Source organism: Cajanus cajan, chromosome 11 (assembly GCF_000230855.2).
Source record: "Cajanus cajan strain Asha chromosome 11, NIPB_CcT2T_4, whole genome shotgun sequence".
Classification (NCBI taxonomy): domain Eukaryota; kingdom Viridiplantae; phylum Streptophyta; class Magnoliopsida; order Fabales; family Fabaceae; genus Cajanus; species Cajanus cajan.
The window spans coordinates 42,023,368-42,127,570 of record NC_138527.1 but is presented as its reverse complement, the minus strand read 5'-3'; the positions used below and the strand labels follow the sequence as shown (position 1 = coordinate 42,127,570).

At 30.8% G+C, this 104,203-nt stretch overlaps 12 protein-coding genes, 1 long non-coding RNA gene and 1 other non-coding gene across 21 annotated transcripts; 8 read left to right on the top strand and 6 right to left on the bottom strand.

Annotated features, from left to right (window-relative positions):
• Nucleotides 1-4,038: 4,038 nt before the first annotated feature.
• On the bottom strand, nt 4,039-4,708 carry LOC145953555 (uncharacterized). The gene is made up of 3 exons (XM_083067531.1): nt 4,562-4,708; nt 4,298-4,486; nt 4,039-4,080 (listed from the first exon to the last, which is right to left on the bottom strand). Exons 1-3 carry the CDS (start codon nt 4,706-4,708, stop codon nt 4,039-4,041), a joined length of 378 nt encoding a protein of 125 aa, XP_082923657.1.
• Nucleotides 4,709-15,231: 10,523 nt separating this feature from the next.
• LOC109792975 (ethylene-responsive transcription factor 1A) lies at nt 15,232-16,577 on the top strand. The gene has a single exon (XM_020352432.3). It carries the CDS (start codon nt 15,517-15,519, stop codon nt 16,300-16,302), a length of 786 nt encoding a protein of 261 aa, XP_020208021.1. The 5' UTR covers nt 15,232-15,516; the 3' UTR covers nt 16,303-16,577.
• Nucleotides 16,578-20,056: 3,479 nt separating this feature from the next.
• On the bottom strand, nt 20,057-22,977 carry LOC109792974 (G-type lectin S-receptor-like serine/threonine-protein kinase LECRK4). The gene is given in 1 exon segment (XM_020352431.3): nt 20,057-22,977. A coding segment is annotated over 1 exon segment (2,412 nt). The 5' UTR covers nt 22,777-22,977; the 3' UTR covers nt 20,057-20,364.
• A 2,377-nt stretch (nt 22,978-25,354) lies between these two features.
• Nucleotides 25,355-28,171, top strand: LOC109792976 (G-type lectin S-receptor-like serine/threonine-protein kinase LECRK3). The gene has a single exon (XM_020352434.3). The coding sequence runs from the start codon at nt 25,515-25,517 to the stop codon at nt 27,903-27,905; it is 2,391 nt and encodes a 796-aa protein (XP_020208023.2). The 5' UTR covers nt 25,355-25,514; the 3' UTR covers nt 27,906-28,171.
• A 1,227-nt stretch (nt 28,172-29,398) lies between these two features.
• On the bottom strand, nt 29,399-32,613 carry LOC109792978 (ubiquitin carboxyl-terminal hydrolase 3). Its single transcript, XM_020352436.3, has 9 exons — nt 32,499-32,613; nt 32,211-32,342; nt 32,081-32,119; nt 31,527-31,632; nt 31,381-31,439; nt 31,179-31,253; nt 30,483-30,531; nt 30,286-30,362; nt 29,399-29,773 (listed from the first exon to the last, which is right to left on the bottom strand). The coding sequence occupies exons 1-9, from the start codon at nt 32,559-32,561 to the stop codon at nt 29,684-29,686; spliced, it is 690 nt and encodes a 229-aa protein (XP_020208025.1). The 5' UTR covers nt 32,562-32,613; the 3' UTR covers nt 29,399-29,683.
• Nucleotides 32,614-35,108: 2,495 nt separating this feature from the next.
• LOC109792977 (ATP-dependent caseinolytic protease/crotonase family protein) lies at nt 35,109-38,316 on the bottom strand. Its single transcript, XM_020352435.3, has 6 exons — nt 38,240-38,316; nt 38,096-38,132; nt 37,738-37,988; nt 37,513-37,555; nt 37,166-37,374; nt 35,109-35,799 (listed from the first exon to the last, which is right to left on the bottom strand). The coding sequence occupies exons 2-6, from the start codon at nt 38,118-38,120 to the stop codon at nt 35,158-35,160; spliced, it is 1,170 nt and encodes a 389-aa protein (XP_020208024.2). The 5' UTR covers nt 38,121-38,132; nt 38,240-38,316; the 3' UTR covers nt 35,109-35,157.
• Nucleotides 38,317-43,289: 4,973 nt separating this feature from the next.
• On the bottom strand, nt 43,290-59,447 carry LOC109794143 (polycomb group protein VERNALIZATION 2). 3 transcript variants are annotated; one of them, XR_014430825.1, is made up of 16 exons: nt 59,290-59,447; nt 58,976-59,124; nt 58,497-58,552; nt 57,036-57,100; nt 56,675-56,745; nt 55,906-55,959; nt 55,764-55,823; nt 54,943-54,989; nt 54,722-54,843; nt 53,648-53,924; nt 53,266-53,314; nt 52,611-52,694; nt 52,211-52,290; nt 51,963-52,052; nt 51,439-51,633; nt 43,290-43,576 (listed from the first exon to the last, which is right to left on the bottom strand). XR_014430825.1 is itself a non-coding variant. In XM_083067206.1 (15 exons), the coding sequence occupies exons 2-15, from the start codon at nt 59,099-59,101 to the stop codon at nt 51,510-51,512; spliced, it is 1,305 nt and encodes a 434-aa protein (XP_082923332.1). In that variant the 5' UTR covers nt 59,102-59,124; nt 59,290-59,447; the 3' UTR covers nt 51,305-51,509. The 3 variants fall into 3 exon arrangements, 2 of the variants coding, with proteins under 2 accessions (XP_082923332.1, XP_082923333.1); XM_083067206.1 differs by lacking the exon at nt 43,290-43,576 and having other exon boundaries at nt 51,305-51,633; XM_083067207.1 differs by lacking the exon at nt 43,290-43,576 and having other exon boundaries at nt 51,305-51,633; nt 56,675-56,727.
• LOC114915608 (uncharacterized) lies at nt 45,177-49,488 on the top strand. Of its 6 annotated transcripts, XM_083067211.1 has the most exons (7): nt 45,177-45,387; nt 45,574-45,636; nt 47,783-47,867; nt 47,974-48,548; nt 48,734-48,881; nt 48,956-49,148; nt 49,243-49,488. In XM_083067211.1, exons 5-7 carry the CDS (start codon nt 48,759-48,761, stop codon nt 49,335-49,337), a joined length of 411 nt encoding a protein of 136 aa, XP_082923337.1. In that variant the 5' UTR covers nt 45,177-45,387; nt 45,574-45,636; nt 47,783-47,867; nt 47,974-48,548; nt 48,734-48,758; the 3' UTR covers nt 49,338-49,488. The 6 variants fall into 6 exon arrangements, with proteins under 6 accessions (XP_082923337.1, XP_082923336.1, XP_082923335.1 ...); XM_083067210.1 differs by having other exon boundaries at nt 47,783-48,548; XM_083067209.1 differs by having other exon boundaries at nt 45,574-47,424; nt 47,783-48,548.
• A 13,855-nt stretch (nt 59,448-73,302) lies between the features above and the next one.
• PLA-I{BETA]2 (alpha/beta-Hydrolases superfamily protein) lies at nt 73,303-75,000 on the top strand. Its single transcript, XM_083066634.1, has one exon. The coding sequence runs from the start codon at nt 73,404-73,406 to the stop codon at nt 74,973-74,975; it is 1,572 nt and encodes a 523-aa protein (XP_082922760.1). The 5' UTR covers nt 73,303-73,403; the 3' UTR covers nt 74,976-75,000.
• Nucleotides 75,001-76,735: 1,735 nt separating this feature from the next.
• Nucleotides 76,736-76,808, top strand: TRNAE-CUC (transfer RNA glutamic acid (anticodon CUC)). Its single transcript has one exon. It is a non-coding gene; the product is annotated as a tRNA-Glu (tRNA).
• Nucleotides 76,809-80,091: 3,283 nt separating this feature from the next.
• LOC109794398 (uncharacterized) lies at nt 80,092-81,431 on the top strand. Its single transcript, XR_002239450.3, has 2 exons — nt 80,092-80,979; nt 81,097-81,431. It is a non-coding gene; the product is annotated as an uncharacterized LOC109794398 (long non-coding RNA).
• Nucleotides 81,432-81,745: 314 nt separating this feature from the next.
• Nucleotides 81,746-84,055, bottom strand: LOC109794397 (monooxygenase 2). Its single transcript, XM_020353846.3, has 6 exons — nt 83,666-84,055; nt 83,434-83,580; nt 83,276-83,341; nt 82,990-83,152; nt 82,515-82,743; nt 81,746-82,408 (listed from the first exon to the last, which is right to left on the bottom strand). Exons 1-6 carry the CDS (start codon nt 83,947-83,949, stop codon nt 81,903-81,905), a joined length of 1,395 nt encoding a protein of 464 aa, XP_020209435.1. The 5' UTR covers nt 83,950-84,055; the 3' UTR covers nt 81,746-81,902.
• A 7,279-nt stretch (nt 84,056-91,334) lies between these two features.
• On the top strand, nt 91,335-93,966 carry LOC109801557 (HXXXD-type acyl-transferase family protein). The gene is given in 3 exon segments (XM_020362657.3): nt 91,335-92,482; nt 92,869-93,312; nt 93,314-93,966. Coding segments are annotated over 3 exon segments (1,149 nt in total). The 5' UTR covers nt 91,335-91,966; the 3' UTR covers nt 93,503-93,966.
• A 1,647-nt stretch (nt 93,967-95,613) lies between these two features.
• On the top strand, nt 95,614-99,160 carry LOC109801030 (uncharacterized). The gene is made up of 7 exons (XM_020361997.3): nt 95,614-96,005; nt 96,097-96,185; nt 96,292-96,367; nt 97,094-97,143; nt 97,235-97,570; nt 98,390-98,428; nt 98,868-99,160. Exons 1-7 carry the CDS (start codon nt 95,864-95,866, stop codon nt 99,051-99,053), a joined length of 918 nt encoding a protein of 305 aa, XP_020217586.1. The 5' UTR covers nt 95,614-95,863; the 3' UTR covers nt 99,054-99,160.
• Nucleotides 99,161-104,203: the final 5,043 nt, after the last annotated feature.

Here is a 104,203-nt window from a genome sequence, read left to right as displayed (position 1 = left end):
GGGTGATATGCAAACAAGGATGTCCATGGGTAGCATATTGTGCCAAACTAGCTTATGAATAAAGTTGGCAACTAAGAAAGATTATTGATAAACATACATGTAGTAGGGAGCACAACGTGACTTTGTTGAGTTCTAAATGGTTAAGTCACAAACTTAAAACAACTATGAAGGAGAATCCAAACCTAAAATTGAATGATATCAGAGAAAGAGTGCAGAGAAAATGGAATGCTAGCATCTCTAAGGCCATGGCATGTAGGGCTAGGAAGGTTGCAAAGAGTTATGTTGAAGGGTCTTTCAAAGAACAATTCAAGAGGATTTATGACTACAGTCATGAGCTAATCAGATCTAATCCAGGTTCAACAGTCAAGGTGAAGGTTGATGGCAATGAAGATTGTGACATTAATGTTGAAGGGCCTAGTAGAGTACTTCCAACCTTTCAAAGAATGTATATCTGTTTTCAAGGTTGCAAAGAAAGTTTCTTAAAGTGTAGACCCATAATAGGGTTAGATGGATGTTTTCTAAAGGGTTATTATGGTGGCCAAATATTAGCAGCAGTTGGAAGAGATCCAAATGAGCAAATGCTGCCAATATGTTTTGCAGTTGTTGAAGGTGAGACTAAAGAGTAATTTGAGCAAATGATGGATACCAAGGTATATTTCACATGGTTTGAATTTTTTAGATTTGAATTGTTTAGATTAACCCGTTATTGGTTTATAATGAGTTAACATATTATTTTCAGTTGGGCTGGAGACCAAGTCTTTGAGGTAAAAAATGTCAACTTAATAGGAGATAAATATACTATCAACTTGCAAGTGCAAGAATGCAGCTGTAGAAAATGGATGTTGACTGGGTTGCCCTGCTGCCATGCTATATCATGTATGAGGTATATGAATTTGGATCCAAAGGATTTTGTGCCACAATATTACAAGAGGGCAACATATGAAGCTGTATATCAATCAATGATATATCCAGTAAATGGTCAGCAACTCTGGACCAAGACATGGTGCCCTGATGTTCTTCCACCACCATGTAAGAAAATGCCAGGATGCCCTAAGAAAAGAAGGAATTTGGAGCCATGGGAACTGAAGAAGGATGACACTGAATTGAGAAGGAAGGGATGTAGGAGAAAGTGCAGTAGGTGCAAGAGTTTTGGCCATAACAAATCAACCTGTAAGGAAAACCCAATTGAAACCCATCAGCCCACCCAAGAGTCTGAGCCCACTCAGGTATCTTAGCCCACCCAAGAATCTGAGCCCACCCAGGTATCTCAGCCCACCCAACCATTTGAGCCCACTCAGGTATCTCAGCCCACCCAACCATCTGAGCCCACTCAGGTATCTCAGCCCACCCAACCATCTGAGCCCACCCAGGTATCTCAGCGCACCCAACCATCTGAGCCCGCCCAACCCTTTCAACCGATCAGGGAGAAGTTAAAGCCTAAGAAAGCACGACCACATTGGAAACCATGACAAAGTTGAAGATTGTTGTTTGTTGGTTTTTTTGTTAAGGGTTTCATATTTTTTGTGTTTAGACTGTATTAGTGATTTATGATGTACCACACTTTTGAGATTATGCTTTGCATGACAATATTAATTGGTCATCATATGACAATACTTAATGTAGGAGACTATTATTATTGTCATTCCCAAGAGTTGACTACTTATATTTCAATACGCTATTATTATCATTTTTTTTATATAGTTTTTACAAATGTAAGAATAACAGAATGGCAAACAATATGAGATTTACGTTCAACCCGTCATAATGACAAACATATTAAGTCCAACTCGTCATAATCACAAACATATTAAGTCTAACCCGTCAGAATGAGATTTACAATTAAAACATGTTAAGCTGAACCCGCCAGACCAGACCCGTGAGAATCACGGTCGTGATTCACAATCACGCCCGTGATTGACACGGCTTAAATGACAATCAAAACATGTTAAGCTGAACCCGCCAGACCAGACCCGTGAGAATCACGGCCGTGATTCACAATCACGCCCGTGATTGACACGACATAAATCACAATCAAAACATGTTCAGTTGAACCCGCCAGACCAGACCCGTGAGAATCACGGCCGTGATTCACAATCACGCCCGTGATTGACACGGCATAAATCACAATCAAAACATGTTAAGTTGAACCTGCCAGACCAGACCCGTGAGAATCACGGCCGTGATTCACAATCACGCCCGTGATTGACACGGCATAAATCACAATCAAAACATGTTCAGTTGAACCCGCCAGACCAGACCCGTGAGAATCACGGCCGTGATTCACAATCACGCCCGTGATTGACACGGCATAAATCACAATTAAAATTTGTTTAAGTTGAACATTGGGTGGCCCGTGAGAATCACGACCGTGATTCAGAATCACGCCCGTGATTGACACGCCATCAGTCACGTACATCCTATAAATACCCACGACCGTGATTCGACCCACCCACCCAAAACCCTACCTTCATCCTATAAAAACCCACGACAGTCATTCGACCCACCCACCCAAAACCCTACCTTCATCCTATAAAAACCCAGCCCTAAACCCTAAACAGAACACCCAACCTTTAAACCTAAAAACCCAGCCCGTGATTCCTCCCACCCAAAAACAACCCAGCCCGTGATTCATCCCAGCCACGGAAAACCCACTGAAACCAAGACCCTTGCAATGGCCCCAAAGCGAACTCGTGCATCTCATGGCTCATCTTCTAACAATCCCACACCTGAGTTGGAAGACATGGAAGTACCAGCTCTTCCGCCTCTACAATTTCGAGGCAGTCAACAACATGATAGGTATCAGACTCTCAGTACTCGTACAATCACTACAACAAGGTATCTTGATTTTCAATTTTTGCGCGAATTAGGGTTACGTGCTGACATCAATTTTATGTTGACAAACATTGGGTGGACTAATTTTGCGACGATCCATGTCGAAAAGGTTTATCCAAGGGTTGTTCTTGAGTTCCTTAGTTCTCTCCACACTGAAATATTGAGTGGCCCAAATTGTGGAGCAGGATTGATTTCGTTTAGACTTTTTAATATAGAACATAGTCTCAATTTGGAGCAATTCAATGCTATCTTTGGATTTCAATCTGGGGGGGGAAAAAAGAAACCCAAGATCATTTAATCCATACAACTTTTGGGGGGCTGTAACAGGTCATAGACAATGGTTGGCTGGTAAATGCAATTCGTCTACATTTCGCCACCCGGCCATTAGAATTATGCATAGATTTATTGCATCTACTGTTCTAGGTCGTGGCGATTCAGAGGGAAATGTACGCCTAACGGATTTACTATTTATATGGGCAATGATGAAAAATAGGGATGAAAAGATCAACTCTGGTGCACATCTAGCTAGACAGTTGCAAAGCATTGCAAACACTGGTTTTGGTAATATAGTCAACGGGGGCTTGATAACCACAATTGCAAAAAATTTGGGCTATAGCGAATTTCTGGACAATTTACAGGATACCGGACCTCCTAGAAGGATTAATTTTAATACTTGTTATGCAATGCACTGTATTACTAAGGACAATGATGACAGGTTTTATTTCATTGTTAGCCAGACAGGAGTGAATCACCTACTGCCAAACCGACACTATACAGTGAAGGATGAAACCACCTGGTGTTTCCCCTTGCAGTCATTGACTGATGTACCCCAACAACAACCTGTTCTTCAGGACGTAGCACTTGAAGCAGACCAACAGCAGACACAGGACCAACATTTCACAACACAACCGCATGTACAAGTAGACAATGCTGATATTCTATCTGCCATTCAATCTATGGATCGTCGACTACAAGACATGGATGAACGTCAACAACACTATAATTATATGGTTGATAGGATGTATAATTGGCACCTTCAGCGTTATCCAGATGATTTTCCTCCCCAGTAATTTCTGTATTTCATATTGCTTCACCACAAGCAATTTATGTTATCATTTTCTCTTGTTTAGTCTTTGAACTTTCTTACCATATGTATTCAACTCTTTAAAACCTTAAACCTTAATATATCTATGTTTATGAATTTTCCTATGCTTTGACGATCATACTTGGTGCACTGATGGTTTTAATCTTCAAAACAAACCGTTATATTTAAACTTCAAACAATGATACAATACTATCATTACTAATTCTTGATAATTCCATTGCAATTAAACCAACATTACAAAAATAACCATCAACAATATCCCAAAAGGTGTCTTTAAATACAAAACACCATATTTCACTACTTCAAATAAAACACCCTTCCAAATTGAACCAAGTTGTTACAAATTAAATACATTAAAACCAAATTCAAAAACAACAGAAAAACAACAACAATTATCAACAACTTCATCCACCATCTTATTGACTTCAAAGAACTCTGGAGATTGTTCATCTTTCTCCTCAGCCTAGCTATCAACAAATCTCTTTCATCCACATATTCCTCTAAAGACCACTTGAAAAAGTTGCATCCTTGTTGTTCAGCATCACCAAACTACAAATTTTTAAAACCAATGAAACATAATCACCAATTAGGGATAAATTAATTTAATTAATTTACATTACATACCTTGTAATTTGGACAACCCCAGAATCTTTTACCAGCATTGGCAGATGTCATTGCTGTTCGCAACACAGCAACCTCCCCGCAATAGCAATAGGGAACAAAATACCTACTACCATGACTTTCAAACCCACTTGAATTCGTAGAGTTCATTGGGCGTGAATTCGTAGACATCCGGGACGTTTGCATTCTTCAACAGTAAACCCTAACTTCAAATCCTGCAAATCACAACATGGGGACAACTAAAACTAATTTATCAACAAGAAGAAGAACAACAACAAAAACAAAAAGAAGAACAACAACAATGTAACGACCCACCCTAGGCCGTCACATCAATAACCAACCAAAATAAAATAATATAAAATAAAGAAAATAGAGCAAAAGCCAGCTACGCTAGAGTGTAATTATACAATAACATATAAATTGTTTCCAAAATATATAATATAATCTTCTATAGCAGAGTCATCATCCTTAGTAAAGTTATACAGTAATCCAAAAAGATAATATAATTACAATGTCATGAAAACATCAAAATAAGACACCCTAGGTGCTGGTCAAGCTCTAAACCTAGCCACTTCTCAAAGCAGCTATCCAAAAGACTCCTTGTTATCCCAAAGCCTCATACCTAATCTGCTCCCCCACATAGTGAGATCATCACAGTCCAAACCACATGGAAACATAAGGGTTAGCACATATAAAACCAACCATAGTATATCATAATAAAATATCATTAAACAAATATTTATCCACAGTATTTATCCATGCCAAAAAGTCATTTCCATTCTAAATTTAAACCAATATATTGTATACACGTCCATGCCAATGTATACATATTTTATGATAATAAAATAATCCATAACCAATGTATACAATCCATACCATATGTATACATATTCCATATCCAAAACAAAGTCACACCACTGTATAATCCATGATGTAACCAACACATCCAAACCAAATGTTGGCCTCAACACCATCCAAACCAAGTGTTGATACGGTGAAACATGTCAGCAACCCATGTCCCACGCCTAACCTCTCATGAAAAATATACAGTTGGATTACGTCGTCACGTAACCCTGGTGATCATGGCCACTTCATCCATCGGTATGACTCGGCCTTGCCCCCATACCGGTAGCAAATAGAATACTTAGAGGAGTACTTCAGAATCCACCTAACATCTGAAGTGGTTTATTATATAACCTTTGGAAAAGTTCCACATTGGAATCCTCACCATGGGATTCCCAAATTTCATATTTTTCCAAAGATTATATCATGATCTCACCAAGAGATCTAATTCATACCATAACCTTACTCCTTTAAGTCCTATTTACTTTTCCAAACCACATACACATAGCATATTCCATAATTAAACATAACCATAACCATGCCAATTTGTCAATATAATAATAATATAAATAATTAAATATCCAAAACAACCATCAATTGATCCAAATTATACTATATGAAATGAAAATCTCCACATAAAATAGCATATTAAAATTATACTATTCCTATCATGCTCATACGCACTAGATTAATTTTATAAGCACTACCCTTACTTGGATAAACCTGAACTGAAACTCGGGCAGAACCTTCTCCTCTTTCTTGCTTAAACAAGAACCGAAACTCGGGCAGAATCTCCTCTTCTCCCTCCTCTTTTCTCTCCCCTGGCAGAACCTCCTCTACTGGATTCCTCTTTCTCTCCCTCTTTTCTTTTCTTTCTCTCTCTTTCTCCTTTCTCTTTCTCTCTCTCTCTCTCTTCTCTTTCTCTCTCTCTAAGATTTTCACTTCCCTCAGTATATTTTTTTTCACCCCCCTGGCCCCTATTTATAGGCAACCAGAGTCACCCGGAACGGCCCGTTCCGAATCTTTCAAATGTACGCAAATTTTTAAACTGGAACGGCCTGTTCCAAAATCGGAACGGCCCGTTCCCAAAAAGCAGAACGGCCCGTTCTAAAATCAGAACGGCCCGTTCCGAGACTCATCCAGAACGGCCCGTTCTCCTTCCGGAATGGCCCGTACTCCCAGTTGGAACGGCCCGTTCTGGACCCGTTCTCACTAAAAAAATTTAGTATAATTTTTAAGCTTGGAACGGCCCGTTTTGCTTTTGGAACGGCCCGTTCCAAGTTACCAAAACACCCCTTAAATTTTTTTAAAATTGCGAAAATGCCATCTGTAATAAAATTACAAGAATACCCCTATACCTTTATAAAATTTACGAAAATGCCATTGATAATTAATAATAATAAAAAAATGGGTATTACAAACAACAACAAAAGAAGAACAACAACAAAAGAAGAAGAATTGGGGGCGTACGAAGGAACCTTAAATGAGAATAATGAACAAATACCCATCCACAAAAACATAAACAAGAAGCAAAACAAAAAGCCATTCACGTCCCAATCCACGTTGGCATCCCACTGCCCATTAATAATCCACATCAGCACCAACTGGCGTCCACGTCCTCAACAATTAACATTGTTAACGAAAATTTTGACGGAAGGACAACATTGAAACCAATTAAATTTTTTGGGACTAAATTGAAACCAATTAATTAGTTTGGGACCAAATTGAAACCAAAAATAAAAGTGGGACTAAATTGAAACAAACAATTATTATAAGGGACCAAATTAGGTTTTTAGCCTTTTTTTTAATCTTATTTGCTATGTGTGATATGTATTTTTGTTTTACTTTCGTTCACTATTTTAATTACTTTATCTTTTGTAATTATTTATTGATTTTTTTTCTCTTCTCGTTGAAGAACTATAAAGTTTCTCATTGAACAAATAAAGACAAGTAATAATACACACAAGAGTATGGAGAAATTGAGTCCAATTGGTTTGAAATTTAAATCTTTTAAACCGTATATCTCATATGCTCGATTCAAATATAGTTACGGACTACAAAAAGCCATACTCATGAATACCTGTAATTTTTTCTGTTATTTTTCTCTTAACTGTCTTGCTGTTTAGTTGGCAAAACACGACATGCAGAACATGTTTAACGTTGTCATATCTTCTCTTAAAATTTTGACGATGTCAACACTCATGAGCAGTTGAAGAGTGAAATTGTCGCCGAATTCGGATAAAAAAGTTTCAATACAAACTTTAATGCATGAAGACATTTCAAACGAAAATGACAGTCTAGTTTGACAAAGTGGAAGAAATGTTAATTTATAAATTATAATTTATACGTTCTTTTGGTGCCGTCAGAATAGCACGCAGGATTGCATCTACTTCATTTTACTTCATGTACACATAACAACGGGGACAACCTGAGAAGAAAATTAGGCAAAACAATTTTCAATATGAATCAATCGAGACATTATTTCAACTTAATTGATAATCTTAGATGGTTAAAACTTATAAAAATAATGTGTCTTATCAATTAAGTTGAAATAATCTCTTGATTGATTCATTTGACCCTTACACACATAAAACTTATGTTGAGCTGCATGCCAGCGTTGAATCAGTTCTATGCTGGAGAAGGTTTCCCCAATTATTTAGCTTCCAAAATCAGCACCAACATTCAACTCCGACAATGAAATTATAAAATTATCAACTTGATAGAGTACTGCACTTTTATTATGTTCAAAAGAACTTCAACTTGTTTGCATTAAAAGAGATATCGCCGACAGCACAAATTATGATGCCACCAAACTGTTTCGTTTGGAATATATTTTAAAACACTTCTTATATGATTTTCATAAACTCATAGTTTTAGTTTTAATATATATATCTATGTATATATAACAATTAGGTATTTTTTAATCATGAGCCGTCGCGCCTCTTGACAAAGCCTAATACCGGTACGCAGACCCTCATCATCGGACGGTTGTCAATTGTATTTTTTTTTTTTTTTTTTAAGTCACGGTTGCAATGGAAAAGGTTGGAGTAATATATATATGAAAAGGTTTAGAATTTAGGATTTATAAGATAATTTATAATCAATTGGTATCGTAAAAAAATGAAATTGCATTAAAAAATTAAGTATACATGAAAAATAAACTCTAATTATACCTTTTATATATACTATTTAATATATAAGTTAATAATATTTTTATATATATAATTTAAACGCACGAATATGAGATTGTGTGTATTATTTAATATAAACTTTACAAAATAGTTTATAGATTAACAATATATAACATTTACTTTATCTATATGTGGTTCATATTACATAATATTATGAAGATTATATATCTTAAAATAAAAAAATAAAAAAAAATCAACACATTATGACGTTGGAGAAGAAAAATCATTCTTCGTCATTCAACTAATAGAGAGTACGTAGAAAGACGAAATAAATGTTGTATATTTTGAATACTTTTTATTAAATCTTTTTTTTTTTTACTTATTTAGTCTCATGCTCTTTTAGATTAAGTTACATCTTATTCTTTTAATTTGGTCTTTCAAAAATTGTTGTTATCTAATTTTCTTAACTTGTTCATTTGAATTTTTTTTTAAGAATTGTTTTTTTTATAAATAATTAAATACAACTATTTCATAAGATTTAAGTGAATTCTCTTTATACTTTATTTATTGTCAACTCTTGGTTTATTTTTATTTAAGAAAACTTGTTAATTTTATTACCTCAATCACCATTGAGAAGGAATTATTGCATCCTTGAAGACTTGGGCATTACAAGTTATTAATATTCATAATTATATGTTTAAGAATTGATTGTTAAAGTTTAAGTGTAAAGTGAATCTCACATTAATTATTCTTAGAAAGTTTTATCTTAGGAAACACTTCATTTAGTGAATGGTGAATAAATTACTTAATGAATTTAACATCGTATCATAACCTAAAATTTTAAGATATTAAGAGTCTTTTTCACTTATATACCATTTAACATATCTAACTATAATCGATACGAAACTCACTTCACATTTGAACTCTAACATTTTCTCTCAAGTGTGAATCTCCTTCACATGGTTATGCTCCGTTTCAAGTAGAATTGTTTTTTTATTATTTATTTATGAATATTCAATGGCGGTCTACTTGTACTATCGTTGTACATCAAAGGAACACGTCATTCACACCTCTAGGAAGACTTTTGGTACAAGAAATGATATTACTCTTAAATCTCTCACCAATTTCATTATTCACAATTCCACTCTTGGATCTATTTATTGCCAATTCTGTTATTGGCTAATACTCGTCTGAGTCAGTCACCAATTACTTCCTAATACTATCGTTAGAAAGTTTTACACCGGAAAACACCTCTAACAAATATAAAAAATAAAATAAAATCACACATTAGTTAGAGTTGAATATGTTAACTAATTCAGAAATGAAAAAAAATTATAATATCTTAAGATTTTAAATTATAATATGTGTGAAATTTACTCACGTAATTTATTCGCTATTCATTATACATAATGGTCCCGCTGTAAAATTCTCCAAAAGTAATGGACAATAATGTAAAAAATATATTTTATGAGAATAGAAAGGAGAAAGTTACGCGCAGTGCAACATCCGATTTATGCACGTGAGGATTTCTATTTTATATTTTTTTTAACTTTCAAAATTGTAATTCTCGTGCCCAAAGTCCAAACTGGGCTTCAACTGAGACCCAGATACTGTTTTTAAAAATTAATCATATTAGAAAATCAGGCACCACCTGCCTGGCTATTAGTCTATTATTTTCTTTAGAATTTCTCATTAAATATTTTTAATTGAATTATATGAATCAATTAGTATAAATAATTATATTAATTGATCTTTTTACTACCTAATAAAATAAAATTATGATTTATCAAAGTTACTTTCTTTTACTTATCATTAAATTTTTATGAAAAAGTGAAAATATTATTTTTTTATCAAAATTTATGCACCAATATCAATAAAAATAATAAATATTAACCGGAAAGAGTTTAAAAAGTGAGAGAGAAAAATACATTATCACCATCTTTTAATAGGGACAAATAAATTTTTTTTTAACATCTTCTAAAAATTATAAGATGTCTTATATAAAAAGACAAAAAAATTCTTCTAAACTATATCTTATAATGAGGACTAGATGAAGTATTTATTTTAATAATAACTAACACTTCATTCATTTTACAATGATTGCAGTTTAAAATTTTACATATAGATTAATAATAACAATAAATATATTATTTTTTAATACAATTTTATTCAAATAGTTTAACTTTTTAACAAATGTATTATTCAATTGTGATGTCTGAATAATTTATAAAGAAGAAAAAATAATTAATATTATATTAAAAAATAAAAATATAATTCATGTTGAGACAATTTTCAAATGCTAGAGAATATAGGAAGTATATTTTAACAATTTAATGTGATTGATTTGTTATGCAAGTTTGTAAAAAAAATAATGAATGTAATTTTAGACTTTAGAGAGTAATTAAAGATTAATTCAGACAATAATTGAAAATAAAATAAATAATTTTAAAAAATTATTAAAAAATAAAAAAATTCAGAATTGAAAATCAAGAAAGTATTATATATATATATATATATATTTAGATAAATAAAATAGATTGAGAGATATATAAATATGGAATACATGTAATAGATTTCAATTTATGCATATAGAGGAGTACATGTTATAAATTACATCAGTTGTATTAAAAATGAATTTATAAAAATATGATTTTTATTTATTTTAATAATTATATATTTTCTTAAATTTATATACCAATGCTAAATAATTATTAAAATATAATTAAATTTTTTTTATTTATTCTTTAAAAATATATAGTAAATCAACTTTTATATAAATAAACTATTAAATAAATTTAAATAACATAAAATATACATGCAAACATTTAAATATAATGATAAAATTTAAATAAAATTATTTGATAAACATCTCTAAATAATGTAAGGATTAGTATAATTTATAATTAGAAGCGGATAAAAATAGAAAGAGAGTGAAAGATTGTGGTGATGCACGTGATAATAATGGGCACGTGGACACAGTTTACTAATAATAGTATTGAGAATTTTCTAGTCAAAATCAACATCCCACTTTGTTTGGTTATGTATGGTCATCGGTCAGCTTCAAAGGTTTGGCGTTCCATATTTCAGTCTTCACCACCACAACCACAAAGATTCTTTTTCCATTATTAAATTAGAAAAGTAGTAACTACTATTATACTTTTTTCTTATTCGTATAAAATTATAAATTATAAAGGCATCCACACATTTATCATAATTTATACACATTATTCAACCAATCCATTTTGACTCTTTCATGAATATTTTTATAATTTATTTATTAATTTTATTCACAATTAAAATAAAAATTTTAAAAATTAATTAGGAAATATTACAAAACCCTCATTGTAAATGCAAGATTTTTTGCAACTTGCAAGTATCTCCGTCCGTCGCATATTTACGGAAACAGTTATTTTGCAACCCTTTTATATAATTAATTTAATTAGAATGTATCAATCATAGAACAAAAAAATTACGTACATTGTTATACTATTTTTTTCTTTCTCAAAAGTCCCCTACCCAAGACTCGATATATTAACATTTGCTTATATATTTCTGATTTTGACACATTAAGAAGTCCTCCTGCCCAACTTTTAATGTTTATTTATTTATTTTTATGCTTTTAAAATTTTGTTTTAATTAGTTAGTAGTTATTTAAAAATATAATTATAATTATTTTATGAGTTAATTAATGAGAAATTAATACTTTAAGTAAAATAAAAATAATAAACATGCAATGCAAAAAATATTAAAAAATAAAAGTATAAATTATTGAAATATAAATATAAATAAGATTATTGACTTAATTGTGTTTTTCATTTCTCAAGTATTATAATTGTGTGATTTTGATCTCCAAAATTATAATTAAGCAGTTTTAACCTTCAAGTATTATAGTTGTACAATTTTAATCCCTCAAATTTTAACTGAGCGGCTTTAGTCATTTAAGTATCACAATTATACAATTTTAATCCTTCTCATTTAAAATTAATACTTTTAAATTATAATTTTCCCAATCCATGTTATAAGACATAACTTAGAAAAATTATTGATCATTTTTATAAGACATATATCTTATAATTTTTTAAAAATATTAAATTATTCTTTCTTTGTTTATTCCTATTAAAAATTGTCAGAATGTGTATTTTTCTCTCCTACTTCTTAAATTCTTTCCAATTGACATTTATTATTTTTTGTTAGTATTAATATATAAGCCTTGAAAAATTAAAATTGCACGACTATTATACTTTAAAAAAAATCAAACATGTATTTGAGTCTAAATTAATTTTTATTTTAAAATATGCAAAGAAGAATTAAAAAAAAATTATTAATATTGCCTTTAACTTTGATCACATTAGGATAAAATAATCAACACCCATCAAGACATATATCAAAATGTTAGAGTTTGTTTACACATGTTTTGAATAAGATTATTAAAAAAAAAACTACAGTGGAGGAACTTTATAGTGGTCTACGGTGGACCACTCGTATTAACCGTTAGATTAATTTAATTTTTATGGTTATATCATATACCTTTCATACCGGGAAAAACCAGTAATATTTTCGTGCGCAAAGTTTACCTTAATAATCTGAACTTTATGTTCAAAGACTTTAATTCACCTTCGACTTTGTCCAATATTCATTTGTCACAATTGAAAATCTATAGATAGAGCTTTTGTATTTCGTTTATGATTATTGAAACATTTACGCCACACATTACAACATTCATGTCACACCTCACACGCCAATGAGTATTTGTTGAATTGAACAATTGTAAAATGAGCAGAGAATCAAACTTGAATTTTTTTTTTTGGGTAGAGAAAGGAAAATAAGGAAAAAAAATAGTATGTAACTAACTAGCCTACATTCGCTAGATCTTGAAAGAAAGCTTTCAAGTTTGATCTGTCCAAAAGTTTGATCGGGCAGATCAAACTTAAATTTAAAATGCTTTAAGAAAAAAAAAATACAATTTTAAAATAAATACTTGAAATGCAAAATATCTTAGCAAACCCGATGATTCAACCTATTAAAATGTAATTGAATCGAGTTAAGTTACTGAGTTGAACCACAACCATTTACACTTCTACTAAAAATAAAAAAAGTCCACCTAATATAAGAATCAAAGTAAAAAGTAATTTATAAATAGTATCTTTTATTTAACTCAATGAAATACCTTTTAAAAACAAAACAATACGTGCCTTTATGCAAAGTTGGATCAAGAAATTATAATTTATAAAACATGATTTTTTTATAATATAATAGTCATAATAAGATTCAAATATAAGATCCTATACATATGTTATTTCATCTTCAACCACTAGAACTAGTTCTAAAATATGACATTTTCAAGCAATGAAATGTGCTTTGTTACATTTTTCTTTTTAATAACTTTCTCTCAAATTTATTTAGTATAATCTGTAAGTCAACGACATTTTTGTCAAAAACATCATTAAACACAAAGGTTTAGGTATATAGTAATTTATAATTCAACCAGAATTTTGTCAACACATAATTAAACTCAAAGTTTAACGTGTACAGAATATAACGTGATCACTCTTTTGGATAAAGAAGTTGGATGTCTATCCAATAAGGATTCAAGAAACAATTAGAAAAGCTGATACAAAACTTATTATCTGTCATTTTTGTTTACTTGTTTTAATAAGTTTCTTTGCCTGATTTATCAAAAATAAATGTTTAATAAATTTTAAAAGTAATTGTATGACAAACTATTATATAATTAATCTACCAAAAAAAAACTATTATCTAGTTACAATTCCATTAAAAATATTTAATTAAATCATTTATTTCAAATGAATATTCATCCAAAACGTACCCTCAATTTAACCTCACTTGTGGCTATATGCGACTTGAATATCAATATCGATGATAGCTGTTTTATAGTGGCATTGGCACTGGCACCTTATTTGGAGTGTGTACATATTCACATGACTCATACTATATCATATATTCATAAAAGGAATGAAAAGAGTGAAGGGTAGTGAATTGTGGATTTGTGTGATTCGTGGGGTGACTGTCATCCTCATCCACCACCACCTTCCTGGAAGCAGCACTAAAAGGTAAAAAAGGTGGGTTACAGTGACATGGAAATTAAAGGTGCATGGTGGGGTCCTCTTTAGCAAGTAGACTAATTAATGGAGGGTTATTGACCTTGCAAGAAACTTATCCACCCTGCATTACCATTTTCAAACCTCACCAAACATGTCCACATCCTCTGCACCCCATCTCAGTCCACTCTCTACTTTCCTAGCCATCTCCTTCTTTCTAATTTTTTTCTTTTCAAATATGAATTTTCATTATAACTATTATTCATCTAGTAGTTGAGTATGAACGAATGCATAAAGATTTAAGTTTAATTATCACTCAGCTAAATTGTGTATTTTTGTTTTGTTTGTTTACGATCAAGATGGTGTATAAACTTAAATAATAAAAGTAATTATTCCTTTATAACTATTTTTTAAAAATAATATAGGAAATGAACTTCTGGTTGATTTTAAGGGAGGGAAAACGACAAAGCAAAAGCAGCAGAAGAAGACAAGGAACAAGTTGTGTAACTTGTGTGCGCCTGTAAGACGAATGACGTCAAAATGGAAATATTGTATCAGAAGAAATGGGAAAAATTAAGCACGTGATAAATCCAACCCCACTTGCACCTTGCAAATTACACATGCGAACCTTCGGAGAAGCCCAGGCCGAGACCGAGACCGAGACGCCATAAACAAAAAACACCCCAGAGAATTTAAGTTAAACCCGAAACCGTAAACCAATTGAAAATTAAAATTTTTCTAAACTCCATTGATCTCAAAGTTTCTTGTCCAAGTTCATGAACCATCACTTCTATAAATACCCCCATCCACCTTTGACCTTCCCTTCCAAGTTCCAATTTTCAATTCAACACCTTCCCTCATTCTCTCTTCTCTCAAGTCCCAACATAACAAGAACATTAAAAAATATATATATTAGGGACACGAAATGTTCGAACAAAGTGGCTTGGATTCCGATTTGGCCCTTTTGGACTCCATTCGACGGCACCTACTGGGCGATTCCGAGGAACACAAATTCGGAGCCCCGAACGTTAATTCGGGTAACATTCCACTTTACTCTCGGAGCTCCAGTTTCAGCAGGTTGTACCCGTGTTTGAGCAAGGATTGGGGCGAACTTCCTCTCAAAGAAGATGATTCAGAGGACATGCTACTTTACGGCGTGCTTCGCGACGCCATCAACGTCGGCTGGGTCCCATCTCTCGATGCGGCTTCGCCGGTCACCGTCAAATCGGAGCCCGATCTGTTTCCGCCTCCGGAGCCGGGCATTGCCGCTGCGGCGGTGAAGAAGGCTGCACCGGCGGCGGCGAAGGGGAAGCACTACCGCGGCGTGCGGCAGCGGCCGTGGGGGAAGTTCGCGGCGGAGATCCGTGACCCGGCTAAGAATGGGGCGCGGGTTTGGCTCGGAACCTTCGAAACGGCTGAGGACGCGGCGCTGGCTTACGACCGAGCCGCCTACCGAATGCGCGGCTCCCGGGCGTTGTTGAATTTCCCGCTCCGTGTCAACTCGGGCGAGCCCGAACCGGTTCGGATCACGTCCAAGCGGTCCTCGCCGGAGCCTTCGTCTTCGTCGGAGAGTGGGTCGCCGGGGAAGCGGCGGAGGAAGGTGGCGGCGGGTGTGGGTGTGGCGGGTGATGGTGGGTTGATAACTGGGCCTGGGCAAGTGGGAAGTCAAGTGGGTCAGTGCACACGTGCGGAGCAGTTGTTGGTTAGTTAATGCGTAATGCTGACGTTGGATGCATTGTAAAATCCACTTTGTAGTTATCTGATTCTGTGATGCGTGTGGCACTGGCACCATGCTCTTATCATTACATTATGATTATAAAATAATAATACACCCTAAGGGAGAGGACAGTGCCACTCTGCAAATATGGATTCAGATGCTCACTCCTTCCTCAATCCTCAATCCTCAATCTCATACAACTATAAGTTATTAGGGTTGCAGGTTTTCTTTCGGTTTGTGAATACAATATTTGTTATTTTTTGGTTCAATGTTTCTCAATTCATTCCCCAAACTCCTCTGTTCTAAATAATTCAACTATAAGCCCAGATTTTAAAAATCAAATCAAATTTCTACTCTAGAATTTGACCAAGAAATCGGCATTACCATTTCCAGAATTAAAAATTTGACAACAAAAACAAAATTAAAACAATGACATTGAGTAGATGATTTTATTATTTGGCCAATTGGCGCGCGACACATCTAACTTGTAAAACATTCGAATATTCTCCTGAATTTGTTCCATGAGTTTAGATATTTCAGAGAGATTTGTTTAGAAAATAAAAGAATCAAATTACAAATTAAAATTGACTATTAATTTTTCAAAATTATTGATTAATAAATATAAAACACTATAATCGAAATTGATTGCAGTTGACGTTACTAGTCCGATATCATTATTTAAGTTGGTTTAATTTAAAAAATGGGAAATATCTTTGTTGATACTTTTCTACTTTCACATTCAATCTCATGACGATGTGGTTTTGTCCCGCTGTCAATAATAACTTCATTATTTTTAAATAAAAATATATAAAAACAACGCTGGTGAGGAGTCTTGTTAAAATTATTTAATAACTAAATATACATTAGCTACCATTCATATCAAAATAAATGACGATTTTAGAAAGAAAAAAAAAACATTGGTGGAAGACCTAAAAAAAAAACTAATAGTGGAGGAAGACCTCTTAATTAAGGATAAGAGCATGCTGATATAAAAAAAAAAACATGACAAAAGTGATATAAAAAAATGGATCCTTCATGTATAATTTTATATAATCTCAAATGTCATTAGTATGATACATTGATGAAATGATACAATACCAACAAAAGTTTCTAAATTCACAAATATATAGAAAAATACATAAGTTATCGTGATTGCGTATCCATTATTTGAGGTTATAATATCAAATTTTAGATACATATTCTATGTTAAAAAAAAATATACACATTCTATAAAACATATTTGTATCGTATAAATAGTAATTTTAATTCTCATTTTCATAATCATTAAAAACCTATATTAATATTTTTTTATTCGCACTAGCATCTTCTTTAAGTGCATAGTCATGAAAAATTTTCTTTTATAAGATGTTAGGTAAAATTTATAATCTATATTTAATTTAATATAATTCATCAAGTTATATTTTATCTTTATCAACTATAAAATTATTGATATGATTAAGTATTTCTCAAATTTTACTATCAATTTATAAAAATACAAATTCATTACCATTTAACATAGTTAATATTAAATAAAAAATTTAAATAATTTTAATTTTAAAATAAACTGTCTTCAACAATAACAATATTATTGCTGTAAACAAACAATAACAAAATTATTAAAAAATGACATTCAACAATATCAATAGTGACAAATATTGTTAATAATGTTTTAGAAGCAAGTATGTATAATGTATTTGAAAAATAATATACCTTTATAATTTAATATTTTTGTTGGAATATAAATTATTTTTAAAATAGATTTCAATAAAGTTTGATTATTTTATCACATCTTATTTATTAATATGATGTTTCAATATGATATATATCTATTAGACATATATATGTAAAAAAATATTTTACATTAATAATACATATAATAATTTATTTATTTTTTGTTTGTACTTCTTAAATAATTGCAATATCTTGAATTTCAAAATTTGAATATTAATTAGTGTGACATGTATTCTCTAAGTCCAATTTTATCTGTTTACAAAAATGATATATATATATATATATATATATATATATATATATATATATATATATATTTTTTTTTTTTTTTTTTTTTTTTGTTCGTTCCTGAAGTATCCATCGTCGATAACAGTGACTAATCTCCTCGCTAAGTTGGAGGCATCTCAAAGGGTGAGATATCTGTTCTAATTCTAGTTAATCTTTTAATTGTATTTGGTGTTAGTTGTAAAATTATTTTTTAACTAAGTAAAAAAATTACACTAATTAGTTTGGAAAATAATATGGATCTGAATAAATTTAAAATGAAATTGGAGATCACAAATATTAAAAGTGTTATTTATAAAATTATTTTTTATCAAATAATTTATAAATATTATTCCCTTTATTCCCTAAAATATGTATAAGTATTTGTGTTGTAATTAGAGTCTGTGAGGATCTGACTTCAATCCACTTACCTTCTTTCTTGCAAACAAATAGGATCAACGTATGACTGGGCTTTGTGTTGTGTTTAATATGGATTGTTTCTATTGATTCTTAAAATTCAAAATGTATACGCTACGTTACCAACCAACTTTGGAAAAAATAATTTAAGAAGAGAAAATTATTAGCAGGCATTTGCTTCATTCCGAAGTTGAATACTACGTCATTTGATAAAGGTGTGATTAGGGGTGAAAAATAATTTATTTATTTATTATTTATTTGATTTATCTATATATAAATTTATCTAATTTATTTATTATAATAAAAATAAATAATAGAGAATAAGTGCGACAAAACAATAAATGAATAGTAGTTTTATTAATAGTAGTAATAAATGAACAATAATTTTACCTTATTTTGTATGACTATTTATATTGATTATAATGGATTTGAATTTAGTAAACTTTGTTTTTGATTACCGATTAGGTAATGCAGTTATTAATGACAGATTATCCCTTAATCTCATTTACTTTCTTTGTTAATTGTATAATTTGTTGTATAATACAAATTGTTAGTGTCAATAAGCATGTTTAACATTCGAGACTGTTGAGATGAAATAAGGGCACCGACATAGGTGGAAACATACCTTTCAATGGCTGAGATAATCAAAACGACCGAAGCATAATAATACCTTGTAATTGGGGATTAAGTCATGCATAATATGAAGATCTCGCTTCTCGACAGCCAACATGGCCAAGTGAGCTAATAAGTGTGGAGCACCCTAAATTAATCAATATCTGATGACTTTGTACCTTGATAATTGAAGTGGCCTCATTCCTTGACGGTCGATGTGACCGAGGAAGTCAACAGGTAAGAAAGGTAGCCGAGATGATCAAATAGGGAGTTACATGACTAAATATGATAATTGAATAGGTATACTCGAAAGATTCATACGTGACGTAACCCGTGACTATCTATTCCTTTTCGATACAAATCTATTCATTTAATTTTATGATTGGTTAATAGTCCATATTATCCTACTTTGATAAATAAACATGTTACATTATATATATCGTTCTCTTTGTTTTCACATTCACAATGAATAAATTTAAATGATACTCCTTATATATATATATTATGGTCTGTTATATTCTTTGTTATAAAATGCAGAAAACATATAATTTTACGTTTACCAAACTTATCTTTTTTATTGGTTAAGGCTCGGGGAGTTCGGATACTCCAAGTTCTAAGATAGCTTCCTCCTTAAAGTTATTCCAAATATGACATCTTGAAGGATATGTAGATACTCTAGAAGAAAAAAAACAAGAAGTTCAAAACTGAGCTAATAGCAGACATGTAAACCGGAAGAAAAAACTGTTACTATTATTATGTTTAATACATTGAGTCACAGTCACTTACGTACAAGTTGCTAAGACTAACTGACACAATAAACTATTAACATAAGTAATAAACTTAAAAGTAAACAACTGACTTTCATATGCTGTAACAGCTACAATAATCTTATTTGAATAAAAGGCTTAACCAAGTAACCATTATGCAGAAATACAAAAACAAGACAGAATGGAAAATAACAGAGCATATCGTATAAAAATCATACAGGAGTAGGAATTGATGCATAGAAATAGAACCAACCTTGGATGGAAATTATGATATTGATTGCATGGAAAAAGGGGGTCATGGGTTGGGAACTTCAACAAAGCCTTCTAGCATTTGCATAACCATCCCCATTGTTGGCCTCAATTCTGGTTGCTCATTAATGCAACATATTGCTATTTTCACCCACTTTTGTAACCTTCCATTGTCACACAAGGCCTCATCATCGTCCTCCACCATAGCATCTATTCTGCCTTCCAAATAGCAATCATAAGCCCAATCTGTCAGTATTGCATTCTCTTCCTCCTCAGTCTCCATCTTCAACACACTTCTTCTGCAGCATATAATTTCCAACAACATTACCCCAAAGCTGTAAACATCCACTTTAACGGTCACAGCAACATTCTTGAACCATTCAGGAGCCACATATCCTCGAGTTCCTCGGATCATGGTATTGGTTCTACTTTGGTCAGACAACAACAACTTGGACAACCCAAAGTCCGATATCTTTGCATTGAAATGTTCATCTATGAGTATATTTTGAGGCTTTATATCACAATGAATGATGGGAGTGTCACACTCTTCGTGTAAGTACACCAACCCTCTTGCAATCCCCAAAGCAAATCGAACCCTTAGATTCCATACGGGTTTGGACTGTCCAAATAGGACGTCGGCAAGAGTACCATTGCTCATAAACTCGTAGACCAAAATTCTATTCATTCCCTCGTCACAAAACCCAATCAATCTGACAAGATTTTTGTGGCTGGTTTTACCGATGGAACTCAATTCAGTTCTAAATTCTTTCTCTCGTTCTTGTGCCAATCTGTCCAATCTCTTGACGGCAACCACGTTACAAGAAGGTGCTTTTAGTTTGCCTTTGTAAACAATGGCACAGGAACCCCTCCCTAGTTCTTCACTAAAACCCCATGTGGCCTCTTTCAATGCTTCATAACTAAACCAATGTAAGTTTGTTTCCAAAAGAGTAGAAGCACCTGGGACAACCCTTTTCATTTTCTGCTTCAAGAGAATAAACAAAACAACCGTAGCCAGGAGAAGACTGTTAACAACGAGGGAGCCAATAAGTGACCCCAAAAGAATAGGCTTAGATCGATATTCTTTCGTTGAATCGGGGAGTTCCCCGTCTGCACCAATATGTAAGTCACGACTAAGTCTTGTTTTGATATAGACAAAATGTCTATCATTTTGTTGCACTTCTCTTCCGTTACCAAGGGGCAATCTCTTCATCCAACATGTCTCGTCGCCTAAAATGGCCATAGCACACATGCAATCGTGCAAGCAAGATTGCCAGCATTTCTCTTTTGTGTAAGGTTGTATCTTTTCATAATCTCCTAGAGGAAAATTAAAATTTCTGGCCTCATGCATCTCATACAGCTCTTCTGGCGGTTTTTGAACATCCGCTCCACAAGCGAGGGTGACATTGGGTTGGCATCCACCAAATTCATTACTCGGATCCACCAGTGAATATCCATAAGGGCATTTGCAAGTGGGCCTCTGATTTTGATTTTGCATGGAGCAGTAGCTATTATAGCCACAGGAACCGCTACCATATTCATTGAATATCGCGTTGCAAATGTTGCCAGGAACGTACCTCATGATTGTCCACCCTTGTTGGGCACTATTACTAGTGTTCCTTGGATGAGAATACTGCGTGAAAACTCCACTGACATCAAGCGTTGCTCTGTAGTAATACCCCTTAGGGTCAAGAGTTATGTTACCCCATGTTGGACCTTGAGGCTGGATTCTAGTCCCATTCTGTGTCTTTACATGGATATCTCCTGATGTATCAAAGTCAAAACTTGAAGCAGCGCCAGAGGCATTAATGACATAATAAGAGTTGTAACGAAGTTGAGAAGGCCACGCAAGGGGGCTGAGCAAGACATTACCATCCTGAAAATAAAGTTGGAACCTTCCAGAAGAGTAATTGGTGTCCGTGAGTCTAGAATTTAAATTGGCATCTAGCTTCAAAGATTGGTTAGGCAACAAGGTGTCTGTGGGATTCTGAAAACTCTCCCACACATAATCAAAAGAGTTCCCGTTGAGTAGAACAAAGTTGCCAGTGTCTAGCATGGCTCCTTCGGAAACAACAACGTCTGAATTCGATGTCCACAGGGAATCCCCTTGGGGAGTTGTGAGGGAGAGACCTTGTGATGTGATCTGAACCCGTGATCCTGTTGGTGCTGTTGCAAGTGTATCGCCTGCTTTTGCGCTCCAAACCACGGTCTCCTCGGGTATCATGGGGTACCAGATAGCAAGCATGAACAACTTGGTATCGTTATTGAGTTGTCGAAAGCCGAAAGCAAATTCACCCGAAGGTGAACGCCACGCATCCTTGTCATTAGTGGAAAGTGAGGAATTGAGAGCAACATTAGCAAAAGCTAAGGGAAGATGGTGAAGATAGATAAGCGTAGGTATAAGGAGGGTTAAGGTCAGTGGCAGTGCCATGGATTGATTAAAAGTGAAGTTATTTTGTTGATAACTTTGCCTTAAAAGAAGGCTCGCCGTGTCCACCAGGGATGACTTTATCTCAACAGTAAGTGGCGAGACTTTTCTGCATGAGGATGACTTGTTGAGATGTACATAGGATAGGATACTTGGCAAATGGTTACTTCGTTTGGTCCACCTCGTGGGTGCTTTCGTTTCAGACACTGCATTGAAACTTCACATAAAATGGCTTGACATGACACACAGGTAGACACAATTACTTCAATAAATAACGTTGGCCCCACAAGACCCATAAATTCGACACCCTCAAGAATCACACTTTAACAGAACCGTGAAATATCAAATAACAGCCTGCCTGCGTAAACCAGGATTGGTGAACAATTCCTTTTATTCAATTCTGTATTGGAGGATATGATCTTTTCATAATTTGTAACTCAAAGTGCAATACAACAATCGGAGGGTGATTTTTGGAGTTATCTTTGACAATATTTGATGGTGTAGAAATTATTTCATTTTTAATAATAAAACGAGGCATTTAGATGATGTGGTTGAGAGAATTAATAAGAATGTCTTTACTGTTTCGGTGACTAGTCAATGACGGAGTAGAATTAAAATAAGGACAAAAGTTACGTATAATTTTTTAAATATGATTGATGTTATCTTTTAATAAAATTTAAATTTTATTAAATATATATTTGTATTTAATACAAATTTTGTATATTTACTATTTACTCTAAAAATTAAGAAAATTATTTTACATCTATTTTAAACTGGATCTATTTCTCCCCTACATAAAAAAAACTAACAAAATTAATTTAGAATTTAAACTTAATGAATGAATCTATAGATTGATATATACAGACCTAAAAGGATATTTTATGAAAATACTATTGATAAGATCACACACGTAACTAAAAATATCTTTTGGATGATCATTTTGTTTATATATATATAATAGAATAATCTAGATCTTTAATCAAGAGACAAGTTGAATAATTTTCAAATTTTCAAATCATATTTAATTTTTTATTTGATTTATAAGATTTGATTTTTTGTACGGATGAAATAAAAACAAATATTATATTAATCTTGATTTATTTTAAAAATAAATATATTGCAAACATATAAAAGAAATTCATCATATACTAAAAGTATTGCATTATATTAAAAGATTATATTTTCTTCCAAATACAGGCATTGCTTTCAAAATATTATTAACAATACTTGTAAATATTATTATTACAGAAAAATATTTTTTAAAATAAAACAAAATGACCAAAATTCTTATATAATATGAGACTTTATAAATGATTTTGTTATTGATAATTTTTTTTTAAAAATGATAATTTTATTAAAATAATTTTTTAATATAAATTTTGGGGTCTTATAATTTCTAGACACGGTCGTAACACTAGTTTAAGCATTAAAACTCTTGTAGCTAAAGCTAACCATTCATCTCATGCCAAATTTTGGGGAGAAAATAGAAGATCATCCATCCTCTAGACCAATTATACGAAATCCTTGGCCACTAGACTGGTGTTGGAAAAAGAAAGAAAGAAGATAAAATCTAATTTGATAATAATTAAAATAATTAATAATAAAAAAATAACTAAAATTGAAAGGCTACAGTTACAATCACTACTATATTTTAATTTTATAATAACATTTTCTTTTTTATATTTGTTAAAATATTACCATATATTAAATAAATAGATTATTTTGCAATATTTTTTTGAAAAATAATGTTATTATAGATAAAGTAATATTTTTTTTATTTTTAATATTATTCTTTTTAATTATTTTAAAAATTAAAGTCCAATATCGAGTAAAAAATGTCATATAGGTCATTTTGCAACATTTTTTTTAAAAAATGTTACTATAAATAAGTAACAAATTTTTTATCTCAACATTATTCTTTCTAATTGTTTCTAAAATCAAAATTTCATGGTGTACCAAATAGTGTAATGGTGGACAATCAAACAGTCATAACTATCTCTAAAAATCCAATCTTTCATGGAAAGACAAAGCATCTTAGCATCAAATTATTTTTTTTCTCAAAGATGTAGAGGGATGGTGTATTATGCTTAAGTACTGCAAGACCAAAAACACTATCCAATATCTTCACCAAGGTTTTTTCAAGAAAGCAAGTTTGAGTTATTCAGAGAGAAGTTTAGACTTGTCAACTACTAATATAAGGAGAAGTGTTGAACATGTTCTAGTGATTGGTTTAAATTTTTCTATCAATTGTTTGATCAAGTCTTGTGACGATTTAATTTTTTAGTGTTACTTATTAGTTGCTTTGTTATCTATTCCTTTCAAGATTTCTTTTTATTATAAAATTTGTGTTTAAACAGATTATTATTCGATAAAATTATACATTCCTCTGCGTTCAATTTCTTCTCACCAACAAATTCAATGGTTGATTGATTCAAAAAGCACTTTGGCTCTTCATTTTGGTGAGTGGCAATTGCAAAGAAATATCTGGTGATTACTTGTTAAGCTGTGATTGAACCAACAACGCAATAGTATTTTAAGCCATCAGCTCATGAGTCATGTACTCATGTCATTCCCATGCAAAGCTGACAAGTCAAGCGAATCACTGTGGATAATGTAGAAAATAATTCTCAAAGCCACGCGTGGCTCTCATCTTCCAAGTATCTTCCGGGGGAGTATGTGGCTTCTTTTAAGCCAAAGCCATCAACAAAATAACTAGACATTTAATCAATCCTAGTTCATGCATGGCTGCCTTAACCCTCTTTATTCCTGCACTCGTCTTTCTTCAGGCTTTGTTAGTTTCCGCAAACATTGATCTGAATACGCCACTTTATACCGGTGAAAAGAGTGCATGGCGTTCACCTTCGGGCGAGTTTGCTTTCGGGTTTTATCAACTGAATAATGACACAGACCGGAACACGACGGGGTTCATGGTTGCCATCTGGTACGACATGATACCCAACAAAACGGTGGTTTGGAGCGCAAAAACAGGCTACACACTTGAAACAGCATCACCGGGATCATACGTGCAGATCAACGAGGAAGGGCTTTGGCTTATAAGACCCGAAGGGAATAATAACATGAAGATAGCGAGTCCCCAAACCGTGGTTACCGGAGGGGCTATGCTTGACACCGGCAACTTCGTTCTCCTTGACGGCAACTCTGAGTATGTGTGGCAAAGTTTCCACAATCCCTCAGACACGCTGTTACCTAACCAATCTCTCTCTTTGCAGCTCAATGCTAAACTAACTTCTAGATTTAGTGACAGCAATTACGCAGTTGGAAGGTTTCAACTTTATTTTGATCATGGTAATGTCTTGATGAGTCCCATTGCTTCTCAATTGGGCTACAATTACAACAGTTATTATGTACTCAACGTTTCTGGCAATGCTTCACAGTTAGTGTTCGATAAGTCAGGGGATATCTATGTAGACACCAAGAATGGGACTAGAGTCCGACCTCAAGGTCAAAAATGGTTTAACTTGACTCTGGATCCCAAGGAGAATTACTACAGAGCAACGCTTGACTTCAATGGAGTATTGACGCAGTATGCACATCCGAGGAACAATAGTACAGGGTGGACCATCGTGAGGTATGTTCCTGAAAACATTTGCAATGCAATATTCAATGACTATGGTAGCGGTTCCTGCGGCTATAATAGCTATTGCTCCATGGAAAATGATAGGCCCACTTGCAAATGTCCTTATGGGTATTCATTTGTGGATCCAATTAATAAATTTGGTGGATGCCAACCCAATTTGACCATCGGTTGTGGAGCAGATGTGCAAGCACGGCCAGAAGAGCTATATGAAATGAATCTGGCCAAAAATTTTAATTTTCCATTGGGAGACTATGAAAAGATACAACCTTCATCTCAACAGCAATGCGCAGAATCTTGCTTGCGGGATTGCATGTGTGCTGTTGCAATTTTAGGGGGCAACACTTGCTGGAAGAAGAGATTGCCCCTTGGTAACGGAAGAGAAGTAGAAGTCACTGATAAACATTTTGTGTATATCAAAACAAGAATTAGAGGTGATGCAAACGGGGAACTCCCCTCTGCTCCCGATTCGAAGAAAGAAGATCGAGCTAAGCCAATTCTTTTAGGATCACTTATTGCCTCACTCGTCGTTATCAGTATTCTCCTGGTTGTGGTTGCTTTTCTAATTCTCTTGAAGCCGGAAGTGAAAAGGGTTGTACAAGCTGCCAGTCTTTTGGAAACAAATTTGCATTGGTTTAGTTATGAAGCATTGAAAGAGGCCACATGGGGTTTTAGTGAAGAACTAGGGAGAGGTTCCTGTGCCATTGTTTACAAAGGCAAACTAGAAGGAGCTTCTTGTAACGTGGTTGCCGTCAAGAGATTGGACAGATTGGCCCAAGAACGAGAGAAAGAATTTAGGACTGAACTGAGTTCCATTGGTAAAACCTGCCACAAAAATCTTGTAAGGTTGATTGGATTTTGTGATGAGGGAACCCATAGACTATTAGTCTACGAGTTCATGAGCGGTGGTACTCTTGCAGGCGTCTTATTTGGACAATCCAAACCCAATTGGAATATAAGGGTTGGATCTGCTTTGGGGATTGCAAGAGGGTTGGTGTACTTGCACGAAGAGTGTGACCCTTCCATCATTCATTGTGATATAAAACCTCAAAATATACTCATAGATGAACATTTCAATGTAAAAATCTCTGACTTTGGGTTGGCCAAGTTGTTGTCTGACCAAAGTAGAACGAATACCATGATCCGAGGAACTCGAGGATATGTGGCTCCTGAATGGTTCAAGAATGTTGCTGTGACTGTTAAAGTGGATGTTTACAGCTTTGGGGTAATGTTGTTGGAAATTATATGCTGCAGAAGAAGTGTGTTGAAGATGGAGACTGGGGAGGAAGAGAAGGCGATACTGACAGATTGGGCTTATGATTGCTATTTGGAAGGGAGAATAAATGCTATGGTGGAGAAGGATGAGGAGGCCTTGTCTGACAATGGAAGGTTACAAAGGTGGGTGAAAATAGCAATATGGTGCATTCATGAGCAACCTGAAATGAGGCCAACAATGGGGATGGTTATGCAAATGCTAGAAGGCGTTATTGAAGTCCCTAACCCACCTCCCCCTTTTCCCATACATTCGATACCTTAATTGCCATCCAGCCGAAACAAATTGGAGAAAAGGTGCTCCCAAGCTTGGTTCTATTCTATGTACCTATTCCTGTTTGATTTTTACACTATGCATAGTTATTTTCTTTCTTTTTTTTATATTTCTACATGATGGTTAACCTTATACTCACATACGATTATTATCAGTTTAAATTAGATTTATAATGAGTTTTATATAATGTAAAGTGTTTAAGAAAATTTTCTTGTATGTTCAACTATAAAGTAAATGTTAAGATTATAATCGGTGGAATTTTTTTTTTGCTTTATTTAGAAGGCTAGGAACAGATAAGAAAGCTATCAGTTTTTTCATATATATATATATATATATATATATATATATATATATATATATATATATTATGATACGACTTTTAATTCATATATATTAATATAATAATTTGCTTATTTAAAATAACATACAATTATTATCTATACCATTCTAGATGTCATATATCGCATCATTTTATTGGAAAAAGCAATCGTAGCATATAAATTTTCAGTAATCTTAACTTAAAACAATGATTTTTTTTTTTCCACTTTCTGTTTTACACAATTAAGAAGTCATTCTTAATACCACTTTAAAGGTAATTATTATAAAAAGTTAACCAAGCTTTTAAAATAATTATCATAAAAGATAACCAACTAATCCCATGACCATTGTTAATGTTTTACCATATCAAACTATCTTCACTCCCAATGTGTTCTGATTAAATCCTAAAACGACAGGTTTGGTAGATGTAAAACACAGTAGTTTCATTATACGTTTTATGCATTTTATATCAAAGCAGAGAACATATCATAAGAAATAAAAAAGGGTATATAATCTTGGGAAAATGTGACAATTGGAACGAAATCTAATAGAACATACCATTCCTTTCATCCTAACAACGAATTTTGCCTGAAGTTGTCAATGAGTCAATGTTGAGCTGGGTCTTTGCCGATCTTCCTGATTATAACAATGATCCTGTGTTGTAGAATAAATTTCACAGGCAGAATATGCTTTCAAAATTAACACTGATTGCCTCAACCATTTCTTCATCAAACTGCCAAGTGTCAACAAAATTATTCTAATTTATTTGGTTTTTTGGTCCACATTTTGTTTAAACGTCATATAATCGCATGTTCTCTGCATTTGAAAAAAGGCTCCTTTGGTCAAGTAAGTGATTTGATTTGCTTTGCTGGCCTCTGAAGGCAAAGGCCTCCAAGATTTCCTTATTATGTATTGGGGCTTTCCTTTTACGCACAATTATTAACGTTATTAAGTGTACAATTCAGATCGTTACCTCAGCCAATAAGTATACGTAATTCTGATGTCCCAATTTTTTTTGGCCCGACACAGTTAATGCTTAATAGTTATGACTTCTACAATATTTCTTTATACTAAATAGCTATTTGCCCCCAAAATCGAATCCGTCTTATTGATTTCTCATGTTTAATTAGATTTTCAACCTAGATGTTGCCTAGTTTAGAAGCAACTTTAATTTACGAAAGAAACATTAATAAAATATAGCTCTGTTAGATGTTATTACAGAACAATCAGATAGCAATTTGCTTCCATGGACTACCTTGATATGCCTAGGACCATGAAGATGCAAATATCTTCGCCAGAACTGAGTACTAGTTGGCATATGCGAAAAATTGTTGTATTTCGTTTTGCATCAATCTGGAGTGGAAAAAGCACTGCATCCTAGATCACTTGCCAAAGTAAAATCTAAGCATACCCACTGACCCAACAAACCTAAATCAATAGCCTTAATGTATCTACCCGGATTTCTTACACAAGGCAATGACATTGAAGTGGTGGGAGTCAGGATTTTTCTGGATCATGCTCTGTATAACTTTAGCTGCATCCTGTTGTAATTTGAATATATATTAGTAATTTTAAAGTTAAAAATAATAGAGTATATTAGATTATAATGAAGACAGGATTATAGTATGACTAAGACAACGCAGGGTTGAAAATGCCATGATCAAGACTCAACAACAATCCCGCCAAATTTGACAGGAAGAAAGCACTTGGACAAAGCAAAAGACACATAACCGTGTAGTGGGTGCACCACGCATTCAAAGAAGGGGGCTATCTACGGTAGCACCCACTAGTGGATTGGTGTGGGAATAACAGAGGAAGAGGTTCATTTACCAAACATATTCAAAGCATTATGTATCTATGAAATTAGTCCTTAAAAATGGAAGTTCAGTCTAAAGAAAATGCCTACGCTACTTCACTATAGAAACCTGACCATTTGACAACAATAAAAAGAAAAACTTTCTCTATATGCATTTGCTGAACAAACATATCCTTTTCAAAACACAAGTCTCTAAGCAAAAAGATAATAATGGCCTTAACATGAAAAGATATTTACCCTTAACAAAGTACTTGGTGAAGATGGCCCATGAGATATTGGCCATGACTTTCTTCCATCAAGCTCAAAAAGTTCATCTGCATATGAATTATGACACCGTCTGGAAATTAATCCCAGAAAAAATGCAACCAAACGCAGAAGGGAAAACAAAAAAGAATGTACTGTAATATACTGAAAAAATTATATAGATAGTTTACCATCCACGCAAGCAAAGCATATGAAATGTGCATCTACATGGTCTGATGCCTGCATTACAAATATTTGAAGTAGAGAATTCAATGGTAAGATGAGAAGCTGAATAAGATATATATTAGCACTATATTGAGTCATTAAATGTTTTAATTGCTTCTTCTAATTTAGAAAGAAACTTCTTCTACCCCGTTTTCCCAATAAATCCTCATGAACATTGGATGCAAGTCATAAAACTTCAAGGTAGATAAATTCAAGAAGGAAACAGGGTTTGACTCAATCAAGTTAAAATATACTCACAAATTTAGTATTTCTGTGAAGTAGAAAGGCCATCAATATGTAATAGGTCTACAGACATCTATCTTTGTACAAAGCAGAGACTCAGTTACATAATAACATAAACTTGAACAGAGGAACCTGTACTTTTGCAGAACTGGCCTTTCCTATATTCAAATCACTATTCTAAAAGCCAACCCAACAGCTAAATTCCCAAAATCATTCATCACCAAAGAAATCAACATATTTAATGATGTTGTATAAAGACACTGAGTATGTATCATTTATCACACCCAAAGACTAAAAAACTAACAAGAAACAACAAGAACACAACTAATCCAAATTGATTAGATTATTTTTACACTTCACAAGTTCCACTAATATATCACATAATTCCCAATACAGTGGTGCTTCAATCAATAAACTACCTCTGTATCACCAGCAGTCGCTGCCACTGTATGAGCAACTTCCATTTCTGTGTTATTCTCAAGAAACACACCACGCTGTATAATATAAATATAAAAAAATGCAAAATGAACATTCCTTTTAGTTGATAAATAATATCTATGCCTGCATATGTGGATATACTGGGGAAAAAAAGAGAAAGAAGGTAAGGGTGGGAGGAATAACCTGCACTGGATCCAAGCTTGCAGTAGATTTAAAAAAATTATCAAAGAACGACCCCTCAACTGACAAAAGCAACACTAAATAAATGAGAAATAATGATCACATGCACTAAAAATCTAACAGAGAATTGTTAGCAATTGAAAACTTACCAAACTTGACTTTAGAAGTCAAGTTGCCAAGAGCATGAAGCAGTCCAATTGTGCCGCAAGCATTACCCACAGTTTGTTTCATAAAATACACTTTATTGTCATATTCCTGCACCAGAACACCACAGCATGCAGATCACTGACTAACGTTCAATAATATTATGATATTAAATAAAATAAAATTTTATTAGGCTTCTGTTTACCAAATAATGAGACCTAGAAATACATACCCCTCTGTTCTCTATTAAAAAAATAGTTTCTAAATATAAACAAATTTGAATTGCTTTTATTTCATTTAATAATTTAATAATATTCTTCTTACTATATCCTCCTTTAATGAATGACATTTTAATTTGCACTAACATTTATAACAAGGACAATTTAGAAAAAAAAATAGAATTAAGTTTAATGTTAATATTCTTAAAATCAGTTATTTATTTATTTGCTTATAATAGATAAGCAGAGGTAGCAATTGTGAAACACAATATGCAATTCTCAGAAGCAGGGGAAAATGATGAAAAGATTATATATAACAATAGATTTGTCCATTCAGTCACCTTTTTTTCATCTTCCTGCTGCAATCTCTCTTGTTCAGTCTGACAACAGTGAATGTTTGGCAAAATCAGAAGAAAATAAAAAAAAAAAACTGACACACACATAGAAAAAAAAAAGGAAAAAGGTAAAAACCTGATTGGTGACGGGATAGAGAAAAAGCACGGCAAGAACAGGCTTTGGAACCGTTTCCAGAAGCTCTTCATCTAAGCCGTAAACGTCACAGCATTGTGCCTCATTGTGTGGAACCCCAAGCCCCAAAAGGAACTACGAAACGCACAAATAGTTATAATTATAGTTATACTATGCATGCACTTGATCCAAAAACAGAAACTGTAAAAGATTGTTTCATTCTGGATTAAAATTTGTTACTATCCAAACCGCGTTATAGAAAAAGAGAGACGTTGGGATCACAAGGAGAACCTGATTTATGACGTCAGGGTTAGCTTCGAGCGGAAGCCATCGTTTAGTTTTAACAGAGGCCATTGCTTTCGCTTCTTCCTCCTAACAAACTTTCTCGTTGCGCTTCTAACTGCCATAGCTTTATTTATGGTCTTGTGCCGGGCCTTACTGGGCCAAGTAGTGCATATCAATCGGGCCTGCAACTTTCAGCCCATTTCTTGGCATGTCACCTATTTTCCCTTTCTCCCCAATTCTCGTTATTTTTTTATTATTATTTAAATAATTTTGGTTTTAATGTGAAATATTTATTGACTTCTTTATCAGTCTGACTAATTATCTTTAGTTGCAGAGAACTAGTTGATTAATATAAAATATAAATTAAATTTATAAATTTTATTATTCATTGACAAAAAAAATATTGTTATTTAATTTTTTTATTATAAAACATATTTAAATTAAAAAAGTTAACAAATAGACTTTAATACAAATACTAATTTGATATTAAATAAATGAAATTTGCATAAAGTTTAATGTTCAAATATAAGATAATATGTATAAAGTCAAATTGTTGTTTTTATATTTTTTTCCAAATATAAAAAATAACATTAATGTAGTATCAATATATATATATATATATATATATATATATATATATATATATATATATATATTATTTATTTTTATTTTATTTTTTTTATTTTTTTTTGAAAACATACTAGTAAATCAAAATAAAATAGTATTACATTCATTGACTAAATAAACATACATATATTAAAAAAAATTATTATTTTGGTTATTATTTAAAAAATATTTTAAACAAAACTAAATTTAAATAAAAATAAAATATATATTATATATATCTTAATTTACAATCCTAATTAATATTTTTAATAAATTATTATAAATTCTTTAGTGATACAATCCTAACCACTAATGAACTCTTTAAAAGGGATAGGTCTATATAAGATTCTAAGGGAGTGGGCTAATAAGTTACTAAAATTTATTTCCTTTTTTTATACATATTATTTTGTGTATATTTTGATGACTAGAAGATTGAAAGGAAAATTTGGAATGACATAAGATCCAAAGACCCAAGCTTCTTCTTGAAGGCTTGGATAGTGTACCTAGTCTTCCTTATAGTACACCCAATTCTACCTTCTTTATGGTTTTTTAATTTTGTATTTGTATAGTTGTTTTGTATGTTTCTATTTCATATTTTGAATTTGTATTTTTTTTTGTAAAAGTAGTGTAAGAATTTATTTCCATGTAAATTTCTTTTTAGCGATGTAATTTGTTTTTGGAAGAGGCATAACTAGAAAATGAGTTTTCAACTTATTGAGATTGAATGGTCCATGAGAGCATCTCTTGGATGCATGACTTTGAAGTTAAACATCCACTTGCCTAAAAGACAAGTGATTAGTTGTCAAGATGTCTCATGATTCATTTAAGACTCCAACAAATCACATGATTCTGTCTAGTTACACTTTTGTCATCTTGTCATATAGCAAACCCCCATTCGTTTTTTAAGTCTTAGGATAATGACATTTTTTAGGAGGGAAATAATGTAATTAAAGTTGGTTAACTTGAGCCCAAGTTAACCTAACCTTAATTACACGTAATTATGATTAGTCTAACTTGTATCATAAGCTATCAAACCCTATATATACATTCCTCCTCTTATGTACACTCACTTTTGAACATTTTGAGAATAAAATTCAATCTTGTTCTCTCCAAGAAGTTTAGTTCTCTCTATTGAAAAATTATTTCCTTATAAACTTTTATCAACAAATTCTTCTTTGTGGCATGTTCTTCACATTCTTACTTATATTCACCTAAAATGGTGCATACCTCCTCCTTCCTCCTCCATCATTTGAAGTTTTCTTTTTAATTTTAGAATTCATAAAAGAAGATTGGACATATGTTGAAACTAGTTGAAAAGAAACATCAACTATCTCTAACTTAATTTCAACATTTAGTTATAAATTTAAAATTACTAATTTTAATTATTATTGTTGTTCATAAATAAATAGATAAATAAAGCTATTTTATTTTTTATATAGTTTTAATTATCATCATTTCATCAATATAATATATAATAAACTACTAAAATATAACTTAATATTATAATTATCGTATATTTATTAAATTTAATTAATATAATATACGTTAATTAAATTTATGTATGACTGTTCAAATAAATCTATTTATATCGAAGATATGCAATCAAATCAAAATTAAATATTATTACATTTAATGCTTAAGGACAATAAAAATGAAATAAAATTTAATAAATATAATATATGCTTATTAAATGTACGCAAGAATTTCCAAGAAAAAACATATTTATATATATATATATATATATATATATATATATATATATATATATTAAAAACATACTATTAAATCCAAAGTAAATATAAATACATTTAATGATTAAATACATTAGAAATGAAATTAATATATGATTTTTCTTTTGAAATATATTTTATAAACTAACTTTTTAAACTAATAATTAACATATATTTGTATATTTATTAAAATTTGGTTAATATAATATATATTTATAAAATGTATGGCTTTTTAAAAATAAAACTATATATATTTACACCACTATTGAACTGAAAACTGTTTCCTCGGTGAACTGAAAACTCTTTTATTGATTGGTGAAATAATATTCTCAAATTCTACGAACCCAGCGCTCAAGCCTAAGTTGTTTCATAGCAGGCCCAACATCAGGCTTACGTTTCTGTGGGCATTGCCATTTCCCTGTTATCCCCGCGACATTATATTGTTCAAGATTTGTTGCTTCTGCCAATGCCTTTCTCTTTGTGACACCGTCTTTTTCACATGACAATGGAGGTTTCCCTACACTTGTTGAACGCTCTAACAATATCTTTTCTGGTTTCTTCCAAGAATTTTCATCATTTGCTCCGGTGCAACTGTTCTTCCTTGTTGTCACGAAACCATCGTTTTCTTTATTGCTAGCACAAGGTGAAGTTCTTGTTGAGAAGGTTTTAGCTAAACTTGCACTCGAGTCAAGCTTGTCATTTTCGATTTCAGCTTTTGATTTTGATTCTCTTGTGTCATTCTTTTGTGCCAGTTTTGGAGGTCGCATTGCACTTCTATCAGTATCCAATGACATCAGATGTCCTTCTCGATCACAGCCAGGAATTTCGTGATTCAGGCTCAATGTCTCGTTGTACTTGGTTGGACCAAGATTATGTTGCAGTGTCTTATCTTGCATGCATGGCTGCAAAATCTTTTTCGGATGGAAAGTATCAGCAGATGAAATTTTCTTCGTTTCAGCGCTTTCATCACCCTGTGATTTTAACAGCAAAAATAAAAAGAAGAAACAGTGAGCACAGATGCCTTGGAGGAAGTTACTGCACACATTTATGTATTTTCAGTCATGTATGAACCAAACTTCCTTTCACTACAAAAGAAAAATCTATATACTGTCGGTTTGTTGTTAAACTTCATCCTATTGGCAAGTTCATAAGGACAAACAATTAGCATATGGAAGCTTTTGTTTTTGTTTGAAATTCCACCAACTAAACAGTATATATTCATCAGCTAGTGAAGCATTCTATTTCTGAGTTCAATTAGGCATAAATTTTCATTGGCAGACTTTAATTCAGTCTTACATCAGAAATTACGAACATGTGTATTCATCAGTGAGTAAATATGTTATTTACCTGAAAAATTATAAAACAGAAAGGTATGAATAGAGAAATCAAGAATTAGTGTTAATATTCATTGGATCATATTTTCATAGACATGTTCGTATAAGTTGACAGTCTGGTAATTGTGGGCAATTACATCACGACATGTGTGTCCAAAGTCCAATTCAAATCTTATCATTACAGATGCTCTCACATGAAGGATTCGGGGTGGCCTTGAAATATTTTCCAGGATTGGAAATAGCTTGGACTCCCAATGGCCTATTCCTTTGCCAATGCAAGTATGCATTGAATATCTCACAAGAGTATGGCATGCTGGATTGCAATCCATGCACATTTCCCATGGAAAAGCATCATCACTTGTCAACATCAGCAGGCACTCCTTAGCCGGATCCATCACTGTATCACAGGTAAGTTGGTCGACTATATACCTCACTACAACACAACCAGAGTTGTCACATTCAATCCACATTTCAAGTCAATTCATGCAAGCCCCCGACAAGAATATGGCACGCTACAATGCTCTAACCTTGGTGAAATATAGCGACTCCGGTTGGGCATCATATCTAGTAACTCGTTGATCCATTACTAGAAACCTTGGGTTAGTCCTATCGCATGGAAACTAAGAAACAGATCTCATGATATCCAAGTCTTCAACTAAGGGAGTGTACTGGGTTATCATAGGTTCCATGCTACCAGTGTAATTGTATGGCTCTAGAGAATGCTTTATTCTCTACATGTGTCCTTAACAAGTCCAAAAACTCCCCTATCCCATGTGACAACTAGTCAGCAATGCACTTGGCATCTAATCCTGTTTTTTCACAAAAGAACCAAGCACATAGACGTAGATTATCTTAATATAAAAACACCTTCAAGTCAACTAGTGCTATAACAATTGCATACATTCCAACAGAAAGGTTATTTGCCCAGATGATTATAAAACAGAAAGGTTATCATGGAGAAATCAAGAATGAATAAGCTGCGTTAAGGCTGCTTTTGCTTTACCTTTGGGTTTTTATTAGAAGATCTATCGTGCTCAACACACCCTTTGGAGTGGACATTCTCAGAGTCAGACTTACTTTTATCTTCTCTCACGACTTCAAAATCAAACCTCTCATTTTCTTCAGAAACATCATCTCCAAAAAGACTACTTGTATCACACTCAGGTGACTCGTAAACATAGCTCGAGAACCAGTTTTTGATGTCTAGAGGCTCTGAATTAGAAAAATGAAAACAACACATAAAGCTTGAATAATTGAATATGTAGGACTGAACAGAAGTTTTCTAGGCAACCAAATCATAGCTACTTTTTGCAAAAAGAAATTCTAAAAGAAGTACGGCAAAGTGCAAACCAGAAAGGAGCGAGCATGAGCTGAATGACTCCGGATTCAGATTCTGTAAGAAGCAAAAATAAAAAATAAAAATCAGATTCAAAATTCTAAAATCCTCATCTCTTAGCTTAACATCTGAGAGCCAAACTTTAAAAACCCTAAAATAAAATTTAACCTTTGAATACAAATAAGCTGAGTTTCTTTCTTCCCTCAATTCAAAAGTGAAAAATTGAGTAGAAGCTTTACCTTGGTTAAGCACAGGTCTTCGTTATGATTATCCTCTTTAACGCAAGTTATGTTACATTGGACTCCCTTCTCCCCAGGAATCCCATCATTTCGAACCCTAACTTTTTCTTCTTCTTCCTCCTCCTCCTCATCATCTTCATCTCTCAGAGATTCTTTTCCTCCTAAAGCAGAATCTTCGGAACTAAAATTGGAATCCAGATCGGGAGACCGATACTCATAGCTTGAGAACCAAATCCCAACATCAGGAGGCTCTGACAGACACACCCAAAAACATATAATTCAAAAAGAGTTAACTTTTAACGTTTGGGTGGTTTAACAGTTAAAATATTAAAAGTTATGAAAAGTAATAGATAGGAACCAGAAGGGCATGAAAGCGACGACATGGAACTGGGAACCTAAAGAAAAAAAGATGTCACAACAGTTTAAACTTTCTTAGCATCCAAACAGGGGTTAAAAAAATGAAAAAACGGTCGAAGATGGGGCGAGTAGAAGAAAATGGTACTTCAAAATGCAGCTACGATAAGATGCGAGCACAGAAGAGAAGAGAAGAGAAGAAGGTGAGATGGTAAAGGCTATCGCCATTTTTTCGTTCGAAATCTTTTAAATTTCGCGGCACGGGATTGGCGCCCTTTTTGTTTTTTATTTTTAAGGGGGAGTTGGACTAATAAGCGGTGAATCTCATTCAATAAATAGAAATATGAAGAAAATAAATGAAATAATATTTTTGTTTGTTTGTTTAAATAGAAAAGATAATAATATATAAATATTTTATAATAACAATAAATAGTTTAATATTATTTACTATCTTAAAAAAAATTCTTTACATTTCGTATTTATAAAAAAAATTAAATCATAATTTTTAAAAAATTCCAAAATAAAAAAGGAGAGAATATTCACTCAATTTCATTCCAATTTATGAAAATTTAGGGTTGATTTATTCATGTTTAATTTTATTTTTTACTTTTTAATTATGAAATATTCTTTTTATTTTCAAATATATGTATAGGAAATACTAAAAAGCATTTTATATGAAAACAATTACAAACACAATTAAATATTTCTATAACTAATTCATCTTGCCTTCTTATTTCCTTTCACTCATTTCTCCCCACTAAAAATAACAATGGTTATAATCCAACACTAGTAGAGATGATGTAAGTAGTATATCCATAACATCTTTTTTGTATAGCATGAATATTCACATATTTTATAAGCATTAGTTATGCATTTCCTTCCTTGCAAAAAATGCAAGGATCAAAAGAATGATTGAGTTCTATTTTTAGTTCAGACAAAAGATAAAGGTCATAAGAAAATATTTTCCTCTCCATAAAGAAAGGGAAAAAATTGTGTTATCATCTAATTTATCTCAACCAAATTTTTCAGACCTTGAAAATCCAATCAAATTAGGGATTCACTGGTACTATTTCACCCTTTGTTTTATCATTTAAAATACTACCGTTGTCTTCCCTTCGTTGTAAGATACTAAATAAAAAAATAACAATCAGAGCACTAAGTAAAGTTGTTTCTTTTATTTTTCTAGTCCCAAAGTAGTTTACTCAACTCATTCCCACCGTGCAGGTTAAGTAAATTAACGACTTCATATAAGCAAGGACGGAGCCAAGGGGGGACCTACGGGTGCCACGGCCCCCCCAACAATTTTAATTTTTTTTTATATACATATATATTACTATATGGCACCCCCTATTTTTAATATAAACCCATATTTTTAATATAAACTCATATGTATATTACTATATGGCACCCCCTATATGGCACCCCCAGTATTGAAATCCTGGCTCCGTCCCTGCATATAAGGATCTCACATCCTTCTACCCATTCTTTGTTCACATGATCCTCAAAGCAAATGAAGAAGGCCAAACAAAGGTGCCACGAAGCCTCTATCACGCACATCTTCTAAGAAACAACAATAATCCACTACTCCATCAAATGCTCCTACTTCTTAGCAAAGATCATAGGAATACGCAATTATTCTTCGTCATAGTATAGATAAACCCAATTTTCATTCTTTTTCGGTGCACTCACTTAATATATATAACACACAAAAAGATGGGATGAAGTAGCCTTAGGCTCTGTTTGACCAATCATTTTACTAGCATCTTGCATTCACACCTACAATCGACAATTGCTTGAAGATACTGTTGTAGATTTATTAGTCTTCACAAATCATTGATTCCACTTATTATCTCCTATGAATTATGATTATTTGTTACCATATACAATTTAAGGAAAAAGCAAAACAAACTAACAATTTTTTTTAAAACATATTGGTAACAAAAGGAAATAATGTTGAAATATATACAAAATATTGATATATATATATATACATATATATATATATATATATATTAAAAGTAAATTAAAATAACTTATTTTGTAAATAATTTAGATATTTAAGTTATTTCAAATTGTAGAAACATCCGAATACATGTACCATATTATTTGCATGTCACATCTTCAACCAATAGCAAATTTTGCCTACAAATATAAAATTAATTTTATAATGTGTTTGGATGAGGAATTTAAATAAAATAACTCATTTATTTGAAGAATTTCAAATTTTTTGAAGTGAAATATCTTGTTTAAACAGAAAAGTTATAAAGAATTTAAAATTCAAATATTTGTGAAATTCCTTGAAATAGTAAAAATTTAAATTTTTTGAAAAATAATAATAATTTAAAATTTCTCATTTTTTTCTTATTTCATTTATATATTTTATCTTATTCTTATCTCTTCATGTTTTTAATTATTATATATTCAAAATTATGTTTTAAATTATTAAATATTATCTAATATTAATTTTTAAAATTATTAAATATCTAAAAATTAGCTAATATTTATTTTTGTAAAACTTAATTTAAAAATCTCAACATATAAATATATCTTTAAAATCAATTATACTATGTTGGAATCAAATTATCATATTCAACCTAATAATTTAAAATTTAAGAAATTTGAATTAACTTATCTAAACAAAATATTTTAAGAATGATAGAAATTGAAATCAAAATAATTCAAATACCAAAGAATTTAAAATCCCTTGAATTTGTAAAATTCCTCATCCAAACACAAACACACTATTAATTAAAAATAAATAAACTTCAAAAACCAATTTTAATTATAACCAATTTTGAAATATAAAAACAAGCTATATAACCGATTATTATTAGGGTAAAATAGTCACATAGATTCAAATAACCACCCTTACTAACATGACAATATATTTTCACTTATATTTATTAAGAACCATGATATCATCTCTTTTCTTTTAAATGCATGTGTACCAAATAATATAAAATAAATAAACAAATAACGGATGATGGAACCCACCTATCTCTAGTGACTAAAATTACTCCACCGTGAACTATATATTATCCGTTGTCCACGGCAGCACAAACCTCACCTTCAATATCTTAATTAGGTCTACATATTTGATTTTATCTTTAAATTTTTAAATAACAAAAATAATATTAAACATTAATTATCCTTGCAAATACAAGATTTAAACCTATAACTATAAAATTTAAAAATCAAACATCAATTGATGTAACAAACATTGATAATTTTTAAACATTTTTATTAAATAAAAATAGACACATCAACAATACTAGTATTTATAATGTGTTTAATGTTATATCTCCCCATAAAATACTTTTTTACCTTATCCAAACCACACCTTTAGTACAAGATTTTTTTAAAAGTTAATAAAACTTATTGAATTTGTATTATGTTGATTTATTTAATTAGATGTTAATATTTTTTTTCATTATAAGGGAGTATCTATCTCCCATCCAACACAACACTAATCTCCTTTAGTGTTTTGTTATTAGGTATTAATTTAAAAATATTCTAAAAGTAATAATAAATTTTTGAAAACAGTACATTATTTATTTTTCAAATTCTCATCAAATCATTTAGCTCACTTAATTAAATAAAGTACATGAGTGTACAAAACTTACCCGTGTTTAATTCCCATAGATTAAAAAAAGAAAATACACAAGATTTAACGACCATTAATTTTAAATTTAGCTTGAATAACTTTTTTGTATGAAAACTAAATCCAACCCTCGACACCACTCTTATCAATCGTTTACAGCATTCTCATTACAAGTATTTTTTTACATAAAAGAGGGATTCGATCAATGCATTGCCTTGCCTCATAATTAGCATTTTTCGCTGTAGTTCAATGCAAGAATTATTAGAAGGCTCAGATCATTGAGAAGATTTATAAGTTAAAAAATTGAATTTTGCACAACGCTTAAACAACAATGCAATCAGACTTGATATATGTGGAAAATCTCTAAAAGAAGCTCTTTTTCCACCCTTTATCAATGCAGCTTTTTCTCTCGGCAAACATGCATCAAAGTTTTGAAAAGGGGATTAGTTCTGATCAATGAAGTACAAATGATTTAAATGGGCATAAGATTTAAAATGCTTACCTTTAAGATCCCAATTTGAGTACACATTATATTATTAAATCGTCGAACACCAAGAACATTTCATATGTATGTCAAGTAAAACATTACCTCAAAAGTGGAAGCAAGTATAGCTAAAACAAGCTAAATCTCAACCGTAATGGTCTTTATAGTTTGCCAATCACAAACATTCAAAAGTTGCAAGATCTACACAAACGAATCAATACTGGCTTCTTCATCACACCACAACGCCTACCTACAGTCGGTGTTCCTAGTGTTTTCTCTCTCACCCTTTACTATGGCTAGAGAAATAAGAAAACTTTTTTTTACTGTGAATTATGCTGCACGATTATATTAACGTTCTATTTTGCTGCACGATTACACTAGTTTATATACAGCTAGCATAGCAACCGAAAATGATTTACAAATAACACAGCTACTGACTATTCATAATCTGCCGAATTCAGACTTATGTAAAATCCCTCTTTAATTTGGGTTGACCCTTTTAATCAAAACTAACACGCTCTTTGGTATGCTAGAAAGAGGAAAGAAAGGTAAGAATAGCATACCTCAGCATTCCTCCCAAATGAAAAGAAAAGAGAGAGAAGCCTTTTCTTATTTATTTAATGACTAAAACAGCCTTAGCTTTACATATTATTTTAGTAAGGATATTTTTGCCATTTACATATATACATACCTAACTTTGTATAATTTCAATCATACCAAACAACTTACGAAATAATCACACTTTTCATCCTTTTTCAATCCTTTCTCTCTTTTCTTTTTTTCCTAAACCAAAAATACCCATGTCCTACCTGTGATGAGTTATAATCATGCATTTCCAGTGAAATGCATCTTAAGAATTCAAATTCCAATTTTGACCTATTTTAAGTGTTTTGCCTTTAAAATTCTCAATACCAAAATCACATTTTATTATTACAATTACAAAACATGGATTATCACACTTGTATTATTTATCATATTTGAATAAACACTTGGTAAAACAAATAAGTACCTTATACTGACTCATTTGAACAAGTCATGCATATTTAACTCCTTCTCATGAAAGGAATCTCATTCCCTCATTCTTATGCAAGATATGATGTACGCCCAATGACAAGTTTTATAAGCACCCTATATAAGCATTATAAAATCAAAGGATCCAATAATTCATTTCTACAACCCTTGTTATCCACTACAAATTGCAAAACGCAGACATTTAGTGGATAACAGCCCAAACAAATAGTGAAAGTCATATGGCAATTGAAAAATATGACATACATGTACAAAAAATTAAGTTGTGTGCAAATAAAATGCATAAAAATTGGCATAATATTAACTCAAATGCTCAGAGATGTATGTCACAACCACAACACCCATTGCGAATAGAGTCACAAGAGAGAATCCTGAAAATAAAATTGAAATTCAAATTAATCACCTACAAACAAATGTTTGATATGTAGAGTAACATTTGTTAATTGTATAGTAGATCAAGTCTCCTTCATCTTCGCAGAATAAACAAGCACTATCATTTGGGCTTGTAGTTATTTCTTTCGATTTATAGTAAAATGGTTCCCAAAATTTTCGTTCAATAAGTTCATTCCAATTAATAGAGATGATGTACTTGAAACATTCAACTTTTTTTTGATAGACATATATGTTCATAGGATTGTATGAGTTCACAATCAAAATGTTTATCAAATGTCTATACAGTTATTACCTCCTGATAACACTGCTAAGAATTTCATCCCAAATAATAGTTCCAATTATTGTTGCACTTTCCTTTTATCACTATACAATATATTTGTTAATCTTCCTTTACATTCTTATAATCTATTAACCATGACGATATATATATATATATATATATATATATATATATATATATATATATATATATATATATATATATATATATATATATATATATATATATTTGCATGAGCTCATTCCTATAAGGAAAGATGAAACTCTTTTCAAATTGTCCCTTTCTTGCATTTGTGACTTCCAGAAAATTTGGATCCTTTTTCATGTGTAAACTTTATCTATCTCCCCTAACTTCTTTGTTTTGTTAATCTCCATTGGCATCTACAATTTGCTTAAAAGGGTGACTCCTTAAACCATGCCTACCATTTTTTTCCATTTGAAATTTTTTTTCTTTATTTATCGTTTCAATTATGATTGTCCTCATAGTGAATAATGTTTCATTCCTTCTTTTATTTGGTATTCTAGGCCTAAGTATTGAATAATCATGATCATGATTGATTGAATTTCTTTCAGTATCGTTTGAATCTGCACAGGTTACATTTGGCTTTATGGCCTTAATCTATAGGTTATGTGTGTTCTAGATATTTAAAGTCTATTTTGACAACGTTAATTCTTTCCACCAAAATATTTGTGAAAGAAATAGAAGAGCATAAAAAAAGCTTCCACTCAAACTAGCATAACCATTAAGTCTACATAAGAAACATTTTAATAAAAATTAATTACCACTTATAAATTAATTATATGGTAGAAACACCTTCCCTAACTTTGTAAAAGTCTATGAATAGACCCAATCCCATGTATAGGAACTAAAAAGTTAAAACTTACATTATGATATTTTTTACCATATTCTTGAGCACGCAAAATAAGGATTTTATGACATTATTTATAATGAAGGCATAATTTAGTCATCTATTTACTTTTTTGTAAAAGTATAAACTTAGCATTGAATCTATATACATGGATTGCAAGCCGAACAATATAGAATGACCATAATGTTTTTTCATCATTGTTTATTTTATCATAGGAGGGAAACAAAAAATTGAAGACTAGCTTAAAAATTATAGTTTTGTGGTCACTTCATGGACTTTTAGGTTATTTCTTTTTTTGGCATTGACCCAACTAAAGACCGGCCCAATACGATGCTCCACCTAGTAGGGTTACGGCAGTGTAGACATGCGCAACATTTCCCCTATAAATAAAGGTGTTGCTTCCTTTTAAGTCATATTGTAGCAACCTACCGTTTGTGCCAAGCCTTAAACATCAAAGAAATCTATAAATTCTAAACATCGAGAATCAAGGTCAAATATCTCGTTCTAGATTTGAAAGAAATTGCTTCCTTCTAAGACCTAAGGAAACAACCTATCATTTTGTGCCAAGTCTAAAACTACAAAGGAATCCATAAGTTTTGCGCATGGCAATCAAGGTCAAATATCGTCCTCTAGATATGAAGGTATGTTCATCCCCTACCTAGAGGTTTATAATCATTTTAAATAATAGACCCATTCACCTACTTATTAAAGAATTAACTCTCCTTTGGTGTCAATTGTCACAATCTAGTTTGAAAATACACATGAATTAAATCAATTAATTCAGATATTTGGATAAAAAAAAAATTTAACAATTTCAAATTGTGCAGGTATTTAGCATATTTTTAGATCATTTGCTTCATTCTTATCTTGCTCAAATTCCAGAATTGAAGGTAAGTTTTCTCCTAAATTGCAATTTATCTTATGTAGCAGCATAAAATTACCATTTCATTTGCTTGGTAAAGAGTTCAAATCCCTATTATAGAAGTATGAATTTCAAGAATGACAAGTTTATTGATGTATGCAAGAATTTTTTTTTCCTTTTGCCTTATAAATACAATTTTTTTTTGAAATATGTTCTAGTATATTTAGTGTTGTAAAAAATTAATTCATCATCAAATTTCAAACACCTACTTTATTAATATAGCTTTGCGTTTATGTGAATGTATAGGGTATGATATTTTTCTCTAATTGTTTTATTTATCATGGTTAGAGTCAAATAGAGAATTTACCAATTACCTATTTTGCATAGTGTAAAATAATGTTTTACCCCAATGATAAAAAATAATGGAAAAACATTATGGTCATTCTAATGTAGTTCCGCTTCTAAACCATATATCCAAATTCAAAATAAAGATTATACTTTGATAAAATAAATTAATAAATAAAATATAATATAATAAAAACAGAGGAATAAACTACACATTCATCACAAATAATTTGTCATAAAATTCTTTCAATGTTTGCATAAGGTAAAAAAATTATCATCATGTAAACTTTAACCATTCAATTACAATACAAGGTGGAGACTTTTCATAAACTTAGCAAAGGCAAGATAGTTCTACAATATAATTATACTAAAAAAACCAGTGAGACTCGGGATGAACATTGTAAGCCTTAATAAAGGCTAATTTTTAAATGCTAATTATTATGAAATTGTTTCTTATACAATTCTGATGGTTATGATGGTTTTAGTAGTAGCCAATTTTATGCGCTGCTAATTCTATGACGGATATTTTCGATTGATGTTGTGAAGGCAGGACTTCCAATAACTATAACAAACATGGCCTATAGATTAAGACCAAAATGGCAAAATGTAGCCTATGCAGATTCAGAAAGTAACTCAAACAATCAAGATCAAGATTATTCAAGACTTAGGCCTAAAAAACCAACTAAAATAAGGAATGAAACATCATCTTCAACAAGAGCATTCACAATTGAAACAATAAATGAAGGAATGTTTTCAAACTCGAAAAAAGGAAAATGTGGTCCAAGGAGGACCCCTTCTAAGAAGAAGACAGGTGCCAACAAAGAAGCTAGTGGAGTTGAACAAAGTTTATGCACGGAAAGAGATCCAATTTTTCAAAAAGCCATAAATAAATCCAAGAACAGGGGATAATCTGCCTTCAAGTGAAGGACACAACCCAAACTTGAAAAGAAATACTTCTTTATCCAAAGGAACAAATTCGAGCAAAAAGAACATTTTATCATTGTTAATAAATCGTAAGAATATAGATGAAGATGAACACGTATACTATATTGATGACAAAAAGGAAAGTGCACCACTAACCGGAGTAATTACAAGCGATGGAATTCATTGCAACTGCAGCTAGAAGGAAATATCTATGTGGAGATTTGAGAAACATGCTGATGGTAAACTCAAACAACCCTATGAAAATATTTGCCTCCCAAAAAGAGACGAACATCTCGAGTACATCATGACTAGTGCTTGGAATGAAAGCACTGAACAAAAATCCCGAGAATCACTTTCTATGAATCAAAAGAAACCAACACAAACCCAAATGATGGTGTCCCGAGAATCATTTTACTATAAATCAAAAGAAACAACCACAAACCCAAATGATGGTGTTTGCTTAATTTGCGGAGATGGAGCAAACTTAATCTACTGTACAAATGACAAATGTTACTCAGCATACCATGCATCTTGTATGAATTTGCAGGTGAGTAATTTGAGTTTCATTATCTTTTCAAAAAAGAATTTGTTTTTATTACATTTGAAGTACTCTAATATCAATGTGTTTGATAGCCTACATAAATTAAGAGAATTCCCCGTGGCACTTGGAACTGTCCATACTGCCTTTGCACATATTGTGGTGTTGAATGTAAACAACAACCAATCACATGCATGCAGTGTGAAAAAATCTGTAAAATTTTTTGCTAATCTATTGAACATTTATTCTATTTTTATGTCATTTAAAGCTTTGAGTTTGTAAGAACCCCCTCACCCTTTACCCTTCCCTAATTTCAATTACATAATCCACATTGTTGCTACCATAGCACTTCGTAATGTTCTTGCAGTTCCCTGGGAATGTTTTAACAAATTCTCAAAAGAATCCAGAGAGGTTTCATCTTTGAGATTGTATTGCTGTCATAGCTGCAAGAGGTACGCATGTATTCTATCTTTGTGATTTATATGGAAAACATAAAATCAATACTATACTTGGAGGAGATTACATCTTTTGTTCACTTCTAAACTTTGCTTATTACAGATCTACGAGAAATTGGAGAGCTCAGTTGCAAAAATAACTAATATCTTTCAAAGTTACTCTTGGAGAGTCATCCGACCAATGGATATGATTACCAAGTTGCATTCAGAAAGGACCAAAGGGTTGGAAAATAATTTGAAAGTTGAAGTTGGCTTAACATTAATGAATGAATCATTCAAGACAATAACTGACAAACACATAGAATTTGATGTGGTTCATGGCATACTATTCGGTCGTCAGTAAGCACATTGATATTATATGTTGACATATTATTAGAAATTTAATTTTGCAGATCCAAAAGCATATAACATTCTTGTTTCATAAGGAAAAACATATTACCTATTTCCATCACTATCTACACTTATTTCATCGCATTTAACATTTGAACCTAGTTACTCCTACCATCTATCTTAGTTACTCCTACATCTATCTGCTTCTAATATAAGAATGAATAACAACCATTTGATCATTAGCTAGTATGTAATGTCCAGATCTAACTTAAGGAGAATCAACTTTAGTCGTTTTCGTACATTTATCCTCGAGAAAAATGACGAAATCATCAATGCAACTTCTATAAGGTATGATATCCATCCTTCTACCTATTTGTTTATCTTTTCATCTACCTTGGTGAGTTTGTGAACATTCTTTGTAACTTACCAATACCAATCTATTCCCCTCCTATGCAACCCTAACACAATATTTTTAGTGTCAATAATGACATGAGATACAATTTTGATTTTAATTGTTCATTGTGACATAATAGAATTCATGGGAGAAGTGTTGCATAAATGCCTCTTATTGCCCAAAATGAGACATTCAGGCGCCAAGGAATGTGCATGAAGTTATTGATGCAAATTGAATTAGTAAGGCGCCAAGGAATGTGCATGAAGTTATTGATGCAAATTGAATTAGTAAGTGGCATTTTGAAAACAATATACATTACACAAAGACATGCTAATAATCATCACATCATTACATCTTGCAGTTCTTGTGTGGCCTTGAAGTGCAAAACCTGATAATTCAAGCTGATCCAAATACCTTTGAGATGTGGAAGCTCAAGTTTGGCCTCAAAGAGCTAACAGAAGATATAAAGAAAAAAATAACATCCTTTAATATCTTGAGGTTACCCAATGCAGTTAAACTATACAAAGACTTGAACACACTAGCTAAAGAAGCAGGTGATCTTTTCTCCCTTCTATGCAATTATTTTATGTCACCCCTCCCACCAACTTTTTTACTTCACTCTTATGTTTGAATGTTTCTCTTCTACAGAGGCTAATAAAGACAACGAGAATCACAATGCCCACCAAACAAGAAATGATCAAGCGGAGACACCATTGATAGACTTGAATAGTGACCCACACTAATTTTTCTATAATGGAGTTATCATAATATTGATGAATCTATCCTTTATCCATTGTAACATCTGAGAGCAATTCAATACAAATATTCTCATTATTTCTCAATATTGTAAAACAAGAATAATTGCTTTTACTAGTCTTATTTTTCCTGATACAATGGCCACTGAGACCACCCTCATCTCAATCTCAATCAACTTTGATTGAATTCAATTTTAAATCCAATCTACCTATCAAGCACTTGGCTTCTAATTATCCGACATGGCCAAAACAAATCATGCATCTCCTTAATGAAAATAACTTTATGGGCTATGTTTATGGTGAAACAGCCTACCCACATGAGAAAACCGGTTATTGTTGAACATGCCATTACCAACCATGCATATCTATATCTTCATTGATGTCACCAAGAAAACCATGTCTCCCTTGCCTTACAACCAGCCGTCGTGAGGCTTCAATAGTCATGTTTGATGTTAATGAAAACGCTACAAAAGACTTTTTCAAATTGTTCTCAAAGAGGGACTAGCTTCAATCACAAAGGGCACCTGTAATGCCCATCACTATCTTCATACAATCCAATTCATGGCTGATGAGTTCACTCGCATTGGTCATCCATTGAATACATTAAATTGGTGATTGTTACCCTTAATTGGTGATTGTTGCCCTTAAGTTCCTTTCCGTATAGTTCTTTCATCCAATGCACATCATCATACCACCATTTGGGACACCGTGGTAATAGGATTATTCATTGTGCTCTTAGACAAAATAATATCTACCTTATCTATTTCACTCTAGCGCTTGTTTACAACAAAATAAGGATTGTTGAGAATCACAATGTAATAATTATAGTTTGTGCATATAAACTAATTAAGGGAACAAAATATCCCCTATTCATGTATATTAAATGAAACATGCTTATATAAACATATTCAAAGTGTCATTCAAACACAGTTTCAGCATCTTATGCCTTTGTTTCTTTCTTTTAATATCATATCCAGAGTATGACAAAGGTACTTCAACCTATGCTTGCCCTGTGATCCCATTGTCCATGGAGATCAATTTTTTTTTGCGAACTGTGTACGACTCTAGTTCGACACACCACTCGTTGCACAACTTCCAACGACCAACTCTTATTTCAAGAATCAATTCTTCGTTGCCTATCATTATCACTTCAAAGACCATTCTGACTAGCAACCCAACTATTTAGAGCACCTTGTCCCTAGATCTACATGACACTAACGTTGCAAAAGGACTTACAACACCCATCTCCCATGTGCTAAAGAGCATTGCACTAGAGTGCATTTAAGGTGCATGTCGCCACCATTTCCAACACACTACCAATAACATGGTTGCCCCACTTTGGCAAACCAGTGCCAAGAATTTCATCCACTTCTGACACCGGTTTTCATTTGTTTGTGACTTTGCAAGATAATATGTGGTTTGTGCCTTTGTGGCACTTAACAAGTTTGTTTATCAATTAAATTTAATTAAAAGAAAGCCAGTTTCATTTGCACAATTTATCAATTATGACACATAATGAAAAATAGCATAGGACCCATGGGATTATTTATTTCTCATGCCCATACAAATTCATTAAATCTATAAAGAAATTTGTATAGTATTATAAGTTTTTTATAAAAAATAATTTACTTTTAAAAAAGTGTTATTTACATAGATTTTTAATAATCTTGAATTAAAAATTCATTATTATTTCCCTAAAACATGTAATAACAAAAAATAGCATCCAAATGAATGCATGCGTCAGCAATAACAAACATCAATTAGCCATTACCTATAGTACCAATATAAAAGATATGAGTGGAAAATAATAGAAAATTATGGAGTTTATATAAAACAAGGTTATCACGTATAATTGAGACAAATGTGTTACATGTTTTTCAGCATTAAATATTTTCATTATTTTGATATTATTTTAATTGCTATAAATGATTAAAAATTATATGTTAGACAAGATATGATACAGAACTAAAATTACAGTGAGGGAATACCCTAAATTTGAATTTCAATACATTGATAATATCAATACAATGTACAGGGAAATAATAATTCAAAAAATCATGATAAATTATGCAAATACTAAAATCGGAACCTGCAGTCCAGCAAAATAAAGAGCGGGAAAGGCTGTATATTCTTCTTATTGATTCAGCTTCCATCTGGTCTTCAATTTTTGCCAGTATCCAATCCGTCATTTCTGTAACTATCTACTATCATGCTACAGTTATTCATTGTGCATGCATCAAGAAGACCATGATTCCAAAGTTTGATCATGAATAACCTCCAACACCTGCATAAAAGGACATTTAATTTTCTAAAAACAGAATTTCAATAAATACATAAGATGGAGTATAAAGAAAGACATAATTAAAGGAGAACTTAATAAACTAATGTACTATGAGTGGGTGATCAGATCTCAGAAAAAGATTACACAAAGAAAAATAAGACATGTCTTGTCATACAATTAATTGATGAATTCAGTCTATAACTAGTCACATTAATGTTATCAAGTACAGTGGATTGAAGGTAATTCTTAGATCATTCAGCGTGATTCCTTTTAGTAGGAAAACTACATAAAATTAGAGAAATATAAATGGCAGATATGAGTAAAAGGGCTACCAAAATAAAGCTGGACATGAAATCAGGTCTTTTCCATGAAGCTTGGAAAATGCCTCGCAGGCCCACGGAACATGACCATCTGCCAGCACCCTGCAAAAATATTGAAAATGTTTAACCAACAACAATAATTCACATGAAACAGAACGTTGATCTTATATATCATGCAAAACCTAATAAGCATACTAGGGTTACTAATGTGGGCAAAAAAAAAGTAAAGAAAGATTAATGTGGCTGCCAGCAATAGACACCTTTGCTTCCTCATAAAAGAGTTCCAGAGATGCATGAGTTGTTTTTCATCTTTGGAAACATCCACAAAATCATCAAGCATCTGCAACATTACAGTTCAACATTAAATTATCATGATTAACATTAGTTTGTTGCACTGCAAATATCCAATTGTAAACAGCACAAGAGCTTGAGGAGCAACTAGAATAAGGAAGGACTTTTATTGTAATTTTTTAAGACGAGAAAAAAGCATAAAGTCAGTAAAATTTGACTTGGCAATCAAGTGCAATGGTAAATTTAATCAGGATTCCTGCTCTTTACAAAATCTGCCCAGAAGTAACAAATCCAAATGCATCATTTTGACATAGACAAGAAGAAAAAGTGAAAAAGAAAAACAAAATTTGAAAGGCTATTCAAGCTTACCCTTCTATCTTCAAGATCAGCAATGTCGTCATCAACTTCATCTTCACTATCACGGTCTGATAACACTTGTTCTAGTGCCATAGGCTACAATTATCACACGAAAAAGTAAGATGGTGCTTAGGAACAAATCAAATATTGATAAAGCATTAAAAGAACAAGTCCACTATCAGAAGTAACATCAATGTTATTATAAAATAATGTTACATTTAATTAACTAGATGAAAATTACAAATACAAGAGAAATAAAATACATCAAAAGATAATCATTGTCCATCAAACTAAAAACATCACGTTCATAGATATGCCTATTTTAAAAAAAAAAATCAGATGAAGAGTCGAAAGAAATTCTATTATAAAACAAAGTATTCAATATGTATTTGTATTAAAAAAAAAAAGTAATTACAGAGAATGAGCCAAGGCTCCCAAGCCAAAGAAGTAACTCAGGTCCAAAAATTCACAAGACGCAAGTCTGATACCCTCTCTCCTGTGTATATAACTACCTCAAGCAGAATACATAAAAATCAAAGGTTTCTACAAGTAACACATTACAACAGCCAGTGATTCACAAGTAGCAATTAACTTATATTTCATACACAAGCAGAATATGAAGCACAAATGGAAATTAAAAATTCAGAGATCTGAGATAACTACTCGCCTGGACTCTGTGTGAGTGAAAGAACTGTCTCTTCTGAAGAAGCATTCGGCTGGAGAAACAATATTGAAAATTAAAAAACTGAATCAAAAATCCACAAGAGGTATTTGGCATATTATTTTATATCATTCGATTAGAATGTTCCTAGAATTTTAATAAATAAAACTTAATGTTTCAAAAAAGACCTCACTCCTACCAGAAACTATACTTATTACACCTCACATGACATATAAAATACATATATTATAACAACAGCTACTAAAAAAACTGCAGAAATAAATAAAATAATAAAGAACTGAAAAATAGTTAAGTCTTCAAAAAAAATGGAAGTTTATATTTTCAAAAAACATAGATACAAAAAAACAAAAAGATTCCGTGAACATACTTTCTTGAGTCTGATCGATCCATACTTAGCTTCCTTGTTTTAGCAGGCAGAGCAGGATCACTTTTACAAACTGATTTACTACATTCAGGGTCCACAGAAGATTGGGGCATGGCAATTGAAACACCTGGAATGTTGAAACTGGATTCAACATGATCCAGGTCATCCATTGTTCCAGGATGATCAGTACCAAACTTTCCACCATCATTTCTTCCATTAGGCAAAATCTTCTCATTACGAGATGTTCTAGAAACATTCTCCCCTTTGCAGGACAGGATATCTACAAATAACTTTAGAATTTCAGTCCCTCCAAATGAATATGTGAACCAAAGAATTATATAGACATTACTCGTAATTAACAAAATGGGAAAAAGTAGGTATTTACCCCTCCCTCCCCCTATATACTACACTAAAAAAATTCCATCAATTTGCACCCTTTTATTTTGAAATTCCATCCATTTGCACACATTGTGCGCCTAAATTGAAAAATTATATGAAGGCATCAAACTAGTCATCCATCCCAAGGGATTTTTGTGTGTCAGTGTCAGATAAATGAGAGCATATCAAAAGAACAGAAACAAAAAAAAAGGATCTGGAGTCATCCAAACAGCAACAGAAGAAAAAAGGAGAAATACACTTTACCTACCTAAATTTTTTGTTCAAATTAATTTTATTAAATCAGAAAATTAAAGTTTGTCCCCGTCATGTATCAGAATTACAAATTAACTTTTGAACCATTGAAGATTCAAGAATATTGTAGCTGTTAATTTTGATGAAACTGATAAAATGTTCATTTGCCTCTCCCACAATTATTTTCTTTCCTAAAAATCCACCAACAGTGTAAGCATGCATAGTTTTCCTTGTTCTATAGTTCAGGGCCAAAACTTATTGCATCTCCAACTTTTCTTTTTTCCAATTTATCTAGAGGGAAAAAAATCTCTAATACTAGCATGTTTTAAAGACAAATCTCAAATCATTTTGGTGAATTATGTGTGCTTGAGGCAAAATAAATCATTAAATGTCTCTAAATATGGCTTCTAGTTAAAGTCTAGGCAGGAATCAAAATAAAATTCATACCATCATCTTTTTGTAGAAATCCATTCTGTGTGCCATCTGGTGAGTCCAGCTCCAGGAATTTTACATTGATGTGCTTTTCATTTTGAACAGAGTCCATTCTTTGACGTTTTCGAGGCCTTGAACTGTACAATTTATTGTTATTGAATAATTTAAAGTTGGTAATCATGCTCAAAATTTTATGAATTAGTTAGTGACTGCTTTAAATAAATATAAAAACCAACCAGAAGGAGAAGGTTTGTGATTGTGCAATTACTCCATCAACAACATCCTGCACGCAGATAGATAGGTTTTAACAAAATAAATAATATAATTAAAAAATCATACATTTGAAATGAAGAAGGGAATTCAATCAATTTCTTTTAAAAAAGGAATTTTCTTCACTCAATCTTATTGAAATGACACACACAAGACAAATATTCTGTTGAATATTTCCAGGCATGTCAGATAAATGCTAGCCTACTAGGTCATTTAAAACACCATACGCTTTGTTCAGCCCTTGACCAATGCCTATAGGAATACATTGGGCAACTGGCACATTTTTCTGCAGGGGAAAAGTTAATTAGACAAACATGATCTACATCTGATCCAGGCATGTAAGATGCAGATCCTATATTAAAGTCAGATTAATTAGTTATTGTACTATGGCAGTAAGAAACATAGCACATATATGTTACTCAAATACATGACCCATTTTACACCCACCATTAATACTAAAGATGAAAACCAAGATAACCTCAACAACTGCAATCATGTTCAGCAATCCAACAGCATTTTTCTTAGATATCACCATAGAGACCAGATTCAATACAATAAGCATTCTATGAATCCGTCAGAAAGTGAAGACCTCGGTCAGGTCTATTCTATTTGAGAAAAACAAAAGTGTATCATTATGGTAGATCTGAACAAGATCTTTTATTTTTTGTTAATATTACCAAATGAAATGCTTTCTGTGATTTCAAAAACAGAATCTTTAGTAAACAATTTTCAATCTCTAAGTGAAATAAACCATTTACTATAAATCCAAATTAATGTAGGTACTGACCTCTGATCTCAATATATCAACTTTTACAGAGACATTAACTGCTTGGTAATCATCAGTAACCTACAAAATATAACAAGTATAAATTACAAGCCATTTAGAAGGATCAATATGTTAAAGCTTTATTTCAATTACAACTACTGACCCAGAACTCAAAGTTGAAAAGATCATGAGATGAACAGAGATGAAATCGCAAACCCTGCACAAATCAACTGAGATTGATAAAATTGCCAAACAGAATACTATTTTAAGCAATTATTAAGTAGATGGGATATGACATATTACCAATGATTAAGTAAAAGTTTTCAACAGAAAGTACATGTTATTTTATCGTAAAAACTTGAACATCCAAAAAAGAGTGTGGAAAACAATGCACCATTAATTTGTCCTGTTAGATTCTATCTCAAATTGGGGAAATATTTTCTAACAAAAGAAGAGGACATTCAGACTTGCAAAAAATATTAAACCTCCCAAGTCTATTCATTCAATATTTACATATTAAAATTTTAGCACCAAAAAAGAATATTACATAAACCACTAAAAGAAGATAATACTTGAGGTTTGAAAGTTTGAATAAAAATCTGGTGTGTCTATGTACACCTCCAGATCTGAATATTATGTATATATGAGAGAGAAAATACAAAAGAAAGGTGAGAGGGATGACCACATCTCCCTTGGTACAGCAGCCTTGTACAGAGGCAAAAAATATGTAAAATACAAAATATATATATATATCTAACAACATATAATCTAACAATAATAATAAGATTAAATAAACTTGATATATTTTTCACGACAAATCATTTTTGAGATTTGCACTAAACTTCTAAATCCGAGAAAAATGACAACAATCCTCCTAATTATTAAATTATGAATGAAACGAGCACAATAAAAGTACAATTCACAATACATACCTTAAAGCTGCCACACTGCATCAAGCAAAACGGACAAGAAAATTCTTCGGTCACTGCATTTGAAAATAGATCTGAAATTTATCAGTGTTGTCAAAATCCTTAGCTTAAATTTTAAAAAAAAATGTTCTAAAAAGGAGTGACAAAAACAGACCACATAAAAAATGAAGAAATGTCAGCTGAAGATAGCAGCATCGTCAAAATCTTACTAGTCCAAATAGTAAGTTGATGCAATTCGGCACTCAAAAACTTTCACCCAAAAACAAATGATAAAATGCTGACAACTAGCTTTATAGCTCATAAAAACAATAGTATGGAACAGCAAGATGCAATGTTCAACCTAGTTATAGATAATATGCTGTACCTTCAGTCTTTCGAAGCATGTTATAACGGTCCCTATAATTGAAAATCACAATTCCTGCTCTCAGCCTATAAAACAGAAAGCACCCCAATCATTTTCCATTACCACTCAATGCAGCAAAAAAATAATAAAACCATCAATAAACTAAGGCATAAAGCATATTTATATTAACTTCTTATTACATTACTTGTTATTCAGTAAAATTTGTACTACTAACTAGTTGGTACATGTAAACTTTGAAAAAGATACATGTTTAGATTGCTAAAACTAAACTAGAAATCAATCCACCAGCCATAAACAATGAACAACACAGGCTGTGCATTTTAAAATTTTGATCCAATCAAAGGCAAAAAAACAACGGCCGCAAGGAACCAGCACCTCTTGCTAGTTATGGTGCTGACCTTTCAAACGTTGCATGCTTATAATGCATATTAAGAAATAACAAATGTAAAAATTCCCAAAGAAAAACATCAAGCTTGCTAATTGTTATAACAATTCGGACAAAATAGTCAGAATGTTGGGAAAAAAATTACTAGTGTCTCCTTTTGGACTTGAGACAATATGCAGAAAGCAGCTTTGAATTTTCTAAATTGGTCATTTAATCTTTCATTGTTACCATGGATGTAATGCTAAACTAGTTATGAGCTTGTTTGACTAAACTTCTCTCTAAACACTTTTAGGAGAGGAAAATAGAAAGAAAAAATGAAATAAGTTTCTCCATAAGTTAAAATTAACTTAAGCACTCGCTTATTTGTAAAAGCTATCTTCAATTAGCTTCTCCAAAATCTTACTTAAAACTTATGAATAAGCTAGTTTTAGCTTATTGAGAAGCTTATTTCAATAATTCTTCCTATTTTTTCCTCTTATAAGTGTTTTTAAAGAAGTTTATCCAAACAAATCCTAAATTATATAGAAATAGAAATATATTATAATGCAAAATAGTCGAATATCTTTTTTTTTCCCCTTCCTGATCTTCAAGAATTTCTTCAATGAGGCATATATTTTACAGTGCCTATCACCTCAAGACTTAAATACATGTCTCCTTAAGGAATTAATAAAGACAAATATCTAAAGGCGGTCAGTCTTTTTTTGGGTATTCTAAGAAGGTGAGTCTTTATCTGATACGTAAATGGACTGGTTACTCTTTTGAACTGAAGAATTATATTTTTACTTCTTTTCCTTTGTTGTCTTTGTTTCTTTTGCGGAAAGAATCCAGGTCCTCAAAATTTAATTTTTTTATTATCAACAAATTATCCTTTTACCAAAAAGGAAAGACATAGATGTGGTGAATAAACTAATCCATGAATAATTAATATCCAACAGCAGAACTACTTAAAGTACCTTGAGCAAACAAATTAGCAACATGGAAACGGTACATAGAGTAGAGTAGTTTAACCAATGGAGTCATGAAACTAAAACTTAATGAAATGATACCTATATACAGTAATTGGAAGGAATATTTACCTCTTTTTACGCCTTGCCCTAATTTTATAACGCAAACTTCGCCTAAGAAAAGAAGGCTGCAAAATAAATCAATTATAAAGCATAATCAAGCAACCTTCAGATAATTTTCTGAAAACAAATGGAGGCATCTACATTAATTTTAAGAACAACTTTCAGATGTGGAGTAGGTGTGTCCAACAACAAATATAAGACCATTTTACATGTACATCCGTATCTCCCCTGGATAATTAATTGGATTCTTAGCAATCTCAGCTCACATCAATTGTTATAACAGTTAATCAGAGCCTGTAAATTGCAGTTTTCAACATGCAAAAATATAAAAGAAAATAAATACAGACACGCACGAGATAGTAAACCGTTTTGGCCTTAATTGGAACATTCTAATTCTAATTATACAAATAGGAGAGTGAACTAAAGATTTGACAAGTCACGACAGCACAAGTTCAATACATCAAGAAAAAATGCATTTACTATCTTACATTTTGAAGAGCACGGCGGTAGAGAATATTGTACAGTTCAACAGGCTTGCAATAAATCAAAAGGCTCTCGTCGGCGCCAATTTCTTCTTCACCGGAATGGTGCACCGGAGAATTTTGCCGGCACATGTCCGTCCTTAGCAAATTTTAACCTGCACAACACGAGACCCACCATACACAGATACGGTTGCAATCTCAAACGCTTAGATCAAACGAACCCATACACTAAAGCTTATAACAAAGGTTATTGAAGCTATAGTTTGAAAGTGAAATGAAGAGAGAGAGAGAGAGAGAGAGAGAGAGAGAGAGGAGATTACCAGAGTGAGAAGCGGAGACGGAACGCGGAGGAGAAGCCCGTCAGCAGCGGCGGCAAAGACAACGACGAGATCTAGCTAATGAGAAGGGAAGTGCCTATCACTGTATGTGAGAATAGGTCTAGGCTTCTCCCAAAAAAATAAATGGCCCATCCAAAAACCTAGCCCAACTTCTTTTTATACGCTACTTTCCCATGCAAAAATCATCAATGAAACGGTCCAATTGAGCCCAAAACGACATATTTGTAGCTATGTCTAGGGATGAGAAGGGTTTTCTTTTTTAGTTTCACCTCATCATTATTTTGTGGCTATGCTATGATTATGTAATCGTCATAAAGTTTACTAAAAAATACAAGACTGATGATGTCAATTGTGATTAATGTATGTGCAGCGTGCTATGGATCTATTATTGTGTAAGCAGGACGGGGATCGATAAAGGCGATAATAATATTACTTTTACATTAAATTTTAGATTATTCTTACTTAAATGTGGATATAAGATGTACAACCAAAAACATGCACATAAACTAATAGGGCAGCAATCTAATTGAGTCCAATTTGTAGTTATGTCACTGAGATAAAAATATTTTGATAGGGTTCATCTCATTCATATTTTGTGGCAATGCTATGATTATGTAACCATTGCAAAATTTATGCAAAAAATAAATAAGACTAATGATGTTAGTTGTGATCAATACATGTATGGCATATTTTGGATCTGTTGTTGTGTATGTTGGACGAGGATCAATAGAAATGATAATAAGTAATTTAAACATTTGATTTAATAACATTGTTTTTATTTAAATAAGGATTGTAGATGTGGAATTATACATGCACATAAACTAATAATAAAATTGTTTAATTAAGCCTAAACGAAAAATTTGTAGTTGTGTCAACGGGATAAGAATAAATCTTTAAGGTTCACCACATCCATGTTTTGTGGTCATACTATGATTAGGTAATTAATGCTAAATTTACGCAAAAATAAATAAATAAGACTAATGATGTTAGTTATGATCAATGCATGTATAACATGTTTTTGAATCCGTTCTTTTGTTTGCTATACATGGAACAATACAAGTGATAATAAGTTTTTTTACATTAAGACATTATTATTACTTAAACAATGATCTTAAATGTGCAACCAAATATGCATATAAATCATTAATGGAACAGTCTAATTAACCCAAAAATGACAAATTTGTAAGAATAAGAATATTTTTTAAGGTTCATCTCATCCATATTATGTATGATTATGTAATCAATGTAAAATTTACACACACAAAAAAAAAAAAAAACAAGCCTAATGATGTCAATTGTAATCAATGCATGACATGCTTTGGATTTGTTCATGTATGTTAGACAGGGATCAATAAGAGGGACAAATAAGTTGCTTTTACATTAAATTTGACATTATTCTTACTTAAGTATGGACCTTGGATGTGCAACTAAACATGCACATAAACCAACAATGAAAAATAAATGCAAATCATGTCATGAAATGTAGTGCATCATTAATTCACTTGAGCAAGTTCTTAACCATTTAAAAATTAGGGGTGACAAAATAGGTTAAGATATCTAAAGTAGAACGAGGTAGGTTGACGTATCAAAGAAATTAGTCAAGACAGGGTGAGTCAGCTTATAAAAGGAAATGGATTAAAAAATATAACTCATTCTACTTAGTAGTGGGTTGGCCAATTAATTCACTTTTAATGAGTTGATGAGTTAAAATTTGTGGGTTGACAAATTAGTTTATCTTTAACTGATCTTTAAAAAAAACTCAATTAAAATATTTTAAGATACATTTATCACTTTAACCTATAATTTTTATTGTTATTTGTTGAATTGATTATAGGGATGATATTTTTTCATACAAAGGATTAAAGACATTGTACATTAAATTGTACTTGTAAAAGTCACGTGATTAAAATAAAACATTTATATTTTATATAAAATGAGAACAATTACCTATAAAGAAAATTTAAGGTATATACTAAAAATATTGATCTAATATAAATCATATGTCAATTTATTTTTTAAGAGCGTAAAAATGTGAGTTAGCAAATTGGTGAGTTTAGTTACCTAAGTCAGCCTTAGGATTTTTTTTTCTTTCTATGTCTCTTTTCTCTTCGTCAACTCCCTTTGTTTCTTAACATTACTGTTTTTCTAAATATTGTTGTGTTGCACCAACATGTTGTATTATTATTTATATTCTATATTATTAAAGTACATATTTTATTTTGGTGTACACAAATTTTAAAGTAATTTACGCCTGTAATAATTATCTTTAAATCAATTCACTTTGTATTTCATTATCTTGTATTATTTTTATTGTTTTATATTCAAATTTTTTTAACTTATCGTATAAATGATAAGAAAAAAGTGTAATATATAATGTTAGATAATTACAAATTTATAAATATATTATACTTAATTTTTTTATTGTGTTGAATCTATTAAAGTAAAGTGAAACTTTTCAATCATGATTTCATGTTCGAATAAAAAACTATTAGAGTTTAAATACAAATAATAGTCTTATAATAAAGAAAACTAAACATGTTAAATAATATATGAATAAAAATATCCACCAATTTAATACTTTAAAGATATGGATTATACTAATTTTTTATTTGATTTACTCATAATTTATTATAATGTTATCTAATATTTAACTCATCAACCTTTTGTATTTAACTCATAAATAAAAAGTCAAACGTGGTCGTTGAATTACGAATAAAAGTGTCGAATATTTTTACTAATATTTTTAACTCTATTTTTATAAGTAACATAGATCCTACTTGTTAACAAAAACCAATTTTAAATAACATGCTTATAAAATGTTAAATTGGTTTGATAAATATAATATGTCTTTGTTGCATATCGCGTGCGCGTGATGCGACACCCTCCCCGCGTATTCAAAATTCAGATCGTTAATTATCACATCCACACAATCACTCCAAAACTAAAACAATTAAAAAAACATCATAAGTTGACTTATAATTCTTTAATCGGCGGTTACTTTCCATCCAATTCACATTTGTCCTTGTTATTACCCCAAATAAACTATAACTGAAAACACCAAGTGCCATAAAGTGATGCATTGTTGTTAGTAATATATAATTTAACTTGCTATGTAGGAACCTTGATTCGTACTCGACCCAATGTGGATACACGGAGTTTTGACATTTAAAATTAAACACAATAATATTCTCTTTTGACCCGGAAACATAATATTCTCTTCCGCGCTAGATCCACAATATCTTATTTCATGTTTGCGCAATATTTTTGTCCACCAAACTATAAAAATTAAGCAAGATATTTAATTACTCTTATATAATTAAGCAAGATCACATGCATATAAACAACTTGCATGTGTTTATCGATATATAACTATCGATGCATGTCTTTAATTATATAAACTTTTTAGCTGTGTGTTTTATAAACAAACCAAGTCTTTTTTTTTTCTTCATTGGCAGGCTCGATGTAGTATGGAACTGGATTGGTTGAGATTATAAAATAAAAGCTTGAAGATTATAAAATTAAAATTTAAATATTTTTTTATAATTATATTAATAACAATAAGTGGATTTTAAAATTAAATTTTAAACTTTCAATCATATAAGTTTAAAGTTTAAATAATAATCGTTAAAATAAAATATTTTGATTACATATAAATCAAAATAAAATATAATAAAGTGTAATATTTAACTATTATATAAATCTAAATAAAAATCAAATAAATTTAATATTAGCGGTTACAAATATTCTCAGATATGGATAATATGATATTTGTACCCTCCCCCATTGACATACGGATATAAAAAATATTTGTATCTATTACTGGTATCTATTCACAATATTTATTTTTTACTTGTTGCGACGCGGATACTTGCATATGTAATTTTTTTTTACATCCTCAATCGAGTGCATAATCTATTATTTTCTGATTAATTATCCTCTAATTTGGGTCATGACTATGTAAATTATGTTAAATATGAGGAGAAAAAGTTTTGTCATCCATCATGGCTATAGGCTCAAATAATACACAACTCTTTAAGTTTAAATGTTGAAACATAAAGAAGTTAAGTGAGAATCATATTTTGATATATAAATAGATACGATCGATAAAAAATTCAAAGCATACATAAAATAATTAATTTATAGAAATTTATTTTTTGTTTGGATAATATATATTAAAAAATTAAAGTTGACATAGAATGTTGTCTGAAACTAATTGTCAAAATTATTTTTTTGATGTGTATTTAGTAAAATGACACTTTAACACTTTATTTGGGGAGGGAGAGGAAATGAATTAAATGAAAGAAAATAAATGAGAATTGATTTGAAAAAAAATAAGAAAGAATTGGAGTGAAAATTGTAATTGTTTGATAAAATAAAATAAAATGAAAAATAAACTGAAGTTGGTATTTTAAATGTGAATGTTTCAATGAGAAATGTGATATATTTTAATGATGAAAAATGTTCGCACATACATAGATGCTTCAAACTTTTTGAAAAACCTTTTTAGAAATTACTTGAATACGAACAAAAGCGTAAAGTCACTTTTGTAAATGAAGTAAAGTATAGTTCCACACAAATAACCTCTTACAAAAGGATAATTAATTTCATTATAAAACCTACAAATCTTCCTCTCAAATTTACTTGAAATCACTTTTACCAAATAAAACAACTTTTATTAAATCCTCACAAATCCATTTACATCCGGACAAACTTACGAAAAATCCTGCGCCCCAAAACACAACATAAGACTTAGAATCATGATTCTAAGACAATGTCAATCATCACGTTTGATCAATCTTAAATTGAGAAATATACTTTTACTGTCCTATATATATGTTTGTACTTTGAACCACACAGTTGACAATCCTTTTCAAGGATGAAATCTGGTTAATTGGTTCCATGTCCCATAAACAAAAAAACGCACGGAAATGTGCATAAAGATCCGAGGCTATTCCATATAATTTCTATACTGAGGTGGAGTTCAGTAGCAATAGCTATCTGACGCACTAAAAAAAACATGCTACAAAATTAGAAATTTCTAGGAGCTGGAACTGTTGCTACTTGCTACTGTAAGGACCAACCCCATAAAAAGGAAAATTAAAGATGATCGGATGAAGTTTTATATAATTTTTCTAATTAAATAAAATAAATAAAGTAATTTGAAAATCATTACATATATTTTTAGATATAACAAAAAACATTAAAAATATAAATACCATCATTTGTTTTTATAAATAATGGTGTTAGAAAATGTAAAAAGTAATTATTTCACCATTTATTTTCTGTGTAGTATTTTATGTCCCCTTTCCCTTTACAAGAACAAATTAAGCTTCATTAGAAGTTAAATTGTATATGCATGTCAAAAAAATATATGACATATATTAAATATATTGCTTAAAAGATTCGTAACGAGAGATAAAGTAGTTATTGCATTTGCTTTTATACTTTTGGATTTGATTTTTGATCCTCTGCAGTTATAAGTTACACTGCACCAGCACGAATCTCGTCCTTTCAATTTTTATTCTTCTTACATAATATGCTACAAATTAATTAAAACTCATGCCTTACGATTAGGGGTGGGTATATGGACTTGAGTTCGCGGACCGGTCCTTAAGTCCGCGGACTTCACGGATAACGGACCCATTTTTTTTAATCCGTATAATCATACGGACTTTTTAGGTCCGGCCCGTTTAGTCCGCGGATTTTGCGGATTTAATCCGCGAGCCTGCGGATTACCCGTTTAAATGTGGACTCAAATTTTATTATTGAAGATGCTTGATTATATTTGATAGATGTAATTGGACTTACAAATATTTTATGTTTGTTTTTAAGATATTAATTAAGATTTTGATGTTTTAAGGTATTTAGACTTTGATGTGCTTGGACTTACAAATGTTTTATGTTTGTTTGGTTGTGTATTAAGACTTTTAAAGTTTAAAGGTAGTAAAGTTTAATATTTGGTTAATAGTTGGTATGTTTGGACTTTAAATTTTAAAGTTATTGAGACTTAAATATTTCTATTAGAAATTTAGACTGTGTAAACTTTGTTATTTAAGACTTTGATTTATTATTTACAATGTTTGATGTTATTATTAGAAGTATATTTATATCATTTTATATGTTTTTTTTCCTCATATTTTCATAGGTTAAACAAAGGAAAAGAAATTCAAAATCTAAGTCAATATTCATTTAAACAATTTAGATTTAATTGGGCCCGCGGACTTATCCGTTTATCCGCGGGTTTCACGGGCCGGATATGGACTTGAAGATTTAAGTCTATTTATTTCGCGGATCAGATTTATCCGGCCCGTTAAAAATGCGGACTTCGCGGACCGGGCCTTAAACGGGCCGGACCGGTCCGCATACCCACCCCTACTTACGATGTAACATAAAGTTAGAGCTAGGTAGTGAGCCGGAAAAGAGCCAATAAAAACAGAAGCTTGAAATGATAAATATGATACAGCGTTTATAAAGTGATCAAACTAATTAGTTCGACAAATCGTGTCAAATAAATACACATCTTAAAAATTTAATAATTACTATATTGATTCTACGCTAAATTATCAAGTGTTTGACAATAGTTTTAACGATAATTTCAACCAGTTATTAATAGTCTGTTCGAAATTAAAGATGGGGAGAAAGCGACGGATAAAGTAGATATGGTATGATGTTTTAATTTTACTCTTTTTGCTTTATATGTACTAGTAGGGAAAAGAAATAAGTTGAAAGGGTAGTTTGAATAATTATTTAGAAAATATGAACGATTATTTTTTTAAAAATATATAAGAGGTGTGTATAATAAGCTACTAAAAGTAGAATTAAAAATAATTATTTAACGGTATATTTCTTTTATAATATATATAGAAGTCTTAAAGAAACTACTTTATCTTAAAACCAAAATCTATTTTCCATTTAGCGTAATATATTTTGTTTGAACATTAAACATAACATACATCGTACGTCACTTCGAAACAAAAGTAAAACATATACTATATTAAGAGTCGAATACATTGTGAAAACAAAAAAATTAAACGCATGCCATATGAATATATGACGTGACAGAAAATTAGGGGTAGTGAGCCGGGGAAAGGGCCCATAAAAACAAAATCCCGAAATGATACATTTATGAGTTATGACACGACTAAAGTGGATGTACAGAAACAAAAAACACGACTGAAGTGATAAAACTATTCATTCATATCTCTATATATATATCTCTCTCTCTATAAAATTAAATTCTTAGTATTTAGAAATATATATTCGAAAACAATGCTTAATACATGTATTGTATAAAAAATAATATCTCATGAATTAGAGAAATCGTGTAAAATAAAACTCACATTTATATTGAAACAAAATAATTATTATATTTATGATCTGATGTTAAATTATTATATTAAAAAAATGATTAGTGTGGTGTTTTGCAGTATGGTTATAGTGGGCGTGAGTGGTTCTTCCACTCCCTATAAAGGAAGAAATGTGGTGGGGGCATGAATAGTTTTGAACACACACCACGTGAAATGCCTGGTTTCCTTCTCTGTGCTGATAATTGCCATCACGAAACTTTGGTATTGAAATAAAGGCTGTTGGGGCTTTTTGATGTCTTATTTTCCTGTCCTAAGATTTTGTTGTAGTGCCATGAATCATCATTATCTTCATCGCTGCTTATCTTTTGCATACCTTTTGATCTGTAAAATGATGTTCTACTGTAGTGTCGTGTCGTGCTTTGTTTTGCAAAGATATTTCGTCGTTTTGTTTGGTGAATAAATCACGTGCTCTATGCCTCATGCTTTATTAGTTACATTAATATGTTTTCTTAAGTACATGTTATTAATTAAAGAAATGATAATTGTTCACCAACTTATACAAATAAAAAAAAAAGAAAGATAAATTAAAAATATAATAAATAATGAAATAAAAAAAAACATAAAAATAATATTATACTCTATTAATGATACTGTAAGTCATAGTATGTAATACTTTTTTTTATCATAAGTAAAATATTTTATAAATTATTAAACATTTTATTTGTATTTAATTATTTTTTTATAAAATTCAAATAAAATATTATATAAGTATAATTAAAAAAATAGAGGAATTTAATTCATACTTAATAAAACATTTTTTTTCTAATCAATATGCTTCAAATTTTGTGTGTCTAAATGTATTAAGTAGAAAAACAAAACGTTATCATGCAAAAACATTATTTTATTATTTTAGCTTTATACTATTAACACGTGTACATAAAATAATAATAAAAAAAGATAATCATAAAAATCCAATTTAATACTAAAAAGTTTATAACAATACACATGTTTAACCAACTATTAAGAGTATTTGTGGTGTGATTTAGTTCAATTTTTGCTTTAAAAGTTACTTGAACCAAACAAAAAATTAAGTGTAATTTGGTTTGGTTTGATTTTTGTGGTTTTCAAAATTTGTTGTTTAGAAATTAACTAAAAATATATAAAATATGTTATTTATTTAAGATTGTATGTTAAAAATAAAACTAAAAATATAAAAATACTAAACTGTTTTAATCATTTAATATATTTAACATTAATTTTATCTTATTAATTTAGTAAAATATTTCTTTAATATAATTTTAGTTATTATATTAATTTTTTATATATATATAATTTGTCACTTAAAAAAATTATTATAATTAATAACTTTTCATTCTAACATTCCCTTTGGTAGCTTACAATTTTATAAATTTTTAAATATATTATAACATGTATTTGAAGAGAAAAATATATTTGAATAACTTATAATTTTATAAAAATATCTTTTATATTATGCGTAAATTTTGTATACTTACAATTTTGTGTGTGTGTGTGTTTGTATACTTTAATATCATGTCATTTACGAGATATTAAAGTTCAAAACATTAATGTTCAAAGGTGGATATTAAGTTTTTAACACACAATTTTACTTGGTAAAATTTGAGACAATTATCCTTGTCTTAAGCCGACTCCTTCCTCATTTTTTATAATTAAATATTTTTAAACTATTTTTAAAATATAATCTTATAAAAATTAATGTACTACAGTATGACTATGAATATTTACTCATTCATCAATTTTCACGTGTAATAAAATTATTTATTTTTACAATAATGTTTAAAAAATTATATATAAGATAACTTTTAACTGATATTAACTATATCCTATAATCCACTATAATACAATTATTTGTATAAACTTTATCACTTTTGCTTTCTTTGATGCTTTTTTTAATTAGGTATGGGATCTCGCCTTTTGAGCCAGTGTAGTGCATCATCACGTACCTGTGTCAGCGGTGGTCGCATCTCTCTATCGTTGAGATTCTCCTTACATATATTTTACAAAACACGTTTCATGCTTTCATGATTTTTTTTTTTTTAAATATTGGATAATAAAAAATTATATAACAAGAAGCGGTTTTTAAAAATATAGACAATTATGTATATAAAAATATTTTTTAAATAATAAAAAATAAAATTTATATAATAAAGAATAGTTATTAAAAGAATAGTTACGGAGTGAAATATAATTTTTTTTATTGTAAGTATTAAAATTGGCAAAAGTCTAAATATCAAATTATAAAATTTGTGTAACAATTAATTAATCAAATTTGATATTGATCAAGAAAAGAAAAAAAATATAAAAATAATTGAAGAATGCAATAAAGATAAAAGAGCATATTTTTAGGATTTAGAATAATAAAAAAATTGAAAAGATAATTAAAAATTTTAAAATAAATTATCTCAATGATTGATTTAATTGACTTTCTTCACATGTATCTTTTTCTATTATTTTTAATTTTTAATAATTATTGAATTAATTTAACAATAAATATAAATATTTTTACCCTAATTTTTTAGGTGATAAATTATAGGTTCGTTAAGGAAAATTTTAACTCCTTGGTTAAAATACATTGATTAATAAAACTTATGTTATTCATAATAATAAATATTATTTTCTAGGTCGTATAATAATAAATATTATTTTCTAGGTCGTAGTTTTGAAAGAGTGTTCCAACTTTAATAAAATTTATGAGATCATGTAAAGGGTGACAAAGTCAAAACATGCATTAAGAAAAAAAGAAACAATTAATTGAATAAAAACATCAATTAAATAAAAACATGAAGAATCACATGAAAATATTGTAGCTACGTCAATTTCTAACAACGACTCACTGACTCCTTTTATTGTCTTAAACCTATCTAAAATATACAATATGAAGTGTGTTTTTATTATCTCCAAATCATATTTTTATAAGATTTTTAAATGATTTTTTTTATTCAATTAGTCTTATGATGTCCACTTGTTTAGAGTCCCAAGATATGGCTGGCTTGAGCAAACCTTACACAGTGCTACAATATATTTTTTTTTGAGTTTACTCATTCACGACGCCTGAATGTTTTGCTTTGAACAAGCATAAAGTTGCTCAAAGCATGTTTCTCTTTTGTTCTATGCAAATATTCATAATATTAATTTCGTTGAGATTGATTTTTTCCTCTAGCATCTCAATACTGATAAAAAAAACACCTAAAACTAAAAGAGCTCTACTAATAATGGGATAAAATTAAAATATTAAATTTTGACAAAAACAATACTCTAAAACATAATAAGATGCGTTAGATAATTGTGTATATTGACATATTTAACAATTATCACATATATATATATATATATATATATATATATATATATATATATATATATATATATGTGTGTGTGTGTGATTTCTTTTTGCAATAATTCACGATTTACTATAACGTGGATGAAGATATATTAGATGCCAAGATTTTAAAGGTGTATTTAAAAATCAATTGAGTTGAGTTCTAAAAAGTTACACTCACTAATATTTATTTTCTTAGTATTTAAATATTTATTTTTCCATTGAACATTTTTGAATTGATATTTAATCATATACTAATTAGTCGTTTGACCGTGGTCATGGCATATGAAACATCATTCATTCTAAGGTTCGTGCAAGTCTGGTGAACTTGTTCTTAAAAAATTATGTTAATGGTAAATAACTGTCGATGTATGTATACAGTATATGGGGAATGTTTGCACCATGACGGGGATATAATAATAAAACATGAAAAATGAACTAAGAAATATAAAGTTGAAAATATAAATGAAGAAAAGCAAGGTGTACGTCCAACATAAGACCACGAATTCAACCGCGCATCCGGCGGCATAATGCTAAATTGCTAATGCTCATGCACTTCAATGGTTGCTAGCTTTAGTATGCAATGAAATTAATAGTATTAATGTTTTGGTACGTAATATTAGACTCTCTTGTGTTGTGAGAATTGAATTAGTAAAGATAGGCCACCAACGCAAGGAATGATGCCCTATGCGGAGATTTCCTCTCCTTTGTTTTGAGTTTTGGCTTTTGACACAAAGTATTTGACTTGACTTGACTTATTCCATTTTTTCTGTATTCAATGTTCAAACTCCTTTAGTGCTACATTACAGGATCAATTTTTTTGGCCTAACATCAAATATCTAACTGTCTAAGATATGTTTCTTGCATGCTCCAGTCTTCATATAAATCAAAGTTCCATCGTCAAACCAGATTGAGGTAAATACTAAATACCAAATCGCATTGGTGAGGTGTTGTCATTTCTCCGAAAAAAGTAACGTTATTGACATCAATAGATTTTTCAATATATTAGCCATATCTTATTACTTATATTTGATCAAATCAATAAATCTGACTATATGTTGGAAACGTATATACTTTGTTTTATTGATTTAATTAAGTAATAAGTAATATTATGTACCAAAAAAAATAAATCTGACTAAATAAGCTCAATTAAAATTGTACACTATCTGTTGTTTTAAGCTATTACTAAATCTTATACTCCGCTATTTAATTTTATTATTATTATTCGATTTTAAGAAATGGAATACAAATAGAAGATGGCCTTGCATAAAAGTTATATTATATTATTTTTCATATGAGATTTTGTACATATATTTCTCTTGTAAAAAAAGTATCGATTTTTTATTTCAAATCTATCAATGTTTTATAACGTTCAAGTCTTATTATTATTATTATTATTTTTCATATATACTCATACTTAATAATCATATAACTAGTCTTATAATAAAATATAAATAAAGATATTTTAGATTAAATATATTATTTTACGAGTACTATTAAATACTTCATAAGATGTGTGTATTAACCTTAAACATGAGAGCAGTGTTGGACAAAAGGAAGTAATAAGGTAATTTATGTAGTAAGAAGAAAATACGCAAAAATACACATTACATTCTATTTTATTTGATGTTTTAGCAAAAACAGTTCCATTTTAATTTTAATTTTATAATATCAATAAACCATTGAAGATTTTTTATTACACCTTTAATTATTCGTTGTGAAGTGAAAAAAATATAAATAAAAGCATCTAATTATTATGAAAGATAAAAATAAATTACAAAAATTGTATAATACTTCTTAAATTTAATACATTAACTATATTTTAAATACATGCGAAAAATGATAAACATTAAAATGGGAGGAAGAGATTATTATAGAAAATAGTAGATTTCGTAAGTAGCATTAAAATGGGAAAAGTAGTAAATAAGATTACGCAATTTAATTGTTCTGATTCTGACCTTGGTAAGTTGACAACATATATATTTGGTAATAATAGTAAGTTTGATTATGTTGCGAGTCAAAATAGCTTTTACAATTCCAATCAATGAAATTCTTTGATGACATCATCATTTTATTACATCCTGATTCGCATTTCCCAGGGATAAAACAGTCATTTGATGCCAAAAGCGAGTGACAGCGTTACGCTGTAGCCGCAGACTTTCATGGAATAGAAATATAGAATGTGTACTCTTTTCTCTTGCTAAAATGGCCATCACACTCATACTCGTTCCCCGGACGCGGTCCGGCTCCACAATGCTACCAACAAACAATAAATAAACTGATGGCAGAAAAACATGCATTAAATTAATGTTAGTACGACTCATGTTATATTTAATAAACACTTTTAATTATTTTTATTATTTTTTTATTATTTTTTTAAGAGAGAAATTTGTATTGTGAATATAATAAATATATTTTAATCTTTAAGATAAATTTACTTTTAGTTTTTTAAATTTAAAATTATTTTTTTAATTTTATAATTTTAAAAATTTTATTTTAGTTCTTAAAATTATTAATAACATATTTAAAAATAACAAATTGAAACAATTATATAATATCAATTGTGTTTAATATGTTTTCACACACACTAATAGATAGATTTTGTACAATAATATTTGACAAATTTATTAAAAAAAATTAAATATAAAAATTAAAATATTTTTTTTTAAAAATAATTTAAAAGACTAAAAATAAGTTTATATATTTTTAATTGTTATGAACGTTTTCCTTAAGCTTTTTATTTGTTATTTACTATTATTAATTTATGGTATAAAATACTATATAAGTAAGAACAAATTAAATCAAAAATAATTTTTTTAATGTTAAACCACTAAATAAACTACACGATATATAACAATGTTAAATCGTTCAAAAGTTATTATTTGAATAATTTAATCCAAGCTTATATGTTATAGAATTTGATAGTAATATATTTTTAGTTTAAAACTTTTTACATAATAAATTAATAAAAAAATTATAATTTATACAAAATTTAAAATAATTATTATAAAAATCAACAAAATTACGTTTATATAAATTGTAATAAGTTAACCGAGTAAACTATTTTACACTCTATGCAAATCAGCATTAAACTCTTGCATATATGGCGCGGTACATTTATGATATTTATAATTTATTATTAGTGAAAAAGGCATAAAGAAATTAATTTGAAAAATCCTAAAAATAGTAAATAGGTCCTTGGAGGATATGGAAGATGATTTAATGGAAATGCCACGTGTCCGTAATAAAAAGAAAAACGAATGGCAAATTGGGAATAGTGAAGTAGCAATTCGTAGGTAACAACCAGCTCTTTAAATACACCCCATGGAAGACTTGATCCATTCAATTGGCAAGATATCTCCTGGACGCTGTCTTGGGTGCCTGCTATCTGCCTCAACAAAACCCCCAATCCTCTCCTCCGTCAATTCACCATGATGCAGATCAGCTCCACCGTTTCCGCACACAACCTTCACAAGTTCCAAGCCATAAGGTGCCCCAGCTTCACCTTCAGGTCCCAAGCCTCTTCCTCCCTCAAACAGCCCCAAACCCTTCAGCAGAACCCCTTCATCTCCACCGAGTCAACTCGCCTGCACCTCGCCAACCTCGACAAGCTCCTCGAAACGCAGAAGCCTCTCGTCCACAACCCACAACAACAACCGATCATCAACAAGGATCAAAAGAAGGGAAGAAGCTTCCTTGAGGGCCTCAACCTGGCCAGGCTCTGGCCGGAGATCAAAGCCACCGAGGAAATGTCCCCGCGCCACCTCAAAAACCTCCAGCGCCTCCTCTCCAAGACCGCCGAATACTCCCCGCGCAACATCCTCGGCGGCCGCTGGCGGGAATACCACGGCAGCAACGATTGGAAAGGGATGCTCGATCCCCTCGACGAGAATCTCCGCCGCGAGGTCGTCCGTTACGGCGAATTCGTCCAAGCCGCGTATCAAGCCTTTCACTCCGACCCCGCCATGTCAACGGAAGAAGCCCCACACCCCCGCCACGTGCCACTCCCTGATAGATCCTACAGAATGACCAAAAGCCTCTACGCCACGTCATCCATCGGGTTACCTAAATGGGTCGATGACGTGGCCCCGGATCTAGGTTGGATGACCCAGCGATCCAGCTGGGTGGGATACGTCGCCGTTTGCGAAGACAGGAGAGAGATCGCTCGCATGGGAAGACGCGACATCGTAATCTCCCTCCGCGGCACCTCCACGTGCCTCGAGTGGGCCGAAAATCTCAGGGCCCATTTAGTCGACATGCCTGATGATAATAACTCAGAAGCCCAAGGAAAGGCCAAAGTGGAGTGCGGGTTTATGAGTTTGTACAAAACAAGAGGCGCGCACGTGCCGAGTCTGGCGGAGTCAGTAGTTGAGGAAGTAAAGCGTCTAATTGAAATGTACAAAGGCGAAGAGTTAAGCATTACCGTAACCGGACACAGCCTGGGTGCCACGCTGGCGTTATTGGTGGCCGACGAGATCAGCAGGTGCGAGGCGGAAGTGCCGCCCGTGGCTGTTTTCTCCTTCGGCGGGCCGCGCGTGGGGAACAAGGCGTTCGGGGAGCGCGTGACGTCGAGGAACGTGAAGGTGTTGAGAATAGTGAACTCGCAGGACGTGATTACGAGAGTCCCCGGGATGTTCGTGAGCGAGGAGCTTGAGGAGAAAATGCGGAACGTGGGAGGGGGCGTGTTGGAGGAGAAGACGCCGTTGGCCTACTCGCACGTGGGGACTGAGCTGCGCGTGCACACCAAGATGTCGCCGTATCTTAAGCCCGATGCTGACATGGCCTGTTGTCATGACTTGGAGGCTTACTTGCACTTGGTGGATGGGTTCTTGGCCTCCAATTGTCCCTTCAGACCGAATGCTAAGAGAAGCTTGGCCAGGTTAATGCAGGACCAAAGCTCCAATGTAAAGAAATTGTATACCAGCAAGGCAAAGGCCTTGACTGTGAATCTCAGTAGACAGAGATCCTTGTCTATGTCTAACTGTTTGCCTAGTCCATCATAATATAACTCTAAATCTTACATTTCAATTATTTCTTCTGTCTTCCCTTTCTCTTTTATTTTTTTGCTCCCACTTCTTAATTTCTTCCAAAAATGGTTTTTCAACGTGGGGAAATAAAACTCTTTTTGTTTTCAACATTCAAGTAATGTTATTCAACATTTTTTTATTTTTATTTTTATTTGTTTGAATACTTATCAATAAAATCTAATTTACATCCGTCCTACCAAAAGTAGTTTAACTTCTTTAGGTTTTGCCTTATAGTAAAAAAATTGGTACTTTTATCATCTCAATAATGATAGAAAATATTTTGCTAAAAGGAACTTGTGTGTCATGTGAGTGAGTTTTTTAAGATAATATAATGTCATAAATCTGAAACTTTTAGTGAATAATTATACTTCTAAATCAAATTTTGAGATTGTAAATCTAAGACAGTTGGTAGATTATTGAGATATTTGAATATATTAATAGAGATTCAACTTTCTAATCTTTCAGATTGAAATTTTTTTGTTGAAATAGATAAAATAGTACTGTCATTGATTTTTATGTTTTGAAAATAGGTTGATTTATAATTATTTGTCAAAGGATATTTTTGATGAAAATAAGAGTCAGTTTGTTTTAAATTAAAAAATACTTATAAAAATGTTTTTAAAAGGAAGATTGAAGTTGTTTTTTTATATGAAAAAAAGCAGTTTTGACAAATGCATTAAGAAAAATAATAAAAATAATAATAACTTTACCAAAAATTATTTGTCTTAGGAAAAAAAAAATCAAAAGGACCTAAAATTCAATATGTGAGTCTTGACTTTTGTTCTGGAATAATATATATACATCCCTTAAATTTCATCATGAGTTAAAAAAAAAAAAACAAGAAAAATTAAAGCATTGAAAGTCAAATAATCACTTAAACATGTTTTTTTTTTTATTTTTATTATCAGGAGAATTCTCCATAAAATACGAGTAATCTCTTGATGGTTTAACTCACCAAATAGATAATCTTTTCTTTTTAACTTAAATTTTATGCAGATTTTTTTTTACTATTTGATTAAATTATATAAGTTGGTCACCACTTACACCAATCCAAATTAAATAATCAATGGAACATATTAACTTGCACTTAATATATATAGTATTCTTTTTCTGGCGATAACTTGATAAAATTTCGTTGACATGCCTCAAAAATCTGGCACACTTAATTTCGTCCAAGCAATGTTATTGCGATCCCAAAGTCAAAGATATGCATAATTTCTCCCTTTTCCTCCTCACTATCAAATTTTAATGCTTATTTTCAAACCAGGAAATGTAAAGATAAAACCACGCATGATTACTTTCTTATCCACTGTTCATGATGAAATTGTGATATAAAACCATTTAAAAAACTTAGAAGCAAAAAATTCAGCCGAAACTTGATAAGGTTTGAAGAATATTTTAAAAAGTGATATTATGGTTAAAATATGAAAAACAAATGAGCAATTCATGTCGTTTGTGGTGGAATCTGATGTTTTTTATTTGTGGATTTTAAATAAAAATCAATCAATTAAATTTTAAAAATTTAGGTATAAAATAAAAAGTTTAAATATTTGAAGTAAAAAAATAACAAGAAAATTAAATTGAGTTTATTTTAAAATAAAAGCTTAATTACATAAAGAAATCGCTCTCGTCTAAACTAAAATTACCAAAACATAATTAAATAACATTAAATTGTCCATAGTATGCTTCTCTTAAAATATACGTTATTATTCTTCTTTGGTAGCTTTAGGAATAGTTCCGTTGTAGTCTAGTTGGTCAGGATATTCGGCTCTCACCCGAAAGACCCGGGTTCAAGTCCCGGCAACGGAAAGTCTCTCTTTTATCTTATAATTTTTTTTTAACATTATTTACTCTACTTTTCAGTTAGCTTCTTAAATGATTGAGGTCCTAGATTAATTACGATACTCATCATTTTTGTGTAAAAAGCATTCTATGAAAAAGGCTATACTGGGCATGAGCACACACTGTTGTGAGGTTCAGTGGTTGTCCACGTAACAGAAATTAAAAATAGAAAAAAAAATGGGACATGGCATTGTTCGTGTGAAAAAAGAAGCGAGGACAATAATTTTGTTTTTTCTGACGTGGAGAACAATAATGTTAATGGCCGAAAAAGATACACACAGAAGAGAGGAGTGGCATCACATCATATCATCGATTGATGGTGATAATTAGCACCTGAACATTGTGCAGTTGGGCCGAGCCCACAATGTTAAAGTATCCATCATCTCTCTCTCTCCAAACCTACTCCACTTGTTTCACTCTCTCTCACCCAAACTATTCCACATTTCCACCGCCCTCCTCCTTCATCAAAATCTTAATCTTGTGCAGTTTGAAAGTTAGATGCTTGTTTTTAATTTTTCTGGGACATGACTAAAATTATTTTGATCATACAATCATACTCTAGTTCTTAAAATTAAATATTCAATAGGTGAAAATTTAATTCTCTCATCTTGGTATTATGGTATATTCTCATAGGTTTTATTTTCTATTTATCTTTAAAAAATTAATATGTTCTTCTAAAAGTCAACTAAAATTTGTTTACAATCACAAAATTTTGTCAGTCTTATTATTTATTTAACAAAATTTATTAATAAATTTATATTTTTTAATAAATTTTAAATAGTAATAGTGAAAAACGTGGTAAAAAATTTGTTGCTAAGAACATCTGCCGTAAGAGTTGCTTATGGCATGATGTGGCACAGGAAATTGCTTATAAGTAACTCCCACTACAAATACTCTAACACATCTCTTTTCCTTGTCTGATGTTATGGTTAGGTATGATAGTTGCCTTTTATTATCTTCCTATCTATTATTGATTGGTTATTATGGATGATAAAGTGTAGACTGTAGAGTCTAAATAAGATAATGTAGTATTCATTATAATATCTACATATTTTAGAAAAGAAAACTCGTACCTAAAACTATATTTTCAATACTTCTATCCTTACCTAGAATTATATCAATTTTTTTTAATGTGATTGAAAGATATTTAACGATAGTCGTAGTTATCTTATGAAAAAAAAATAAAAGTTATCAAAGTAAATCTTGTCACTTTAAGTAAAGACTTGTCTATACGTACGATTATAAAAATAAAACATTTGTCAAAACATGCTTAAAAAATCAAACAACTATTTAGCGATTATACTTAACCTTGTTAATAAAATCATACAAACATATTAAATAAAAACTATTCAATATTTTTTTAAAAAAATATATTACAATTGTAATTGCAAAACATTACACTTATTAATATTTTTATAACCAATTTCTTTATGTATTGCAATTTTAATTATCTTTTTCATTAGTAGAGTTTTTTTTTTTTAATGTTTACTTCTCTCCTGTTTTAAACTTTAGAAGAAAAAACACACTTTTGTCTCACTCTTTTCTATTTTTTTTACTTTGTTTTTTTTTGTTCCTTATTTATATCTCTCGTGAAAATAAATTGTTGAAGACAAATTGAAAGGAAAACGAGTGTAAAGTTCATTAATTTTTTAATCTTTATTTTTTTTTATTATATGTATACAAGCTCAAATTTTTACATGAAAGTACAATATTACAAATTACCAAATATAATTATGTATATTTACATTTTTTTAACCATTTTTTATATTTTTGTTTACAATTCTCTAATCACGCGAGAGTAAACAATTATCTTATATGGGCTATGAATTATGACAACAATTGGTTTATTTCTTTGTTTTTCTAGGGTTTGCTCCTTTAGATTCGGGGTTGTAATCATCATTGTTATTGGAAAATTAACCATTAAAAATTATGATAAAATTAAATTTGTATATAATAAAATTTAAAACTAATTATAGGATGAATAGTTGAATTCTTGATTAATGATTATTTTTACACTTTATCATCTTAAGTACAATTTCTATGTTCACTACAAAATATATTATATACAGCGACATATAAAAGGTGTCATTATAGGTAGTATATATATATATATATATATATATATATATATATATATATATATATATATATATATATATATATATATATAGTTACACATAATTTTAACATTAATTTTAAATGAGATTTAACAATATATTTTGTTTGTTACTATAGTCTATACTCATTCTTTTTAACAATATACAACATATATTGAATTTATCGTGTAAGTAAAAATTGTTTTAAGTGATAAGTTTTATATCACTATAACTTACGCATCATTATATGATAATTCTTTTGCAATGACTTTATAAAAGTTAATTTTATATCAATAAGTTGTTGATTGTGTTAAAGTCTTATAAATACAAAAAATATAATTAAATAAAGAGATCTTATTAAAAGTGATCAACTAAATTCTTTAAAAAAAAAATAGTCATCAACAAATTAATGGATACTTTATATCAACAATATGATTGTATAAAAAAATAATAAATCAAATTCATATTTCTTACATGCTTATCACATATGTGTTTCTTAAATGAGCCACGTGGGCCAAATCTAGTAAGTTAGTGCCCAAAAAATCATTGACAAAAAGGAGTGCGTATGAAGCATGAAAGAAGCTTGTGGACAACCATCAAGGATAAAAAATGAAAAAGAAACATTTGGCTGCACCAAAATAGCAAAGAAATAGTGGAGGGGAAGGGGGGAGAAATAGCCTATTGACCATTGAGATATAAGTTTGACCATTTGATTAGTAGTAATTAGTCAAGTATGAAATTAAAAGTAGTGGATTTCAGGTGTATTTTATTTATTTGCAAAATTACGAAGAAAGATGAAAAATTAAGGAAGAAATAGATGTACAAGAAGTTGTTTTATTTGAATAAACATAATTATTCCAATAAAATTATTCCACTTAATTGTATTGTTGTATGTGATAAAAAGGTAAAAACATATTTTTTATTAATTATAATTTTTTCCCATTCAAATAAAAAAAATTCATTTTTTTTTTTATATTTCTTACATATTTTTCTCAAACCAAATAACCTTATTTTCATCTTATTTCTTACCTAATTCTATTTACTTGTCTTTCTCTCTTCAATTTTTCTTTATTTTATTATTTATTTATATATTTCCTCACAATCAAATAAAATGTAAGACAAATGAAACAACTTATTTTTGGTCAATCTAGTCCGGATATAAAAAATAATAAATCTTACAACTTTATTATTCTTTTTCCTTTTCATTTCTTTCATACCAAAAAAAAAACTTTATTTCTTCTATATCTATTTCTATAATCTTCCTCTTATTTTTAACATATTTCAACTCTACTATACTTAGTAAAAATATTATCATTAAATATAATTATTTTAATTCATTCAGAAAAAAAAATATATAAAAATAGTTGTATACTATATTTAATAAAAAAAATTATATATAACCTAAAGTAGATATTTTTGTAAATGTCTCAAATCTTTATTTTTGTTTAAGATTATTTTTCTTTTAAATAATATAAAAAATAATAGTTACTTTTTCTCGACTATTTTCTTTATGATTTTTGTTTCTCTTCTACAAATATATACAGGAAGTTACTTTTACCATGTCTATTCGCTTAAATAAACTACTAAAATCTTCCAATTATTAACCACTTATTATTTTTTTATTAAAAAAAATGTATAAAAGTTGCGGCGGCGTGAGAAAGATTACGTGGTAGTAAAAATTGAAAAATGTGAGAAACAAGTGACAGAGGAAGGAGAGGAGAAACCGAGAAAGAGAAGAAGGATCGGAGAGGATCCCTTAAGAGTTAAGACACACTCTTTGGATCCTAATTCCTAATTCCTAAATTCTAAAACCTATTTCTTGTCTTATATTCCTCTTCACAACCACAACAAACAATACATATGCAGAGGTCGAGTGGTAGTGTTCGCGGATCCTTGAATTCCGACATGGACACCGACCAACACCTACCCACATACGATCCTCTCTCCCACGTTGCCCAGAGAGACCTCTCTCGTCTCAGATCAGCGCAAAACGCTGTCCATCTTATCCCTCTTCTCGTTCTCCTCTGCGCCATCATCCTCTGGTTCTTCTCTGCTCCCTCTCCCACCTTCTAAGGCAAACCTTCCCTCTCTCTCACCCTCTTCCTTTTTCTTTCTCAATTTTAGATTCCGCTTTTTCTTAACTGCTTTATTTTTCCCAGATTCCACGATTTGATGGATGAACTATTTCACCTTATGGTCAACGCCTGGTAAAACCCTCACCATTATGTTGACTTTTTCACTAAAGTCTCGGGAAGGAACGAAACGATACCTGCTTGCAGAAACAAATATGCGGTGGATCTCGTCTACTTGTCCTGGAATCTAGATACAAAATTTATTACGCTCTGTATTATTAGATTGATTTTTGTATGTGTTCTCTTATTCATTCAAATCGAATTTAGTGTAAAAACTTTACAATAATTCATTATCCCAAACAACTGAGTTATACCTTGTGATTATTTGTTTGTATGTTTATTCATTCACAACATTTCTTTAATTTTGACTGGAATACAACTTCTTTGCTTTATCCTACAGAAATAAGGATCACAGTTAAATTCAAATTCGCATACACATGTTCAATTTCGACCCGACAGGATAATAGGATAGAAATGAAATGATGTATGGTTGATTTTAACTTTTATGTGTATAATGAACAACTCTTAATGGACATGTTGTTAGAGTTACTGCTTTATAGGTATCACGTATCAGAGGGATTCTTTCCTATTAACAAAATCCTTAAAGTGATTAAACTATTATTGGTAAAAGTACCCTATATCACTTTTTGCAAGCCAATCATTAGGTAACTTGAAGTTGACACAATTACTATGCTTATAACCTATTTAAAAATGAACATAACATCTCTCTTTACACCAATTAAATGCAGTGTACATATCCTGGTGTGGATAGTGTAGGAACAAGAGTGGTGGATTGAGCAGAGATGAAAATTTCTATTCCTTGCTTTTCTTCTTTATATACTCTCAGAAGTAAAATTTGTATGCTCCAGCAATGGCCCGAGCCTGACTAGCTTAGGTAACACAATATTGTTCCTAACAGAACACACCACTGGGTTCTCCCACTGCAAAATGGAACCTACAAGGTTTGCACGTATGGTTAGTGGAAATACACGGCCCCATCTTTCAGTGCCAAATGACCTGAAAGCTTCTTCCACAGATGAGTCTTCAGACTTGATAGCTCTGGCAAGTTTTTTAGAAAGAACCAGTGAATCCTCAAGGGCACAACAAGCTCCTTGCCCGAGATTTGGGGTCATTGGATGCCATGCATCTCCAACCACCACAACTCTTCCTGCAGAAGCAGGTGGACTTATGGCTGGCCAAAGCCACCTATCTACCAATGGGGTCCTGATGACAGTGTCATCTGGTGTAGAATCCACTATGTTTAATAGCTCTGTAGGAAAATTCTTCACTAGTTCCTTAGCTTGCTTCTTCAGCACCAATGAATCAGTTATTTTTGGACCTGCCATTGAACAGACACAACTATTTTTTATAAGGAAATGACACATCATGCAAGTTACAACTATAAACTCAGTGACTTAACAACACATTTTGTTTATATTAAGAACCTGGAGATGGACTATTGAAGCAGATAAACCAGTAAACTTTGGTTGGAGAAACAGGAACAAAGCCAGCACGCAACCCTCTTCCATAGATATAATTCACTCTTGGTTCATAAGGTTGTCCATCTGAATAAGAAGCAAGCCCCCGGAAAGCACAATGACCAACGTACTTGGGCTCAGGAAACCCCATCCACTTAGCTATTGGTGATCGAATCCCATCGCACCCTATCACAATCTATTCATAGATTAAATTAAGTTTCTTTTTAGTTCCAACATTAACTAGGACAATATAGCACTAAGATTTCAATCATAGCCAATCATTGGATTAACACTAAGAAGCAAATCATGGGCCTTATTAGATACAAGTTTAACATAGCTTTTAAGAATTTTTTTATTGAAAATAAAGAACCTTATTTTAATAGAAATGTTTTGAAAAGCACTTTCAACTCATACAAAGAGGCTCTAAATCACAATGACTAACCTTTGCAAGCAGCTTAGACCCACCCCCAAGTTCCAATAAGGTATCCCCGTTTGGACCTGCTTCAATCCTTTCTAATTGAGAAGAATATTGAATGGTATCTGGAGGTAGCTGACTAGCCAAGGTTTCCAATAGCACTCTCCTTTCCACAGCACGTACCTCTTGGCTGCATTTCATAAAATAATATTCTTCCTCAACAAAGCTAATAAATAGCCTCATACAAATAATCAAAGCACACAGTCACACACCATGTAATAATTTCTTTGAATCCGCATTGCATGGAACATACCTTTGATCCTCTTGTTTGAAATTAAAGGCACGTAGTTCCCTCCCATCCTCGGACTTCACCACAATCCTGTACAGCTGACACTGTGAACCACATCAAGATAAGCTTGTATATGCATTAAGCAAGAATGGAGTTTTTTAGAACCGTGTTGGTATGTGTACCCTTGGATTTCTAAAAATTGAGTTCTAAGATCATTTGCTACTCCAATTGCATCAAGAATACTCCATCCGTTTTTGAAAAGGGTGAGTGAAGTTCCACCGATTCGAAGTGACTCTGCCTGCTCCAGCACCAAGGACCGAACTCCAAGCCTGATGCATAGTGTATGTAAATTAATGCTATTAGAACACTCAAGTGAATAAAGAAGAGACATTATCACATTATTAGAGTTGCAACCTGTGAAGGGACAGAGCGGTTGCAAGGCCTGCAATCCCAGCACCCACGATCACAACTTGTTCCTTTCGAACATCAGACTGAGATTGAGATTGAGATAGAGCCTTTATGGGTTTGTAACTTGTGCGGGTTCTGATTCCATGTGCAACCCCATGAACGCGCGTGGACAAGGTTTTGGTGACACGAGGCAGTGACGTGTGAGATTTGAGAAAGACAAAAGACGAGGTTGCTGTGGCCATGGATGATGTTATGTTAAGCTCTGCTATGATTGGTATTTGGTAGCTCATAGCTGCTACGCCATATGCATTACGGTCGCAGGGAGATAGGGGTGCCTAGTGTTCATCCCTCGACCATAGAAACTAGTGGTGTGGAACATTCTTGAAAAATATATCACACTCGTAAATGTGTTCCAAATTTAAACACAAGTTTATACGAAAGTGGTCTTCTCATTAAAATATTCTCTAAAACTATTCCCATTAAAGAAAAATAACTAAAATGTTGTTGAAAAATAGTTCCTAAAATTATTTTTATTTAAAATAATTATTCTAGTTTATATAGAATAAATTATGAAAACATAAAACAGTTGGAAATGTGTATTAAATATAAAAATAGTTTTATTTTAAATTTTTAAAATCATGTTTTACTATAATTAGTTATATAATCAATTTTAGCTATAACTAATTTTGGATATTTTTGTTTTTTTAGTTACAAGAGCTAACAAAGCAAAGAAAGTAGAGAAAATAAATAAACTACTGCCTTATAAAGTATGATTAATGCTGCAGACCCAGTCTCGACTTAGAAAGCGGCAAATCTAAGTGAGATAATTGGTTATTTAAGAACATCTGCAATGGAGTTCTTTATGCCACATCACTGCCACATTAGCTCTGTCTCACTTTATGGGTTGTTTAAATTTTAGCAAAGTTGCTTGTAGAAGCAATTTTGCTAAAATTTAAGCAACCCAATAAGTGGGCCAAAACTGATATGGCAGTGATATGACACAGGAGGTTACTTATAAGCAACCCTCATTGGAGATGCTCTAAGATTATAATAGGTTTAATCAAATGAAAACCACTTATAAATTTATTTATTTATTTATTTATTTATTTATATATAACTAGTGGAATTGAGGTACTTCGTGTCTCTATTAAAAATAAAAATTAAATAATAAAAATATATTGATTTAATTGGTGATATAATTAATTTATTAATTTTAAAAATTTAAATTTAATTAAATATATATATATATATATATATATTTTATAAATAAAATGGTATAATGATCAAAAAATTGTGGAGACCAAGATAGTTACTGAAAATGATATCTCATTTGTATATTAGTATAGATAAATAATTATTAAAAAATTATGATTAGATTATTTAAATAATCTAACTATGAACATTTTTATTTAAATTATTATTAAATAATTGTGATTAGATTATTTAACGTTAGTTTGTGATTGAATAATAATATAAAAATTATATTTTTATAATGAATTTAACTCTATTAAGATAAATGAATGTATTTTAGAAGATATGATATATTCATAATTATTGATTAAAAAATTAATAGTTGAAAATTGTATTAAAATTTTATATATATAATAAAATAAACAATTAATTATAATATTTATTATTAGTTTCTTAATTATTATTATAAGTCAAATTTTTTTATAATATAAGTTTTCGATTTACTTTCTCACCAACGTTACTATTAGCGAGATAATATGATAGGCAAGTGAACTTGACAGAGTTCATATTGTATTCCGACAATGAGCCCAACTTCATACCCAAACAGCCTTAAAATGTATTCCTGCAAGTGAGTGTGTATTTTTTTTTTCTGGTCCAGTTTTGTGTTTGTGCTATAGTCGTTGTTTTATAGGTTCAACCTTTATCAAAATTTTTTGGGTCTAGATCCAATGTAGACCTCAAACCGCAAAGGCTGCGATGGGTTTGGGTTGAAACTTGAATGAATAGAGACGAAATTTACTCTCTAAAAAAATATGATATAGATGATTCATAAATTGTTGATAGATTTTTTTTTGGGTGATATATGAATCTTTAAATTTTAATTTATTATGTCAATTAGTCATTTTGTTACGATCAATTATTAATTTTATTAAATTTTTTGAATAATTTTTTTTTGGTTGATTATTCTCTTTCATAATATTTAATATGAAATATAATGTAGGGCTTTTGGTCCACAATGTTACTATAAAAATAAAGCTTTATTGAGATTTTCACAAACACTTAGAAGTCTAGAGATATTTTTCAGTTGTCCTCTCTTATTCCAACGTTATTAGCTGACATTCCTTTTCAACAATGTTTCAAACTCTTGTATGGTAAAAATGAGTTGCATGTATTGCATGATCAAATTTATAGGTGAAATGGGATAAGGGAATGAGAGTGGGTGAGAAAAAAATAAGTAATTTAAATGTCACTTTAATTATTAAAAATAAAAATTAAAGATTATTTTATCACGAGTTTGAATCTACTCAATTTATAATTATTGTATGCCAATTAAGAGAAAGAGAGAACAGGCGTCATTGTGACAACTAATTATTAATTGGTCATGAAACTAACAAAATTGATAATTGATATAACGAAAATATTAACTTCTATAAACAGAGTTAAAATTTATAGGCTTAAAAGATTTCAAACTAAAAGTAATAAAAAATACTAATTGGATATAAAAGTTCGTATAACTTTATATATTTATATCAATTTTTGCTAAAATTAAATAATTTGAAGGTAATTAAAGTGTTCATATTTTAGTATATTTTAAAATATATATATTACTTTAATTTTGTTTTATACGAATGAAGTAACAAATCATTTCGGATTAATATATAATTATATATATATAATCGAAGAGTAAAGAACTTTCAATCTAACGGTTGAATTTACAAAACTGTTTAATAACTCATATTCTATATCAAATCTCAATGATCTAATAGTTGAATTTAAAGTTTTTAATGCACAAATTAAATATGCAATTTTTTTAAATTTAAAAATTCATTTCATTAATTCAAATCATTTTTTATTTTTATTTAATTTAAATTTTATTTATCAAAATTGTTTATTAATTAATTTTCATTATTTTAAAATAATTTATCAATAAATAAAGAAATATTGTTTTACAGTAAAAATTATTTATCATAAATTTAAAATATAATTTATATATTTAAAAATATTTATTAACCTGAGTCTAAAAAAATGTTGTTCGAATGTTGGCTTTGATAAAAAAAATTGATAGAAAAGATAATCGTGATGCAGTTAAGGTTCTTGAAAAGATTAATTTTTGAAAAAATTAATAAATATGTATGTCAATATTATGATAAAAAAAAATCAAAAAAGAATATTCACTAACTCCTATACATTAAGCATGAGAGTTTTTTTTCTATAAGAAAATTTATAAATCTTTATCTAATTCAATTTTATTTATTATACTTGTTTATGAATTAAATATTAATACTTTAAAATAAATTTCAATAAATAAATTTTTTATGTTGTAATATAAAACATTTATCATTAATTTAAAATATAACGTATATATTTAAAATATTTATTTTATAAATTTTAAATATAATCTATATATATTTAAATATAAAATTTATTTATATATAATTTATTACAATTTTTAATTATATATAATAATTATACCTATATTTTATATTGACTGAAATACTTGTTATTTTATCAATGTGAAATATTTATTTGATTTATTAATAATTAATTTCTATTGAAAATTGACTAAATATTTTTAATAAAATTTAATTTTTATAGCTACAATTTTTTATTCCTATGATATCAAACTTTATTTAAAAGGCAAAATCTGTTACTACTAATACCGTAAGTGGTTATGACATGTTAATGGCCAATTTCTTTTTTTTTTTGAGTAATCATTTTTAATAAAATCTTATTTTTTAACTACATTTTTATTCACAAAATACGATATTTTATTAAAAGGATAAAATCTGTTATATTACTACTAATACCGTAAGTGATTTACAAGTATACATATAATAATGTCTTCTTATGATCTCTGTCCGACTTGTAATAAATAGGTATGGTCAAATAGTTCATCTATTATAAATTAAATAGCGACAGTTGTAAGAGTTGAACTTTTAAAGTTGATTAAAAGTCTAAATGGTTGACTAATGTACCGAATTGAATTAATTAATAAATTTATATAAGATTATTTCAATGGCCGGATTAGATTAATCAAAACTTGATGTTGTAGAAAATTAATGAATTTTGTGCTTTTATTCGTAATTTGTCTCGATCATATTTTATTTGTGATTTGACTGAATCATATATAATAATAATAAATAAATAAATAAAATAAAATAAAATAGCATAGTATTTAAATATTTATTTGTTTAAGATAATATTGATTATTACTGTTATTTAATAATATATTTTATGTTTTTGACTTGATGACTTGTAATAATGTAATATATTTATTTAAAGTTTTATTTTATATTAATTTTAATTGTTTGAGTTGATAATAATGTGACAAATTAATAATTATTTTTTTAAAATTTAGGTTGCATCATAATTTATTTTATTGATGATAATATCGTATTTATAAAATGATATCAAATTATTTGCACCTATTATAAAATGTTTTTTTTAAATTAATTATATTAACTTAATTAATTTAATTCAATTGAATTGGATTGGATTAGATTTAATAAAAATGCATAAATTTAACTCAATTGACCTGTTAAATTTTGAACAAATTGAATAACAAATTTATTTAAGTTCAATCTACTTACACCCATACATGTTATGTTCCTTGTGATCATCCATTATCTTTTCTTTAAAAAATATTTTAAAAAATACTACCACTAATATGCAATAACATCCATCATTTATATATTATTATGATTTAATAATATAAAAAAATGATGCATATTACTCTAATCATCGTTAAGATTTTTTTAATTATATTATTATTATAAAATATTTATTAAATTTTTACCTATATCTAACATTTATTAGAAAATTTCACTTACTACTTGTACCGAAAGGGTCCTGTCAACCACGTGGAATGTCACGTGACACGCTATCGGCTACCGAGATGGTCGAGACACTTGTATACCGGAAAAGTCCCATCGACCACGTGGAATGTCGCGACTCGAGCGCATCTCGTTGATCCTCTTAACAACACTTCGGCCTGGCAAATGGCCGAGACCTAAAGGATCTCCCTATTCCCTGGGACACCTCATCAAAGGCAAATCTGGTCTTGCGCTCATCGGCTCGGTAAATGGCCTATAAGCTTGATCAAGAGCGCACCTTGCTCACCTTCCCAACAACGACTCGACTCAGTATAAGGCCGAGACCCTAAGGTAAATCCGGTCTTACGCTTCTCGACTTGGCTAACAGCCGATAAGCCTAAGTGATTAAGACGATAATCATGACTAACAAGGACAAGCCCGTGATTAAGACATAATTAGCCGATTAGCAATGCATTACCTAATTTGGTAAGCATCAGAAGAGGGCCACTACGTTCAGGGCCCATCACAAGTAGTATAAATAGGTCACGTAAAACGAGATACGTCACTGTTAATTTATTACTTTAGATAATCGTGTTTGTTCTGACTTGAATGTCGGAATGTCTTTTGCAGGTACTTTTCCTTCTGAAACATCCGCCCAAAGTTCTTATTCGGTTCTCTAATTACAGAAAATTAGAAGTGTACCTTTAGACAGGTAGATTATTTAAATTTGAAATATTCATATATTAATGATTATGTTGTTGCCTTCAAGTACACATTTAAACATGCACGGCATCAATGTATACATAAAATTTTTTTCGCAGTTAAAGGAAAAGGACATTATTAAATGGATAGACATGATGTTGGGTGGGATGGTCGGCATAGAAGGGGAGGGAGTTGGAATAATTCAGTATAATTTATTATCGCATTTATTACCGTCTTCTCCAAATCTGCATGAAATCAAATATCGGATTCCATTAGACTTTTTTTCTTTCCTTTTTTAAATGATACTATCCATAATGATATTAACAATAGTATTATCTTATAGACAGATAATTATTTACAAATGGAAAAATTATTGGACTAATTAACAAACTCGTACTGACTAGGAGGAAAAACAAGTTTCAGAGTGTCACTTCATCGTTCATCCATTCCCTCATTTTTTTTAATGAAAAATTTGTATTTCTTATATTTTATTTTTCAGAAATAACATAAATATAAAATTATATTTATAAAGAAAATTTTATTAAGTTTGATTTATTTTTTTTAACATTATTAACAAAGTTATATTGAAAATTACAATATTAATATTTTGCTTTCAAATACAATAAAAAATGAATAGTATTGAGAAATAAAAAAAAAATAACTTCAGGAATGGAACGTAGTACTAAAAGACTACAATTATACACTATTTCACTATATGAGTTAGTCTATTGATAAAATAATTATTTTAAAATGAGAATCGTAAAAAATAATATATATATTTATATTAAAAAAAATTATTAAAATTTGATATAAAATATAAATTATTAAACGTAAGTAAATTTACTAGATTCATTCCTCTTCATTAAAAACAAATAGTTAACTTTTTGTTTTTTCGCCGGCTTTACGAAATTTTTTGATTTCCTGCAGATATTCTAAATCTGCATGTAGGAGTAGGCCCATTTGTCCCCTGGCCATGTTGGATCAGTTCCTTTCAATCGGGTGTTTGTGTTACAGTTTTGTTTGTTTTTTTAAATCTGAATAAAATATAAAATTAATATGTGGTTCTGTTAGATTTTAATGCAGTATCAAATAAACTAAATCAACTCATTTTTTTATATGATCTGGTGTGTTTCCGTTGAACACATTTTTTTTCTTTCCATTTTAAATTATTAACATTTGAAATTAAATAGCTAAATTTATATAATTATTCTGCAATATTATTCTTAAAAAATATTTTATTTTTAATTATATTCAAAATAATTTAGCTGAAAAATAATATGTTTTATTGTTGTTCAAATTTATTCTTTAATTGAATAAGGCAAAATTAATTAAACTTTGCTTTTATTTTAAACTCTTAAGTCTTATCCATAAAATTGTTTTAACATATGATTGAGGGTTTGCTTAGGTGAATTTCTCTAAGTATATTTTTAAGAAAGAAAAATAAGATGAAAAAAATAAAATAAACCTCTTTATAAGCTGCATTAACTTATAGTTTGTTTAGATATAAACTTATAAGCATTTTCTAGAATTTTTCTTATGAATTTTTATTTATTCACACTAATATATAAAGAAAATATTCTTTTTAGAAATTATATTGGTCTCCGCATTTTATTGACTATTATATCCTTTTATTTTAAAAATTATAAAAAAATAGCATTTTATTTTTATCAAAATCAAGATCTTAAAATTAATGGGCTAATCATAACAATAGATCGACATACATTTATTAATTAATTTTTATTTTATCTCTAATAAAGTTATGGAATGCACCGATCGCACTAATATTTATAATAAAGAAACTCTCATCACTTATACCCAATCAGATTCTATGTATAAGCGTAAAAATTCTTTCTTATTAACATCTAAAAAATTTTATTTCTAATTTAAGCACAATTAGTTTTAACTTATATGAAAATACTTATTTAGATTTTCGTTCCGATTTCCCTTCTAGAAGTGTTTTTAGATAAACTTATATAAACAAACTATTAGTCTAAAAAGAGTATAAAAGAGAGATAGTTTAATAGCACACTCTTTAACACATATTTTTGCTATTCTTTATTACTTGTTAAAATATGTAAACTTATAAAATTATGACTAAGACTTATTAATATGAAGCATACACTTCATATTTTTAATAACATACATGGCGAAATGAAGTGGTACCCTCCAATTCATTATTTATTTATTCATACTTCATATAAATAAAATATCATCACTTGCTAAGAAAAATTACGTACAAGTGATCATTTTATTAATAATATTTTTTTGTTTCGCACAAGGAGTAGGATCTTATTATTCGAAACAACGTCAACACTAAATTTGAGTAGATACCATAAAGTCATTAATGCGGGGGGTAGCGTTCAGATCATTTTAATATTTGCGAGCGTGCTAGCTATTTGTACGGTACTGTATTTCATAAATGGCTGCTAACTATAGAGAATTAATTAAGAAATGAATGACGTTGGTTTGTTTCGGTGCATCGCGTAGTTCAGCATTTCCCACCAATCAATGATCATGGCTGAGGGTTTACATTTGCATTTGCAGCCGCACATTTTTATTTTCCGCTTGCCCTTATAAATACATCACGTACGTTGCAAACATTATGTGCTCGATCACTCTGAATTACATAACAAGAAGTTGCGGAAAAAAAATAAAAATGGAGGCGAATGAGAATGGTGGCACCTCAAGGTCGTCGCAGATTGTGGCTATGATGAGTGTGCCACCGCTAAAGGTGACAGAACCACGTCAAGTTCGCAAAGTTTTAGTGAGTGAGGACCATGTAAGTGCCATTCAAGGATGTTATCAAATAGTTATGTACTATGAGATGATGAGAGAGGAAGAACATGGTCGGTGTTTGGCTGGTTGGATTGTGGAGTCACTAGCCATGGTCCTGTTGGATCACCCTTTACTTGCTGGTCGCCTACACACAAGGGATCACTCATCCTTCGAAATTGTGTCCAATGATTCTGGTGTTAGACTCTTGGAGGCATGCTACCCTACCACTTTGTCACACTTTCTTGAGTTGAATAAAAAAGAACATGATCTTGAAGCTGACCTTGTGTTCTGGAACGAAATTGATGCCCAGTATCCTCAGTTCTCTCCTCTTTCTTATGTCCAGGCAGATGCTACTTACTTTTTTATTTCCTTTATTTCACTTCAACAATACTATAAATATTATATCTAAGTTTTCTCCTTTTATTTATTACTTTGAAATTAATTTTTAACCATTCATTCAACCAATTAAAAATCACAATAAACATATCTTTTTAAGATAATATGTTTTATTTAATTTACTTAATTTTCACATTTCAGTGCATATTCAACGTGAATAAACTTTCATATAAAATTTACGTTGAATGGAACTCAAGATAATACAAACATACTCTATATATATTTGATAATGAGACTATAAAAATTTATTGCATGAAACATTTTCTTGTATTGATTATTTGTTACGTGGTATTCGACCCTTTTGGTTAATTTGGATGGATTGGAATTTTTTAGGTGACAAACTTTGAATGTGGAGGATACTCAATTGGCATTAGTTGCAGCCTCCTATTGGCAGATGCTTTTTTATTTGAGAATTTCCTTGCGAAATGGGCAGAAATTCACACTAAAATGTCACACCAACGTGAAAAAATTGAGACACCCATATTTTACCACGCTCGTTTGAAAAACCCCAAGTCTCTCCCATCGGATATAATTCCTCGTACGCAAAGGCAAAACGGGGTTGAAAGCATGGTGTTCAAAATCAGTGAAGTAAACTTGGACAAGGAATTGTGGAGGGAATTGGCCATGGTTTGTGTCGAGGAAGCAAAGCAAAAGCAAGGGACAAATTTGGGTTGGGAATTTTGTTTGGTGGTGAAAGAGTCTTCGGAGGTGATGAAGGTAGAAAGTTTGAGAATGAATGGACATGATGGTTTGAGGGTGAAGCACGGGTTTAAGCTTTAAGGTAAGTGGAAGCACGTGGAAAGAGTTTGGAGTGTATGAGGTAGCATTTAATGTGGGAAACAAACCGGTCCATGTTTCTTGCTGGATTGGATCAGTGAGTAATGGATTTGCCATGGCAGTTCCACTCCCGTACCTCAACCAGAATTCATGTGCTGTGGTTCTGGTTTCACCCTCTCTTTCTTCCTAGATGCACAATGTGTTTAATGCGCTGTACTGTGCTTCTAGTTTCACCCTCTCTTTCTTCCTAGTTGTACAATATGTTTTATATTGGTACAACTTTATTGAAAATCATATATTTTGGTGGTTCCACATTGGTTTCATAATTTTTAGTAAATTTTAGTTAATGATATAATGTGTTTTAGAAATCATATGTCAGAGAATATAATGTCAGCCCTCTTCAAGATTCTAATATAACTTTGAGGCAGAAGAGATCAATGCCACAATGTATTAGAGATAATGTAATTTTAATATTATGTAGTGTTTTGGGTGATATTATATTACATCACTAAAATATTAACATCATATATTATTATAAGTGACATTGATTGAGTTATTTTTATCTAAAAAAATCAAAATTTAATATCACATGAATATTTTAAAAAATTATGTCACTTTTAAAAATTTTATATTATTTATTTATTTTAATCTTAATTGAATGTTCATTATCCTTCACAAGACACATTTAATAAATTATACATTCTAATATAAGTAGTTGTTTTAGTTAGTTTTATTGATTTTATAAAATAAAATCATGATGTGTCAATTTTATCTTTTTTACTTATTATTAAATTGTCACAAAAGTGATGAAGATATTATTTTATATCAAAATTTATGCACCAATACTAATAAAATTGATAAATAACAATTTAAGTTTAAGAAGTGAGAGAAATAATGTTTATTTCTCAATTTCATTTTTTATTATTCAACATAAGATATGAAAATAAAATTAATATTTTATAGATTGTTAGATTGGTTGGATTAGGTTTCAACATTTCAAGTGTAAAAATAAATTTTATGGATTTTCTTAAGTTAGTAATTAGATATTATACATTCATATATTGCATAAATGATTTTTTAATGAAAAATTTGTGTTTAATTTTTATTATGATGGATCAGTCATAATATTATAAGTAAGATTAGTCTTTAACCCAATAAACCGAAAGTGATAAGATAAGATGACAAATATATTTTAAGAGTTTGTTTGGGTGCAAATTTATAAGTATTTTTGAAAATTTTCTATCAAAGAATACTCTTAATTTTTAATAAAAAAAACTTTTAAAAATATTTCTAACTTGTATTTAAATAGATTCTAAATAATTAATAAGTAATTATATTTTATATGTGTGTAGTTAAAGATTCAATTCTCATATTTATGTCAATGAAAAAATATTTATTAAGGAAGTTTAGTTTTATCAATAGATATCAATAATTAAGAGATATTCAAATACTAAAGAGGTATAGATTCATCCAAAAATTTAACCTAAAGTTGTGAAAAATAAATCGATTATTGGACTCAACTAAGTTCTCAAATTTTATGGCTAAAAAAACTAGATTAAATTGACCTTACCTAAAAGTTTAAACCCATAAAATGTATGCCCAAACTTTTTGCGCTGGTATTTTTTCTTATAAAATTTAAAAATATATATTAATATTTAAAATAAACTAAATCAATTTAGTCTAATTCGATTGGTTAATGAGTCAAACTAGGTCTAAGAAAGTACAACCCATAAGAAATTTGGGTTGGTTCATGATATATACTGATGAATGGGGTATAGTGGTATACTGATGAATGGGCTAGGGTTGGTTCATGATATATACACTTTTTTTTTATTTATAAGTACACCTTCTTTTTTTAAAAAAAATAATTAAATTTATAAAATATTCTTAACTTTTAATTTTGAATATTTTAATTTCACATCTAAAACATTTAATTTAGTATTTTTTTTTACATATCTTTCCTCTTTTTTCTAATTTTTACATGTACATTTTTATCTTTTCTCTACCCCACCTATTTTGGTAGCATGTAAAAATTAAAAGAGAAAAAAGAAATTTATGAAAAAGAAGAAAAAAAAAATAAATTGAAGGTTGAAGGTGTAAAATTAGAAAATTAAAAAAAAATAAACTATAATATTTTATAATTTAAAAAAAAAATAAAAGAGGTGTACTTATATATAAAAAAAGAAGGTGTATATATCGCCGCCAGGGTTTTATGATTGACTTGGGCCCAATCCACATGTTACTCTTAATCGAGAGAATTTCTCGTATCACTTATCAATTGGTCGATGGCAAGTTTGACGATCGGATGACAGTAGCTACAAGCCTACAACCGCCATATTCTGAGTCCCACTCATGTTGGGGTACTTTTGTCATTTCCTAATTCCACGTCACTCCGCGCCTGCGTGGAACCTTCCACAGTCGCCACGTAGGCAGGCGCAAAATAACGAGGCTGTTACTTTTCGCACACAAGCACAGCTATGCTACAATGCGCCCACTGCAGCGGAGGGAAATTTGATAAAGAAGAACGAGGGTTTTGGTTTGCGATAAAGACATGGAAAGTGGGAGAGTTATTAGTAGCGAGAAAAACGCGATTCGAATTGAGAATCCGTTTACGTTGAAGGTGGGTCAGGTTTTCACAGGTTTTGGTATCGGATGTGGAGTCGGAATCGGCGTTGGGCGCCCTTTAAATTTGGGTATTCATTGATTTGATTTCATGAAGGTGATATGAAATATTTCTGAAATTATTTGAATAAATTTTTTTTAATTATTCACTATTCTATGCAGGTGCAATACCTATGTTGAATCAAGTAATGAGTGCCACCAGGGGTGCCACCGATGCATTTTCTGGTGTTAGCAGGCATGTCAATACTTCTGTAAGACAATGTTCATTTTTTCTACTATAACATGTTGTTACTACGGTCTATTACTTTTTTGTTTTATGGCATTTGATGAAATGTTTGTTTGTTGTGTTTCAAACAGTTGAGGAAATTGGGAGCTAAGAATATTGAAGTGGGTATTGGATGTGGTGTTGGTTTTGGTCATGGTTTTGGAGTTGGTATGCCATATCTGTTCGCTATTTATCAAATCTTTGCCAACCATTTCACCTTTTTGTGACTTTTATGTTATCACATTTTAGCTATATGTAGGTTTCCGCCAGGTGGATTGTAAGTTGGGTGATATGAAATATGAATCCCCTTGTTTAGACTTTACATTGGATAATCATGTCTTTGTTCCATTTTTTCTTGTTTCAGTCATAATTTCGTTTGTTTTGGTCTTTGTCTTAGAGCTTGTTTGCATAAAAGTTAGAAGTGTTTTTCAGAGTTCTTTTACTTAAAAATACTTTTTATTTTTGGTAAATTTTTTTTTCTAAGCTTATTTTCAAACAGGCTTTTACTGTAAGTAGGACATTTTGAACTATCAGTCTATCAATTATGCCACTATTGACAATGTGTTTCACTTTTATGCATTCCAAAAAATTTAGAACATTTTTTTGTGTTTTTCCCAAAATGACATTTTATAAGTTCAGTAAATCTATAAAAAAAAAATGGCCCTAGGAGACAGCTTTTGTGTTAGAAATTGCCACAGTATTCCTAAATCTCAAGATTCTGTAGACTCGAATGCTGGTCTTGCTTGAAACTTAGTTGTCATTTATGTATCCTTGTCCATGTTCTCTGTCACTTGATGTGGGTGGATACTGTTTGATTGTTTCAGTCAACAAAAGTTCTCCATGTATTTTGCACTTGCTTTGATTGATAGCTAAAATTTTATGTTTTTATGTCAGGCCTGGCTGTGAAACCAGCGGTTTTGAATCAAATTCAATCTTGTCTTGTGGTATGTGAAGTTTTCTCCTATCACAAAAGTATTGTCTTCTATTTTTCCCTTTTATGTGTCTCATGCCTAAAATCTTGATTTTTCTGTCTAGGATGCAATGACAAAGATGATGACAAAGTTTGGACTCAGTCCCAGTTTACCCTTTACTCAGGGTGCATTTCCGTCACCCTTGCAAAGTACTATAAGTGCAGTCAATACAAACCAAGGTTCTGCTCAAAGCACGATACAGTTGGCAACTAAATCAGCTGATCAAGTATCTCAAGGTCTGGCAGGGTCTCTACCTGTGCAAATTGGTTCAGATTTTGAAAATACTCCGTTAAGAGGCACTGCAGTTGACTCTACATTTGGCAGCCGAACTGAGAAGGTTATTAGCAACTTTCTGCAAGATCCAATATTGAAGGGAGAAGGAGGAGGACTTGATGAAGCAGTATGCACTAATTTTCATAAATGACAATTAGATTCTATGCCTTTTCTTCTATTCATTACAGTCCATGATTTGATTTTTAAATAATTATTTGGTAAATTTTTTAAAATAACTTCTAAACTATGTTTTCAACTTACATATTAATATGATATACTTTCACACAAGTGGTAATTAGGGTGGAGGAATATAACTATAAGTGTTGTTACAGGCTTTTTCTATTAATGGGTATCAAAGAAAAACCCTGCTCTTCCTGTGAAGCTGTTTTTTGGCATATCACACTACAATGTTACATCATTCACTAGAATACATGTTTTATACTAAATCCAAACATAGTGTTATTATAGTATATGTCTGGGTATCTTGAAAACCACATATAAACCTCCTGTATTGATGATTCATCCTTCTTCTTGTTGTGTTTTAAATTTCAAAATTGGGTTACTTTGTTTTTGCACTGTCTTCTCGGTAAAGATATGGTTGAGTTGAGATGTTTAAGTATAGACTCTTTAAATTTTAGGACCTCTTCCTGTGTGCATCATTTGTTGTTTAAGCTATAGAGTGTTGTTATTACTAAATTCTGTTTGTTTCTTTATATACTCATTGGTGATTAATTATGATATTTTAATTTTAATGCACAATTTCCTTGCATTGCAATTAGATTATTACTTCGATCTTGATTGAAGTCTTATTGCTTATGGAATGTCAACATGCATGTGAATGATAAAATGTTTATTTCTCTACATTATTGCCCATCTTCTCTTTTGGTGAGTTTTTCAGCAGTTAATCAAATATTGTATGAAATTCTGATTCTAATCTACATTGTAGGTTGGACGTTTGCAATCAGAAAGGATACTACTTCAGATGGTAAGTTTTATGTTCTGTTAGATTCTCAATCTTATATTTAGGGCATATTTATACTTCCATATAAACCAGTAGTTTAATCTCTTAAGTATAATATAACTCCTTATATAGTCCCTAAAATAATTAAAATGATATAAATAATTCTTAGTATTGAATATCCTTGGATTTGGTCTGAGTTGGTATATTTTACTAATGTTCATGGCCCAATTTGATGAATTTTTCAATATTAGATGACTACTTGTTATAATTTCTACTACATGGGGGATTACTAATATAATTTTCTTATTTTAGTGGATTATTTAGGAGAGTAATATTTTAGGGATGAAATTGAGATTTATTTTTACACTTTCTGTTGCACTTTTCAATTGTTCAGTAACAAATTGTCATTTTATATTTTTGACCCAAATTTTTTTAACTATATTTATTTTTGTTATGGATTTAGGTTTTGAAACACCAACAAATGATTGAAGAACTTGTGGAGGAAAACAATAGGCTTCGAGAAATACTAATGGAGGACCTGAAAATACCATCTAGCAAACTAGAAGCAAGTTCTTCAGCTAGAAATAGCAAAAGTAGGGTGTCATGTACAGATTGTTTTGAGTGCAGGAGAAAACAAAGAAAAAAGTAGGTTAGTAATAATAATAAATTCATACGTGCTTCGGGCTGTTACAATTTAATGAGTTAGAATGGATGGAACGGAAAGGAAGAAATGAAATTATTATTTTATTATTTAAATATTTTATGATAAAATGAACTAAAAAAAATACTTTCATTCTATGGACTTAAATATTTTATTGTTTTAATCAAGAATTTTGACATAAGTGATTAATATATTCAACTCAGTCAAATTATTTGGATAATATTTGAGTTTAATCTTTGATAAAAATAATTTTTAGTTAGATTTTGTTTACCTTTCAGAATTTTAGAATATTGAGGTGAAAAAAAGAAAAAAATAACGATTTTGAATAGAATAGAATAAATTGGATTTAAAATAATCACACTTATATAGTCATTTTATACTATTCAGCTTTATTTTTGTCTTTTATTTATTAACATGAACATGACATTAATATAAATATTTATACTTGTATATGAATTTTTAATTCGGAGAGAACTGAGAAGCCTTTTACTTTTTTTTTTATCCATTGAAAGTAGAATAAAAAATGATGTATAAATCATTTCAATTCCTTTTTTCTTTTTATTATCTTAATAAATCATTCATAATATTTTTTTAAGTGTATTTCAAATTGTTTTTTTATCTCTTTATCCGCACGTTTAATTTTATTAATAGTATTTTAATATGAAAACGACTATACATCATAATTTAAATTATTCATTATAAATTTAATGTAACTTACACGTTTAACGTTATTTTTTTTTTAAAGTTATGTATTGAGAATTTTAATTATATAAGAGGAAAAGTTATTTCAAGGTTAGACAAAGACTGAATCATTTTGATAGTATTAGCAGTTGAGAAAAAAATAAGACGAAAAAGAGAAGAAAAAAAAAAGAAGGAACATTTAAATATTAAAATGATGTAAGGTTAATTTTACAATAAATTTGCAATTTTCGAAATACATTTCTTATTTTATATAAAATTAGCATGTTTTGTTCATGAACTTTTAATGACAAGCTTAAATACTCTGAATCACCCAATTTATTCATCTCTTTTATAAATGTTTTAAGGTGGGTTGGTTTGTCTGTACATTTTTTAATGATTTTTATTTTGTTATACGCATAAAATATTTATCAGCTTCTTCAATAATTAATGTTGCGTTTGGTATGTTCAAAAGGGATGAAAAATAAAGAATTTTTTTTTTATATGTATCAAATAAAAACTTGTTCATTTTATAAATGATTAAAGACGTATTTAAATTTATTTAAATTCTATAATAAAATTTGGCTTGCTATTTTTTTGAGATACTTTTTTCATTATAATGCTTAAATATGAACTCATGGTTAAAAAAACTAAACTCTGCTTAACATATATATAATTAATGATTATTCTTAACAGCTGTACTCATACGTCTCTCATGACTCATGCACGTCACGTTTTTCTTTTTCGTTCACGCTACTTTCTCATTTTGATTTTTCATTCCGTTATTTTCAAATTCTCTTTTGTACCTTTTCTCTTTCTACCTTTTTGTTGCATCATTTTGTACATATACCATCGTTTTCTCAGCAATAAGAGATTGAGCTGTTGTTGATCAATTTTTTCACATCACCCTTCATTCTCCTTTTCTCCCTCATGCGGGATTTTATTATGGTATCAGAGCTCTTCCATTGAAAAGCTCTGCTGCGCATTCATCTTTTTTCTTTCCTTCCTATTACTATGGAGGACGAAACTCATTCAACACCCCCTTTTCACAGTTTCCTCTATCTTCATCCTGGCGAGAATCCTGCCACTGCGCTTGTATCACCTGTTCTTGATTCAGGCAATTATCATTCATGGAGTAGATCCATGCTTACTGCTCTTAGTGCCAAAAACAAGATGGAATTCGTGGACGGGAATGCTCCACAACCGCCTAAGTCTGATGTTACTTATTCTGCATGGCGTCGATGTAATAATATGGTTGTCTCTTGGCTTGTACATTCAGTTTCTCCTTCTATTCGTCAGAGTATACTTTGGATGGACAAAACTGATGAGATTTGGAATGATCTTAAATCAAGGTACTCTCAAGGTGACCTCCTTCGTATTTCAGATTTGCAGTATGAAGCTTCTTCCCTTCAGCAGGGAGACCTTTCTGTCACTGAGTTCTTCACAAAACTTTAGGATTATTTGGGACGAATTGGAAAATTTTAGGCCAGATCCTACATGTTCATGTACCCACAAATGTTCTTGCAATGTTTTACCCACCATTGCTCAAAGGAAGCGAGAAGATCAAGCCATGTAGTTCTTACGTGGATTAAATGAACAATATAGCAATGTTAGATCTCATGTTCTCCTCATGGACCCCATTCCTCCAATTTCTAAGATTTTCTCCTATGTTGCTCAACAGGAACGCCAGCTTTTGGGGTCTAATTTTGTTGCCAATACGGTTACAAAAACTACTGCAATCAATGCAACTGCTTCATCTTTCACATGTACCCACTGTGGTAAATCAGGACACACGGAGAATCTATGCTATCGTAAACATGGTTTTCTCTCTAACCATGACAATAAAAGCAATCGTGGTGCCTCTAATCGGTCTGGTAAAATTTGTATTCATTGTGGGAGAAATGGACACACTATAGATGTTTGCTACCGTAAACACGGGTTTCCTCCAGGTTACAAATCCCCGACTGGCAAGACTTCCATTGTAAACAACACGGTGACTGATGAATGTAAGGCCAGTGAGCAACAGCAAGCTATTCCAAATCAGGATTATCGCTTCACTCCTTAGCAGTATCAAATCTTGATGGGTTTAATACAACAGTCAACCAATAGCAACTCAACTTCTCCTTCTTCACATATAAATCATGTTGGTTCTGTTTCTTCATGTTCCACACAGCCCTCACCATCCCCAGGTAATTGTTTTTCCACCTTTGTCAGCACATACAATCTCACCTCTTGGGTCATTGACTCTGGAGCCACTGATCATATATCTTCTTCCCTTTCAAATTTCTTTTCGTATCGTTCCATTAATCCTATTGTCGTCAAGCTACCCACAGGTCAACAAGTACTCGCTACCCATTTCGGTCTAGTAAAGTTCACTGATACTTTCTACTTATCAGATGTGTTGTTTATACCAGATTTTAAATTCAATTTAATTTCCATTTCTAAGTTGGTTTCTTCTCTTGATGTGCAACTCATTTTTTACTCCACGTCTTGTGTTATTCAGGATCTGAAAACCAACGAGAAGATTGGTACAGTTGATGTAAATGTTGGACTCTACACCATGACCATTGCTGCCATTCAACCCTCTATATGTTCTACTGTCTGCAATCCTGAATGTAGCATTCAATCCATTGATTTGTGGCATTTTCGCATGGGTCACTTGCCATATGAAAAATTACATTCTATGAAACAGTATTACCCATGTTTATATAGTAACAAACACTTTACGTGTAACACCTATCATTATGCTAAGCAAAAGAAACTCCCATTCCCTCTGAGTCATTCTCATACATCTAAATCTTTTGACTTACTTCACATTGATATCTGGGGACCTTGTTCAAAAATATCTTTACATGGACATTGTTATTTTCTTACCATAGTTGATGATCATACACGATATACGTGGGTTTTTCTCATGAAAACTAAAGCAGAGGTGCGTAATTGTGTAACCAATTTCATTGCTTACGTTGAAAACCAATTTGAAACTCAAGTCAAAGTTATAAGAACTGATAATGGGGTTGAATTTTCCATGAATAAATATTTTGAATCCAAAGGAATTATTCACCAAACCACATGCATTGAAACTCCTGAGCAAAATGGAATTGTTGAATGTAAACATCAACACCTTTTAAACGTTACCCGTGCACTCCTTTTTCAATCTGCTCTTCCCCCTTCGTTTTGGTGTTTTGCACTCATGCATGCTACATACATCATCAACTGCCTTACCACGCCTTTCTTACAACATATTTCCCCTTTTGAAAAATTATATGGCAAACCATGCGACATTACTACTCTTCGTGTCTTTGGATGTCTTTGTTATGTTAGTACTATTAAAGCCCACCGTAAGAAATTGGATCCCAGGGCTTACCCTTGTGTTTTTCTTGGATTCAAACCCCACACCAAAGGCTATCTCACCTTCAATCTTCATACTCGTAACATTGAGGTTTCTCGAAATGTTATATTTTATGAAGACCATTTTCCTTATGTTGACCATACTGCTCAACCTACATCATTTACTCCATCTCTCCCTCTACCTTTCACAAATGACCACATTATTTCTGACTTCAATCTTCATAATCTTGCACCTTCCACTTCTCAGCCTTCTCCTTCTATTTCTTCACCCGAATCTGCTCATTCAACCCCTGCTCCTCGTCAATCTACTCGTTCACATCATCCACCTTCCTATCTTCGAGATTTTCATGTGACACTTACATCAACTGGATCACCATCTTCTCCAGGTATTCGCTATCCCTTAGAGTCTTTCATTTCTTATGCTCACTTATCATCATCTTTTCGTCATTTCATTTTATCTATTTCTACTACCACCGAGCCTAACTCCTTTGCTGAAGCTTCTAAGCATGATTGTTGGATTAAAGCTATGAAAGATGAGATCACTGTCCTAGAAGCCAATCATACCTGGACTATCACCGCTTTACCACCCAACAAAACAACAATTGGTTGCAAATGGATTTACAAGATAAAACACAATGCTGATGGATCAGTTGAACGATACAAAGCCCGCTTAGTAGCCAAAGGATACACACAACTTGAGGGCCTTGAATTTCTTGACACGTTTTCACCGGTTGCTAAGTTAACTACAGTTCGCCTTCTTCTCTCATTAGCTGCAATTCATATCTGGTTTCTTAAACAATTGGACATCAACAATGCATTTTTGCATGGTGATCTCAATGAGGAAGTATATATGCATCTTCCTCCTGGTTTACCCTCCACTAAATCGGGACAAGTTTGCAGGCTAAATTGTTCCTTGTACGGGCTCAAACAGGCCAGCCGTCAGTGGTATGCCCGACTCTCAACGTTTCTTTTGACTCATGGATATACACACTCTTTTGCAGATCATTCTTTGTTTTTGAAGTTTACAGATTCTACTAGTACAACTCTCCTAGTTTATGTTGATGACATCGTTCTTGCTGGGAACAACCTCCTTGAAATACAACGCATCA

Excerpts from the sequence above, each read along its gene's own strand:
- LOC109792977 (XM_020352435.3), bottom strand. The coding sequence starts at position 38,120 with ATGTCGTCGCTTTCATGCCCTTCTG. Across the intron at positions 37,375-37,512 it reads CTCATGCTCGCTCCTTTCTG|AGCCTCTAGACATCAAAAAC; the intron begins GTTTGCACTTTG and ends TTTCTAATTCAG. Across the intron at positions 35,800-37,165 it reads CTTCTAATAAAAACCCAAAG|GGTGATGAAAGCGCTGAAAC; the intron begins GTAAAGCAAAAG and ends TTAAAATCACAG.
- LOC109794397 (XM_020353846.3), bottom strand. The coding sequence starts at position 83,949 with ATGAGCTACCAAATACCAATCATAGCAGAGCTTAACATAACATCATCC. Across the intron at positions 83,581-83,665 it reads ACCGCTCTGTCCCTTCACAG|GCTTGGAGTTCGGTCCTTGG; the intron begins GTTGCAACTCTA and ends ACTATGCATCAG. Across the intron at positions 82,409-82,514 it reads CTTCAATAGTCCATCTCCAG|GTCCAAAAATAACTGATTCA; the intron begins GTTCTTAATATA and ends GTTCAATGGCAG.
- LOC109801030 (XM_020361997.3), top strand. The coding sequence starts at position 95,864 with ATGGAAAGTGGGAGAGTTATTAGTAGCGAGAAAAACGCGATTCGAATT. Across the intron at positions 96,006-96,096 it reads TGGGCGCCCTTTAAATTTGG|GTGCAATACCTATGTTGAAT; the intron begins GTATTCATTGAT and ends TATTCTATGCAG. Across the intron at positions 96,186-96,291 it reads GCAGGCATGTCAATACTTCT|TTGAGGAAATTGGGAGCTAA; the intron begins GTAAGACAATGT and ends TGTTTCAAACAG.
- LOC109794143 (XM_083067206.1), bottom strand. The coding sequence starts at position 59,101 with ATGTGCCGGCAAAATTCTCCGGTGCACCATTCCGGTGAAGAAGAAATT. Across the intron at positions 53,315-53,647 it reads GATCGATCAGACTCAAGAAA|CCGAATGCTTCTTCAGAAGA; the intron begins GTATGTTCACGG and ends TTGTTTCTCCAG. Across the intron at positions 52,291-52,610 it reads CTGATCTTGAAGATAGAAGG|ATGCTTGATGATTTTGTGGA; the intron begins GTAAGCTTGAAT and ends GTAATGTTGCAG.
- LOC109792975 (XM_020352432.3), top strand. The coding sequence starts at position 15,517 with ATGTTCGAACAAAGTGGCTTGGATTCCGATTTGGCCCTTTTGGACTCC.
- LOC145953555 (XM_083067531.1), bottom strand. The coding sequence starts at position 4,708 with ATGAACTCTACGAATTCAAGTGGGTTTGAAAGTCATGGTAGTAGGTAT. Across the intron at positions 4,487-4,561 it reads GGGGTTGTCCAAATTACAAG|TTTGGTGATGCTGAACAACA; the intron begins GTATGTAATGTA and ends AAAAATTTGTAG. Across the intron at positions 4,081-4,297 it reads TTCTGTTGTTTTTGAATTTG|ATTAAAACCATCAGTGCACC; the intron begins GTTTTAATGTAT and ends TTTGTTTTGAAG.
- LOC114915608 (XM_083067212.1), top strand. The coding sequence starts at position 48,759 with ATGCCTCTTATTGCCCAAAATGAGACATTCAGGCGCCAAGGAATGTGC. Across the intron at positions 48,882-48,955 it reads TATTGATGCAAATTGAATTA|TTCTTGTGTGGCCTTGAAGT; the intron begins GTAAGTGGCATT and ends TACATCTTGCAG. Across the intron at positions 49,149-49,242 it reads CACACTAGCTAAAGAAGCAG|AGGCTAATAAAGACAACGAG; the intron begins GTGATCTTTTCT and ends TCTCTTCTACAG.
- LOC109792978 (XM_020352436.3), bottom strand. The coding sequence starts at position 32,561 with ATGGCCTCTGTTAAAACTAAACGATGGCTTCCGCTCGAAGCTAACCCT. Across the intron at positions 32,343-32,498 it reads ACCCTGACGTCATAAATCAG|TTCCTTTTGGGGCTTGGGGT; the intron begins GTTCTCCTTGTG and ends TGCGTTTCGTAG. Across the intron at positions 29,774-30,285 it reads CACCAAGTACTTTGTTAAGG|GATGCAGCTAAAGTTATACA; the intron begins GTAAATATCTTT and ends AAATTACAACAG.
- LOC109792976 (XM_020352434.3), top strand. The coding sequence starts at position 25,515 with ATGGCTGCCTTAACCCTCTTTATTCCTGCACTCGTCTTTCTTCAGGCT.